Source organism: Ammospiza nelsoni, chromosome 19 (genome assembly GCF_027579445.1).
Source record: "Ammospiza nelsoni isolate bAmmNel1 chromosome 19, bAmmNel1.pri, whole genome shotgun sequence".
Classification (NCBI taxonomy): Eukaryota; Metazoa; Chordata; class Aves; order Passeriformes; family Passerellidae; genus Ammospiza; species Ammospiza nelsoni.
The window spans coordinates 11,577,514-11,696,339 of record NC_080651.1 but is presented as its reverse complement, the minus strand read 5'-3'; the positions used below and the strand labels follow the sequence as shown (position 1 = coordinate 11,696,339).

At 53.0% G+C, this 118,826-nt stretch overlaps 2 protein-coding genes across 2 annotated transcripts; both read left to right on the top strand.

The window, feature by feature from the left end:
• The first annotated feature begins 7,328 nt into the window (after positions 1-7,328).
• Positions 7,329-109,170, top strand: RPTOR (regulatory associated protein of MTOR complex 1). The gene is made up of 35 exons (XM_059485972.1): positions 7,329-7,642; positions 18,441-18,543; positions 20,515-20,597; positions 34,641-34,799; positions 37,697-37,843; positions 39,955-40,130; positions 44,203-44,262; positions 47,064-47,164; positions 48,056-48,200; positions 55,059-55,134; positions 56,666-56,767; positions 60,374-60,457; positions 61,374-61,484; positions 63,455-63,529; positions 63,988-64,053; positions 64,615-64,806; positions 66,243-66,383; positions 67,641-67,758; positions 69,302-69,442; positions 70,096-70,254; positions 75,812-75,930; positions 79,504-79,607; positions 80,380-80,554; positions 81,332-81,442; positions 86,268-86,373; positions 88,165-88,279; positions 88,691-88,815; positions 90,486-90,590; positions 92,482-92,529; positions 98,909-99,015; positions 101,731-101,858; positions 102,914-103,000; positions 104,753-104,869; positions 105,109-105,238; positions 106,441-109,170. The coding sequence occupies exons 1-35, from the start codon at positions 7,481-7,483 to the stop codon at positions 106,507-106,509; spliced, it is 4,047 nt and encodes a 1,348-aa protein (XP_059341955.1). The 5' UTR covers positions 7,329-7,480; the 3' UTR covers positions 106,510-109,170.
• Positions 109,171-110,270: 1,100 nt separating this feature from the next.
• On the top strand, positions 110,271-116,771 carry CHMP6 (charged multivesicular body protein 6). The gene is made up of 8 exons (XM_059485976.1): positions 110,271-110,366; positions 110,889-110,998; positions 111,668-111,755; positions 112,744-112,830; positions 112,919-112,984; positions 113,062-113,142; positions 113,425-113,479; positions 114,647-116,771. The coding sequence occupies exons 1-8, from the start codon at positions 110,304-110,306 to the stop codon at positions 114,697-114,699; spliced, it is 603 nt and encodes a 200-aa protein (XP_059341959.1). The 5' UTR covers positions 110,271-110,303; the 3' UTR covers positions 114,700-116,771.
• Positions 116,772-118,826: the final 2,055 nt, after the last annotated feature.

The window sequence follows — 118,826 nt, the reverse complement described above, 5'->3', positions numbered from 1 at the left end:
TTTGGGTACAACAGTTATGAAGTTTCATTAAAAATTTAATTTGTGGTTTAAAACTGCAGCATCCCCTTAAAAGTGTGGCAGAGAGCCATTTCTGGGTGCTGCAGGACGGAGCTGGCCGTGGCCAAAATTGCAGAGGGGAGAGCTGCAGAGGGGCCTGGGGTGGGGGTGATGGTCCCAGTGCAGGAATGGAGCAGGGGGAGCTGGGCCGGGTCCCGCTGGGTTCCTGCCCCTTTTTTGAGCAGGGAGTGAATTTTTGAGCAGGGACTGAAGCTTTGAGCAGGGACTGAAGCTTTAACCTGTGCCCAGAGCGGCTGTGCCCACCTGGGGTGGCTTTTGGGCCAGGAAGGCGATGCCAGAGGGGCAGGGCAGGAGCAGGATGGGTGCCAGGGCTGGGAGCAGGACACTGCTGTGCCCCTGGCACACATCCTGTCCCTGTCCCCGGCACCCTCCTGGCTGGGAATGGAGCGGGGTGGGTGCCAGGGCTGGGAGCAGGACGCTGCTGTGCCCCGGCACACATCCCTGTCCCTGTCCCTGTCATTGGCACCCTCCTCGGGCCGTGCCGGTGCGGGTGATGAGCTCGGCGCCGCCCCGGCAGCGGAGCTGGATGGAGAACGGAGCCGCTGCCCGCAGCCACAGCCGCAGCCGCCCCGGCATTGATTTGTGCAGGAATTCCCCCCTGTCTGCACACACCACGTCACGGCAGCGCCAGCTCTCCCTCCCGGCCCATCGCTCCGCTCGTTTTTCAGCGCTGCCTGGATTTCCCCGCAGCGAGAGAGGCGAGGTGGGATGGACGGATGCCAGCCCAGCGCCCCCAGCGCTGCCCGGCTGGGCTGTGGCACCCGCCCTGCTGCCCTGGCTCTGCCCAGGGGTGCTCTGAGGTGTCACCGAGCTCCAGTGACAAACGGTGCCCCCGTGTCCTACAGACCCCACACCCGTCATTTCTCCCCCAGCCAGCGAACCAGGGGGAATTCACGGCCAGGGCAGGGGCTTTCAGAATTTAGCACGGTTCTGGTGTTTGCTGCAGGGCTGCAGAGATCACTTCCCCTCCCCAGTGAGGATAATAATGGGGAGTGGGTTCCCAAATCCCTTAAGCTTCTTTGATAGCTTCAATATTTATCTGTAATCCTTCTGGCGCCTCTGAACAGACACAGCTCTGTGTCCCTGTTGCTCGGGAGCTCCTTCCCACCTTGCAGTGTTCCCTTTTCGTGGGAGAGGAGGCAGGGCAGGATGAGAAGGAAACATCAAAAGCTGGTGACACTGCTGTGCCCTATTTTTTCCATGATTATTTATTATTTTGCAGTCTCTTGCTCCCTTTCTCCACTCCCTGTGTTGTGTTCTGTTACTGTGCAGTGCTGGGTGACCCAGGCTGCAGATTTGCTGTCCCCAGAGCTCTGTCCTCAGCTGAGGGGGAGAGAAATAGAGCAAAAGGCTCCTGGGGAAGATGAGGGCAGGGAGAAACCCCTCAGCAATCACCACCAGGGGCAAGCGGGGAAATTAGTTTGTTACCAATCAAATCAGAGCAGGATATTGAGAAATAAAAACTAAATTGGATGGATGGATGGATGGATGGATGGATGGATGGATGGATGGATGGATGGATGATGGATGGATGGATGGATGGATGGATGGATGGATGGATGGATGGATGATGGATGGATGGATGATGGATGGATGGATGGATAGATGGATGGATGGATGGATGATGGATGGATGGAAGGATGGATGGATGGATGATGGATGGATGGATGGATGGATGATGGATGGATGGATGGAAGGATGGATGGATGGATGATGGATGGATGGATGGATGGATGATGGATGGATGGATGGATGGATGATGGATGGATGGATGATGGATGGATGGATGGATAGATGGATGGATGGATGGATGATGGATGGATGGATGGAAGGATGGATGGATGGATGATGGATGGATGGATGGATGGATGATGGATGGATGGATGGATGGATGATGGATGGATGGATGGATGGATGATGGATGGATGGATGGATGGATGATGGATGATGGATGGATGGATGGATGGATGATGGATGGATGGATGGATGGATGGATGATGGATGGATGGAATGGAAGGATGGATGGATGGATGATGATGGATGGATGGATGGATGGATGATGGATGGATGGATGATGGATGGATGGATGGATGGATGGATGGATGGATGGATGGATGGATGGATGATGGATGGATGGATGATGGAATGATGGATGGATGGATGGATGGATGGATGGATGATGGATGGATGGATGGATGGATGATGGATGGATGGATGATGGATGGATGGATGGATGGATGGATGGATGGATGGATGGATGGATGGATGGATGGATGGATGGATGGATGGATGATGGATGGATGATGGATGGATGGATGATGGATGGATGGATGATGGATGGATGGATGGATGGATGGATGGATGGATGATGGATGGATGGATGATGGATGGATGGATGGATGGATGGATGGATGATGGATGGATGGATGGATGGATGGATGGATGATGGATGGATGGATGATGGATGGATGGATGATGGATGGATGGATGATGGATGGATGATGGATGGATGGATGGATGGATGATGATGGATGGATGATGGATGGATGATGGATGGATGGATGGATGGATGGATGGATGATGGATGGATGGATGGATGATGGATGGATGAGGATGGATGGAGATGGATGGATGGATGGATGGATGGATGATGATGGATGGATGAATGGATGGATGATGATGGATGGATGATGGATGGATGATGATGATGGATGGATGATGGATGGATGGGATGGATGGATGATGGATGATGATGGTTGGTGGATGGATGGTGGATGGATGGATGGATGGATGGATGGTGGATGTGATGATTGGATGTTGGATGGGGATGGGATGGAGTGATGGATGGGTGGTATCTCTGTCACTGATGATCCGATGGATGGATGATGGATGGATGATGGATGGTGATGGATGGATGGATGGATGGATGGATGGATGGATGGATGGATGGATGGATGATGGATGGATGGATGGATGTGCAGCAGGACAAGCCTGGAATGAGTTCAGGTGCAGATGGGGCACACAGATCCCAGCCTGGGCTGGACAGGTGGGAGTGCAAGCACAGGGACAGGGACAGGGATCAGGGATCAGGGGTCTGAGCTGGCTCTGCCCCCAGACAGGGAGCAGCTGGAGCAGGGACAGGGAGGTTTGGAGGGGCACAGCTGCCCAGAGCTCAGATCCTGGGTGCTGGGAGGGGGATCTGATGTGCAGAGCCAATTCATGGTGCAGGGTTTGGGTTAAAACACAGAAGGTTTTAAAGCCAGGATGGAGAAAACAACTCCAAGGCAGCAGGGATTCCCTGAGCTTGCTGACCCGAGCTCGAGGGCAGCTTTTAGTGGGGAAAGGCTCTCAGGATGCTGAGTCTCTGCAGAGAGAGGCTGCATTAGGGCTTGGAGCATCGATTCCTGTGCAAGGTCGAGGCTCCAGCAGCTGCAGAGAGACTGGGGGTGACTGGAAAGGCCCAGGAGCTGCTCCAGGCTCTGAGAGAAGCTGGGGACACTTTGGCTGCTGTGCAGATTCCCAAGCCCCAAGTGATTCCCAAGCCCCAAGTGAAGGCAGGATGAGAAATCCCTGTAAAACACTGAATTATTTCTTATCGAACAAAGGGAAACGTCAGGTCCTGCAGCAAAAAGAAGGCAGGAGTTTGGGCTGAAGGCTTTTGCCGGGCCCAGGAGGAGCTCCCCGGCTCTGTCAGAGCCGATACCGATTTACACGGTGTTTAAGGAAGCATTTCTGCACTCCTAATGAGGAAAGCAGAGAATATCAGCCGAGGTGCCATCGATCTCCGCTGTTAAACACGCACAGCCCGGTCATCCCGCAGACTGCCCGGCCTGCGAGCAGACAAAGGCGGGTAACGATAAGGGATGAGCGCTCGGAGATGGATGGGGCTGCGGAACTCCATTAACAGCTCCCGCAGACGCTCGGATCCATCGCACCCCCGGTATCGAGCGCAGCCCGCTCGGTGTCGGCGAGGAAATCATTGCGCAGCCGATCGCTGTCGGTGTGCAGGGTCAGCCGAGTCTCCCTGCCCGCCGGGAACGCAGAAATCTTTACTCCGAAACCGCCTTTGCGGCCAAACGCGGCGCCGGCTTCACGCTCTAAATGACTTCCAGCCTGTGTGCTACCTGGAGCCCGAGGATGTCAAATCTCTCATTAACCCAACTCTCCAGCCTCTGATTCATCCGGAAACTCGCCCGGTTGTAGCTCAGGGGAGGCAAAGCCAGCGGATTAAAACTCCCCAATTTTCTGCTTCCAAAAGCTGCATCACCTTCCCTTTCTCCCCCTCTTTTCTTCCTGGGTGAAAAATTTACCCTGGTGCCAAAATGTTTGTTCCACTGAGAGAGCACGGGGAGATTTCTGACCCAGTATTTATTGTGGCCTTTTCAGCGTGAGAGGAGAGCATGAATCGCTGTCACATTCCCAGCAGGTGCTGCTGACTAAAACGCCACTTTGCACCCTTTTTATAATGCCCCCCGTATTTTTGAGGCATCACACCAGGGGCTGGGGCACTGCAGAACACCTGGCATGGGAAGAGGCTCGGGGGGCACCTCCTCATTCCCTAAAACTCCCTGGCAGAGGGGGCAGCTGGAAGGGTCAGGAAATGGCCTCGGGCTGTGCCAGGGGAGGTTCAGTTGGATATTGGGGACATTTCTTACTCCAAAGGGGTTGTCCAGCCCTGGCACAGCTGCCCAGGGTGGAATCCTCGTCCTTGGGGGGATTTAAGGCACCTGGGGACGTGGTCAGTGCTGGGGAATGTTTGGAGTTGACGGTGTTTGATAGCTTTTCCATCCCAGGAGATTCTGTGGTTCCGTCTGGGCAGGGAAAGCCTCAGTTTCCCATCCCTGCCCCGGTGCCTGCGCTGAAAAACCACAGCAGGAGCTGCTGCCCTGCTCCGGGGGCACCTCTGAGGGGCAGGTACAGCATCAGACCCCTCCCCAGAACCAAACCCCCCCTGGCAGCTCTGGGGGCACCTGTGGGGGGCAGGTACAGCACAAATTCCCCCTTGCAGGTTTGGGGCTCCAGCAGCACCTGTGGGAGCAGGTACAGCCCCATCCCGGCTCACACCTGCAGGAGCTGGGAGGCAGCCTGGGCTGCACATGAACAAATGATGGAGCTGAAATCAGCCTCGGTTCAACACAGATCTCATCCTGATCAATATTTTACCCGCTGTCTTCAGGCTGCAAAGCTGCCCCTGCACTGAAACATTGGAACAAGCCTCGTTGTTGGCCCCTAAATGGCCCAAAATGCCCCCAAACCAGCCCTGACCATGGAGGGGTGTCCTGGGGAAGGCAGGAGCCCCCTGCACACCACCACCTGCCCCAGGCAAGGTGGCCCAGTGGCCTTTTGGCTCCGAGAATGGAGCTTTGCGTCCATCTGACTCACTGGGTGACCTGTGAGTTGAGTAATGAAATCGAAAGATAGGATCTCTGGTGATATTTATGAGCAACATTCTCCTTTCCATATCTGCGTTTCTTCCTGCCCAAAAGTGGAATTAGAATTAGATGGCTGAATGAGGCAAAACAAAGGACACTGACGGAGCCTGAGATAGGAGAGGATTTTTCATTAAAGAGAGTGACAGGTGGGAGAATGTGTCCAAACGTGGTTGTGGGAGATAATCCTGTGTTTTGGGCTTGGGGCATCACTCACTGAGCCTTACCTGGCACGGTGCTCCCACTCCTGGGATTCCCTGGGAACAAGGGGGGATTTAATCTGTTATTCTGTGGGGCAGGAGGTCATGGCAGGGGGTTGGAAATAAAGATCTTTAAGGTCCCTTTCCACCCAAAGAATTCTGTAATTCTGTGGTTTTGTGCGGCTGCTGTTGAGGAATTCATTAAGGGCCAGCAGAAACACGGACATAAGCGTTTTCTGCAGCTCGTTCTGATCACAATCATGCAGCCATCAGCAGCCATCAGCACAGGGCACCGTGAGGCACTGAATCAGGAAAGGCAAGGAGCAAAAGCAAACCTTGGCACCCCAGAAACATCCCCTGCCCATCTCCCAGCCTCTTGTAGAGAAAGGTCCTTGCCTTGGAAACACTCCACGAGTGTAAACACACCAAGAGTATTTATGGAAATTAATGGTCCTGTAAATCAAATTACACACGTATCCTTTCCTTTCTGCTTCGAAATGATTTCCACACGTTCAAGTATTCCAAATGTGAATGTGGAGGGGCTCGACTGCTGCCGGGAGTAAACACTGAGGAACCTCCTCAGCAGCAATGTTTGATTTCCATTAACCTTCAGTGCAACAGCAAGGAGGATCTGTGCCTGAAATCCTTCACCTGCCTTTCCTGGTGCGTGGAAGGACACAAATGCATCAGGCACATCTGCTGGGGGCTGTGCCCAGTCCCACCCCTCTCCTGGGCTGTTTTATCCCAGAATAAACGAGCACACAATAAAAGGGAACTCCAGGAAAGGCCAGGCTGGGGTGGCAGCTGTGCCTGGGTGTGTTTGGAGCAGCAGCTCAGCACCAGGGGTTGGTTTTCAGCTGAATTTGAGGCAAATCTCAAATCTCAGCTCTGCAGGGACAGGGACCGGGACGGGAACAGGACAGGGACAGTGGTGCCACAGAGGGACACCAGGAGCCATTTCCCCATGGAAAGGGTGACCAGATCTCGGCAGGGGCTGCCGCAGAGGGACACCAGCAGGAATTTCCCCATGAAAGGGCGGTCAGGCCTCAGCAGGGGCTGCCCAGGGAGGGTTGGAGCCCCCATCCTGGAGCATCCAAGGAATTCCTGGCTGTGGCACTCAGAGCTCTGCGCTGGGGACAGGGTGGGGATGGGGCACGGCTCCATGGGCTGCGAGGGCTTTTCCATCCTCAGGGATTTGGCGATTCTGGGCTTCCCCACGGCAGCGCGCCGTCCCCATGGCAACGCGCGGTCCCGGCGGCGGAGCGCGCGGCGCGGCGTGTCCCGCTCGGCGGCCCGTACCGCGGGGCATTGTGGGCCGGGCAAGATGGCCGCCCCCGTGCCGCGGTGCTGAGCCCGGCCGCGCTCGCCGGCGCCCCGGGACGCGCGTCCCGTCCGCCGCCGCCCGCCCCCGGAGCGCTGCTCGCCGAGCCGCCCTCGGCCCGCCGGTGTGCCAGGGAGCCGCGATGGGCCGGGCGCCGTGCCCGCCGCAGGGAGCGCGGGGCCCGCGGGGGTAGAGGTGCGAGGGAGGCCCCGGGCCCGGGCCCTCGCCGGTCCCTCGGTGCTCCCCGGGCCGCGCCACCGAGCCCGGCCGGGGCCGCTGCCCGCGCCAGGTGAAGGCGCCGCGTGCCCCGGCTCCGTCCTTGCCCGCGCACCGGGGAACGCCGCCCCCGCCGCCCTTGGCCCGTCGTGCCCCTCCGGCCGGAGGGACCCCCGGCCCCGCTGGGTGCCGGGCTGGACAGCGCTGCCCAGCCGGTGCCCGGAGCTCCGCCGCCCATGGAGTCTGAGATGCTGCAGTCCCCTCTCCTGGGGCTCGGGGAGGAGGATGAGTCCGACCTGACGGACTGGAACTTGCCCCTGGCCTTCATGAAGAAAAGGCACTGCGAGAAGATCGAGGGCTCCAAGTCTTTGGCACAGAGCTGGAGAATGAAGGACCGGGTAATGCTCCAGGGCACCGTGGGGTTTGCACAGGAGCACTCGGGGGACAGGTGGAGCAGGAGTCGGAGCTCAGGGGGTGCTGAGCTGTAGCCAGGTGAAGCTGGCTGTGGATCCCATGGTTTGTGTCCTGGTGGTGAGGGGTGCTGAGCTGTAGCCAGGTGAAACGCTGGCTGTGGATAATGTGGTTTGTGTCTCAGTGGTGAGGGGTGCTGAGCTGGTTTGTGTCCTGGTGAGGGGTGCTGAGCTGTAGCCAGGTGAAGCTGGCTGTGGATCCCGTGGTTTGTGTCCTGGTGAGGGGTTAGGGCAGCAAAGCTGCAGCTGCCCCAGAGGCACTGGTGTGATGCTCACGGCACTGGCTCATGGAGCAGCTCCATCACTTGGGCTCTTTAAATGCAGCTTGGTGTGTTCTGGGCAGGGCTGTGGAGTGCCCAAGCTCAGCAGGAGCAGCAGGTGCAGGAATTGCAGCAGTCTGGGGGTGCAGCTGCACTGGAGCTGCGTGGGTTTGCTGTGCCAGCAGTGCTGGGTGCAGGGGACACTGAGGCTGTCCTGAGCACTGACAGGCTGTGAGATGTTGTGAGATTTTGGAGACAGGACATGGTTTTCTGATGGAGCTCTGATGTGTTACAGGACATGGTTTTCTGATGGAGCTCTGGTGTGTTACAGGACATGGTTTTCTGATGGAGCTCTGGTGTGTTACAGGACATGGTTTTCTGATGGAGCTCTGGGTGTGTTACAGAAGCTCCTGTGCATTGACAGGCTGTGGAGCTCTGGAGGCAGGACATGGTTTTCTGATGGAGCTCTGGGTGTGTTACAGGAGCTCCTGTGCACTGACAGGCTGTGGAGCTCTGGAGGCAGGACATGGTTTTCTGATGGAGCTCTGGTGTGTTACAGGAGCTCCTGGGGTGTCTGGGGACCTGTTGTGTGTCACTGACAGCACTGGAGGTGACACAGACATGTTCCAGCTGGGAGTCTGGGATCCTCTGCTGCCTCTGTGGGACACCTTCAATGGCTCAGTAAAGAGGAAAGCAAGCACCTAAGAAATGTCCTGGACATCATCTGCACTCATTCTGCCCTTGGGAGCCGCTTAGGTTCCAGCCTTGCTGGCTCTCCCAGTTCTTGCACCCATAACTTTGTGTTTGTAGGTGTTTCTGGATTTCTGTCATGTTCACGCTCCTCTTGTAAAGGATGGAAGAACTCATTGAAATGCAAGCTGTAATTTCTGTGCCCAGGCTGTGCCTGAGTCTCAGTGTTCCCAGAGTGGAATTGCATTGCTCAGAAGTTCTGAACCATGATCTGAAGGTGGGACTTGGCAGCTCACTGCTGGAGCTGAGCCTTGGGGTGTGATGTGAAGGCAGCACAGACACCACGCTGGTGCTCTGCTCCAAAGGCTTCTGGCACACAGGAGACTTTCTCCACTAGACTGTGGAGGTGTGATGAGCTTGCTGGGCTATTTTAGGTCCTTCCTGGGAGCCTTCCTGTTCCTCCATCCCTGATCTGCAGAGTTGCCTGTTTCTAATTCAGGAATGACTTTGCCCTGCTTGTGCTGATCAATAGGTTGTGCAGCAGCAGCACAGATCAGGGGGTGCTCGGGGCTTCTCTGTGGCTGCTGTGAAATGTTTCAGGTGCCTGCTGCCATCAGTGGCCATCCCAGCCCAGCTCCTGCTGCCTGGCTCCGTGGAGCTGCAGTTCCCTGCTCTGGGACTCTCTGTGCCATGAACCTCGTGATTGTTGCTGCTGCTGCTCTCTGGGGATGAGCTCAGTGGGGCTGGGCCCTGCTCACTCCCCAAGAAGCTGAATCTGACTCTTGTGAAAGAAGAAAATAGAAGCAAATCTCAAATTTTCAGTTTAGTCCTTCTGCTTTCTCTGCCAGCTGGAGATAACTTCAAACACCAGTACACGAAATGACTTCACACCAGGGCAGTGGTGCAGCTCAGGCATGGTTTATGTCTGCACCCTTTGGACAAACTTGCTGCTGTGTTTAATTACTTTTTGTTTAAGAACAGGTGCCTAGGAAGATACCAAAAGCAGGTAAAGACACCTGAGAGAGCAAGAGCAGCTGATTTGAGAATGCTCAACCTCATTACTTTTAGATCTCAGCAGCTGTTTGTCATGTCTTGTATTTTGTTCCCCTTTGCAGCCGTCACTGGCTGTCTCCTGAGTGCTGAATGTGAGGTAACAAGGGCAGAGCCTCAGCTGGGGAGGGAAGGGGCTGAGGATGGGGTTTGCAGTGCTGCAGGGGGGATGGCTGGGGTGAATATTTGCACCCAGTGAGCTGGAGTTTGCCTAACCCTGCAAACAGTTCACGGAATCTGGTCAGGTCTGACCTCGTGGGAGCAGGAGGTGGAGGGAGGGCAGCCACTCCTGCTGCTGTGTTCCCGTGGTTCAGGTTTGTCCAGGGAATGGAGCACCTGCAGAAACCCCAGGAGCTTGGGGTTGTGGGGTTTTCCTGTGAGCTGTGAGGGCAGCCTGTGCCGTCAGGGTGAAGCTGATGGGCTGTAGATTTCCCTCTTTTTGTTCCTGAACTGCTTTGTTTTGCTCTCTGACATCACAAATTATTTACTTCCAGTTTTAGCTGTCTTCAGGAAGTTTCTTCTCTCTCCTTGCAGCACTGTCCCCAGTGCCCTGCAGCCCTGTCAGTGCCCACAGCCCCTGGTGTCCCTGTGTCCTTCCAGCCCAGCCCATGGCTCAGCCCCTTCCTTCCCTGCAGGCCCAGGGGGAGCCTCTGTCCCCATCCCCAGTTCCTGCAGCTCCTTTTGTTTCTTGGCTGCCTTTCCCACAAGGCAGGGCTGATGGAGCTGAGGTGTGCTCCTCTCTCTGGGCTGCTGCTGCTGCTGCAGGGGATGTGCCTCTGCCTGTGGGCTGAGTGTGGGGAACATTCCAGAACCTTCAGTGTCATCCATGAGCTCCTCACAGCCCAGCCTGGGGCCATTCTCTGCCATTAAACACCCGAGCCTGAAGAGGTGCTCAAAGGGGAGCCCAGGCAAGGCTCTGCACTCCCAGGGCAGGTAAAGCTGTGGCATTTCCCCCTGTGAATTCCCATTCCCCCCTGTGAATTCCCATTCCCCCCTGTGAATTCCCATTTCTCCTCTGTGAATTCCCATTCCCCCCTGTGAATTCCCATTTCTCCTCTGTGAATTCCCATTTCTCCTCTGTGAATTCCCATTCCCCCCTGTGAATTCCCATTCCCCCCTGTGAATTCCCATTTCTCCTCTGTGAATTCCCATTTCCCCCAGTGAATTCCCATTTCCCCTGTGAATTCCCATTTCTCCTCTGTGAATTCCCATTCCCCCCTGTGAATTCCCATTTCTCCTCTGTGAATTCCCATTTCCCCCAGTGAATTCCCATTTCCCCTGTGATTTCCCATTTCCCCCTGTGATTTCCCATTTCCCCCAGTGAATTCCCATTTCCCCTCTGTGAATTCCCATTTCCCTCTGTGAATTCCCATTCCCCCCTGTGAATTCCCATTTCTCCTCTGTGAATTCCCATTTCCCCCTGTGATTTCCCATTTCCCCCAGTGAATTCCCATTTCCCCCCTGTGATTTCCCATTTCCCCTCTGTGAATTCCCATTTCCCCCCTGTGATTTCCCATTTCCCCCCTGTGAATTCCCATTTCCCCCCATGAATTCCCATTTCCCCAGTGAATCATGGAAGCCCCAAGCAGATTTTGCCTTATTCATGGAGGAGTCATGGGGAGTGAGCAGAGCTCTACTACAGTTTGAGGAAGTGATTCACAGATTTGGGAGTGCAATGACTCCTCTTTTCATCCTGCTTTGTTGCTCTACAAACCCCAGAGTTTATGTGGAGTTGAAGGTTCTTTAGAAGGCAGAGCTCTGAGAAAGGGAGAATCAGCAGAGTAATGAGTGGTAAATGTAGAGAAAATAAGTGAGAATTCACTGGTGTCCCCCGCCCCTTCCTCCAGGAGGGTTGCTCTGAAAACATTTAATCCTTCCTCTCCCCCTTCCCTGGACTGCATATGCCATCAAAGTGACACTGCTTTGATCTATTATTTATTTAAAGAATATTTTTAACACAAGAGGGTTGGAATTATGCTTTGTGTATTGAATTAAATCTCTCAGCCTCTGTAGCAACCAAAGCATATAAGTTGATTTAAAGAAAAAGACTCCAAGTACACCAGATTTTACTGACAAGTTGCTATTAAATTGAGAATATTTAAATTAAGATTTGCTGTATTTATATTGATTTCTAAGATAAGCAGAGAGCAACAAAGCTGATTGTAATCGTCTCACCTCAACTTTTTTTTTCCTGCTGCCTCATAACTAGCTGAGTGAGAATTAAATCCTGTTTTTATGAGAAGAAGAATCCACAATTAGGTTTCTCTGGAAATGCAGATTTAAGCAGGACTGCATACAGATGTGCTTGATTCAGATGAGCAGAGTTTACCTGCTCAGGATAGCAGGGAGGTGCCAGCCCCAGGGCTGGTGGCCAGAGGGGTCACTGATCCCTCTGGGGCTGCAGCTTTGCTGCCCCTGCCAGATCTGATCAGCCCCTTGGTCCCTTTGGTGTTTGTCTTGTTCCTCTGCTCTTCTCTGGCCTCTTTCAGTGGATTGGCTGATGAGTTACTCAGTGCCAGGTTTGTGTTGGTGGCATCCTGCAGTGCCAGGTTTGTGTTGGGGGCATCCTTCAGTGCCAGGTTTGTGTTAGTGGGGTCTGAGGCGTTCCTTCTGCTCTCCTCGTGCCACAGGCTGTGCCAGCAGCACCCTCACCAGTGCTTTTATCAGTGTTTGCATTTATTGACCCGTCCTTGCTCAACTGGGACAGGGTGACCTCCTGCTCTTGCTGGGCAGGGATGGAGCAGAGGGTAATGAGTGTAATTAGTGCAGTGCTGTGCAGAGGGCAGAGCAGGGGCAGTGCCCGGGGAGGAAGCTGTGGGAGCAGCCAGGGGTGGGTCAGGCCAGCACTCTGCAGCTGTGGATGGAGCTCTGGGCTGGGTTTCCTGCAGCCTGGCAGAGCCTGCAGCAGGAGCTCAGGTTGCAGCCAGCTCTGTGCCCTCCTGTCCATGCACACCACAGGAAGGAGCTGGAATGGGAGCTCAGAGGGATAGAGGGGCAGGGCCAGCGTTCTGTGCCATGTTCTGTGCCCTTCGGCCCAGCCTGGCCCTGCAGGGGAACTGCTGGGCTGCTCCTGGTGCTGCTGCTGCTCTCCTGGTGCAGGAAGGTGCCTCAGGGCTGCTCCTGATCCAGGCTGTGCCTCAGGGATTGCTCCTGATCCAAGCCCCAGTGCATCCCCAGGCAGTGACTCCCAGAGATCTGAGGGGCCATCCAGGAGTGGTCGGAATGAACCTTGCAGGGAAGATCTGGAGCAGCATCAGCTGTGCCTGGGCAGACAGGCACCTCCTAAAGGCAGTGGCAGCCAGGAGTGGGAATGCCGTGCAGCCAGGAGGAGAAGCCTGCAGGAATGCAGAGCAGAGATGAGGAGCAAACCCTGTCACAGATAGATGGGGAGTGACACCTGGGACACGCCTCTTGTCGGCTCTTTGCAGGTTGTATGGAGAAAGCAAAGATCATGGGAGCAAAGTGTATGCTTTCTATTATTTTTATTGTCTTTAAGAGGTGATTGGCAGGGAAGGAAAGCCCACTTTGGCTCTAAGCATGCCAGAGTGGTTGGAAAGCAGCGTTTGCTGCTGTGCTGTGACAGCCAGGGCCAGCCTGCTGCAGTGTGGAGATTTAACCTGGAGCACAGTGGGGAACCTTGGAGCTCTGAGTAACCACAGTGGGGAACCTGGGAGCTCTGGGGGCCCTGGGGCACAGGGTGCCCTGGATGTCACTGCTGTCCCACAGAGGAGCTGCACTGGGGAGTGCCCGTGGGTACCTGGGCAGTGAGTGCCAGCAGGACTCAGCCACTGGGAGGTGCTTCAGGGCACTCAGGGCTGCAGCAGCTCAGAGTGAGCTTTGTCCTGCCAGTGAGGACTGCAGCTGTGGGCAGGAGCTGCCTTCGCTGGGCACAACAAAGCCCCGAAGAGAGTTCAGAGTGGCAGTGCTGAGTTCCGAGGTGAGAGGAGGAAACCAACCCTCAGGAGGAGGTGATCGAGGAATGTGGAGCAGGCTGGCACACCAGGAACCCACTCTGGGCTGCACATGGCTGGAGACAACCTGCAGAGCTCTTGAATTATTAATGCCAGCTTGAAGGAGTTCTTTGCATTCTGCTGCTTCTCTTGCTGTGGAGAAGCACACGGAGATTATTTTTTTTTTCCTTAACAATTTATTTATCTAAAACTTTACATTAAAAAAAATTCCTCGAACCTGAAAGCTCTTCTTTTAAGGTGCTTTACCTTGCAAGTGGTGCAGGAGCTGAAGGGGCAGCAGGGAGCTGTGTTCCCCTGGCTGGGGGAAAGTCCTGTCCAGGTGGGATAGGGAGGGAACCATTCCTTCAGGAGCCTGGCACTGGTTCTGTGCAGCTGTGGGGGACTGCAAGGCTTGGCTTGCCTTCAATACCTTCAGCCTTTTCTGATTTCAGACTGATTTCAGAACCCTCAGCCCTTTCTGATTTCAGGCTGATTTCAGGCTGATTTCCACTGTTCCTCAGTGGAAGGTGGTGCCAGAGCCCTGGGGATGATGCAGGACTGATGTCACCACTTGTCACCTCTCAGCTGGGAGCCCAAAAAAAGGGAAGTTTGGCAAAGAACAAACAGGAACCTCTGGTGTTGCAGAGTGAACTGAACCCAAGGGAGAACAATGTTTCCTCCTGTTAAATGTTGCTGTTCTGCTCTCTCTGGAGACCTCCTTGATGGAACATTTCGTGGCAGCTCTCCAAAGGAGCCCACAGTCAGGAGTTACCTGAGGAACACCTCGCTGGTGGGGAAGAGATTTGTGTTAAATCTCTAAATGTGGGTAGAGAAAAATGTGAAAAAAAGGCTTCAAGGAGGGAATGAATTTCCTGCACAAGCAGGACACATCCTCCTGGCCAGGGAGGGTTTTCAAATGAGACTCACACCAGGATTTGGAGTTTGGAAATTTGTCTCAGGATCTGTGTTTAAGGCTGATAAGTTCATCCTCAACTCTGTAAAATAACGTAGCCTCATATATTTCAGTTTAATGCTGACCTAATCTTGTGTTTGTATTAACTCCCAGAAGCAATTTGAACTTACTGGCATAAACCCAGGCAGGTTTCTAACACTTGAGTGTTCATCTGGGTAATGTTTAAGCAGAATATTTTCAGCTTGCAAATTGCAGTGTGAAAATCAAATATTAATGGGGTCTAAAACGTCCAGTCTGAGATGTGCCACAAAATGCAGAGTTTCTCATAAATGCACTGACTTCTTCTTGGTATTACTTGAACTAGGATATGAAGCAGTTCTGTGGCTCTGAGTTCCAGACCTGGTCTCACCCTGAAATCAATGTGTGCCTTGGTTCCAGCCTGGCCTGGAGCCACCCCAGGGATGCTCCAGTGCATCAGGTGGGCTCCCTGGGATGGTAAACCTGCACGTTTTCAATCAAACTCTGAACATAATGGTTTTTTCCCAGCTGAAAATACCTGCAGATATTGCACTGTATCACCTGCAGATCTGTTTGGCCTCTAAATGAAATAAGAGGTGAATTAGGAATATTTTAGAAGGTCTTTAGCATAAGATGTAAATTTTAGTGTCAAATGCTTTAATAAGCAGCTTCTCCCTGAGCAGACACAGAACTCCCTCTGCTCCCCCATCCCATTTCTGATGGATTGGGATGAATTCTCTGCCATCACTCCTCAGGAAGAGCATTTTGCCCGAGTGGATTTGGCCATTTCAGGATTGCAGGTTGTGACCCAGCGTTATTAAATCACTGCAAATGGGATGCAGTACAAGCTGGGGAGTTGTAGCCCATTTTTTAACATACAAATGACACTCCAAAGTGCAGAGCCCTCAGTAAGAGCTGCTGTGGTTTGAGCTTGAGCCTCTGCTGACAAGGCATTTTGGATATTGGTTTTCTTACAAACTCACCAAATGTTCTCCTGCTTCATTTTTTAATTCCAACAAAAAATCCATGGAAATGTATTCTGATGGATGTACTCCTGAAACGGGGGAAAGAAAATTTCCACTGTCTTAATGACAGATGAGAATGTCCTCGTGCTGCTTGCATTAGGAACCTTTAAATATGCAGTGAAGTGTCTGGTGTGTTCCAAAAGAGTTCGGAAATGGGAAAAGCATTATTGGATTTTTTTTGATCAGTCACCTGCATTGTCCCCCCCAAACCCCTCCTGAGCCTGGGCTGAGCCCAGCATGGGCAGCAGGACAGGGATTGTCCCCTGTGCCCCTCAGGTGAGACCCCACCTGCAGAGCTGGAGCTGCTGCAGAGCCCAGGGGAGGCTCCAGGATGGTGCCAGGGATGGAGCAGCTCTGCTGGGAGGAGAGGCTGGCACAGCTGGCATTGCTCACCTGGGCTCTAGGATGATGCCAGGGATGGAGCAGCTCTGCTGGGAGGAGAGGCTGGCACAGCTGGCATTGCTCACCTGGGCTCCAGGATGGTGCCAGGGATGGAGCAGCTCTGCTGGGAGGAGAGGCTGGCACAGCTGGCATTGCTCACCTGGGCTCTAGGATGATGCCAGGGATGGAGCAGCTCTGCTGGGAGGAGAGGCTGGCACAGCTGGCATTGCTCACCTGCGCAGGAGAAGCTTTGGGGTGACCTCACTGTGGCCTTGCAGGGCCTGGAGGAGATGATAAGAAATGCAGAGAGGCACAATTTCCAAGCGATGGAGTGCCAGGACAGAGGGAATGGGCTCCCACTGCCAGAGGGCAGGGCTGGATGGGATACTGAGGATAAAATGCTCCCTGGGAGCAGCAGGGAGAGGCAGAGGGATGGGCTGTGCTCTCAGGTGAGCTCCTGCCAGCACAGCCCACGCTGTGCAGTGCAAGGCTCTCCATCCCTCAGGGCAGAGGGGAAATCACCCCATTTGTCTCTGGGATCAGTTCCTGTTCCTCTCCTGGCTTTGCTGTCAGTTTTCCAGGAGAAACACTTATTTAAAAGCCTGAACCTGGGAATGGAAAATAAATGCCAGCCTGTTCAGGATCAGCCACCAATCAGACGTTACCAGCAAAATACTGAAAAATAAGTCAGTATTAGAGTGCAAATGGGAAACAATAAATAAATGAGATGGAGAAGATTGCTTGGCAGGATACTTTCTCTTGCAGGAGTGATTTATGTGTTTCCAGGTCTAATAAGTCATTTTGTGTGTAGTTTTCTGTGTTTCCCTGGGGTGCTGAGCGTGCGTGTGGCAGCGTGGATGGCCTGGCAGTGTTCATGCCCTGCCACCCTGCAGCTCCCTGGCTTCCCTGGGGGCTGCCAGTGCCTGGGCTGCCTGGGGAGGTGTCCCCAGGGCAGGGCAGGGGCTCTGCAGTGCCCAGGGAGTTTGGGGGTGGTTTTGGGTGGTTTTGGGTGCTCCAGGGCACTCTGAGCTGCTCAGGGCAGTCAAGGTCTGCAGGGCTGGGCTGCACCTTGCAGCTGCTCCTGGCTCTGCTTTTTCTGGGGTGTCCCTAATGGTGACAAAGTGCTCTAAGGGACATGTCCTGAGTGTTGAACTGCAGCTCTGGGCATCCACCCATCCGTGGGCACATCCCGATGAGGGAATTCCTGCCCAGGCTCCTGTTTCTATGTCCTGAGTGCTGAGCTGCAGCTTTAGGCTTCCATGCCATCCATGGGCACATCCTGCTCAGGGAACTCCTGTTTCCAACCCTTGCTGCAGAGTGCTGAGTGATTCCTGGCACGAGGAGCTCCTACAGGACTGCAGGGTTTGTTAGCCAGAGCAGGGCTTGGGATGAGGCCACAAACCACAGTTCTTGCTGCTTTTTTATTCCATGTTCCCATCATGGCCATGGGAGTGAGGAAACTGCAGGATTTCTGTCCTGGTCTAGAGCCTGTGAATGGTGTCTGGCTGCTCCAGTTTCTGGATAAATTACACATTTATGTGGCTCTAGGGTTTTCCCTAAGTGTGAAATTTGGGATTTCTTTTCCCCTGCTGCTGAGGATTGCACGGAGCACCCTGGGGAGGTGGGGATGTGGGTGGCCTTGCTGCAGGCAAGCCCTGAATGCCTGGAATCACTGAGAGCCTCAGCACCGCTTCTGCTTTCCTCCTCTGGCTGGGTGTTGGCATGAGGGAGTCTAGGAAAAACCCATAAAGATGTGGAGTGATAATTTCCAGTATTTTTAGCTGGCCAAGGTGGTTTGTCATTGGTTTAATGCAGGTTTTGGGTCCCAGCTGGGGATGGGTGGGTTTGGGTTGGTACATTTGGGGTGCCTGGATGGGATAAGCCCACGTGGAGCAGCAGCTGGAGCCAGGACTCCTCCTTACAGGGCTCTCCAAGAAAACCCAACACGTGAAGAAAACAAAATAAAACATGCACTAAATACATTTGTTTTGGTTTGTTTGTTTAATTTTTTTCACGGTTTTGTTTGTCACTTGGGGTTTTTCCATTGTAATTCTTTTAGTTTCAATATTAGAGATCACACATTGCATTATAATATTGGTCAGGGGCCCTGAATAGCACTGCCTCATGTTTTAATAATGTGTTTCAGCTGGACAATAGCTAATTTAAGATGAGTAGCAGAAGTTCACTGGGATCCATCTCTACGCTCAGAAAGAGAAGAATGGGCTCTGGAAATAATAACAAAAATAGTAACATGGAGTCTAAGTACTGTTCTAATAAAAAAATGAAAAATTTCACCAGTCAGGCCTTGCTTTAAATAGTCCATGTGCCAGAGCAGGTGGGAGAGGTTGGCTGAAGCCCTGCAGAAGTTGTGGGAGGGTGAGGTTTGGAGCCCAGGGCTGCTGTTCTGCTCTAAGGCTGTGTGTGCTCTTATCTTTGCAGATGAAGACTGTCAGTGTTGCCTTAGTTTTGTGCCTCAACGTGGGCGTGGACCCCCCAGACGTGGTGAAAACAACTCCGTGTGCCCGCCTGGAGTGCTGGATTGGTGAGTGCCCAGAGCCCCAGGCTCCCCTGCTCCCACAGACACAGCATCCAGCCCAAAATCGTGCGCTGCCAGGCCTTGAAACTGGGCTGAGCGGAGGGAAATGTGGGATGTGATTTTCCTCTGGGTTAATGAAGAGTCCAGCTCCACCTGCTGCCGTGGGTCATCTCTCCTGCTGTGCTCTGAAATGAGATACCATGGAGAAAAACAGCTGTTAATGAGCTGCTTTGCTTGCTTGTAATTGTTTTAGATTTATAAATACCTGAAGGAAATCTCTGAGCAGAGACCTTCAGAGTGCTGGGATCTGCAGAGCTTTCAGTGCCCCTTCCCTGCCTCAGCCAGCAGAGCAGTGAGCTCTGTGAAACACCTTGAGGTAGCTGCTCTGGGCCTGTTTTAATTGGAATCATTCAGGAGACCTGGAATTGTTCCCAAGGATGTTTTGCCAGCAGTTCAACACCTGGGTTTGCTGCTTTCATGCAGCATTGCACTCAGTTCCTTGGGTTTTTGTGAAGAAAATAAGTTTCCTTGGTTTTGGAGAAAAAAGTCTAATTATCAAGATGAGACAATTCTGAAGCAATATTAGAAGGAAATATCTTGTGTACAGAAGCTTTCTCAGGCTTGGGTTTTCTGTAGGAGTTGGGAATGCTCAGCCTCCAGCACATCCAGGGCTCTGACAGCCCCAGGGGCAAAGTGATCACTGCACAAACAGAACCTCTTTACAAACTTCCAGCAGGTTTTCTAACCTTTCTTACCTGCCTTGAGAATCACAGCACCTCAGGTTTTTAACCTGAAGTGCTGCTGGAAGCCCTGAGCAGGCACAAGCAGGTGCCTGAGAGCAGAGCACAGCCCTGATGTCTCATTGATACACGAGCAGAGGAGCATTGCAGAGGCATTTAAATAAAGTCATTAGTGCCTATCATTAGCAAAGAGAATTTTGAACGCAGTTTTGTAATTAAATTTTCAGTTTGTTTATGCACACAAGTGCTCCTTCCACTTGCAGCCAACTTGAAATCTCTGAAAAAGGTAATTGGGGAAATATCTGATGTTTTTGTGCCATCGGTCTGAGGAGCACGGGGATGCAGAGGTGTCTGTGCCACATGTGCAGGGAACTCTGGGTGCAGAAATGTCTGTGCCACATGTGCAGGGGCTGGGGAGCTCTCTGGGGTGCAGTTGCTGCTGTTCACACCTGAGCTGGGGTCACCCCTGGTGACAAATGCCCTCTGAGCAGAGCCACGTGCAGCTCCTGCTGCTCCTTCCACGTGCAGCTTTTATTCAGTAAAGAAAAATAACTCAAAATCCTGCCTTCATCCTGCTCTATTACATTTTGTTTCTAACAAAAGTATGTTTGCAAAAACTGGGAAAAAAACCCTTCACTGATCTGGTTTAGTGCTTTTAAAATAATTGATATTAAATGGGAAAATATTAGCTTGTAGGGTTTTTTTTAAAAAGAAAACTTGTTAATTGTTTAATTACATGTCCATGGTGTTTGAATAAAGCACATGGCCTGGAATTGTATTGCTATGTATGGATTGTGGTAATTATCTAGCAATAAAATTAACTTCTTAAATATTACAAATGGCACACAATCTCTGCAAAGGAAGCAAAGGAAGTAAATGAAGCAGGATTTTGCATTCATCAACAGAAAATGTTTGTCATCAAATATTTAACCAATTTGAGCTCTTGTCATTATTTACAATAGAAACCTTATTTCATTATTAAAAGAAACAAATGCAGTGCCTCTCCTGTCTTTCAAAACAAAATTGTGTTCTGCACCTCAGTGAGAGAAATCTTCCACATCTGACAGTCTGTAACGGAGCTGGATTTTTGTTGGACTGAGGAATTTGGGGACAGTTTTTGGGAGTAAATTCCAGGAGGAACAAGGTGTTAGTGAGTTTGATGATGAAAGGAACCTGCATGGAAACATCCCTGAGTGCTGCGCTGGGCTGAAGCTGCTGCTGTGTGTTCTGTTCCCAGATCCTCTGTCCATGGGGCCTCAGAAAGCTCTGGAGACCATCGGGGCCAACCTGCAGAAGCAGTACGAGAACTGGCAGCCCAGGGTGAGTGTGGGCTGCTGCTGGGGCTGCCCTGCCTGGGGCCTCTCCTCCACCCAGCCTGGGGGTTTGTTTCCAAGGGTTTCCAAGGGTATTTGTGTCTTGGAGCTTTTATGGCAGATATTCGTGTACAGCTAAGACAAGAGAATTTCCTTTTTGTGTTTTTCCTCGTGGCACATTGACAATTTTCAAACCCCAACAGCCCGAGAATTTAGCAGAAAATTGAAAAAGCGCCTGGAATCAAAGAGGAGGAAAAGCATGTTGGAGCAGGGGTGAAAACAAGCCGTGTTTTCTGTGTTCTGGCTGGGGAGGAGGCCAGCTCAGGAGCAGCAGGCTCCCTGCGTGGGCCTGGTGGAGGCAATCCCAGAGCTGGGCTGGTTCCTGGTTCCTGCAGGAAGGCACAGCCCTGACACATTGCAAAGCCAAACACGTCCTGCTTTATTGCACTCCACAGGGCTCTGGAGCTTTCTGCAGTAATAAAGAGAAGTTGGTGTGCCATCTGCAATAAAACAATAGCAGCATTATTGAATTTCCTAGAGCTTTCATATAAATACTAATACATCCACTTTGGTCTGTTTCTTGGGGGCTTGGAATGGTTGAGGAGTGGATGGAAGGAAGACAATTTGGGGGAAACCAGGCAATCTGGAGAAAAGAGCAAATCATAACAATCTTCTGAAACAGCTGCTATTCCCAGCTGGAGCTGCTGCCATCAGCTCCTTGTTGGGAATGCACAAGGGGTGCTGATTGCTGGCATGGATGGTGGCAGTGGTGACCACTGTGTGACCAGTCCTGTGGCACTGCTGCCAGCCGGTCCTTCTGTTCAAACATCCCCCTTTTGCTCAGTGCAAACAGCTTTTCTGTAAGAAATCTGCACAAGGGGTAAAACATGAAAATTCCTTGTTTCTGGAAGCTCCCAGGCTGCACAGCTGATGGATATTTCCTTCCAGGTCTTATTGAGCCCCTTTCTAAATAATTTATCAGCTTGCCATTGCTTGAAGTATTTGTTCTGATTAAATTTAAGACTTTGCTTTATTGTTGTGTAGCTACATAAATTTGTGTGCTGCGGGAGTAGAAACCACTTCAGCTGTTGTTTCCTCTGCAAAATCCTGCAGTTAAGCAATATTCAGTCATTTCATGCAGTTCTCAAATGAAGATTGTACTGGGGGAGAGGGTAGGAGATGACAGAGCCGTGGGCTCGATCTGTCTTGATAAAGGCTTCCCTGAACAAGCACAGAGTTCCTGCAATTCGGTGCAGATTTAATTGAGATGCCAGTGAAAAAGTGGAAGGAAAACCGAGACAGCTCTACACTAACACCCCCTTGGGCTTGGGGCTTAAGCTCTGCTGGGCAGGGAAGGGTTAAAGCTGAGGGTAATCTGGAAAGAGGCTCAATTACAGGGATCAAAGGGGCTGCTTAAGCAGCTGAGGATGGAAGGAGAGAAGGGAGTGAAAGTGAAGAGCACAGGGCCCGGTAATGCCTGGGAGAGGGGAAACCTTCCCTGGGACCTGCAGGCACTGGGGAGGGAAGGGCTGCAGGAGCTGGGGCTGCGGCTGGCAGCACCAGGAAACGAGACAGAATTGCCCAGAATAAAATAAACGGAGTTTCTGTGGGATGGTGCTCACATGCTCTGTGCTTGAAATATTCAGGTAAGGAATTGTTCGTGTTGGAATGGGGTTTATCTGGTGCTGACCCCATTCAGTAGCCCTGTGGGAGGTGTAGCTCTGTATTTAAAATATTTAAATAAGGAATTGATCATGTTGGAGTGGGATTTCTCAGCTGCTGACCCCCTTCAGTGCCCCTGCAGAACCCTGCCTGTGTGAGGTGTACCCTGTATTTAAAATATTTAGGTAAGGAATTGATCATTTTGAAATGGGATTTATCTGGTGCTGGCCCCATTCAGTGTCCCTGCAGAACCCCTGTGTTAGGCAGGGGTATTTAAAATATTTAGGTAATCATGTTGAAATTGGATTTCTCAGTTGCTGACCCTCTGCAGAGCCCTGCCTGTGTGAGGTGCAGCTCTGTAGCAGGTGCCCAGCCAGGGCCCAGCTTTGCTGTGCTGGCAGGGAGCAGCAAATATTTCCCTGTTGTTGGGGTGTAAATTCAGATTTCTTGGCAGCACTGCACCTTGTGCCACTGCAAAGCAGGGACTTGCTTTAGCTCAAGAGTCAAGAGCCTTTGCAAGCAGGGCTGTGAGCTGCCAGTGCTGCTGCAGTGGGATGGTTTATGGCATGCAGGAGCTGGTGGGGATTTTTATGAGCAGGAATTACTGCTCTGCAAGCCCAGTCTGGCTGGGGAGCACCAGGGGGTTCTGCTGGCTGGGGCACTGAGTTCCTGCACCCTGCAGGCTGTGTGTGAAGCCCCTGTGTGCCCTGATCCCTGAGCCAGGCATGGATTTGCTGCCTGGCTCTGCTCCCCTGTTCCCCTGCTGCCCATCTCCTGCCCAGCCAGCCCAGGGCCCTGTGCCTCCATCCCTGTGGGTGTGCATGCAGCCAAAGGCTGGGCTTGGATGAGGCACACTTTACATAATTCAGGACCTGCTATGAAGTAGTCTGGACCATATGCTTATTAAATTTGCATGAAATTATAGATTTTTTTCCCTCTTCGTTAGGTCTGGCTTTTGGCCAGGTTCTCCCTTTAACTCCAAACTGACCAGAGCACTCAAAGGAGTTTTTCCTCCTTCACTCCATCATTTTGCTGCTTCTGTTGGGATTTCAGTGGTGCACAGATCCCAGTGGCACTCCTGCACCAGGTGCTTTTCACCTTTAATCTCTGTTGAGCTCTCCCAGTGCTGCCAGCCAGGCCAAAATCTGCGGTTCATAACATTCCTAGGAGAGGTGAGGATGCAGACACAGCTCCTGCATGGCTCCAGCTGAGCTGCTGCACTGGGATCTTCTGTACAGAGACCTTCCAGCTGCAGGGCACCTCTCCTGTGCAGTGAGGGGTTTTACATCCTCTGAGAAGCAGCTGAATGGACTGTGAGGGGTCTGTAGCTCTGTAGGATTGCCCCCAAAGCAGTGATATGCCATCAGCACTCCCTCTGCACCAACCCACACCAGTGAGGCCAAGGGACTGAGCCTCCACATCCCCCTTACACCCGCTTGCCTGCATAAAACAAAGTCAATTACAGTATTGATTTTTTAATTCGAGTGCTACGGTTCTGCCTCCCTTTTTCTTCTCTCAATTTCCTCCTTTTTCTCTAAGAGAGTCGTTGGGGCTGTGTTAATTCTCTCCTGGAAGGAGCTGATTTCATTAGAGCTGAATGGATTATACCTGAATGGGCATCCCTGGGGTGAGGGAGATCTCTGAGCCATGAAGGGGGATGGAAATCCTGCATGGGGAAGGGACTGGGGAAATCTAGAAGACAAGATTAAATAAACTTTTAGGAAGCCTTTGGGAAGGGTGGTTGAAAGCAAGAGCTGGTGTTTGGGAATGCCTGCAGCTGGAACGTGGCTCCTTGGGCAGCTTGTGAGGAAAGGGCTTTCCCATTGCTGTCTGATCCAGTCTCACCCGCTGTGTGCTGCCTCCTGTCTGCACCAGGGAGTGATGGTCTCTGAGGGCACATCTCCCACAATATGGATAAATTATCTCTTTTGTGGCAGGCCTTCAAGGAAACAGTGATTTTCTGATCAAACAGGCTGCTTCTCCCTCTCTTCTAGTCTGCTTCCCAACAGTTTTCTCTTCATTTCAAAGGAAGTACAGCCGAGATACTTGAAGTGGATCATTGAAAGGCTCTACCTTTTAGTGCATGTTGTCTGTTGTTGATGCTGTTGTTCCCCTCATTAGAGATCTCTGGGCTTTGATTCGGTGTCTGAGGTTTCATTCCTTCATTGCTTTTTTCTGCCTAATTAATTGGGAAGTTGCTGCTGCACATCAAAGGGGGAGCATTTCCTAAAGAGTAACTACTTAAGCATGAAAACTAATTGAACACATGACCTAATTATTGGTCTCTCAGTGAGTCATACTTTTCCTTTATTTCTGTGGAGTTTTTCTTTTAAAACAACAGCAAATACTAATTGCTCCTGCAGAAGAAATACTGTAGAATTCCAAAGGGGAGCATGGAAAAACCTGTGCTTGGTCTCCAGTAGGAGATATCTGCAGATGTAGGAACATGCAAGAAGAAAATGAATAGGAAGGAAAAAACCAAAAAGACAGTGTGACCTTGTTTAACAAACCCAGGTTTTCCTTAGAGGACTATGTTTGTTGGTTTTTATTTCCCAACAGCCTCTTGAATTTGGCAGCTATATCAGGCTCTGCAAAATTCTGCTGTATCAATCCTTTGCTGTCTTGTTAAAGATCAACTGTCTTCAGCATAAACCAGCAGGGCTTTTATTCAGGGAAAAAAATAGTCTGCCACAGAAGTGGAGTCAACAAGTCTAATTGTCTAATTGTGAAACCCAATTATTGCTGTCCTTCTGTCTGAAAACCTGTCGTGGTCAGAGTGTCACTGCCTCACTGAAAACCCCTCTGGAAGCACTGGGCCAGGGAAGCACAGATTTCAGGTTCCAAGGGATGAGCCCACTCTTTAGTGCCTTGGGAATATGGGGAAAATGAGGAGGAATGAGTCCTCACCCGGGGCTCCTCCTGCCTGCTCTGGGAGCAGCTGTACCTGGCAGGGCCCCTGGAGCAGGGATAAGTGAGGATTTGGGAATTGGCTGTGCCAGGGAGGAGCTCCCTGCTGCAGCTCTGGCTACAGCTCATGTTTGAATGCTTTTGATAGTGAGAAAAAAAACCCCCAAACTGATAAATCTTTAACACGCCACTGAAAGTGGAAACTGTGAATTTGCAGCAGTGGTGTACTTAATACTGATTTTTCAGAGATTCTCCTGGAAAAATGAGTCACAAAAAGGAAAAAAGTGGTTGGAGGCAGGGAGTGCTGTGGGGAACGTGTCCAGAAGCTGCAGAGAGCAGGCAGTGGCACTGGGCTGTTCTGGGAGCTGAGCTGGCCATGCACTGCAGCCACGCTGGAGCCCAGTCAGCAAACTTGAAAGTCACTTGAGTGGGGAAATCTGAAATCCTGTGGGTCTCTGCACCTGCTGCAGGCTGGAGCTCTGTGGGCAGGATGTGCTGGAAGGAGGAGATCACCCAGCATCTGAACTCCTCTCAAAGGCCTTGCCTTCCCCTCCACACTTCTGGCAATAACTTCATTTCCCACGTTTCGTCCTTCACGTCTGTTTTGGTTTGTCCTCTGCCATCAGAATGGGGCCAGAATTGGCGGGGAGGAAGGTTTGTGCTTTTGAGGGTGCTTTCTGTGACCATTGATGTCAGCTTGTCAGAGATGGGAAGAAAGAGCTGACAGGAAAAGGCTCTTGGAGAGCAAAGCAGCTCTGCCTGGCAAAGCTGATTAACGTGTTTCTGTAATTACCACCCAGCTCCGGGTGACCTATTTAAAAGCACCTTGGCTTTGTGCTGGGGGGAGTGCAGAATGCCAGGGATGGGGGACAGGGAGGAGCCCCCTGCAGATCCCCTGGCAGCACCCTGGGGCTCCGTGCCCCGTAAAAGTGCCTGGATCCCCTGGGCAGGATGCAGGGCTGGACACTGGCACCGGCACTGGGAGCTCCCTGCTAACAAACACCACCAGTTCTGTGCAAAACTCAGAGATAAAGAGGAAATTATTCACATTTTTATTTATATTGCTGCTCCTCTCTAAGGCAGAATGAGGAAATCCTGAGTGCTTTGGTTTGAACTCCTTTCCTGTGGAGATTAACAAGGCATAAGCCTTGGAATGATTGGCTTGCCTTCTCCTGACTCATTAAGGTGTTTTTAATCAGAAAATTGCTTCATTAAGCAATTACTTTGCAATCAGAGGAGCACTGAAATTACTAAACAATTATTTAGGATTGAGAAGATGAAGTTCTTGCCCTGCACGGGTCCGGCCTTGCAGCTCCTCCCTGGAACACAATGCAGTCAGGCCAGGGTGTAAGGACAGCCAGTGTGAGAATTTACCAGTTTGTACTGGTCCAGAACCAAACTGGTTACCAGTTTGTACTCCTGCAGCCTGAACTGGGCTCCCAGTAAGGTGCAGGTTTCTGTTTAACAACCAGGAAGGTGCAGAGCCTTTAAAGAGTTCATAAAACTGAGGTTCTAGAGAAGGAATGGAGCTGACACTGCTGCTTAGGAGTTAGGTGGTTTGACTAAGCAGGTTTGAAAGATGTGGCCTGGGGTATTCCTAAAATCCAGTTAGGGCACCCTGTGATGTGACCCATCGAGCTGTCACCAGGCTGAGGGTGCAGATCTGCCATATGAGAAGGAAGTTTGAGTTCTTTTACCATCCCCTCTGTTTAAAAGCAAGCAATTATTTACACAGCCCTCTCAGAATAGTTTTTGAGCAGAGAGGGAAGGATTTGTACCAAACACAGGAAGGCTGGTGGGTGGAATTTCTGTGAACTTTGGCACAAACCTGCAGTGTGAAGCAGCTTGTAACTGCTGAGGAACACACCTGTCTTGTGGATGTATTGTAGCAGCAACTCAAGGTTGGTTGTCCTGATTTTTGTCTTTCCTGTCAACATCAGTTCTCATGAACAAACTGCTCCGAGGCGTTTTTTTTGGAAGTGTTATTGGATCCTGAGCTGCACAGTGAGGATTAGGTGCTTTGGAATTCATTTCACATTGGACTTGAAAGCAAGGTCAGAGACTGCAGAGGGAAGGTAAAGTCCCCACTGCTGGCTGCAGGCACAGGAGGGGACGTGCCAGGCTCAGAGCTGGCTCATGCCACCTTCCTGTGCTGGCACCAGCAGCTCCAGAGGGAATCAGCACAGGGGAGATGGAGAGGGGCTTGAAATGCACCCATATATCTGCAGAGGATTGCCTCAGACTGGCAGGAGTCTCCCTTTGCCTTAGTTTAGTATTTAAATTAAAGCATCTCAAAGTTATAATTTGTTCTCACTGTAATGAATATTTTTCAAGTTAGCAATGACTAATAATTTTATCAGTAATGTTTTCTCCTGGCCTGTGTTAACCAGGTTAAGCTGCTGCCTGTAACGTCAATTTGGGATTTCCAGCACACTCCCTTGTACTTAAATATGCAGTTTTTATTATCTTGGCCTAATCCTCATGAATTTGTATCAGGGTAATTTTATGTGCCCACAGCCTAAAATTAAAACACCTTGAAGGAGGTGGTGTTTTTTTCTTTTTTTTAATATAAAATTAAGAAGCTTGGAGTCAGTGGATATGGTTCAGAATAATTTGCATTTGCATGATGTGTCCAACCCAGGAGTTATTGTGGCCATCTCAGCGTGGGCTTGAGGTGATTGGGTTTGTGATTGATGGGCAGTGGGGATGAGCTGCAGTCACTTCTTACAGGGCTGAGTTATCTCTGAGCTTATCACACAACAGGGTCGGGGTGTGTCTGCCCCATGGGCTCTGCAGGCTGCCCTGGGATCCTGCTGGGTCCTGCCCTGGGATCCTGCCCTGGCACTGCTGGGTCCTGCCCTGGGATCCTGGGCTGGGATCCTGCCCTGGTACTGTTGGGATCCTGCCCTGGCACTGCTGGGTCCTGCCCTGGGATCCTGGGCTGGGATCCTGCCCTGGCACTGCTGGGTCCTGCCCTGGGATCCTGGGCTGGGATCCTGCCCTGGCACTGCTGGGTCCTGCCCTGGGATCCTGGGCTGGAATTCTGCCCTGGCACTGCTGGGTCCTGCCCTGGGATCCTGCCCTAGGTCCCCCCCGGGATGTTTATTGTGGAACTGCAAACCCAAAAGTCTTCATGAGCAGCTGTAAATTCATCTGTCCTCTGCTGTGTCTCCAAAGACAGTGTAAATGCAGGATCCCAAGCCTTGCTTTGATGCAGGAGAAGAGCTGTGCTTCAGTCAGTACTGAAGTGGGATCAGGGGGAGGTGCAGGGCTGCGTTGTTAATCACCGTTCTGGATGAACCAAGGAACAAAGTATTTTTGTTTGGGAGTGGAGCCTGTAGTTTTTCACTAGAACAGCTTCCCCCTCAGCAGGCCTGGCAGCAGGCCAGCCTGGCAGCACATGGAGACAAAGCCTGGAGTAATGGAGTGGGAAGGGAAATGGGTGAGTGCAGATCCTCCTGCACAGCCCTGTCCATAGCAGGCACTGCTCCTGCCCCTCCCTGCCAGGCATGGCTGGGGCTGTGCTGCATGAGTCAGCCTACAAACACATCTTGGAGCTTCCCGGAGCCTTCCCTCCACGGACAAAATTAGGGATTCTCCCCCACCTGCCTGTTTTATCAGCAAGTCTTTATATATGGACTTTCCTCCAAATCTGTGTTGAGATCTTGTTAAATATCCTCTGGGAATCCAAATGGGTTTATATCAAAAAGATGCTTCCTCTCATCTCTGTGCTCTTTGATTTCTTCAGGAGACTCTACAAGATAAGAGTTTGATTTGGGAAGTCTGGCTTCTCATTAGGGATGCTGAATGGGCTCTTCCCCAGTGTTTGTTCATGGCTCTGTTTATTTATTATTATTCCACCAACGTGCCCAGCTCAGAGCTCAGCCTGGATTTCCTCTGGATTCCTTTGGACACTGATGTCATTCTTCCTGCTTTCCCCTTTCCTGGTACCCAGGTGCTTTCAGAGGGATTTTACCATCTCCAGGAGATGCTCAGTAATTCAATAGTTGAGATAACTCAGTTTATACTTTTTGGTTCCTGGAGATGGGATGGGGGTGTTGGATCTGGGGGGTCTCACTGTGTCACCCACGGTGTTTGGGGATGGCTGCACCAGCTCTGGGCTTCTCAGCTTGCTGAAATTGTCTGGTCTATCTTGAATTTTCCTTTTTTTCTTTTTTAGTCATGTTCCTGTTTGCTGCTTAGATGCTCCAGTGTGTCCAGGAGATTTCAAAAGTAAAATATAATGGTGCTGCTCTGCTCTGTGCACCACATGTTCATCCTGGCTGTGAATTTCTGACATACATGTGCCTGTTTTATGTGTCTGAGCCCCACTTTGTTCCAGACACTCTCAGGAACACATTGCATCAAACTGGCAGCTGCCTCATGCAAAGTGGAGTATGAATTAATTCAGTTTTATGCTCTTCACTTAAAAGAAAACTTAATCCAGGATTTTTAGTGCTCATCTTTAACAGGTCTTCAAGCATCTCTGTCTGGGGTGTTTTATCCTTTGTCTTAGAGTGAGATATTTGCCTTAGTGTGGCTGAATTCCCAGGGAAGAGCAGGGATGCTGATCCAGGATGGAGCCCTGAGCAGCAGGGATGGGTTTGTAACTCAGCCAGGAGAGCTGTGTGCAACCTGCCCACCTTGCCCTGGAAGCTGCTGGTGCCATTCCTCTTGGGTTTCAGTCTCTTACTTCTTTGGGAGGCTTCCTATAGTGGAGTTTTTCCAAGTTGGGCATTGTTCCAAAACCCCTCTCTTGGAATAATTAGCTTGCTTTGATTCCTTTTAATTAAATCATGTGGAGTAGGCTGGCTGTGTGCATGGCAGAGTCACAGGTTTAATGTTCTCTCTGCTTTTGGAAACTGGGCTGCAGATCTGCTCCAAGAGGCAGCTGCGCCCTGGGCTGCTCCTGGGGATCTGGATTAGGGGGAAACACTGCTGAGGATGAGGGAAAGCTGCATCTCAGAGTTTGGGATCCATCCTGGGGAGGCTTTGCTGGCAGCCCAGTGTGCAGGTGATGGTTCTGCACTGGAGTAACTGGGACTGGTTCCCCCAGGAAATCCCATCTCAGAGTGTGGGATCCACCTTGGGGAGGCTTTGCTGACAGGTGATATGCAGGGTTCTGCACTGGAGTAACTGGGACTGGTTCCTCCAGGAAATCCCACCCAGCAGGAAAGGAAACCTTCCATCCCAGGGTTGTCCATGTCCTGCAGGTGTGGAATCATGGAATTGCTTTGGAGGGGACCCTACAGACCCCCCAGAGCAGCAGTTCAGGAGGAGCATTGGAACCTCAAACCCTGCAGCTGAACTGCCTCTGCTTTATTTCTTTCACTCACCACATGCAGTGCCTTGTGTGTGCCACTTGCATTTGGGATTCTTTGTCACCCAGAAGCTGTTTAAAAAAAACTCCGTCTCCAGCCAAATAAAGCTTTTATATCTCATTATGGATTCTGGGTAGGAGCATCCTTCTTCTGCAAGGAGGTGTAAAAGGCAGTTTCAGTATAAAATACTGAATGTTGGAGTAGTTGCTTCTGTGGATAAATTTGGAATACATTCAGTAAGGTATCTTGGGGATAAAAGGGGAGTGACTTCAGGATTTGTTCTGCTGAATGAGAAGAGGATGGATGATGTTAGAGCTTGTGAAGAGCAGAGGCTCTGGATGCCAGCAGAGACATTTGTCATGCATTTTTCATACGCTTTGTGTCTGCTGGGCCAGGGTTGGGGTTTTGGCGTGGGATCACACACAGGCTGTGGTCTGAGTCCATCTGCAACAAAGACTGAGCTCTTGGGCTGCAGAATGAAAGGGGAAACTTGAATTTTGTAGCTTTGATGAGAAAATAGGTTTATCCTCATGTTTTCTTAAGGGGAAAGTGTCCATCTCCCTGCTGACAGAGCTGTGGGGCTCCAGCAGTGCCTGCTGGGCTGGGCAGTGCCAGAGGTGATGGAACCTGGCCTGGCTGCCAGAACTTTCCACTGCCACTGAGACTTGAGCAACATCAGCAGCTTCAGTCCTCTGTTGTGTCACCCCTGGCACTCTGCATCCGTTCCTCCTCAGGGCCCTGATCCTGAGCTGTCCCTGGCCTCAGCAGCTGGCAGGGTGAGCAGAGCTGGGCTGGGGAGGTGCTCAGGTGACAGCCAAGCCCTTTGGCACAGCCACGGGGTTGCTGCAGCCCTGGCTCTCAGGAAAGGGGGCTCTGCCTGGGGCTCCTCCTCGGTGTCTTGTCCATTGAAAATTGAAGGCAATCCTGTCACTGGGTGAAGTGTCCAAAGCAGAGCCAGTAATTCAAGCTCAAAATGCAGAGGGCTGTGGGAATTTCATCAGCCAGTGCATCCTGACATTCCAGTGGGGCAGGAGCCGATGGATCCACTGAAGGGGATTTTCCCCTCTGTGTTGGAGAGGTCACTGCTGTGCCCTGCTAGGCAGTAACACCTGGCACCTTTCCCTTTGAAAGAAGTAAATCCCTTGTGAAACAAACAGGCAGTAATTTGGGAGGTCATTCTGTGGGGATGTCAGGGCATGATTGACACCATGCTTCAGAGTGTCACCATCTCCCTTCCCATTTCAGCATTACACATGGGAAATGTCCACAGGAAAACCACTTGGGAGTTTTGGCACCCAAACCAGGAAAAGAAACCCCCAGACTGGTTTCTTTTCCTGGTTTGGGTGCCAGGACTCCTTTCTATTGAAACTCCTCCCATTTCCTGCAAATCAGTACAGTGTTTTATCAGTCCTGAAGTTCCAACACTGAGAGGTGAAATGTTTTAAAAACTGGCATTCTAACTGTCTCAAGTTAACAGGGACAAGGCTGGATAAACCAGAATGTTTCACAGAAATGTGACAATACACAAGCAGAACTTTTGACTTTGCTGTGTGAGCAGAATAACGAGAATCTCCTGATCAGGCCACCAGGTTATTGCCTTGGACAGTAGCTCTCCAGTGGGGCAGGAGGTGATGAGGAGCTCACAGAGGAGCAGCTGCCATCCCCACCAGGGTGCTCTGGACAGCTGTGCTGCTCCAGGTGAGGGTGAGGAGGGCAGTGTCCTGTCTGTAATGGCACCAGGGAGCTCCTTGCCAAGCTGCAGCACATACCTGTCAGCAGCACCTGAGGGTGGCACGAGGGCAGCCTGCTGTTCAGGGCATTGGATCATGAAAAGAGGGGAGAACAGCCCCAAGTCTGGGCTGTGGCACCTGCAGGAGCTGCTGGGGTGAAGCCCCACAGAGCTTTGGGCTTTTGCCCTCATTAGTGCTGGAAAGCTCCTGCTGGGAGCTGGAGGGGAAGGAATCAGCACCTTGACACGGAAGGAAGAGGAATAATGATGGGGGAAAGAAAAAGCCAAAAAAGGCAGCACCTGGGCTGGTGTGTTACTCACATACCTGGTTCTTGTCGTGGCTAAAACTCCCACCAGAGTCCTGAGCTGGCACCAGGGCTCAGACTGTGCTTATTCACAGCTCCCTCCCTCCTTTCCATTCCCTCCTCCTCGTGTTTCTCCAGGCCCAAATGATCTGTTTGCAGTGTGGAAATTGAGATCTACAGACTTTAGTTTTGGAGTCTGAATCCACCTCCATTAACTGCGAGCTGTGTTTAATATTGATGCTCCAGGGACGTGAGGAGGGATGGAATGAGCCTGTTCTCCTGAGGGGAAAAAGCTGAAATTCCCCAGCACTGTGCTTTGGGTGCCTGCTGAAGCTGCCAGCAACCAGGCTGGGATTTAAGGGGCACATTTTTGCAAATCAGTGTCTTCATCACTGCTCTGAGTGCAGAGAGGAGGAGGTGGGAAGATTAATGCAGCCTCTGGGCTTTCCTGAGTGCTGAGGTTCCCAGAAAGGATGAGGGTGTCACATCACTGCTTCTTGCTTCTTATTTTTCCTCCTTTTGCTTGCTTTTCTTGGGTGTTGCCATCATTAAATGCTGCCATTCATTGTTCCCTCTCCCCTGCTGCCTGGAGACTCTGACTGTTAATTGAGCAGCGCTGTATCTGCTCTTCAGGCTTCTCAGATAAACAATTCAAGTCCTTCATCCTCTTTTCCTGTGATATTTTAACATTTTCTCATCTTTGGCTGTTGCAGAGAAAAACCCAAAAAGCCCAAATTTCTGCAGTTTTGGTTTATAAACAGGCTCCCAATGGCAGCTCTTGGAGAGGTGTGTTTGTCCTGCTCTTAAACTTGGGTCTTTATTTCACTACATCAGATTGAAGGTTTTTATTGTGATTCTGGGGTTTCAGTCTCTGCAGAGACTGAAAGAAGATAGAAAGAGCCAGGTTTTTGTCTTTCAAAGGACAGTTGAAAGACTTTCTGTTGTTATTTGGCCTTACTTCAAAAAAATGCTCTTTTGAGCGTGACAAACCAGCTCCTACCTGGGTGTCTTGAACTGAGCCAAGCTAAGAGGGGTTTGAAGCATTGGGGTTTTTGCCAGTTTGATTTTCCCTCCATCCTCCAAAGTGCCCTGAGTTCAGTGCTCACAGGAGCAGTAACAGGGTGTCCACAGGCACGGCTGGGGGAATACAGCAGTTTTTCCCAAGGCAAAGGGCAGTTTCCAAGGGCTCTCCATCACTTTTCTCCCTTCTTACCCGACTGTGTGAATGTCAAATTCCTGGGCCTTTTGTGTCCTTTTGTCTCAAGAATGGTGCCAACCTATACAATTTTCTCTCTCCAAGAGGGAAGGAATTTGTTCAGTTGGAGGTGTAGAGAGGGTCTGAATTGGAGGATTAGGTCAAGGGTTACTTGTGAGACTGGCTAATGCTGAAACAGGTTTCCCCTTCCTACAGCTTTCTGAATGTTAATAATTGAAAAATGAGTGGGCTGGGTGGGACTGGGAGCTGTGCTGAGCTCCCTCCAGCCCGTGCTGTTGGTGTGTGTGGGTCCCACGGCAGCAGACACACTTTGTTTATCCAGCCCCACTGTGAAAGTTCTGTGTTTGCTTTCCCAAAGCAGCCAGTTCCTATCCACACTGCTTTGGGAAAGGAAACACAGAACATTGGCAGTGTGGGGTACCTGCAGCAGAGGCTGGACAGAGTTAAAGAATAAAGCAGGGATTTATTGAAATGCCTCAAAGCATCCACCTTGGGCAGCACAAGAGCCCAGCTAGGGCTACACCCAAGATGGATGATGGGTCGGGAGTTTTCACATTTTTATAAGTTTTGCTCCATTTCCATATTGGGGTGCATTGTCCCATTACAGCTCCAGGTTTTTCAGTCCTGTCCTCTCAGTTTGCTCTCCTCAATTCTCTGTTGTTTGCACTTTTTGAGCCTTTTGGGCCTTTTTGTTGTTTACACTTTTTGTACCGAAGCTGCAGTGGTGTCCTTGGTTCTGGGGCTGGAAAAGGATTGGTTTGAGTGACTGAGCTGTGAGAGAACTGCTGACACTTTGTGTAAAATTCAGAGTTCTTTACCAATGCAGTACAGACTCTGGGAGTATAACGGCTCATACCTGAGGCCCCGTTGGCAGGGGCTGTGAGCAGTGACCGTGTCCCTGCTGTCCCAGGCCAGGTACAAGCAGAGCCTGGACCCCACGGTGGACGAGGTGAAGAAGCTGTGCACGTCGCTGCGGCGCAACGCCAAGGAGGAGCGCGTGCTGTTCCACTACAACGGGCACGGCGTGCCCCGGCCCACCGTCAACGGCGAGATCTGGGTCTTCAACAAGGTGGGTGTGCCAGCCTGCAGCCTGCACAGGGACATCTGGGTCTTCAACAAGGTGGGTGTGCCAGCCTGCGGCCTGCACAGGGACATCTGGGTGTTCAACAAGGTGGGTGTGCCAGCCTGCGGCCTGCACAGGGACATCTGGGTGTTCAACAAGGTGGGTGTGCCAGCCTGCAGCCTGCACAGGGACATCTGGGTGTTCAACAAGGTGGGTGTGCCAGCCTGCAGCCTGCACAGGGACATCTGGGTGTTCAACAAGGTGGGTGTGCCAGCCTGCGGCCTGCACAGGGACATCTGGGTGTTCAACAAGGTGGGTGTGCCAGCCTGCGGCCTGCACAGGGACATCTGGGTGTTCAACAAGGTGGGTGTGCCAGCCTGCGGCCTGCACAGGGACATCTGGGTGTTCACCAAGGTGGGTGTGCCAGCCTGCGGCCTGCACAGGGCACAGCTGCCTGGGACTCCTGCACCCACACTGCTGTGGGAGGGGGGGAGCCTGAAGTCTGCCCAGTGCCACCTCCCAGTGTCCCAGGGTGTCCAAGCCACAATGCCCAACCTGGCCTTGGGCACTGCCCACCCTCACTTGTATAATAACCAGACAGGACTCAACTTCTTCATGGAGGAAAAGCCCATTCTGTATTTACGTTGTTTATATTGATAAGTTATTTGGGAGTGTTCGTTAAGATGGAGCAACACGTGGAACAATGGTTCCATCTGTAAATAAGATGGTTCCCTTCTTATTTCCAGAAAGAGGAGCTGTGGGCACTTCACTCTGTTGAAGGCAGCTTCCTTGGTTTTCATTTTAATGGATCATTTGGAAAGTTGCACAGAAGCTAAAGCTGTAATGAATTTATAGGAAATTTGAGAAGGTACCCTGTTAAACTTCATTGGTGAGCAGTACAGTGAGACTCAGTTTATTGGTTGGTAAGGGCTATTGTACATGTCTATAAAATTTTCTCTTTCTAGATGTGTTTACATATTTTCTTCACAGATTCTTATGGGGCAGATTTCTTGGTTTTGCAGGTGTTGTTGTATCAGTAAGGAGCAATGTTCTAGTTTAGTTGCTGTCTCCTGTGCAAATCTCAACATGGCTTCAAAAGGAAAAAAATCAACCTGCCCCTACTTCAGACATGTTTATTCTGACATTTTGAGGAGCTTCTCTGCACATTTTCAATATCTCTGATTGTTCTCTAAACAACTGGGAATAGAATCTGTTCATCAGCAGTTTTCAGCTGAGCTGTGGTTTTGGGAAGGGGCACAGAGGGATGGTGGAGCAGTGCTGGAGCAGGGACTTCTCCTCTAGGGAACAAACTGTGTGTCCAGCCCAGGGTGGCAGCAGCACCAAAGCATCACCCTTCCACTCTGCTTTAACACCCCTTCTTGCTTCAAACGGCCTCATTTACATATCATTAGCAAATTGGATGGTTTATGTGACCCCCACAGTGGAGTTGGAACATAAAATTCTTCTGCTTGGAAATACCACAGTATTAATCAGAGCTATAATCTGATCATAGCTGGAGCAAGATGCCTTGGAAATGTAAAGGTAAAACAATGCCTGCCCATAAAATGTCCTTGATGGGATGTGTCAGAGCAGGTTTTTATGTGGAACTTCCTGGGCTTGGCGTGTGCTGCACGTGAGGGGTGACCTTAAGAAAGGCTGTGCTGAGGACAGGTAGTTCATTCCTCATCCCACCCCACAGTGATTTGCAGAGCTCCAGCTCCCTAAAACTTCAGCTTTTATCAACAAAATTTCCCTATTCATGTTAATGAACCAACCCAAACTGTTATGTATGGGCAAAGCTGGGATTTGGAAATGCCTTTCCCCTCCCTGCCTTGCATAACACATGGTTTATGGTACCTCCTGTCTTTATCGACGCTGATACGTGCCCTTGAAAATTTGATTTTTGTAAAAAGTTTACCGGTTTTATTACAGCTATTTTAAGTCTCTTGAATTTAAATGAGAGTTATGATCCCATCCATCATCTTGCTGATGTTAATAGGAACATCACAGCTTTTCCTGAGGATTTTGGGCTGAGCTCAGGCTTGGAGGAACACCAGGTTACTCTCTGCCTGCAGCTGAAAAGGATCCTGCTGGCAGCCACTGGCTGTTTGGTGCTGACTCTTTGCAGGCAGGAATCTGTGGTTTATATTTTCAGCTCACTTGGTCCAGGATTGGCTCCTCAGAACTGGTTTTAAGTGGCTGATTTTTATCCTCTTGCCTCCAGTTATTTGGGGGCGTTCATTAAGATGGAAGACAAGGAACAAGATCCTCCTTATTTCCAGAAAGGGAACTGTGGGCACCTCACTCTGTTGAAGGCAGCTTTGTTGGTTTTAATTTTAATGGATAATTTGGAAAGTTGCACAGAAGCTAAAGCTGTAATAAAATTATGAAGCATCTCGTTAGGCTCAGGCGGGGTAGTGCTGATGGGCTGCAGGGGCTTAATTAGCCATCCTGATTTATTGATGGGGTTTTCAGTTTAAGATGTTTGATGTTAAATTAAAGACAGCTGGTTTGCATCCTTTATCAGTGTTGCAGAAATTTGGGATAAAATTGGACTATTAAATGCTGTTTGGAGTTGTTAGCACATATCAGAGCTCTAAATATCTGATACTGAAAACTCTTGGCAAAGTTTTGGGCTTTTTTTTTTTTTTTTTTAAGAGTTGGTTGTTTCAAGTAATGCCACAATAAAATCTGCTTGTTGCTTGTGTTGACTTGGGCTCACATCCTCACTATTGGCAGATCCTGACTGAGGTTTGTATTCACCAATAATTCCAATCTAGGATTTATTTAGGGCTTTCAGAGTTGGGTTTTGTGGACCCAGTGTTGGGTTTTGTGCACCCAGTCCAGGCCCTGCTCCTTCCCTGGTGACTGCAGTGGTGCTTTCCTCTCCTCTCCCCCCGCAGAACTACACCCAGTACATCCCCCTGTCCATCTACGACCTGCAGACCTGGATGGGGAGCCCTTCCATCTTCGTCTACGACTGCTCCAACGCCGGCCTCATTGTCAAGTCCTTCAAGCAGTTTGCACTACAGAGAGAGCAGGAGCTGGAGGTGAGAGCTCAGCCTGCTGCCCTTCACTGAGCACAAATGGAGTTCAAGCTTGCTTTGCTGTGTACACTGAAAAATGTGTTTAAAACCGTGTTGGAAGGCAAATTAATTTGCGAATAGCTTTGCCACTCTGATCTTTCTGGTTCAGTTTGCTATCCCATTAAACTTGGAATGATTTTTAATACAAGCACTAATAAAATGTTAATGTTAATAGAATCAATTTGGGCCCTAATGGTCTTTTCTGCTGAGATGAATGCCGAGGTGAACAAGACATCATTTTTTTGGTTGCAAAACTCTGGGATCTGGGGCTGTATTTTGATGCAGTTGTGGTTTTGTGCCGTTGAAGTGAATGCAAAAATGTGGAAGAACAAAAACTTGATCCACACTGGGATTGTCCTGGTGGTTCCAGTTCTGCAGAGTGTGGAATGTGTTCCCAATGAAAAGCTGTCTTTGGTTGCAAATGGAATTAGTAATAAATTTATTGAAGCAAATCTGAAATGCAAAGTGAAAGGGAAGAAGTTGGAATGTTCTGTGCAGCCTCCCCCCTGCTGCCTGAAGCTCCCATTTGTAAAGATTCACTTCTCACACTTCTAGGACACTGGATTAGAAACCCCAAAGCTTCAAGGAAGGAATATTAATTAATCAGGCAACTGAGTGTCACAAATAACCTCCAAACAGATGTTAGGTGTCCCTGCCTGTCAGTCCTTTCCTTTGGAATTCCAGATTTTGGAGATGCTTTAGTGGGGGCTTTTTGGCAGGTGGAAATTCCAATGTACTGAAGAACACAGCCTGATAGTCTGGGATATATAGATAATTTAATTATTCCTTCTCTCCATAAAATAATTCCATATTTTGTAACAATGGGAAACTTCCCATGGTCTGTGGCTTGGGAAGAACGTGGAACTGCCAGACAGGATCAATAGAATTGGAGCAGGAGTCAGAGAAGGGGGTCTGAATGTCCTTCCCCAGGTTTCCCCATCAGCCTGGGGCTCCACTGGGATATTTTGGGGCCTTTCTCCTTTGTGGATACAAAGCTCTCTCCAGCACTGTGGGGTTGGTTTCTCATTCTGTTCCCCAGCAGGCTGAGCAGGTCTGACTTCTCCCTCCCTTTCCCTGCTGTCTTCACCAAATTCCTTTTGCCCTTGGCTGGTGCTGAGCTCCAGAGGGCTTGGAGGCTGCTGAGGGGGCAGCAGCCCCAGGGACCCCTCTGAGAGGCAGATCCAGGGCTCAGGTGGAGTTTGTGCAGGGAAACCTCTGCAAATCCAGCCAGGGGAGGAGGATGAGCACGAGTGACAAAGCCTTTGTTCCAACAAACATTCCATTCCATCTTCCCTGGGATTTATCATGCTGTGAGGCTCCATGGGGCAGCTGCTTTAGTGCTGCAGCACAGGTTAACACTGCCAGTTAATCTGGTGATGAAAATACTTCCAGGGTTATGTGTCTGCTTTTCATTCTGTCCTTAGCTTTCATTAACTCCTGGTGCCTGACTGAGGCTGCTGCTCGTGGGGAACAGGGAGCAGAGCCCTGCTCACAGCGGCACGAGAGCGTGCAGGGGAATTCATTTGGAAAATTATAAATTATCCAATTGTTCAGATTCATGAAGAGTGAAGCAAAGCTGCAACTCATGCTCCAGAGAGGCTGCCAGAGTGATCAGGATAATTGTTCCCCATTTCCCTGCAAGCAGATCAGAGGAGTTTGCTCTTCCTTTAATCTGCCAGAGGGATTCTCACCTCCTGATTCCACATCTTGCCCTAATGAAAGAAATGCAAAACGTTGGAAAGAAACTTTGGTGGCTGAAGTTCACTTTGTTTACCTGGTTCACAAAGGTGCTGGGAAGATTATTGATGTTTTCTCACCCTGAATTATTAGTCTCAATAATAATTATTTGTCTCAAAGATCTTATTCTTAGTCATAATCTTAAACAGGAGAATCCCTGTGCCTTTGGAGAATGGGAATGTTGGTCTGTAGAGCATTTTTATAGACTGAGGTTTGGTCTATGGGGTATTTCTGGACTGACTTTGGACTTTGAGTGCTGGTAATGGGATATGAGTTAAAGCTGTGCTGGTGCAGCCACACTGGCATCTCTCCCTGAGGAATTGCCTTGTTCTCCACAGGTGGCTGCCATCAACCCCAACCACCCCCTTGCCCAGATGCCTCTGCCCCCCTCCATGAAGAACTGCATCCAGCTGGCAGCCTGTGAGGCCAACGAGCTGCTGCCCATGATCCCAGACCTGCCTGCAGACCTGTTCACCTCCTGCCTCACCACCCCCATCAAGATTGCTCTGCGCTGGTGAGTGGGGACCCCCCGACCCCCCTGTCCCCTGCCTGGGCTTGGGGAACACAAAATCTGCTCCTAAAAGCTCCCCCTGCCCCTGCCTGGGGTACAAAAGCTGCTCCTGACCCAGAGCAACCCTGCAATATTGACCAGCAGGGTTTGAACAGGGCACTGGGGATGGAGGCTTATTAATGAGAGCTAGAAAGGTGGAAATATTGTTATCTTCTACTTATTGTGTTTTAGTTTCCAGCTCAATATCTAGGTTTGCTCAGATTAAGGGGGTTACTGATCTGGGAATTAAATATCTGCTTCCTCAGAGAGCAGGGATGGTACACAGTGCAATACAGCTCTCTGCAAAGTGTCCTTTGCACAAATCACATTCCAAATATTGCAGTTGCTGTAAATAATGCAGTAGCTCTAAACAGTTCTGGAGTGAGAGGAAGGGAGTGATAAACCAGGGAAAGATGTTCTGGAATGACAGCCCAAGTTAATTAGGCAGGAAGGTAGAAAAGGCTGCTCCAGAGGGCAGGAGCTTTCCGAGAGCAGAGCTCACCCAGCACCAGGGACCTGAGCTCAGAGGCTCCATTCCCAGAGGCTCCATTCCCAAAGGCCCTTCCAGCTGCTCCTCTCAAGTTTGTGCCTGGTCCAGACTGGAAAAACGTCAGGGCATTTGCTGGATGAGGTTTGAACAGGCAGAAGCCCACAGACACTGCAGGTGGTGGTGAGGAATTGTCACCATAGCTCCAAGAGTTACTCACTGCCCTTTGGGGATATTTGTAATTAATCACAATTCTGTTTCACAGCAGCAGCAAACCGAGCGAGTTCCTGTGGCCAGGCTCAGGTTTGGGTGTGTGAAGTTCTGTAGGAGAGGTTTTCTGGTGGGTTTTGTTTGTTAGATATGCTGAGAAAGGTTTTTTTGGGATGCTGTGATCTGCTCAGGAATTTCCTGTTCCTCATCTCCATGGGAACGTGGCTGAGGGGCTGAGCAGGGCAGGTTCTGCACAGGCCACACCTGCATGGGAGACCCTCTGAGCTGTTTGACAGGAAAGGTGTTTGTAAAACTGCTCAGGGAAGGGTTTAAGCACCTCAGCCTCTGCTGGAAGGTGCCAAGGGAGCTCCTGGGTAGTGAGGAATTTCCTCCCATTTCCAATGCAGTGGTTGTGTGGTGTTCACTGCACTCTCAGGAATTTTGTTCTCTGATGAAGGTTATGCTCCTTTGTGCTCCCAGGTGATTGGCATTGTTGCAGGTGTGGTTTTATCCATGCAATCCTGTAAATAATAAGTGCTGCTGTGGATCATTGGTTTTTACTGATGTTAAACACAGCAAATGCAAAAGCAGACCCTCTGCTGCAGGCTGAGGGTTTGAGCCAAGCTGCGGTTAACCAAAAATCAACACAGAGACCTTTGCCATTAAAACTTCCCTTTTCCTTCATCTCAGCCCTTGTCCTGAAGCTGACCCAGAACCCTGTGGAACTGCTTTTGAAATGCAACATTTGTGCAGCTCCAGACTGGCCCTCTAATGAGGTTTCACACAGGGAATTTATGGGCAAGTGGAAGCTCGGATAAACGTTTATCCATCCCGTGTTGTTCTCTGTAGCAAAGTCACTGAAGGACAAAATCCCTCATCAGCTGGGGCTGCAGCTGCAGTCACTCCTGTCTGATTCCAGGGAGGTGAAGCTGCTGCTGGGAGGAGGAGCACAGGCCAGCCAGGCCCTGGGATGTGGGGCAGGGAGCTGCACTGGTGCCAGCTGCAGTTCCAGGAGCCTGGAGGGTGCCCTGCCCGTGTGGATGCTCGCTGTCCTTGTGTGTGTGGTGGCTGCTGACGTGGTGCACGCAGATCTGCAGCTATATAAAGCTGTGGGTGAGGCAGGCTGGGGGCTAAGCTGCAGGGATTGTTAATCCTGAGGCAGGCAGGGCTGCTGAGCAGCTGTGGAGCTCTGCTTTACTGCAGGGATTGTTAATCCTGAGGGATCTGGCTGTGCAGCTCTGCTTTACGCGGCTCCCCTGCAGGCACAGCTCAGGGCTGACTCATGTGCCAGCGAGCTGAGCCACACACTCAGTGCCCTCAGGGCCTGGGGGCTGTGAGATCCTGTCCATACTGAGGGGTGGGATCCTGCAAAGGGCTGGAAAAGCCCCAAAGAGCCAGGAGCAGAGCCACGGGGAGGTGGAGATGGGCACTGTGTCCTGCAGAAGGCACAGCCAGCATGGGAAGGGAATGGAAAAGGACCAGAGCTGTGCCTGCTGCTGCCCTGTTTAAGGTGTTTTGGGGGCTTTTCCCTAATGTATTTATTGTGTTTTTCTGCTTGAGGTTTTGGAGTCAGCTCAGCCAATCCTGTGTCCCACATTGGTTTAGACAAACTACACTGGGTTTCAAACTATTCCCGTGATACTGAGCACCATTTCCTGCATTTCTGGGAGGGACCTGAAAACCCATCCAGTGCCACCCCCTGCCATGGACAGAGACACTTCCCACTGTCCCAGGGTGTCCAAGTCTGTCTAACCTGGAGTTTGAGGTTTATCTTCTCTAATCTGGGACTATCAGCACCTTCCACTGTCCCAGGCTGCTCCAAGCTGGCCTGGGGCACTCCAGGGCCACCACCCTGCTTTGGGGGCAGCAGATGTCACCCTGCAGAGCTGTGCTGCTCTCATGGTCCTTCCAGACACCCCCAGAAGGGTTAAACTCTCCAACCTCATCCCAGAGACCTGGCTCTGCCAGCCTGAGTCTGCCTGGGGCTGTTTGGGAGGGAATTTCCCTGCATGGCTCTGTAATGCACTGTCATAAGAATTTTATATTTCAGCAGATTGCACAGGGATCCCACTGCAGGTTCCTGGGATCTTTATGGCTTTTCTTTGTGCTGGATGACACACACATCAGGAGAGCAGCCTGGGGACCACGAGCATCCAGAGCCTGTCCCAGTCCTGGGCTGCAGTGGATGCTCCTCAGGCAGGGGAACTGGAGAGGTGCTCAGGATCTCAGAAATGAGCTCTGCATGTCCTGTTTTTAATAAGTAATTGTTCTCCCCTTCATCTGGGGAGAAACCCTTTGGACATGGATAATGTGGCTCTGGTGAGATGGGGGAGATGGGACTGCTGGGCAGCTGAGCCCTTGGTGTCCCAGAGAGGGGGAAATGAGATGCACAGAGGGGCAAATTCCTCCTCAAAGAGCAGTGAGGGGGTTCCTGAGGGGCTGGGGCACTGGGCTGGGGATGTGGGGCTGTCAGGGGCAGCCATTCCAAGCTGGAATTGCAGGATTTCCATCCTGGAGCTGTCAGGGCAGCCATTCCAAGCTGGAATTGCAGGATTTCCATCCTGGAGCTGTCAGGGCAGCCATTCCAAGCTGGAATTGCAGGATTTCCATCCTGGAGCTGTCAGGGCAGCCATTCCAAGCTGGAATTGCAGGATTTCCATCCTGGAGCTGTCAGGGGCAGCCATTCCAAGCTGGAATTGCAGGATTTCCATCCTGGAGCTGCGTTCCCAGTGCTGCCCTGTGCTCCCAGAGGGGCTGCAGGAGGGGGCAGCTCCCCCCTGCCCACACCCTCTGCTCGAGCAGCTCTGGGGATTTTCCAGGCACTGCTGACAGGGCTGCATTTCCAGGGCTGCTGTTCCTGGAGTAGTGGGACTTGTAAGGCTGAGGAAATGGAGTCAGCAGGTTTTTTAATGAAATAACAGAGGTGTCTGAACCTGGCGTGTTCCTCTCGTCTCTGCCCGCCTTGCCCTAATCCAGGGAAGCCCAGGCAAGGCTAAGGACTTTTCCAGCAGCACAACCACAACCTCCCTGCTCTGTCCTGCTCTCCCAGAGGCTTTGCTGGATGCTATGAGCCCTTTTCCCCCTCCCTGGTGTGCTGGAACACTTGTCACCATGACAGCTGCAGTGGCCCAGCTGTGACACCTGGCGATGGAAACGGCCCCAGGGTGACAAATGGGTGACAAACTGAGGGCCTGGCTTGGCTCTGATCACACCCTGCTGAAGTTCCCTGCCCAAAGAGCATTTTAAAGGCAGGAGCAGGGCAATGAAGAGCCCTCCTCCCCACAGAGCCCGGTCATTAAGCACTCAATTAGTGAGCTGTGTTTTACTGTCTCTCCCCAGGTTCTGCATGCAGAAGAGTGTCAGGCTGGTGCCAGGAGTCACGCTGGATTTAATAGAGAAGTAAGTCAAGCTTTAACTGTACTGCTGTGTCCTAGAAAGGGTCAGGAGAGCAGAAATCTGGGTGTAAGTGTAAATTCTGAGCAGAAAGGTGATCCCAGAGCTCCCAGGTGCTCAGTGAGGGGGAATGGAGCTGCCAAGGGTCCTGAGCAGTAATGGGGTGAGATCACAGCAGCTCCCATTCCCTCAGCCATTTTGGCATGTTTGCCATCAGCTGGGGTTCAAAAAGCCTCTCAGTGCTGCCAGCCCTTCACAGAGGTGTGCTGGGTTAGCCAGGTTCATCAGCAGGGTTGAGGGTTTTAATTGTGTTAATTTTATATGGGAAAAAATTGAATATCTCCTCTCAGCTGGGGAGAGTGAGTGATAATCTGTATAAAGCTGCATTTCAGGGACACTCATTGGACCAAAATAAAAATACACTTTACAACTGACAGAGCAGAGACAAACCCTGTCTCTCAGAGGAGGTGTCAGAGAGGTTTTCAGGGAGAGGATTCACCATTCTTGGGTGTTGCTGCCTCTGAAAGCTCTGGGGAAAATGTGCTGGGTTTTGGGTTTCTCGTGGCCTCGAGGAGATGGAAAGCAGGAATGAAACCTCCCTGGGGCTGAGTGCCAGAGGGGTGCACAGCTTTGGGGGTGAGGAGGAGGCTCACGCCACCTCAGGCCACTGCATAAACAATGGCTGTGGCAAGTTAATGAATTTACAATTGCTACAAGAGTCTCTAATCAGAGACGTGGTGAGGTCACTGGAGGGCTGAGGCAGCTCTGACTCAGCCTCACAGAGCACTTGCAGCTTAAATCCTCTTTCAATAAAGGTTTCCTGGCAGAAATGGGTTTTTGTTCAGGCTCTCGGTCTGTCTGTGCCACAGCACACGTGTGTGCCAGCAGCAGCTTCCTGTGGATATCAAATATTTAAACCTCATCATCTTCCTCTGCTCCTTGTATCAGTTATGGAAAACACAGATTTTTATTGCAGTCTGGAGACAGAGCTGGAATAATTCCTGGATTGCCTATGTGTATATTGTAATTTATAATTCAGTTGTCTTTAAAGCTGGGGAAGGAGTTGATATTGCAATTAAGCTGCAGACTTTGAGGCTAAATGAAGCTGCACCTTCTCTGAAGGGCTCCAATTTCCAATTATCCAGGCTCAGCCCATGTCCTGATGAGGGAACGTGGGGTGGGTCCTGATGTGCATTTCCATCACACATCATCTGAGATGAAGCCAAACAATGCCTCAGCTTAGAAATAGAGATCTTTGCTGGAGCCAGACAGCAGAATACAAAGGAATTTTGGTGGAGTGTTGGGAATTTGGGAACTTCTGGCTGCCACCTGATGAGACTTTTGTTGGCAGCATCTCTGTCCATGTTCCTCCTGCCTTGGGGGCACTTTTCTCTTTGATCCCAAGGCCTCAGATCATCTGTGCTGGAGGTGTGGCTGCTGAGTGAGCTGGGCTTTGTGCTGCTGTCAGAAAGTTTGGGAAAAACCTAAGGAACGGTTATGGGAATAAATCCCTGGTAATGGGAATCCAAAGCTGGATGCCAAGGATTGGGATGTACAAGGATGCTTTAATCTCTATTGCTGCACTGGGCTCCCTCTCCCCAAATCCCCTCTCAGGGCACCAGGAATGGTCTGTGGCACTCCTGGGATTTTCAGCTTGGGTCCATTGTGCAGAAGGAGGGAATTGTGAACAAAAATCCTCGAGAAGGGGAAAGCAAACAATGGCTGGGGTATGTTAATGAATTTACAATTGCTAATCAGAGACGTGGTGAGGTCACTGGAGGTCTGAGGCAGCTCTGACTCAGCCTCACAGAGCACTTGGAGCTTAAATCCTCTTTCAGTAAAGGTTTCCTGGCAGAAACCTGCTATGGGGCTGCTCAGGAGAGTCTGTGGCTGTGCTGGGCCCCAGCTCAGGTCCCTGTCCCTGCAGAGGAGCTGGGTCCCTTGTGCTGGGGCTGGTGACAAAGGGCCCCTGGGGATGTCACCACATGGGGAAGGTCCTGCTGTGGCTGAGCCTGCTCCAGGCTGTGGTGCACCAGCACCCCATCCATAAAAGTCACCACAAATAACAAACGTGAGACTGAAATTAATGTTTGCTTCCACTTGAAGCATTATCGAATGTCAGGGGCTGGAAATTGCTCGTGTTTTAATGTCTGTTTATTATTTATAGTGGAAGGTGATAATTCATGGTTTGCCTTTGCCACCTGGCTTTGGCAGTTCCAGCCCCTTGTGGAGATCTCAGTGGAAGGTGTCAGAGGGGGTTTCTGTCCCCCAGGGGTGGTTTCTGTGTCCCAGGGATCCCAGGGGGGCTGAGCAGGGATTCTCCCCCCTTGGATCCAGGGAAGCCCCCCTGGATCTGCTGCAGAGGCTGTTCTGCAATGCAAATATTGACAGGGAATCCTCAGCAGAGCCTCTGTGGCCTCGTGTTCCCCGTGCTCGCTGCAGGGGCTCCATCAGCAAACACTGCACACAGATCTGTGCTGCTCCTCTGCTACCCACACAGACAGGAATTTTTCGTAAGATGGTAATTTCTGGCTGGTTTAGAACTGTGTTTGTACATGGGGATGGTGCTGCTGCATGTGTCAGAGGAGTGAGTGGCCATAGAAAGGCTTCCTCTGTTGGTGCTGATACTTCTGATATTTAAAAGCTGTCACAGAAAGGCAATTGGGTTAAATTAGGAATAAATCCACAGATGTCTCTGCAGGTTGCTGCATGTTTTTGAAACTTCCTCATCCTGTTGCTGGTACCTCCTCATGAGGAGAAAGGCACAGTTACAGGGGTCTCATGAAGGGTTTTATTCCCCACTTTAGGATTCCTGGGAGGCTGAACGACAGGAGAACCCCCCTGGGGGAGCTGAACTGGATCTTCACAGCCATCACTGACACCATTGCCTGGAACGTGCTGCCCCGAGGTGAGGCTGGCCAGGGAGGGGGATGAGGAGTCACATCCATGAGGGGCTGAAATGAGCAGAAAATTAAACTGGAAGAGCAGATCAGGATGGAGCTGAAAGCTAGTTTGTTTTTTATTTGCTCTTTTTACCAGAGCATTGCAGAGACCTGATGATTAGAACGCAGAAAGGGTTTTTCTGTGCTAACACAATTGTTGTAGCTTGAATAATTCTCTTTCTTACTGAATCTGTACAGAGCAATCTGTTTTCTTCCAGCCTTGGTTAATAGCATGAATAAAGGCTTTTTTCCCCCTCTTTGCTGGTAAGGCAGTTTTGTTTCCCATGAGGAACTTCATCCCTCATTTCTCCACCCCTGTTGTGCTCTGAATTGGTACTTCTGGAGCACAAGCAGCCAAATTTGTAAACACTTCTCCAACCCTGCTCTTCCTAATGCTCACACAGCATCAATTCTTCTCTGCCCTGTAGAAGAGAGCACATTTGCTATCTTTTAGGATTCATTTTGGCTTCTCATGAGCACATCACACTGCCAGTTAACAGATGGATAGTTCTTGATTAAACAGTACACAGAGGTCCTGTTCTCCCTCAGTAATTTTCCAAAAACTTAGTCAGGATGAGCTGAGATGAGACACCAAAATGGGAATTTGATCCAGAAAAGGCAAAAAGAGCCCATGGTAGGAAGTGTTTGACTGAGTTAGTGGAGGATGGATGTATGGTGTCTGAGGGAGCTCTGCAGGCGCAGTTTCCCTTTCCTGGTTGTCATCTCATCCCTGCAGAGCTGCTGGGGGTTCCTCCTTACTGGAGCAAAATGTTATCGTGGTTTGATGTCCTGAACCCTTTTTACATCACACCTGAGGTGCTGCGAGGTGCTTGTGCTGACCCTGCCATCTCTCTCAGATCTCTTCCAGAAGCTCTTCCGGCAGGACCTGCTGGTGGCCAGCTTGTTCCGGAACTTTCTGCTGGCAGAGAGGATCATGAGGTCCTACAACTGCACCCCCGTGAGCAGCCCCAGGCTGCCCCCCACCTACATGCACGCCATGTGGTGAGTGCTGGGCTTCCATGGGCCTGCAGGAGCACCCTGGGGTGCTGGTGGGTGTCCTGCCCGTGGTGGGTGGTGGCACTCCAGGGTCCCCTCCTGCCCAGACCATGCCAAGGTTCCACCTGGGTCTGTGCAGGGCTTCCTTGGGGCAGGATTGTGTTTGGGTTCCACCCTGACCAAGGAAGGAATGGTGAGTCTGACTCCATGTGCTCAGAAGGCTCATTTGTTATTTTATTATACTATATTATATTAAAGAATACCATACATATATATATACATATATATATATATATATACACACACACACACATATATATACATATACACACTATATATATAATGATACTATATTATATTAAAGAATAATATATATACACACTATATATATAATGATACTATATTATATTAAAGAATAATATATATACACACTATATATATAATGATACTATATTATATTAAAGAATCATATTATTTTATGATATTATACTATATTAAAGAATACTATTCTTTAATATAATATACTATATTACGTTAAAGAATACTATTCTTTAATATAGTATCATACAATAATAAATAAAATAAACTTTACTAAAGAATACAGAAAGGATACAGACAGAAGGCTAAAAAGATAATAATGAAAACTCATGAGTCTCTCCAGAGTCCTGACACAGCTTGGCCCTGATTGGCCAAAGAGTGACAACAACTCACAGCAGAATCCAATTAAACAATCACCTGTGGGTAAACAATCTCCAAACACATTCCAGACCAGCAAAACACAGGAGAAGCAAAGGAGATAAGAATTGTTTTCATTTTTCTCTGCAGCTTCTCAGCTTCCCAGGAGAAAAATCCTGGGCAAAATCCACAGAAAATGTGGATGTGACAGGTCAGTGAGTGGATCAGGGTGGAACAGCCTTGGCAGCTGAAGCCCCTCCCCAGAGCTGCTCCTGCCCTGGGACGCTGTAATTCTGCACAATGTTCCTGTAATTCTGTGCTGCAGGAGCTGCCCCCCAGCCCTGGCAGCTCTCACTCAAACCCCGCAGAAATGGCTCATCCTCTGCCTTTGTTCTCCCCAGGGATTGTGTGGGGTGGGCAGGGTCCTTAGCTTTTGTTGCTGCAGTAGGAGAAATTCCTGCTGTGGAGTTCCTCAGCTTTTACTGTTGCTTTTAAGGTGATTAATGGAAATGGAGGTGGTACAGTTATCAGAAAGCTCTTAAATGCAGTTCTGCATATCAAACCAATGTCCCACAACAATTATAGTAAAAATAATAATAATAGCAACAGTAATAACCAAAATTCTGACTTTTATTTTCTTGCTCACTGTAATTAATAGAGCAGCACCAGGTGCAGAGGGGGGCAGTGGCACTGAGGGGCTCCTGGGGCACAGAGCAGAGCCTTGCCAAAGTGACGGGTAAAGGCACTGAGGGGGCTCAGCACTTCCAGGAGCTTTTTAAGGGGTTTGCTCCATACAAACGTGCAGGAAGGTGAGCACAGAGAGTGGTGGTGAATGAGTGCAGCACTGACAGCAGCTCTGAGGAGCTCAGATCCTCAGGGCAGCTGGGACAGTGACAGCTGAGCCTTCAGGTGCCTTCCAACCCAAACATTCCATGGTTCCTGCAGGGAATGGGGCCAGGCTGGCAGCAGGGAGCCCCAGGAGCCTGTGCAGGTGCAGCAAACACTGAGGAGGCATTTGCAGGTCCCACAGAGCTGCTTTAAATATTAAAATCCTGGAGGAAGCTGGGGAGCCTTTGCCTGGAGCTGCCAGGACCTGAACATTCCGAGTGCTGGGACGTGCAGACAATGAACCCTGAGTGCTTTGGGTCAGCAGCTCCTGAGCAAAACTGCTTTGGGCACTTGTGACTGGGATGGGCTGTTCTCCCAGTGTCACCAGGGCTGGGACAGTGGGGACAGGGCAGGAAAAGCCACCCTGGGGTCCCTGAGCTGCTGCTGGACGTGGCAGGGCTCCAGCCATCAGCTGCACTCTGCAAGTGCAGCAGGGTAGGACTCGCTGCTGCAGGAGTTTCAAAATTAAACCAGTAAATTTCTGGAGTTATTTATGGCTTGCTTTTTTGCCAGCATATTAAAAATCTATATTTTCTGTTCCTTATAGGGACATAATTCATTCTTATTGCCAGCCTATCAAAAGCCTGTGTTTCTGGTTTCCTGTGGGAATATGGCTTGACTTGGAGTTGGTGTTGCCATCCATGAGCCACAGGAATGAAACTGGGAGCTCCTGGATCCCACTTTCATCTCTCTCAGACTCACATGGCAGCACAGTGGGGTCTGCAAACACATTTTCTTGGCTCATAGTGTGATTCTGGAGCAGAGTGGTGCTGGAAATTCCTTTGGGAAGCTGCAGGATGGTGCTGGGGACACCTTTGTGAAGCCCCTCAGAGCACATCACCCCTGCTGCTGCTTTTTAGGATTTACCAGAAGAAATTCCATAAGAACAGGACACAAAGAGCTCTTTTCCACGTGAATCCTGAACATTGGTGAGGTAGAGAGCAAGGGAGCAGGGAACTGGCACACTTTATTCAGTGCCCTCCAAAAAACGTGCAGTTTGCAGCAAATCCAGCAAAGGGGAAAATTCCACTTTTGGCCGAGGTGGCTCCCTGGTTATTAGGAACTTTTAGTAAGGACAGATTTAGAAACTAATTTAGGGCTCCTTGAAATATTTTCTAAAAATAATTACTTGTCTATCACCTTTCACTCAGGAATTTGTAATGGATGCCTGATCTGAAAGCTGCAGACCCATTTTACAGGTGGGATGAGCTGGGTGATGGAGGAGGGCAGGGGAGCTGGCCACAGGTGCTGGAAAGGGTGAAACTCCAGCCCGGGCATTTTGGGGCTCCTGTGCAACCAAGGTCTGTGGCTCAGATCCAGCAGAGTTTTCTGATGGGTGTTTTATCCAGACTTTTCCCAGATTTTTGATCCCCAGGCATTATTTTGGGGAGCAAGTCTGGCTGCTGTGATAAGGTCTGCACGTGGTGGGAGCAGCCTGCAAACTGTTCCACCCTTGAGCTTCAATTTTCACCTCCTGGATGATTCCCACTGCCCCTTCTGGCACCAGATCAACCTTTGTGCTCTGTCTCCTTTGCTTAGCCCATCTCTGCTGTGCAGGGTTCCCAGGTGACCTGGGCTGGCCCTGAGCTGGCATCTGGCACAGCTGTGACACAGCTGCTGGAGCTGGGAGCTGCTCTGCCTTTTCAAAACTCAACCCTTCAAGTTGGTTCTGGCCAATTCATTTGTATCCGCAGTATCCTTTTGAGCTGGAACTTGAGGAGAAGTGAGAATTTCCCTTTTTTGAGGGGGTATTTGACCCAGGAGCTGTCAGCCTCCTCCCTTCACCAAGCAGGGCAGTGGGCTTTGGGTCAGGAGAGCTGATCTCTGTGGCTGTGCCCCTTGGACACAATCTGACCCGTTATTTCTGGTTTTCCTGCTTTTCTTGGCTTGAGTTGTGCTTCTCAGCCCCTTCCCCTGGGGCTGTGTCTGTGTGCTGCCCTCACTGCAGGGCCCTAATGCAGGATTAATATTAGCATGAATATTAATATCCATTGATTGGCTGTGCTGTGCAGCTGAGAGTGGCTCTGTCTGTGGTGCCTGAGCACAGAGCTCTGTCAGCACCTTGATCTGTGCTGTGATGGATGAGGCTTTGTGCATTACTGCTGCTGCCAGCTGCTTTTATTCACGGCCTCTGAAAAGACCTAATAATGTGTTTGGAAATATTTCCTAACACAGGTCATATATTAAACCCCAAGTGCCTTAATTATGCTTTGGAAGAGCTACAACCCATCCCTAACAGAAACACCGTGGTGTGTTTGCAGGCCATGAAATTTGGGTTGAAAGGAGCCATAATGTACTGCAAATCCAGGGAGCTGGAGATTGGGGCTGGAAACAAAACCATAATGCAGCAAGGCAATTGCAGGTGGAGCAGGATGGATCAGGGCTGCCCAGCCATCCCTCAGGGAAATGAGGAGCTGGAGCTGCACCCAAGCACTCAGGGCTCTGCAGGAGGAAGGTGGTTGTTGGGAGAGGCATTTGGAGCTGCTGAAGGATTAGATTAGTTCAGATTACACTGCAACCTGATATTTTTTGTGTCTCTGTGTTAGTCTTACCATCTCCAAGCCCCATTATCAGACTAGGACACTTTGCTGTGGCACAGAAATAGCAAAGCCTGTGCCCTAAGTCGTGGCTGGAGCAGGGGGATGTGCTGGGGGAAGAAAAGGATTTCAGATTGTGCCAGATATTCACAGCAATAACCAGTTTATAAAAATAGCTGTGTCTGAGCAGCTTCCAGCTGTGCCCTAAAGCAGCTTAGGGAGGTGACAGGGTGGCTGCCACACAGGTGAGCTGGGCTGTGTCACAGGGTATGGGTGGCACTGGGCTGTGTCACAGGGCATGGCTGGCACCGGGCTCCAGAACTGATGGGGAATGTCTTGCCCAACAGACCCAGTGGCCTGGGAAATATTTAATGGCTCCAGAAATGGGGCTCAGAAGGAGGAGCTGCCCCAGGGCTGAGGGGTGGCTTCAGCCTCCCTCCAGCTGCTCCTCCAGGCAGGGAACCTCCCGTTCCTGGTAGCTGGGTGGTGCCAGGTAATACCCAGCACTCCCAGGGGAAAAGAGAGCATCAAGAATACATTATTAAAAAAAAGAGCAGAGTTAAAAGCATTAGATATTGAGTCAGCCCAAAAATTTGAGTGTAAGAAAATCAGCCCCCAGGAGCTGCCAGCTAATGGGTACCCGTGGGTGCAGGCAGGCAGCTCTGACTGGGCTGGGACTCTGCTCTCAGAAATCTCACATCCCCGGTGCTCCTGGGGTTCCCCTGCCTGGCACTGGGTTTGGGCAGTGAACAGTCCCTGAGCAGGGCTGGTTTGTGCTCTCTCTGTTCCTGGGGTTCCACTGCCTGGCAGCTCCTGGGTTTGGGCAGTGAACAGGGCTGAGTTCCTGCTCTCTGAGTTCCCAGTCTCTCTGGGGGTTCCACTGCCTGGCTCCGGGTGGGTTTGGGCAGTGAACAGGGCTGGGTTCCTGCTCTCAGTGCTCCTGGGGTTCCACTGCCTGGCTCCGGGTGGGTTTGGGCAGTGAACAGGGCTGAGTTCCTGCTCTCAGTGCTCCTGGGGTTCCACTGCCTGGCTCCGGGTGGGTTTGGGCAGTGAACAGTGCCTGAGCAGGGCTGGGACTCTGCCTTCTGTTCTTTGCTTAAGTCCAAACTTTGCAGCACTTCTGGGAAACAAGGAGGCAGCTGATGAGTCTGTGTTAAATTATTGAACATTCAGACAGTCCTGGTGCAGTGAAAGGGTGGTGGGCTGTGGTGGGGTCCCTCCACACACCATTCCTGCTGTGGTGCTGCCTTGGCTTTGGGATAAGCAAAATCCATTTTTGTAACTGAGTCAATCTTCCTGCTAAGGAGAGCTTTCAACTTTGTGCAATTACTGCAAGGTAATATTAAAAATAATCCTCTTTAACACCTTCTTTGATAGCATAACTCAGTGGAAGGCCTGGGTGTTTACAGGGTTGTCACCCCATGGATCCATCAGTGTGTCGCTGTCAGGGTGGAGGGCCTGGAGTTACTGGGGAGAGCAGTGAGGAGGGAGCAAAGAAAGATGTTGTGTCCCAAATGCAGTGAGAACAAATCTTGCAGAGCGCTTTGCAGGCAGCATCTCTGCTGAGGGGGTGCTCTGATCTCTGCCTTGCATAAATCACGGGTGGGATGCAGCTCCTCCCATCCTGGGTCCCTGTGCTCCCAAATTTATCTCTTGTTTGTGTGATGGGATTTGGGCAGCACGTCCACGGCGTGCCCACCTTTCCTGTTCCCTCCGGGATATTAAAGCTGCCAAACACTGCTCCTCATCCTCCTCCTCCTCCCAGCCATCCCTGTCCCCAGCCCTGTGCCAGAGTTCTCCCCACCCTCCAGGGTATATCCCTTTCCCATTCGTTTGTGGCTTGCTTTGAATCCTGCAATTATTGTAACAGGAGTTTAATGCCATTGTCTGTGCAGCCAGCACAGTGAGTAACCTGTGTGTAACCCTGAGGCTCTGAGGAGGGAGCAGCTGTTGCACTGGTTGGAAGCAGAGAAGTTTTACTTTGGTTGCTGGTGTCCCATGGGCTGGGAGGATTTGTGTTTTGCACAGACAGAACGGGAGCAGCACTTCGGGTGGTTTGGAAGGGTTGGGGAATCATTTCAGGGCTGCTCTGGAACGGCTGGAGAAGCATTTGAAGCATTTGGCTTGAGCAGAGCCTCTTCCACAGCTGCCATTAATCAACAGCCCTTGCTTGTGGAGAGCAGGAGGGTTGAGGTTTCACGTTGTGGTTTTTGTTTGGGAAAGTTGGCAGAGCTTTGGATGGTTTGGGTGGTGTTGGCTCTGTGGCTCTTTCCAGCAGCCTGATTTTAGAAGCATCAAAAAGAGATTTCATTTTAATCTACTCCAATCTCTTTTCAAATTTTTTGTTTGTTCTTTCTGATAACACTTAAAGCCTTTGAGATCTGACCTCACAGGGCTGCTTTGGGCACTTCTGTAGCAGTATTAGTGCTGCTGACCTAAAATTACTGTGAGGAGCTCGGCATCTTCTGTGTGTGCTGCTGCAGTGAGTGACCCTCAGAATCCGTCTGTGGGCAGCCAAAATCAGAGCAGTTGTCTCTGCTCCCTGAACCATTCTCCTGCATAGTAAAACACCTCAAAGGCCCTGTGCGCTGACACTCTCCAGTGCTGCAGAAACTCCTTCAGGTGCTTTTCCCATTTCTCCCTGGAAACAGGGAATATTGAGCACTCCTGAGCCAGATAGCACTGCCCGCTTTCCCGGATGGTCACAATTCCAGTTTCCCTTGCTGTTCCTGAGGATAACCTGTGATTCCCTCTCTCCCTGCAGGCAAGCCTGGGACCTTGCTGTGGACATTTGCCTCTCCCAGCTGCCCACCATCATCGAGGAGGGAACTGCCTTCAGGGTGAGTGGGCGCTGTCCCAGGGTTGTTAACAGGAGTCACTGGGGGTTTTTCTGCTTTATTTAATCTCAGAAAACAAAAAATTTTAATATTCTATTTAATTTAAATTCCTTTATTCAGAATGGATTTTTCCTGATATTCCTTTGACATTCCATGAAGTGAAACTTCAAGTAATAATTGCTGTACAAGCTCAGGTCCCTGCTCCACCCTGATGTCTCTCTAATTTCAGCAGCATTTTTGCAGTTTATTTATATTCCCAAACTTCCCCAGGTTTTTGGCTGTAATTGCAGCAGGAGAACTGTGGGCTCCTGCCAGGCTGGGGGCTGATGAGGATGCCCTGAGGCCTTTATCCTCCCACCCTTCCTTCCTCACTCTGTGCTCTGCTTTACAACGTAGAAAATACTATTTTTCCTCTCCTGGCTTACGTTCATTTTTACTTTCAGTCTCTAACAATGCCATTGGAGGCCTTTTTTATTAGTGTTAACCCTCAGCTGGGCATTCTCTGTCAATTCAGGAGATTTCTGAATGTTCTGGGGTGGGAAGAGGCAGAGACTGGCTGGGATCAGGCAGGAGGTCACGGACAAGAGTGGCCATTCTCAGCTGGACATCGATTCAGGGTGGGCTGGGAGCAATTTCCAGGCTGCTTTTCGGGCCTGACAAATGGGGTTTGGTGTGGATTTGGGCTGGAGTGGAGGCAGGCTCAGCCTCAGAGAGCAGCCGGGTCCAGCCTGGGTGGTGCTGGCCAGGAGCAGGGAAGGGACAGTGCCCGTGGTCACTGTGGCCACTGGCAGGGCTGGGCAGCAGCTGGGTGAGGCACAGGGACCTGCTGGGGGCTGCCAGTGCAGCCTGGCCTGGCACAGCCTCGGGGCTGGGGTGCATCAGCGGCACATCTCAAACCTCTCCTGGCTGTTCCAGGCTGTTCCTGCCTGCTCAGAGCTGGCAAACACAATAACCTGGTGGGGAAGGGGCTGGGGGCTCCCAGTGCTCCCATAGGGATGGGTCTGGGCTGGGTTTCTCTCCCTCCTCCATCTCTGCCCTCCCTCCTTCCCCACTGATTCATGTTTCTCTGTGGGTTCCTGCTGAGCGCTTTGGTCAGTGCATTGTCACCCCGGGTTTGCAGCACATCCTCAGGGTGATGGATGGATGAGGAATTTGTTCTCATTGCACCTGGGCTGTGCCTGCCTGGCTGGGGCAGAGGCAGCTCTGAGTGCTGCTGCAGGAGTGAAACGGCCTCTGCAGAGCAGATAAATCCTCTGCTGCTCCATCTGCTGCTCTGGGGAGAGCAGCCAGCTTCCCCAGGACCTTTGTGCTCACTTTTCCCCTTTCTCTCCCCTTCCCTCCTTCTCCCCACCACATTTAAGGGATGTGTGTCTGCTCAGTCTTTGGGGAGGTTTTGCGCCTTTAGAAACCCCGAGCAAACACGAGTCAGTTCCGAAGCACAAACCTGGGAAACGGTGAGGGCCAGGGGTGCCAGAGCTCCTGCCTGCCCTCCCTGGTGTTTAACCCAGGCTGCTGTCCCTGTCTGCTCCCCCAGCACAGCCCCTTCTTCGCCGAGCAGCTCACGGCATTCCAGGTGTGGCTGACCATGGGTGTGGAGAACCGCAACCCCCCGGAGCAGCTGCCCATCGTGCTGCAGGTCAGTGCTGGGCCTGGGGGGGTCCCTGTCTGTGCAGGGGTGTCCTGTCTGTGCCAGGAGTGTCCCTGTCCATGCCAGGGGTGTCCCTGCCTCTCCCTGTCTGTCCCAGGGGGGTCCCTGCTATGCCATGGGGGTCCCTGCCCGTGCCACGGGTGTCCCTGCCTTTCCCTGTCCGTACCAGGGGTGTCCCTGTCACTCCCTGCCCATGCCAGAGGGATCCCTGCCTCTCCCTGTCCATGCCAAGGGTGTTCCTGTCCATGCCAGGGGTGTCCCTGCCTGTCCCAAGGGTGTCCCTGTCACTCCCTGCCCATGCCAGGGGTGTCCCTACCTCTCCATGTCTGGCTCTGCTGCCTCTCTGAGAGCAGCACATCTTCCTTGTCCCTCCTCTGGCACCTCCTCTGTGTCCCAGCTCTGTCAGGCAGAGACTTTTATCTTGCCATTTGCAGAAAGTGGAAGTTACTGCAGCATAAATCGTTTGGAAATGTCTTTTATCCCTCTGGTACAGCCTGGGGAGTGCTCCCTTTAATGTGGGGCTGGAGCCCTGCTGCAGGAGCACCCAGCTCTGCACAGCTGCAGGGTGGGGGACACTGCTCAGATGAGGCAGAGCTCTCGTGTTGGAAGGAGAGGAAATCCAGGGGAAGCAGATCTCAGTGTTTGAGGTGATGTTCCATGGCAGGGCCAGGATTGCAGCTGTCATCTGCAGCCTGCTCTGGCCTCCCCTCCCCTGCAGTTTGTGCTGACAGAAATAATACAGACCCCAGCCAGGCACCTGTGGGCAGCACAATTTAAAGCTTTTCTCTTAAAGGAATGTTCCTTGTCCAGGGATCTGGGAGGAGAGTTTCCTTCCCTGTCAGCTGGGCCTGTGACTGACAGCACCATCCATCTCTGCAGGACCAGATTTTAATTTCCTGAGTCTCCCAAGCCTTGGGAGATGAGGTGGATAAGCAGATGTGTGGTTTGTCTCTGTCACTGCCATGGAGGCAGGCAGGATTGTGCTCCAGCTCCAACTTTGCTGCTTTCCAAGGGATTGTTTGGCACCAGCAGGCTGTGCAGGAGCGTGACTGCAGTGGAACTGAGAGGTCACCTGGCAAAGGAACCTGTGTTCCTGCCTGGAGCAGTCTGAGCCGGGACAGTGTAATTGTTGTTATAATTATAGCACATTAATTGTACAGTGCAATGAGATGGGCTGGTAACGGGTCTGAGCATCCTGAGAACCCAAACCCAGCTGATCCAGGGCAGGAAGGGAGGGAGTTTCAGACCCCAGGGAGAGGGAGCAGCAGCAGCAGCACACACAGCCTGGCCAGCTTTGATCCCTGTGGGATTCACTCTGTGGCATCTCCTGTGCACAGACACTGCAGGCCTGACTCCATCCTGCCTCTGTGAGGAGCTGCCTGCTAAAACACAGCCTGTGCCATGGCCCTGAGCCCCTGTGTCCTGGCTGGTCCCTAATTTGGGTGTTGGGTGGAATTAACTCCCCATTTCTGCTTGGTGATGCAGGGCTGGTGTGGGGGGTGGCACAGCAGCACCTCCAGCATCCACCAGAAGGAATAATGGAATGAAAGAGATGTCCCCCATCCTGCCCCCAGGCTCTGCAATGTCTCAGCCTGGGCTCAGGGTGTTGTGCAGAGCCACTGGGGAGCTGGGAATGGGAAATCCTGCGAGGCCAGGGCTTTGTTTGGGGTGACAATGGCAAACCAGAGCCTTTCCCAGTGAGTCCCAGAGCCTTTCCAGTCAGCCCCAGAGTGCTCTGGGGGGATGTGCTGAGAGGGCAGAGTGTGGAGCTGGGGGTTCCCCCAGGCATCCTTTGCAGTCAGTTCCCTTTCCTGACAGAGTTTGGGTCCCTTAGTTTCTCTGCAGGCTGCAGGGTGCCAGCTGTGCCATGTCTGTGCCCCCTGCCAGCTCCTGCTGCTGCCCCAGCCCTGTTCCAGCCTCCCCTGCTCTCTGCTCCTGCTGCAATCCCCAGTGCTGCCCCTGTTATTGCTGGGCTGCCTGATGGGATAGGCTGGTGCCAACCAGGGCAGGATGACCAAAGTCCTCTCTCCTGTCACCTGTCCTGGGATCTGAGCTCTGATATTCAGTGAGCCCACAGCAGCAGTTATCACATCCCCCTGCTCTCTTCTGGACTTTTCCTGCACCACCTCAGTGCCCAGTACCAGTCACCCAGAGTGTGAGATGTGAGCCAAGCAATTTAGTTATTCTTCAGTATTAAACATGAAAAATAATCTCATTTCAATATGCAGCATGCAAACACACTGAGGAGGGGATGGAATTGGGGAGGTAAATCAAGGAGCCTCTTTCCCTGAGATCCATGCTGAAGGATGTTCCTCAATTTAAACTGAGGATTAAACGTTGCATTCCAATATCTTACATCTGTTAAGGAGATTAAGAACTGCAAGTCTATCTGTTAATATTTCACACCAGGCTAGGTATAAGCCAGCAAAGCACCACCTCATTAGCGTTGTCAGACTCCGTTTTAATGAGATTTTTATTAACGACCAACATGACCTTTTGCTCCCTCTTAAGTCTGTGCTATTGATTTGCCAAGGAAAGCAAAGCCTCTCCCTGTGCTCCTGAGCCTGGGGAGCAGAGGGAGCCTGGGCTGAGCTGTCCCTTGGCTCCTGCTGCAGGAACCACCCAGGGAAAGGCAGCTGGGACCCTCAGGGATTGCTGCACCAGGGACATAGCAGGGTGCCAGGCTGTCAGAGACCCTGCACAGGGGCATTGCAGGGTGCCAGACTGTCAGAAACCCTGCACAGGGGCATTGCAGGGTGCCAGAGACCCTGCACAGGGACATTGCAGGGTGCCAGGCTGTCAGAGACCCTGCACAGGGGCATTGCAGGGTGCCAGAGACCCTGCACAGGGACATTGCAGGGTGCCAGAGACCCTGCACAGGGACATTGCAGGCTGTCAGAGACCCTGCACAGGGGCATTGCAGGGTGCCAGAGACCCTGCACAGGGACATTGCAGGGTGCCAGGCTGTCAGAGACCCTGCACAGGGGCATTGCAGGGTACCAGGCTGTCAGAGACCCTGCACAGGGGCATTGCAGGGTGCCAGGCTGTCAGAGGCCCAAGAGAAGTAAAGAGAGTGGTAAAGAGAGAGAAGGCAAGAACGTGGTAAAAAGGAGGAGAGGAAGAGTAAAGGAGTAAGAGAGAAGACGAAAGAGTAAAAGAGAGAATGAGGGGTTCCTGTTACAGTAAATCTTCTGTGCTGAATATTCTGATTCTCACCAACCAATCTAATACAAAATACAAATCCTATAGCATTTACACACAGCCTATAAGAATCATTACATTACGACACTGTGTTACATTTTAAATCCTAAAAACTCCTCTTTGGGCCCTTCTGCCAAGCTGCAGGGTCTGCTGTGACCCTTGGGCCTGTCTGCAAGCAGAGGGTGTTGTTCCATCAAAAGGGGATCTCCTTCAGCCGGCCACACCATTGTTTTCCAGTTGTTCAGTAACTGAGGGATCTCAAAGCTTGCTTTCATTTCAATCTCACTCACAGTTTCATATTCCCAAAATCTTTTCCCATGCAGTCATATTGGTAAGGCTGTCCTGTTTGCCGTCCCCCAGGCAGTGACCCCTTGTCCCTTGCTGTCCCTGCAGGTGCTGCTGAGCCAGGTGCACCGGCTGCGAGCGCTGGATCTGCTGGGCAGGTTCCTGGACCTGGGGCCCTGGGCTGTCAGTCTGGTGCGTGGGGGCTGCCCGTGGGCTCCATCCCTCCCTCCCTGTGCCCTGCAGGGCGATGGGTGCATGCTGCCTGAGGGCAGGGAGCTGGGCAGCACAGCACAGCCCTGACAGTGAGCCGGCCGCGTGCTGGGAAAGGGAGAGGTGTCACAGTGTCACACGGGCTCGTGTTCATCACACCCTGCCCAGTGCAGCCAGGGGAGCTCCCAGGGAGCAGCTGAGTGGGAAATAATGTCAGGGACAAACCAGGAGGAAATGTATAAAATAAATAGCCAAAAAAGCACATGCGTTTATTATGTGTTCTTTCGGCTTACTGGCTGCATCATTTTCTTCTCCTCCTTGATCTGTTTGGTGTCTGGGTTTTACAAGCTCTTGTGAGCAGGCAGCAGCTGCATTCTGCAGTTTGCAAAGTGGCAGCACAGTGTGGAGCATAAATAAGAATTAAACAGGAGCAGTTTAAAGCACTCCCGTAAATGGAGCTGTTTGATGATAAAAGTGATGAAGATGAAGCAGCAGCTGGTCCTGGAGCAGCTCAGTGATGGCACTTTGTAGTGCTGGGCTTTACCTCCTCCTGGAGAGACCTGGTAATTCCCAGAGGGAAGGCTGGGATTCCTGAACGCTGTGTTGAGCTGGGAGAGGCAGCAGGGCTGAGGGAGGTGAGGATGAGGAGCACAAAACAGCCCAGGTGTGAGGAGAGGAGGCTGGGCTGGGTTAACTCAGGGTCTCCATGGACCAAACGAGTCTGGAAGTACCTGGTGCCATTCAGGGTGAAAATAACAACAGACAAACACTGGGGATCCCCTCTTTTTGGGGAATTACTTCCTAGCAGGTTTCTCAGCTGTGTCTGTAACAATGCTGCACCCTGGGCCCTGCTGAGTGATTTGGGTTTTACTGACAGGGATTTGCTCTCTCCCTCCAGGCCCTCTCTGTTGGCATCTTCCCCTATGTGCTGAAGCTGCTGCAGAGCTCAGCCCGTGAGCTGAGGCCTCTCCTGGTGTTCATCTGGGCCAAGATCCTGGCAGTGGACAGTGTGAGTATTCCTGCCCCAGGCACAGCCCTGCTGCTGGGCTTGCACATAAACAATGCAGCTGGTGAGTGACTGCAGGTGAATTTGTGGAGTGCTGTCTCTGACTCAGTGGTTTGGGGGTGCAATTAGTGGAGCACTGTACAATTGTTAGGAGAGGTGCTCACATTCATTCAGGCACAATTGGAAGTCCATGTGGAATGTCTGAACTGCTGTGGATGTTGGATCTCTCCTCTTTGGGGGTTATTTTTGTGTCTCTCCTGCACTTCAGTATGGAGCACAGCACTGAATTCGTGAAGGTTTTCCTGCTGTTGATCCAGCATTGTCAGGTTTAGTTTTATGACAATATTTTCATTAACATGCTAAGAGGATTTGGGAAAGCAAAGAAAATGAGAACTATTCATCTCAGAGCTCTTCTGGAAAGCTCATTCGTGGTGCCTCAGCCCCAGGTGTGTGCAGGGCTCAGGTGTGATTCCCATGTGCTGTCCTGCCCCTCACACCTTCCCTCCCATGCTCTGGCACTGCCTCACTTGTTAGTAGGCTGAGCTTTACAGCAAAACACACCAAAACACCACTCTGAACGGGTGGGTTTGGGTTTCTTTGTGCTGTTTCACTCCCCTATTCCAGCAGCACATGGTGGGAGTGGGAGGGAGCGGGAGGAGGTGCTGAGGATGCTGCTGGGGGGGCACAGGCAGCAGCTCCCTGCAAGCAGAATATGTGCTGTGAGCCTGGACTGGCACGGGCAGCCTGCAGCCTGGCTGGGTCGGGCTGTGCTCCCACTGCCACAGGAGCTGTTTATTCCCTCAGCAGGAGCAGGAGGAGGTGTCAGTGCTGCTGGGCTGCCCTGTGTTGCCAGCATGGAGGGGTCCAGGTGTGTTCCTGCTCCCTCCTGAGCCCCAGGGGCTGGGCAGCAGGGGCAGGGCAGCACGGTGGCCTGGGCAGCTCCCTGTGCTGCTGTCCAGGGGGAAGGCACCCCCACCCCACTAATCCCTGCCCTTATCCTAATCGAGACAACAAGCCTGCTCATTCTCCCATTAGCACTGGGGGAATGCCTGACAGCCAAGCTCACTGCAGGCCACCTTCTCATCCAGCTCATCTCTGCACCCACAGCAGCCTTGTTCCCCACAGTAGCAGCAGTTTCACTCCTAACCTTACTAGTTCTCAGCTTACTAACTACCCTCGAGGTAGCAGTAGTGATAATCCAAGCCTATGTTTTCGTACTCCTGCTGAGCCTCTGCCTGCCCAGGAGCTGTTTCTGTGTGAGGAACACACGGTGCTGACCCTGGCAGGCTCTGAGAGCAGCCTGGGCTGAGCAGGGCTCGGGGAAGCCTCTCCTGTAGCTGCAGCCTGGCAGCAGTCCAGGCCCTCTGCTCCTGGCTCTGCCAAACCAGCAGCTTCCCTCTCCTCAGCACTAAAATATTCCCTTGCATCTCTGCCTTGCCACCCCCCCTCCCCTTTCAGCAATCAGTTCCCTCCTTCCCCTTCTCCTCCTGATGAAAAATGCATGATCCTGTCCCGTGCCACAGGGAGCTGTGCCAAGTCAGGGCTTCCTCCTTTCCATTTTCACTTTCTCCACGTGGATCCTCTCAGAGTGACCCCAGAAGTGGAGCCTGAACTGGTGTGTCAGCCCAGCCCTGAGTTCCCCCTGTGCCCCCAGGGGCTGCTCTGCAGCCTGGGCTGCCTCTGGTGGGACACACAAATTCCTGGGGAGGTTCAGCGTGCCCCAGAGGTGGCTGCTCTGGCTCCTGCCCACACAGGGCTCCCATTTCCTGCTGTCTGTGGCACTCTGGCAGTGCCAGAGGCTTCCCTGCCCTGCCCCTTGTCTGGTGCAGCCCACAGGAAGGGCTTGAGCTTCATCTGGCTTCTCAAATGGAAACAAGGTGGGAGAAAAATGAGAAATGAAAGGTTTGTGGGTCATTGGAGGAAGGAATGTGTGTGTTGTGGTTCTCACTGTGCTTTTCTTGTCTCTCTTCCAGTCGTGCCAGGCTGACCTGGTGAAGGACAATGGGCACAAGTATTTCCTCTCAGTCCTGGCAGACCCCTACATGCCAGTAAGGACAAGTCACATTTATTCAGGCTCTTTGGCATTTCCTTGCCTGTTTTAGCTGGTGTTCTGCAGTTCTGGTGCCATGTAGGGCTGCCTCCCCTGCAGTGGCACCCAGAGCTGGGCTGTGGGCACGGGCACCACCCAGCCCGGGCTGTGCAAACTGCTCTGGGCTTCTCAAAGCAGGGGGTTGCAGCTGGGGCTCCAGGTGCCTGCTGGAGCAGGGAACTGCCCCACAGCTCTGGCAATTCCCTCTGCAGCAGCTGGGTTCCCATAAGGGTGTTTGGGGTCTCCCCAGAGCTGGCTGGGAGCATGCTGGGGTGTAACAGGGCCTAGAAATGGGAAGGAAAGCTGGGATTTTCTCATTCTTTCCCATGGCACAACCTGCTCTGGGGCTGATGCCCTGTTGGAGGGTGGGCTGTGGCTGTTCTGCCCCCAGCTCAGCTCACTCCGTGCTGTTTTCAGGCTGAGCACAGGACCATGACAGCGTTCATCCTGGCTGTGATTGTCAACAACTACAACACGGGGCAGGTGAGTCCCAGAGCCCTTCCCCTCATCATCCTCTGCCACCTCTCTGTGCCTCGTGCCTGGCTTTGTGCAGCTGTCCTGGCTTGCACTAAACCTGAGCTTGGAAACAGAACCGGGACGTTGGTTTTTGTTATTTCTGTGTGGATGAAGAGAAGAACTGGCCTGGAGATGTGACAGGCATTCTGTACCCAGCCCCTGGCAGTGGGGCACAAGGACAGGGTCCCTGCACAGCCACTGGCACAGGAAGGGTTCTGGTGCTGTCCTGATGGCTGGGAATGCTCTGTGCATTGAGCCATAAACCCCGGGGCTCTCACAGGTGCAAGGAACGTTTCCAAAGAAGAAAAACCAAGCTTTATGCATTGCAGAAAGCATTTTAATGCTCAACTATCTAATCAGCTCTAGCTGCCTTTCCCTTCGTGCTGCTGGTGTCTGTAACAAAATCAGTCTGGAACCACTGAACGATTATTTTCTCTTGGCTTCCTGACTCCTTCAGAAACAGTCTGGTTGTGCGGGGACGGGGTGGGAAGCTGTCATCCCAAACAAAAGGCTCGGTTTGTGTTGCAGGAGGCGTGCCTGCAGGGGAACCTGATAGCGATCTGCCTGGAGCAGCTGAACGATCCCCACCCGCTCCTCAGGCAGTGGGTGGCCATTTGTCTGGGCAGGATCTGGCAGAACTTCGACTCAGCCAGGTGGTGTGGAGTGAGAGACAGCGCCCATGAGAAGCTCTACAGCCTCCTGTCGGACCCAATCCCAGAGGTAAAACTCCAGCTCTCCTGTGAGCCCCACTGGAGCTGGCAGGGCTGGAGTTCTGCAGAGCAGGGCGCTCTGAGCTTTGGGTTTGTGTGTCTGGTTCAGAGAAGGAGCTTGCTGCTGTTTCTGCGAGGTGATGCAAATGAAACAAGCCCAAAAATCAAAATTTATCACCCTAGGAAAGGAGCTCCCAAGGAAATGTGGAGGGAGTTCACAGAGCCCCAAACCCCTGGGACCTGGGCACTGCAGTGCCATGGTTTTTGCTTCCTTGCATCAGAAGCTGTTAAAAATGTGGTCCCAGAACTCACTGTGTTTTGCAAAAATCCCTCTGGTCTTTTTGTCCAAGTAAGAAAACTATTCTCCCCTGCTCATTGTGGAAATGCATCTTTAATTGGCTGTGGTTTACCTCTGTGGCACTCCCAGGAGAGGAGGGATTGTGCAGGGCCTGGCAGTGACTGACAGAGCCCAGCACACCCAGCACACCCTGGGAGAAGGGAGCTGAGATAGACAGCTCTGATAACGTGCAGGGATTGGGGATGAGATCCCCTCCACATCCAGCTCTGTCATCCTCCTCCTCTTCTTGTCCCTGGCCCCATCCTTCCCACTTTCAGAGCACTGTTTCTGCACAGGTGAGGTGGCTTTCCAAAGCTCTCCCTGATTTTTCTCCATTTTTCCATAATCTAAGCCCATAACTGAAGACTGTAGTCAGTACTCCTGTAAAAGATCCACATCCCAACAGAGGCTGTGTGTACCTAATTCCTGTTAATTAATATTCAAGGCAGCACCAAGTGGAAGAGCCACCCATGGGAAGGTCACTGAGTATTCTGGGAAATTAACCATATCCTGCATCTGTGGATGCTTAAAACTGAGTTTGCTGAGGCTGCTGGGGCTGCTGCTCCCCAGGGCCTCCCCTGACCCAGCAGCTCAGGTGTGACCGTGTTCACAGGGGTCCCAGGATGAGGGAAGAGATGAGGATCTGACTCCATGTTTCAGAAGGCTTGATTTATTATTTTGTGTTTATATTATATTCAAACTATACTAAAAGAATAGCAGAAAGGATTTCATCAGAAGGCTGGCTAAGAGTAGAAAAGGAATGAATAACAAAAGCTTGTGACTGACCGAGACAGTATGGACAGCTGACAGTGATTGGCCATTAATTACAAACAACCACATGAGACCAATCACACATGCGCCTGTTGCATTCCACAGCAGCAGACAATCACTGTTTACATTTTGTTCCTGAGGCCTCTCAGCTTCTCACGAGAAGAAATCTTAAAGAAAAGATTTTTCATAAGACATGTTTTATGAAACTCAGGTTTGCAGCACTGACCCAGCAGCTCAGGTTTGAGCACAGACCCAGCGGCTCAGGTTTGCAGTGCTGCTGTGTGTGGGGATAACTGAGACCCAGAGGGGACAGGCAGGGCTGTTCTTTGTGCCCCCAGGTTCGCTGTGCTGCAGTTTTTGCCCTGGGCACCTTCGTGGGGAACTCGGCAGAGCGCACGGACCACTCGACCACCATCGACCACAACGTGGCCATGATGCTGGCCCAGCTCATCAACGATGGCAGCCCCATGGTGCGCAAGGTGAGGGGATCTACAGCTCTCCTTCAGCTGGGAACTGTGCTGGGACTGTGCTCCGGGGCTGCCCCTGCTCCCTGAGGCACGGCCTGTGCAGGGAATGAGGGAGCTCTGGCCAGGGAAAAGCCTCCCTGCCTTTAAACCCCTCACAGTGGCTCTCCTGTGGTAGCAAACCCCCAGCCAGGTAATAATTATTGACTCCATCATCCAGAAGGCATGAAAGACACTTTATTGTTAGCAATCTACAGTTCTTCTAGAAACAGTGGTGGAACTAAGACCTGGTTGGTCTCAAAGTGAAAATTTTTCACACACTATTGGTGGCTATCAATAACACACTCTAGAGAACCATTATCTATAAACAGTGGTTGCAGAAAGAGAGATAATAATTGTTTGAATTCTTTTCCTCTAAGTTTCTCTCAGCTTCTAGCCAGCTTCCCAGGATTTTTCTGGGAAAGTCTGTGCCTGCTCTCTGTGGCCAGAGAGCTGCTGCCACCCTCCCCAGCTTTGGGAGAGCTACAGTTTCTGAGGCACCATCGTACATCAATAGTACATTAAATGGTTTTTGACATTCTGGATTGTTTTTGAGGGCTGTTCTGAAGTGTCCTAATGTTTGTGTTTACTTTAGTGGAACATCAACACCCTGGCAGTTGTCAGCAGCATTGCAAAGATTCATTTCTGTTGTCTCGTTCCAGCATTTAATCAGTTTAATTCAGGAGGGAGCTGCGTGTCACACGGAATGCTCTGGGAGATTCATAAATCTCTCCTTGAGAGATCAGTCCCTGAGCAGAGACAGCAGCCAAAGGCAGCTCTGTCTCCTGCCTGCTGTTCCCAGGGGCTGGGCAGTGCCATGGGGGCTCAGTGCCCCCTGCCCTGGCACAGCCCTGGCTCTGAGGGAGCCACACACACCCCGTGGGCTGGGCCAGGTCAGTGGCATTTTATCAGTCTGACAGACTGTCAGAATCAGCCACAAACGCCAGGGTGGTTTGGGCTGGAAGGGACCCTAAAGCTCCTCTCATGCCAAGCCCTGCTGTCCTGGGCAGGGACAGCTCCCCTAGGGCAGCTGCTCCAAAGGGAGGGAGCCAGGTAGGAAAGGCTGTGAGGAGTCAGGTGTGAGACACAGCCCTCTGCCTTTCTGCAGCTCAGCCCTTGAACTGAGGGAGAATTTCCACCCTGGATGGCCACCCAGTCACACTAGCGGTGTTGGTCAGTGTTTGCCCTCAGTGCCTTGTTTCTCATGAGATGTTTCTTGTGCTCTTTCCCCAGGAGCTGGTGGTGGCCCTGAGTCACCTGGTGGTTCAGTACGAGAGCAATTTCTGCACCGTGGCCTTGCAGTTCATAGAGGAGGAGAAGAATTACCCTCTCCCTTCTCCAGCTGCTCCAGGTGGGGCTGGGCTTTGGCTGGCCAGGAGATCCAGGGCCTGGAAGTACTTGGGGATTATTTAAGGAGTTTGCCCAACACAGTGAGCTTCTTGTGGGTGGGGGTTTATTAAAGAGCCCTGTTGTGCCATGGTGGGGACAAGGAGGGGACACCTGGTGTCTGTTGAGCCCTGTGAGATGTTACACTGGGGAAATCCATCCTGCACTGAGTCCCCACCTCAGCCTTGGCTGCAGCTCACCAGGAGCCCCTGCCCATTCAGAGAGAGGCTGCTCAAGGCAGCTCAGGCTCATTTTCTGTCTCCCCTCTGGAGCCACACGTGAACGTTCAGTGTCACAGTGACCTGCTGAGAGCTCCAGCACACCATGAACCAGCCCTGCTGCTGGGAGGGCCAGACAAGGAGGGGAAGAGCTCTGAGCCTCTGGCCCCATCCCTTTTGTTGTGTCTGAGGTTTTGTGTGAGGAGTGAGATGTCCTGGTGAAGTTGTCTCTGACCTCACCTTTCCTTTAGATGTAAACTGCAGTGGGAATCTTAAAGGGTAACAGGAGGATCTTGGAGACCAGACTGTGTGCTGTCTGCACAGAGTGGTTTGCTCTCCCTGTCCTGTGAATATCTGAATCATACTGGAAAATGAGCTCCTCCCCGTTTGCTGCAGGAGATAAACACTGCCTGTTTACAGGGCTTTCCACAGGGCTTTTCCTGATCCAAAAGAATCCTGAAGTGGGACACTCTGGGAGCACTGGGCCCCCACCACAGTGCAGCCACTCTGCAGGGAAACAGAGCAGCTCCTCTGAGCCCATGGGACATTAATATGATTTAAATCAGGCCTGAAATTTGGTCAGGAAACCAGAATTTTCATAGCTCCTGATGATGAGCAAATGCAGGGGGGTTTGATGAGCAGCAGCAGAGAGGAGCTGGCCAAGACTGCCTCAGGCTGTCCTGACACAGGGGCTGGGCAGTGGCAGAGAGGAGTCACCAGGGCCCCTGGGAGGCCCTGGCAGGGCTGGGCTCACCTGGCCTTGCTGGATGTCCCAAACTGCCCTCCTGGACAGCAGAGATGGGATCCGTGCTGGATCCATGGCCATAGTGCGTCCCCGTTTAGCCTGACAGAGAATGAAAAACTCTGTGCACATCAGGGCTGTTTTAATGACCCGTTTGCATCAGTCTGACAGACTCAGAATCAGCCACAGAACCCCAGGATGGTTTGGGCTGGAAGGGACCCTAAAGCTCAGCTCATTCCAAGCCCTGCTGTCCTAGGCAGGGACACCTCCCATAGGGCAGGGAGGTTAGTGGGGCACTGACCCAGCTTTGGGGCTGGCTTTGGTGCCAGCCATGGCCTTGCAGGGTCCTGGCATTTCAGTCTTGGAGAAACCCAGCAAAGTTTGAAATTTTCAGGTTGGTTACCCCAGCCAGGGCGAGTGGCCGCATACAGAGGCCATTTCCCAGGGGAAACAAAGCCATTTGCCCAGGCTCTGGGTGTCACTCGCACGTGGCACTGGGGGCTCTGAGGCCAGCTCAGCATCACTGCTGCCCTCGCCTTGCCTTGCAGAGGGCGGGAGCCTGACCCCGGTGCGGGACGGGCCCTGCACGCCGCGGCTGCGCTCCGTCAGCTCCTACGGCAACATCCGCGCCGTCACCAGCGCCAGGAGCCTCAACAAGAGCCTGCAGAACCTCAGCCTCACCGAGGAGAGTAAGGCAGCTCCCTGGGCCCCTGGGCCAGCCAGGGAATGTCCTGTGTCCCTGTGCCAGCCAGGGCACCTGCCCTGTGCCCCCTGTGCCAGCCAGGGAACGTCCTATGTCCCTGTGCCAGCCAGGGCACCTGCCCTGTGCCCCCTGTGCCAGCCAGGGAACGTCCTATGTCCCTGTGCCAGCCAGGGAACGTCCCCTGTGCCCCCTGTGCCAGCCAGGGAACGTCCTATGTCCCTGTGCCAGCCAGGGAACGTCCCCTGTGCCCCCTGTGCCAGCCAGGGAACCTCCCATGCCCCCGTGCACAGCCCAGGCTGCAGCTGGCGCTTCATCCCGAATTGTCCAGCTCCCACAACCTGGATGAGGAGCCCCCTCATAATTAGTTGCAATTTTCTGGTCATTAGCATTGATTTTCTGAGTGTTTGGGGACTGAAAATGTGCCTGCTGGCTTCCGGGCATAAGTGGATTTTTAACTCAATCTTTTGCCCGTTCTGTGTTTAATCCTTCAGTATGAAAAAGGGGAATTGTGGCTTTGCCCCCTGGGTGAGGGGTTTCCTTCCCTGAGCGTGGCAGGATTTAGGGAAGGGCTATTTTGTCTGGGTGAGAATGGTTCTCCTGCCAGTCCTGGTTCCAGCACCTGCTGTTGTGTCCTGGCAGCTGGGAGCTCCGTGGCCTTTTCCCCTGGGAACCTGAGCACGAGCAGCAGTGCCAGCAGCACGCTGGGCAGCCCTGAGAACGAGGAGTACATCCTGTCCTTCGAGACCATCGACAAGATGAGAAGAGTCAGCTCCTACTCGTCCCTCAACTCCCTCATCGGTGAGCAAAACCTCCCTGCCCTGCCCTGGGGCTCCAGGACATTCCCCTCCCTGCCCTGTGTGCCCGGGTCACCCAGCGCAGGGGTGGCACTGGGAGCTGCTGGCTCCAGGTCTGAGCTGCTCTGAAATCCCGTTGGGAATTCAGGCACCAAAAATGTGGGGGCCACAACAGCTTGGCTTTGAAGCACCTGTAGCTTTTCAAACAGTCTGAGCCATTCTGGCACAGCATCACAGGCACCATGCAGAAGGACCTGGCTTTTGGAATGGCCTCCTTCCAGGGAAAGCAGCATGCACAGGGAAGTGCTGGGGGAAGGCTCTGTGTTCCCTCTCTAATCACTAAATGGGCCCATATTTCACAAATCAGTGCAAAGAGAGTAATTCAGGGAGAAATCACCTTTGCCTTGACCAAAGAAACATTTTCCCTGCTCTGTTTTCTGGGAGAATTAATTGTGATTTGGCCCTCCCCAGCTGAAAGATTCAGGGATTGTAATTACTGAGCCCCTGTGGCAGTTTAAAATCATGAGTTCATTAGGAACTTGATCAGTTAATTTGCTTTTGATTATCAGTAATGACATTGGATCTTCTGAAGCATGGCAGGGATGTTAGGAAATTTCTCTCCATCTTGAGCTAGGACTGGAGTTTTCCCTTTTCCAGTGATGGCTGGTGTGTGTCTCACCAGAGCTTTGCAGCACAGTTGGAAAGGGCTCTGGAGGGGAGCTGGAGGTGGTGAGGGGAACTTTGGAAAGAGAGAGCAGCTCTCCAAGGCCTCCCTCATTCCTGATCCATCAAAGAGCTCAGGCCCAGCTGGAGCTTGGAGAAGTGTTTAAAATTCATGACTCGCACAGAATCCCATTACCTCCCCATTTGCCTGCTGCAAGCCAGGCTTTTCTCATTCCTTCTGAGGCATCACCATCCTCCAGCCCTGTCTCCTGCTCCCCCAGGAGAGGTGCCACCAGCCCCAGCCACCCCCTCAGCTCTGCAGCCCGGGCTAACCCTGCTCCTTAATGTGCCTTGAGCTGCTGCAGGGGGCAGAGACCTGGGCCTGAGGGAGTGCAGTGCTCTGCTCTTGCCTTCTGAGAGAGAAAATGGGGCTGTGGCTCTGCAGAAATGCCTCTGCCAGGGAGTGCAGTGCTCTACTCTTGCCTTCTGAGAGAGAAAATGGGGCTGTGGCTCTGCAGAAATGCCTCTGCCAAGGAGTGCAGTGCTCTGCTCTTGTCTTCTGAGAGAGAAAATGGGGCTGTGGCTCTGCAGAAATGCCTCTGCCAGGGAGTGCAGTGCTCTGGCCTTGTCCTCTGAGAGGGAAAATGGGGCTCTGGCTCTGCAGTAAGGCATCTGAGATGGCCAGAGCAATGGGAAAGGTGTCTGGGGCACGTGGGGAGACTCCAAGTGGAGCAGAAATCTGGTGTGCAAAAGGGAAAGGAGAATTTTTCAGCCCCAGGTTGTGTTCTGTGCTCTGCATTCCTGTCCTAGGCTGATTCACTGATCACAGAATTCCAGAATGGTTTAGGTTATTCCAGAATGGTTTGGGTTGGGAGGGACCCCAAAGCCCACCCAGTGCCACCCCTGCCATGGCAGGGACACCTTCCACTGTGCTCCAAGCCCTGTCCAGGCTGGCCTTGGACCCTTCCAGGGATCCAGGGGCAACCACAACCTCCTTTGCTCCTCTCTGGCAGCTTTAGGAACCTGGCATGTGAGAGATTGTTCTGGATCAGCCTCTTCACTGGCACTGAGGCACCATACAATGGACTTCTTCCCAAAAACTTGAGGAGAACCTCTCCATTCCTCCTTGTCCCAATTTACAAGCAGTTCCTTGGCTAGCTGTGGGCCAAATGTGCCCACTGTGGCTCCCCAAATGCCACCACACAGGCTCTGAGCCGAGCTCTGTGTTCTCTGGCAGCTGCTCCTTGGCCAGACAGGCCAGCACCAGGAGAGACATTTATTTCTGGCCCACTTTTCCAGCTGGCAAGAGGCAGTTTGTGGTTAGTCAACAAAGACATCATTTTGGAAGGGAAGCTGAGCCTTGCTGCTTTTCCATACAGCCACTCATTAATCTTGGTGTCCTGGAAATGTTCAGCTTTAAGATAGGAAAAGGGATGGAATTAAGATGGGGGTTTGCATACCTCGGGGCTGATTATTCATATCCAAACTGCTCCATGAAAGCCTTTGTCCCACAGAGAGCTTGACTGGAAAGATTATCTTAAGGAGTGATCAAAGAAAGAGGAAAGTAAATCTGGGAGCCATGAAATGCAGGGGAATTGTTGTCTGCTCCAGCAGCAGAGGCTGGGGGTAGAGAGCCGTTTGCCACTTCCCAGGGTGTGCCTCAGAGACGGCGGAGGCGGCTGCAGCGAGGATGAGGATAAGGATGAGGAGGGCAGGGGGGGATGTGGACACTGAGGTGCAGGAAACAGAGAGAATTGGGGCAGGGGAGCCTCCTGCTCTGTGTTAATGAGGAGGAGCTGGTCAGCCAGCAGCGTGTGCAGCGGGGACAGGCACAGCAGCAAAACCCAGGGATTTGGGTGGGGTTTGAAAATGGGAACGGCTGCTCAGTTTGGGGCTGCTCAGAGGGGGCTGTGTCCCTGCTGGTGGTGCCTGCCCTGGGGAATTCCTTCTGCTGAGCTGCTCCTGGCTCCTGTGGAGCTGCTCCTGTCCCCTTCACCTGGGGTCCCTCCTGGCAGGAGGGGTTCATGGCATGCACACTGAGCACCTGTGGTTGGCACTGAGGAGAAGCAGCTCCCCACATCCTCAGGGCTGTTCAGCCTGGAATATTTCAGCTGCATTTCCCTGCACAGCATTACCTGTGTGCTGTGTGAGGGTTTCATTCTGGTCCCTGCCCAGGAGCTGAGCTGGGAGCAGGGAGCAGCCTTGGTCTGGCTTTGCTGCCCCATCTGTGGGGCTTCAAACCGCTGCAGAGATTTTTACAGGGGCTTGGAAAGCAGCTCTGTCCCAGGCTGGCAAAGCAAAGGGAATAAATAAAGGCACAGTAAAGCAGTGGGGTTTGCAGGCACTGTGCTCTCCCTGGAGCTGCTGGAGCCCAGCCTGGCCTCAGGGCTCACAGGTGAGCTGGACCCCACGTGTGCAGGGAAAATCCAGCTCAGGGAAAGGCAGGCAGTTTATTTTTGCCATTCTTAGCAGAGAAGGATGGTTTTGTAAACACGAGTCCACCTGCAAGGTGCACTGAGCTGGCTGGGAGTCAGTGACTAATTACAGAGCTGTCTGCTTCCATCAGTGCCAGCCCTGCTCAGCTTCTGGTTTGCATCTCAGGGACACTTTGGGCACTGGGGCCCTGGAGGTGAGATGGAGCTGCTGTTCCTCCTGCTTCTGCCTTTCCCAGGGACTGGAGCTCAGGATCTGGCGGGGAGCAGTGTCAGAAGTGTCACTCCTGCTCTGGCAGTGGGCTGGTGGCAGCAGGAAAGAGCAGCAGCCCTGAGCCCCGGGTGCCTTTGGAGAAATTCCCTGTGTTCTCCTCAAAGGCTGCCAGGTGAAGGGGGAATTGCACTGGCACAGTTCTGCTGAAAGTCTGGTTTTTCCCTGACACTTAGATGTATAAAAAGTGCCGCTGGGTTTCTTGCTCTGTGATCGAGGTGCTTACCAGGGCCCCTGGGAAATCAGCTGGGTGCCCCCCTCACTCTTCCCCCTCTCCCTTTGCTTTTACTCTCTTTTCAAGGGCTTTAAAGAATTGAAGGCATCCAGATTTCCCAGTGGCCCTTATGTAAGAGGCTGGAGTGTGGGAGGCAGAGCTCTGGGCACAGCTCTGGGCACACCTCAGACATTACCTGGCTGCTGCTTCACGAGCTGAGCCTTTCTTCCTCCCACACCTTGTAGCACTTTGCCTCTCTCCCTTCTTGTGCTTCATCTTTCCCCCTTCAGTGTTTCTTTGCTTGGTAATAGAAGCTTCCAGGATTTAACATTGTTATACATTTACAGCCTTTGCAATTTTACTGTATTATATAAATATTATACAATATTACATAAATATATGTTTATGGCCCTTACAATTTACAGCCTTATAACAATTTACATTGTTAGAGGTTTTACAGCCTTGCCAGTGCCTGAAGGGGCTCCAGGAGAGCTGGGGAGGGGATTTCCACAAGGGCCTGGAGTGCCAGGACAAGGGGGAATGGTTTCCATGGCCAGAGGGAAGGGTTACGTGGGGTATTGGGGAGAAATCCTTCCCACAAAGAAGCTGTGGGTGCCCCTGGATCCCTGGCAGTGCCCAAGGCTAGGTTGGAGTAACCTGGGATGGTGGAAGGTGTGGAACAGGCTTCGGGGTCCCCCCCAGCCCAAGCTCTGTAGGATTCTCTGGTTTGTCCCTGGGAAGGTTGGGATCAGCTGCAGGCTCTGCAAGGTCACCCCCAGCACACAAACAGCACGGTCCAGGTGCTCCCTTGTGAGATTCCCAGGTGCAAATGTCAGCAGCCATCACTTGGAGCATCCTTTGGGTGGGACAGAGCCCCTCTGCAGGGGCTGAGAGGGAGGAGCTGGGTCTGGGGGCTGCCTTGGCCCTTTGCAGTGATCTGTCCCACTCTGGGCACCTGGGGCAGAGCAAGGTTCCCCCTTCAGCCCAAGGGCAGCCTGCAGCCCCCTGGAGCTCAGACCTGCTGTGCCCCAGCCTGCTGTGCTGCTGCAGGGACCAGGTGTGGCTGTGCCAGGTGAGGAGCTGCCTGGTGACCAAGGGGCTCTCTCCTCCCAACTTTATATTTAGATGCCTCCAGAAACACGAGAGGAAAAGCAGTAACAGCTTGATCTGTCATTTAGCACTGATTGTGACTCATCTGAAATCTCTATTTTAGCTCTTTTTTGTTGTTAGTGCAACCACTTTAACATTGTCCAAATGGCTGCACTCCCAGCCGGGGCGTTGCACGATCAGGCACCGGCAGGGTCGGAGGCAGAACAACAAATTCTCCCCCAAAAGCAGCAAAATAAAATGTTCACAGGAATTTGTCAGTTGTTGCAAGTGCTTATTAATTTGATTTGTACTTTGAATCTGTCAGTCCCTTCTGCCGAAATACCGAACAGCTGATGGGCTCATTAAATAACAAATTGGAGGAATTGATACAAATGTCAGTAGGAAAGACTGAGCTGGACTTGCTGCTTCCTGAGGGCTCCACTCCTAAAGCTTTGCTTTAAACACTTACTAAACTTGTAGAGTGTGCAAATCCCTGGAGAATTCACTTAAAAAACCCACCACAGTATAGGGCAGTAACCGTGGGTTTACCCCATTCAGTATTTCAGACATTTTCCACTTGGCCTTTGCAGGTGATTTGCTTCAGGAGCCTGGAAAAGCAGGAGTTTGACTGGAGATTATTTAGGGAGTCTTTAATTTATTTTGCTTCCTCCCACTTTGATTTCACAAGCCCTTGCAGAGTTCACAGCCAGGCAAAAGCAAGGCAGAATGCCCATGTGGGATGTTCGTGAGCTCCTCTCTTGATGTTCCCCGAGATGCCATCAGGTTGTTCGGAGTTCTAATGAATTTTCTCACATCAGATCAAAGAACTGGAGCTGATGGATTGTCATGTGCTGCAGGGCTTTGGGGTTTGTTGTGGTTTTTGTTTTCCTAGGTGTGAGTTTCAACAGTGTTTATACCCAAATTTGGAGAGTGCTGCTTCACCTGGCTGCTGACCCCTATCCCGACGTGTCCGACCTGGCCATGAAGGTTCTCAACAGCATTGCCTACAAGGTGAGTGCCTGTGCTCACCTGTGCCTGCCAGCTCTTTGGATGTGGATTTTCTCATGCTCAGGCAAGGCTTAGGCAGACTGACCTGGATGGGTCTGTTGGAGGGCTCTGCCTTTTGCAGAAGGAGCTTTTAATGCTTCACCCTGATAAACTCTGCTCTGAACTCTGATCAGGTAAAATGAACAAATGGGGGAGGGCCCGGGCTTGTTTTAGGGTATAAATGAGGTCTAGATCAGTCCCTGGGATAAACCTTAAGTATCCTTCATTAAATTATCCCTTTGCAAACTGATTTAGATAATGCAAGTGGGACTGGCCTGCAGACTGAAGCCACAACGGCTCTCCAACCCAGGTGAACTAGTACATGTGAGTCAGCATGCAGACCCCTGCCCCTCCTCACCCCAGCCCAGGCTGGGTGCCTAAACCTCCATCCTCATCCCATCTCATCCTGGGGGTGCCAAGATGTCCCTGGAGGTGTCACCCTGGGGCAGAGCTGCTCCCTGCCCGGGCCAGGCCACCCCAGGACATCCTCTCACCCTGTGCCTCCCCTGGCTGGGCACAGAAAGCTCTGTGGGACCCTTTCTGGCCTCTCAAGCATCCAGACCATGAGCCATTGCAATGGGAGCTCTCTTACTGGGCCTTTCCAGGGAATGAGCCCAGATCCTCAGCCCAGGGCTGCAGTAAGAGATGCCAGCATAGTGCACTGCCATCCTAATGCCTCACAGATCTCTGCTTGGAAACCACTTTATCTCTAGAGACAATAGTTACTGACTTGGACTCTGGTTTGTTCGTGCCAGTGAGTGGTAAGGGCTGGGTTTGGGACAGGATTCTCTTGGCAGTGGGGGCAGCAAGCTCAGCCCTTCCCTGGAGAGACAGGGGTACAACAAATGACAGGCTGGAGGTGCCAAACGAGGGCAAGAAGGAAAGGAAAGGGTGGAAAATTTCCCTCTCTCTGCTCTAGATGCATGAAACTGTTTAAGTTCTGTGTTTGGAAGGCTCTCTGCAATATGAGATGTTGCTCCTGCTGTTAAAAGGGACATAAAGAGGAAGCAGATCTGCTTTTCTTGACCCAGATGTGTTCTCAGGAGTTGCTCCCTGGCCAGTGGAGGGGTGGGTCAGTGTCAGCACTGGTGTCCACGCTGCTGTGCCAGCAGGAGCTGTGACCATTGTGCTGTCACATCCCTGGGGAGGGCTGATGGGGGTTCTGTGCTGGCTCTGACACGGGAGGGCCTGGCTGTGCTGTGCTGACCCAAGCCCAGAGCTCTGGGACTCTGCATCTCACCCTGCACGGCTGGGCCAGCTGCTCTGCCCCTGCTTCCTAAGGCAACAGCTCTTCCAGCAGCCTTGGAAAACAGGAAGCATTCCCACTGACAAGGGCTGGATCTGGGGATGCTTCAGGGAACAAAAGTGTTTGTTCTCCTTTGCCTTAGCCCCAAGTGCCCTAAGGACAGCGTCGCTCCTGGGTCGTGCTGTGCATGTGGGGGCTTTGCTTTGGCCAGCACCACCCGCCTTGGGTGGCTTCTGACGAGGCTTTGTGATGGAACCAAACCCCCAAACACAGCAAACAGGCTGTGAGCTGCTCAGCACAGGGGGCTGTGAGGCTCAGACCCTGCCCTGGCTGTTCCCAGTCCCATTCTGGCCATGCCATGAGCAGTGCTGCGGGAGCACGAGAGCTCGAGGCTCTGTGGGAGCTCAGGCAGGAGCTGGCCAGTGTCTGGTGCAAATCAGTGACAATTAAATCCTTGCTAAGTGTGTCCTGAGACCTCTCCTTCGTGCTGCTGGAGCTTGCTGGGTGTGGAAGGGAGCTCTGGACGTGGGCACTGCTCCTCCCCGGTGTGTGCATTGCTGCCCACTCAGGGGCTGAATTTTACCAGTGAATGCAAACAAAAATTGTTTTCCTTGCTTAAACAAAAATACTGCCTCAGGTGATGTAAAACACTTGAATGTTCCAGGGGTTTCATATTTTGGTTTAATTACTGTAAAATTCAGGGAAGGAGAGGCTTTATTTTGGAGCTGGGCCAGCTCAGGTTTTTTTCCATTGGCAGAGCTGAGCAGAACCCAGCTCAGGTCTGGGGGGCCTGGCTGGGGCTGGGGGCTTCAGTAGCAAACTCTCCATGGGGTTCCACATCTGGAGAGTGCTGGGGGACTAAAGATTGCAGAGCCATGGAATGGCTTGGTGGGAAGGGACCTTAAAGCCCATCCTAGGGCAGGGACACCCCCGCTGTCCCAGGGTGCTCCAAGCCCCATCCAGCCTGGCCTTGGGCACTGCCAGGGATCCAGGGGCAGCCCCAGCTGCTCTGGGCACCTGTGCCAGGGCCTGCCCACCCTCCCAGGACAGAGTTTCTCCTGACTGTCCCATCCCAGCCCCTCTGGAGACATCCAAAGTGACACTTTGCTGTGTCACCTGCTCCAGCTGGCCCTGCCCTGGCAGAGCTGTGACCTGGGTGATGTGCAGAGGTCCCTCCCAGGCCCAGTGCTCTGTGATTGTGTGATTGCAGTTCTCAAAGGAGAGCAGCGTGTCCTGCTCAGGATTTTCCTGGAGCCAGGGCCGTGGGTCTGTTCCTCCAGAAGGGCTCAGGGCTGTGCTGGGTGTGAGCAGCCGGTGTGTGGGCAGCCCAGGCGTGCAGCCTTCCTGCAGGAGCTGCTGCTGCTCTGTTCCCCGGCCTCATTAGGCACTGCTGGGCCCCTCCCAGCCTGTGCTGCCCTGCCTTTGGTGGTGATGGTGCACATGGGAATGGAGCAGTTCCCCTTCCCGGCCTGAGCCTTGGAAAACGCCCAGCCCTGCTTTTGTGAGCACTGAAACAAACAGCAAGGGCCCAGGCCTCAGTGTGGGCCTCCAGAGACTTGCTGAAATCAAAAAATAGTAAGAGGAAGGTTTGCTTCAGCCCAGGCTGCTCTGTCTAGGTGTTTTTAATGGAAAGCTTGAGGCTGAATCACAGAATCATTTGGGCTGGAAAAGCCCTCTGAGCCCATCCAGTCCAAGCATTCCCTCAGCACTGCCAGGGCCACCATGACCATGTCCCCAAGTGCCACATCCCTGTTAAATCCCTCCAGGGTGGGGACTCCAGCACTGCCCTGGGCTGGAGAGCCCTTCCAGGGAAGGAATCTTCCCCAATGTCCAACCTGACCCTCCCCTAGCACAACTTGAGGCCGTTTCCTCTTGCCCTGTTGTCCCCTGGGAGCAGAGCCCAGCTGCCCTCTCCTGTCAGGGCATTGTGCAGAGCCAGATCCCCCTTGATCCTCCTTTCCTCCAGGCTCAGAACGTGCTTTATGATTTATGGTCATGGTGTGAGGGCCAGCCTGGTGGCTGTGGGGGCACTGAGGGGGCCCAGGCCGTGCCCCTGCCCTGTGTTTGGGGTGCAGGGCAGGTCCTGGCTGCAGCCAGAGGCACTCTGGGGTAATGCTCCTGCCCGAGCCAGCAGTGGGAGCAGCTGGTGCTGGGGGCAGCCTGGGGGCTTTGTTCTGCCCCCCGGCCATAGGGAGCTCCCTCCCTGCCCTGGGTGTGCCAGGGCCGTGCCAGGGCCGTGCCGGGCCATGCCAGGCCGTGCCAGCTGCTCAGGCCCCCCGTGTTCTCCCCAGGCCACGGTGAACGCTCGCCCCCAGCGCATCCTGGACACCTCCTCGCTGACCCAGTCGGCCCCTGCCAGCCCCACCAACAAGGGGATGCACATCCACCAAGTGGGGTAAGTGCAGCCCGGCCTTCCAGCACCTTCTGGGGCTGGGCTGGGTGCTCCCTGCCCTGCCCCATCCCGGGAGCTGCCCAGGGACTGGGAATTGGGAATGAGGAGGGAAAGCTCTGGGAAAAGGGGGGAGTTTCTGCCTGTTTTCCTTTAGGGCAAAGAGTAACAAGCCCACTGGGTACCAGCTGAACTGAAAGGAGGAGCTGCTGCTTGGCTGCTTTCACCTTCCCTGAGCTGTGGTGCCCAAATTCCCAGTGACGTCTGAGCTGTGCCTGCTGCACTTGGAGCTGATAAAAGCTGGGGTTAACTGATGGACAAATCACCTGCCTGAGCTGCAGGGAAACAGAGAGTGCTGGGGGCAAAGTGGGGGCTGAGAATGGGAATATTGCCCAAAACACCTCTTCAAGAGAAAACAGCACACGTTAGATCTGCTGGTTCCATACCCAGTGTGCACCAATGAGATGCCAACAGAGGGCCCAGCTTAAATTCAAATGGTTTCGAATGGTTTTGAATTCAGTCCCTGGTCAGGGTGACTTAGGTCAGGCATCACAGATTCCCAGAACATTGAGGTTCATCCCCTCAGGGTGCAGCTGGCACAGACAGAGTTCTCTCTTGGTTTGGGGTGGGTTTGGCCTTTGGAGCTGTGATGTTTCTCCAGAGGAGGCACCACAGCGAAACACAAACCTTGTGAGGAGGAAACAAAGTGAAAATGACATAATGCACAGCAAATCCCATGTGCAGCGATACCCAAAGCCTGTCCCTGCTCTGTCCTCAGAGGGTCCCCTCCCACCACGAGCACCAGCAGCTCCAGCCTGACCAACGAGGTGCCCAAGCCGGCGGTGAGCCGGGAGCTGCAGCGCCCCAGCGTCACTAACGTGGGCGTCCAGTACACCCCCCACTCCCACCAGTTCCCCAGGACAAGGAAGATGTTCGACAAAGGCCCAGAGCAGGTAAGGAGGCTGCTCTGACAGCCTCTCCCCACTGGGGTTTGTCCCACTTTCTGCTGGTTGCGGTTTATTTCTGTGCATCCCTCGTTTGCTTCCAGCTGCTGCTAATCCAGGTTGGCTGCCTCTAAGCAGCCAAATAAAAATTGATTAATTTATTTTCTTCAGGATAAATTGTGTTTTACAGCTTTTGATAGGGCATTATTCACTTCTGCCACTAAGCAGTGTGTCTAATCAGAGTCCATGGCTTAGTGTTCTGTAAACATTCGTGTGCCTGAGTGACACCCCAGAGGCAGATCCCTGCCCTCAGGGCTCTCCAGCCCCAGCAGCAGCAACACCTTCCTTCTCTGGGCTTTGGCAGCACCAGGATTGTATTTCTGAAAGCTGAAACCTGAGGGAGAGGAGCAGCTTTTCCCTTTTCCCTTGGGGTGTCCTGTGCTGTGAGACAGACACTCATCCACCTTGGCACCAGCTGTGTCTGGATCCCGAGTCATCCTCACTGCTTCCCACACCCCATCCCTGGGACAGAACTGCTGCTGGGACCTGCCTGAGGTGCCATGGGGCTGCTCCAGCCCAGATCCTGCAGCTGAGGGAGCGTGCACCTTTGCAAGGAGTGACCATAACCCTGACCAGATGTGCAGAGCGACCATAACCCCAATCCCAGAGCTGGGTGTGCAGAGTTCCCTGTCCTGGGCAGTGTGTTTGAGGGGTTGGTGCCTGTCTGGGGCAGGGGGTGTCCCTGGGGTGTCCCTGCAGGGGCTGAGCCCTGTCCCCTCCCCACAGACAGCTGATGATGCTGATGATGCCGTGGGACACAAGAGCTTCATCTCGGCCGCGGTGCAGACGGGGTTCTGCGACTGGAGCGCCAAGTACTTCGCCCAGCCCGTGATGAAGGTAACCCTGCTGGGCTCTGCCAGCCTGCCCTGCCTCCCTTCCCTTCCTGGGGAGGCAGAGGAGTGGATCTCCTTCTATCCTGCTGCTCCTGTCAGTGACAGTGAGCAGAGTGTCAGGAAAGTTAATCCACAAACAGCAGAGGTTTATGTCCAGAAGGAGACAGAGGAGTCCTTTGACTTTATTCCAATAAAGGGAAAGGCCATGGGACATTCCCCTGGAGTCTCTCCAATTTTTGGAGCATGCAGCCTCCTTTTTAGCCCAATTTCCCAACCCCATTTCCCTTCTCTCTTTCCCCATTTCTGAGGTGCTTGAGAGGTTCAGACTTCCCAAAACACCTCACACCAAAGATTGCCCTCTAATGTACAACCTTCCCTTTTAATTTTTAATTCTTGTGGAATTCAGGGTTTTTTATTCCTCATTGTTTCTTTCATCTTTCAATGCCTAATTTCATTTGTCAGCAACCCTAAAGTTTATTTGTACAAGCAAATATCTTTTTCCATTCATCAGTCAGTGGAATCCTTCCCATTGTTTCTTGTATCTCCCAGTGCTGGTTTTATCTATGTTTGTAAAGACAAATCTGCCATTCCTCTCAAGAGGGAGCACAAGGGTCGCTGAGGGTGGGACAGGCAGAGCCCATGGGGGGAAAGCTCAGCTCCCCATGGAGCACAGCCCACAAAAACCAAAGGAATGAGGAGAGGTTCTGTGTCAGACCCCCAGCTTTGCGTGGCTGCACTGCAGAGTTGTTCATCTGAAATGCTGTGCTTCTCTGCGTATAGAGCATTGCATTATGGCTAAAATGAGTTGGTTTTTAAAGTAAATAAATGGAATAATGAAGGCCCTATTTCCCAGAAAGGGCAGTGAGAGGCTGGACAGTGAGAGATGCTGTTTTCTCTCTGAGCTGGCTGCGGTAGAAGAGGCAGAGCAGTGGTGGGGAGGCTGCCCTGGGGCAGGACAGACCCTCTGCCCCCCTCGGGTGGGGTTTGGGAGCTGTGCTCTGCTCCAACATTGACACCTTTAACTCACACAGGAGAAAATGAGAATGGCTGCATGCCCAGAGTGCCTGGGGAGGCTTGGGGTGCATTATTGTTGGGGTTTCAAGTCTAAAATAATGTAAGAATTTGTGTTAAAGCAAAGAATAAGGGTGATAATGATAAATTTACATCCAGGTCTCTTTAGAAGTGATTTGTTTGGGTAACTAAATTCTCTCTGTGTGAAGTGAGAGAGAAACTGAAACCTTGTTCCAGGAAAAACTCAAACCAGAGCTCTTAAGAGATGGGCAAAGATATCAGTGACTGGAAGGAGAAGCTGTTAAATTCCCAGAATGTTTTAGCTGCTAAATTCCCAGAATGTCTCGTTCAGCCAGAGCTCAGGTTTCAGGTTCACGTATGAAACAGAAGGAGCAGTAAATCTCCCTCATTAAAGGCAGCTTCCAGGTGCTCTGGGAGTCTCAGGGAGCCCAGAGGTGTCAGGGCTCGGAGCTGCATCTCTGGCATGGAGGGGTTGCCGTGGGCAGGGACGGTGCCAGGCTCCATCGGTGCCCTCGCAGGGTGTTTGTGTCCCGGCAGTGCTGCTGAGATAACGGGGAAATGGTTTTAGTGCTGCCTGCTCCGAGGGGCTGAGCCATCGCGCAGAGCTTCAGCTGCTGGGCTGGGATAATTGCCCGGGTTTAGGGCCATCAGAGCAGGGCAGGCTCTGCATTTCCAGAGGGAATCGCCAGGGAAGCATTGCCTGACACTTCCTGAGCTGCTGGGAAATTCTGAAATTCCCAGTTCTGAAATTCCCTCTCTGCTGAAACCACCCAGGAATTCCTCAGGGCACATCTAGGGTGTGGGGCTGAGTTGGCCAAGCTTCCACCTGGGCTTCTTCTCCCCTGTGAAATTCTGAAATTCTCTCTCTGCTGAACCACCCGGTAATTCCTCAGGGCACATCTGGGCCGTGGGGCTGGGCTGCCTGGCCAAGCTTCCACCAGGGCATCTTCTCCCCAAGATGAGCTTCAGAGCCTTGATTCAACCCAGACCAGGGCACAGGAGGAGGAAGATGATGTCTGAGCTCTTAGTTCTTATTAAAATCATTTGTCTGCTCCCTAAGAAAACTCTTCCCAGGGAAGAGGGGGGTCTTTATTAATAGAATAAATCAGATTAGGCAGCCAGGCACGGGCAGGGGCAGTGGGGACATGGGGAGCTCTGTGGAGGAGTGGCTTTACTACTGCTTCCTGCACATTAAATAGACTAAATTGCTTCAGGGGAGGCAATAAAGAACGTGGAGCGTTCCTGTACTAATTCACAGCAGCCAGGGAGAGGAGAGGCATGGGAAGGGGAATTTCTGCTCTGTGTGTCCCAGCCCTGGCTCTGGAGGAGCTCCTGAGCTGGGAATTCCAGCTGGTGAGTTCTGGGTGAAGCTTGGAGAGCACAAAATTTGTGTTTTCTAATGACACAAGGGAGAGCTTTGATCTCCCTGTTACTTCTACAGTGTTGGAAGGCCAAAGAGAGGGAGTTTCCTGCAGGTGTTCCCTGTCCTGACAGGGGATTGTAGCTGATTTTGGGGCTGGGCTGGCTGCTCTGTGTGCAGGCACTGCAGAGTTTCTCTGAGAACTTTCCCTGGGGTTTCTTGGCTGGAAGTCAGGAGTGACAGCTCGGGTGTGCCTGAGTTTCCATGGAGTCCCTGTTCCTGCAGCAACAGGGAACAGTCCTGCCTGGTGGCTGCTGCCTTTTGGGAGCTTCAGCCTCAGGAAAAAGGCAGAGAGAGAAGAGCACCAAGTGCTGATGGAGAAATGACATTGATGCTTCATTCCAGCCGTTCCTTTGGAGCTGCTGCCTGCCTTCATAAACAGGGAAAGACAAGACAACTGTTCCTGTAATGAATAAACATAAAATGACTGTGAGTGCATCTTTAGTCATATTTAATTGATGAATTTAGTTTTGCTTCATGGACCTTGCCCTGAGAATGCTCTCACTGGAAAGACTGAGGGATTAATTTCCAGTGTAAATCAGGGGCCCTGTTTCAAGCCATCAGTCCAGGTTTGATTTATTGATTATCTAATCAAATGAACGGAGAGAGGAAAAGCTGCCCTGGAAATGCTCCCTGTGCCAGGAGGAGCAGGTCCCTGCCCAGCTCTGGGCTCTGCAGAAGCTTTTGCTCTTCCTGCAGCCCCTGGTGGCTCAGGGCTGTGCTGGGAGCCACGGGGTGCAGGAAAGCCTCGGTGCCAGCTGTCAGGAAGTCCCGAGGCAGGGAGAGCAGAGCCAGCATCTGTTGTTTGCAGGGCTGGCAGAACATGCAGGCAGGAGCTGGGAAGGATCCTGGAAGGTGAGAATTACATAAGCAGCCCTCCCTGCTCAGCCCTCCCTGCTGCTGCGCTCTGCCTTGGCCCTGGGTGCTGGGAGGGGAGGGGGATCCTGCACTGCTGCAGGGATGGGAGCCAGGGAGAGCTGCATTGACCTCTGGGGCTCGTGCCAAGGGCTCCCTGCTCCCCTCCTGGCTCCCACTGAGCTCAGAGAGGGAAACCTCTGCCGGGAGGGTTCGGCAGCTGCTCCCTGCGTGGGGGAAGGATCAGTCATGGTCCCCATCCTGCGGCTGGAGCGTGGCCAGAGCTGGCCTTGGTGTTTCCATGGATCCTCCCTCCCCCCTGGCAGGATTGTGCCCAGAGCCACACAGGTGGGTGGGTGTGGGGGCCAGGACAGCCCTCACCTGCCTGCTCTTACCCTGCCCTGCTGTGCCAAGGCTCTTTCTTGGGCTTGCTTTAATTTATTCCCAGAGAAGCTGGGTTTTCATTAAGGTGTAGATGTCATCTCTCCCCTCTCAAATTCCTTTGATGTATTTTAGCTCAGGTTTGTTTATTGCTTTTCATTAGGGGTCGTTTGTCATTGCTTGTCTAATAGGTGTTGTGCTGAAATGAAGTGCTTTTTTCTTTGCCAGGAGGAAAGGTGGAGGGTGGGCTTCTTATTTTTTATTTATTTTACAGAAGCAGAAGTCCAACTCAGTAGCAGCAGTTTTCCAAAGGATAGCATTGTTTGAAGGCAGTGTTTGTAATAGTGACAGATGATTTAAGGACTTTCTTACAGGGTTTTTTGTGGGGAATTTGTCTTCCTTCTCCAAGAGTTACTCCTTTGGAGCAGCCAGCACCAAAGGAAGCTGGATCAGAACCCTGTGGCTCAGCTCCTTAATTGATCCAAGGATGGTTCTGGAGAAGGGAATCTTGGATAATTTTTAAAGTATGAAAAATGCCTCATACATATCTCCTGCCATGGTTTGGGGTGAGATCTCAGGAGTTTATTCCTGAATAATGTGGGAATAGCCATGGTGGGAGCAGCACTGGGGCTGGCCCCGTGCCTGGAGCACAGGTTTTGTAGGGGAGCCATGGAGTGCTGAAACCTGGAGCTGTGGGTGTGAATAAATATCATCAAATGGCTCAGGGTGGCTGTGACTGCAGGGCCACTCTCCAGTTTCAGGGGGAATTTTGTGTATAACCAAAGCCAGGTGACACAGGGGCATCGTTTTCAGACCAGGGAACCAGAACAGGGCTGTTCCTGGTAAATGGTGGTGGGAACCTGAGCATCCCGGGGATTTGGAAATGTGGCCATGCCCTGCTCGGCCAGCAGCCCTTGATTAGCAGGAAAAGAAAGATTTCGGTGTGTTCTGAGCTGGCTGCACAGGGCTGGGCTCCCTCTTTGATCTCGGCTTGCCGCGTGATGCTGAGGAGCGCAGGGAGAGGAATCTGTGCTGTACCCAGACCAGACCCACAGCGCTCAGAGGGGACAGGAGGGACGGTGGCATCACCCAGCCAGTTCCTGGGGGTCACAGCTCCTGTGTGTGTGTCCCTGTGCCGCAGATCCCCGAGGAGCACGACCTGGAGAGCCAGATCCGCAAGGAGCGGGAGTGGCGCTTCCTGCGCAACGCGCGCGTCAGGAAACAGGCGCAGAAGATCATCCAGAAGGGTGAGTGCTGGGGCTGGGAGCCCCAGTTAGCCCTGGGCCCAATTAGGGATGGCCCCCTGCAGCCCCTCAGCTGGTGAGAGCAAGGCAGGTGCTGCTGCTGCTGCTGCAGGTGTTTCTTACCTGCTGCAGGTGTTCCCTGCTGCTGCTGCAGGTGTTCTGCTGCTGCAGGTGTGTCCCAGCTGCTCCTGCTGCTGGTGTTCCCATCTCCTGCAGGTGTTCCCTGCTCCTGCAGGTGTTTCCCACCTTCTGCAGGTGTTTCCCTGCTCTGCAGGTGTTTCCATTTGCTGCCCCACCTCTCTGCTCTCAGCTGCTGGCTTTGGTCACCAGCTCAGCCTCTGCTTTTAAGGGGATGGAGGGTGCAATGCTGGAGGGTCAAATCCAGAGCTGCAGGCTCAGGGTTTCTGGGACAGACATGGTCAGGAGACACCTCAGGGATGTCTCTCACCTTCCCTGCTCTGCTGAGCTCTGTGAGTGCTGGTTTGCCCTTTGCACCCCATTTTATTTGGGGTATTTGTGTGTGTGCTGCTCCCAACATGCCCCAGGTCTGTGCTGCATCAGCAGGAGCTCCCCAGGAACCTGGGGCTGAATCTCTGGGGCTCTCTGACACAGCTTTGGGCTGGAATCCTCTCAGCACAGGAATTTATTCGAGTAAAGTGGAGCCTAATGAGGCTTCCTGAGGAATTTGCATTGCTCAGATTTTCCCTGCCCTGAGCAGCAGAGGCTGGGGAGCCTCAGTTCCAGCAGCTCCTGGTGCCTCCCCAGGGCATTCCCAGAGCAGGGCTGGGGGCTGCTCCTCCCACGGATGCTCCTGGAGGCACACAGGGCTGCAAACCCCAGTGTGCTCAAGGAAAAGGGCCCAGGGCTCAGCCCTGTCACTGGGGGGCTGCTCCTGGGAGTGCAGTGTGGAGCTTCACACCAGGAATCTGCAGAATATCATCAGCCAGAGAAATGCAGCAATGATCCCAGAGCCCAGGAGATGGCCTGGGAGATCTGATGGAATACAAAGAAGGGGATTTTTCATGCTTGCCTGGAGAAGTTAAATCTCTTTCTAGACAGTGTTCATATTTGGTTGCTTGACCTGAGTGACTGAAATGCCACTATTCATTAAAAAAATAATGAAAACGTAAAATATTAAAAAGAATTAAAATAGACTCACAAGCTTTTAATGAAAATTAGATTCAATGGATGCATTCTAAAACAAACTCGGGTTGAATGGATGTCTCCTGGGCTTAGGGGTTTGTGTGATGAATTCAGAGAGTGCCAGAACCCAGCAGTGCTGGGGTCCCTGCACTGTTTGTGAATAGCAAACTGCTCTGAAGACAAGATAGGAAAAGTCTTTACCCATCATTTTAAGGTCTCCATGGAAAATACATTTTTCATTTGCAAATTAACCTAAAATTTAAGGGGACTCAAAGGGAAGGTTAAATAAATAATCCACAAGCTACAGTGAAATGCTGTATCTTAAACTGAAAAAAAAAAAAAAAGGCATTTAGTTTGTATTTTAGGTAAATGGTGTTGGTTTTTCCCTGCACACAAACTGGCATTTCCCTGGGTGTGGCTGGGCTTTTCTCTTTGCTTGCAGCGTGTGACAAACCCTCTTTGAAGGATGAAGGGTCTGTCACCACAGTTCTTGGTTTATGCCTCAAGAGCTGAGACAACTGGGGGTCTGAGAAACCGCTGGGAGGGCTGGGGAGGGTTCCTGGTGGGAACTGGGGTGAGTTCCTGGTGGCACTGGGAGCTGGGGCTCTGCAGACCATTCCTGGTGTGAGCTGAGCTGCTGCTGTCCCCCAGGCATCTCCCGGCTGGACGATCAGATCTTCCTCAACAGGAACCCAGGCGTGCCCTCCGTGGTGAAATTCCACCCCTTCACCCCCTGCATCGCTGTGGCTGACAAGGACAGCATCTGGTGAGGGCTGGGGACGTGGGACAGCAGCTCTGAGGGCTGGGAGTCACAGCAGGGACAGCTGTGCCCCTGTCCTGGCTCTCTCAGCAGCTGGAGGTGTTGAGATCCTGCCCTGGCAGGGTGGGCAGGCCCTGGCACAGGTGCCCAGAGCTGCCCCTGGATCCCTGGCAGTGCCCAAGGCCAGGCTGGACACTGGGGATTGGACACCCTGGGACAGTTGGGGTGTCCCTGCCATGGCAGGGGTGACACTGGGTGGGCTTTGAGGTCATTCCAATCCGAACCATTCCACGATTCTGTGATGTGTTATTAATCCAACCATGCCAAACTGCAAAGGAGACATCCCAGACTGGGTAAGGAGTGCATCTCTACAGCTGGCACAGAGAGCTGGAAGCTCAGTGTTTGTTCCTCCCACAGCTTCTGGGACTGGGAGAAAGGGGAGAAGCTGGATTACTTCCACAACGGGAACCCCCGGTACACGCGGATCACGGCCATGGAGTACCTGAACGGGCAGGACTGCTCCCTGCTGCTCACTGCCACAGGTGAGGGACACTCTGTACAGCACACCGTGTCCCACGGGGGGCTGGGGACACTGCCAGCCCAGCTGAGCTGCTCTGGACCCTGCTCTGTCCCCTCCCATCTGCTCCCAGCCCAATCTTCCCCCCGTGTGGTTATTAATTGTTGTGGATCTCCAGGACAAGGTGAGAGATGAGAATTGAATCCAAGTTCTTAGAAGGCTGATTTATTATATTATGATATTCTACTGTATTCTATTCTATTCTGTTCTATTCTATGAAAATGATCTACTAAAACTATGCTAAAGAAAGAGAAAGGAGCCATCAGAAGGCTAGAAAAGAATGAATAATAAAAACCCATGACAGACCAGAGTCCGACACAGCTGGAACTGGGATTGGTCATTAAGTAAAAACAATTGACATGGAGCTAATCAGAGATGCTTTAGAGGGTAAGCACCCTCCAAACCACATTCCAGAGGGACAAAACATGGAGAAGCTGAAGCTTCTCAGCTTTCCAGGAGAAGGAATCCTGGCAAAGGGATTTTTCAGAGGATATCACAGTGACAGCCCTGCACTGACCTCCTGCTCTCAGCTCACACTCTGAGGATTTCCAGGCTCACACTTGCAGGATCTTCCTGGCAGTGCTGAAACCTCTCAAGCAGAGTTTCCAAGGACTGACCAGTCCAACACTTGCTGAAGCCATTCCCACCTGAGTGTCTTGCCTGTCACTGCAAGGCTGTGGTCACCCCTGCTGTGGCACACCTGGGGAAAGGTGGTTTCAGCTGGGGAAAGGTGATTTCAGCTGGAGAAAGGTGGTTTCACTGGATAAAGGTGATTTCAGCTGGAGAAAGGTGATTCCAGCTGGATAAAGGTGATTTCAGCTGGATAAAGGTGATTTCACTGGATAAAGCTGCTGCCCAGAGCTGAAAATGCAGCAGCAAAGCACAGGAGCTGCAGTTCTGTTCCTTGAGCAGGCAGGGCTCAGCCTCAGCACCAAAGCCCCCAGGTGGTTCTGGGTTTCCCTCCAGTCCCTGTCTCACCTGGGCAGGGGCTGCAGGAGGAGATCTTGGCCAGAGGCTCTGCAGAGCTGTGAGTCAGATCTGCTCCTCTCCCAAGGAACCATTCCAACCTGGCACTCAGAGTGTTTTCAGCAGCTCCTCCTGCTCAGCTGCACAGGTTGGGTGGAATTAAGGGAGGGGGAAGGGGATCTGAGAGAGCCTTCAGGACATATTTCTTTCAATTTATTGATTCTCAGCACAAAAGTTTCACAGATGGGGAGCAAATTGAAAAAAATACACAATGTTCTTGAAAGATTTGCTGCTGATGGGCTGGGCTTTGATGCTGCTGCCTCTGTGGGGCTGTTCTGTGTTGAGTGGGTACTTGTGTGGCCCTCGGCACCAATCCAGAGATGAATCCTGCAGAAAATGAATGTCAAGGAAATGGAGAGACTCTGAATGTCAGGTGTTGTTCAAGGGAGGAGAAAAGCTCTTCCAGAACAGCTCCAGCAGAACAAAGCCTGAGGTTCTGTGGATGTAAATTAGAGAGGGAAAACAACCCCAACAGAAAGTGTTCAAGTGACACTCTGGGCTTTGGGGTCTGTGTGACTTCAGCTCTGCTTCTCCTCTCCTTCCTGGAGCACAAGGGGCTGCAGCACCAGCAGTGACTTTGCTTTGTGTTCTTTCCCTGTGCTCCCCCAGACGATGGTGCCATCAGGGTGTGGAAGAACTTTGCAGACCTGGAGAAGAACCCAGAGATGGTGACAGCCTGGCAGGGGCTGTCAGACATGCTGCCAACCACACGAGGTGGGTGCCACTGAGCTTTCTGTGGGGGAAAAGCTGAAAATCATCCTCGGTGCAGCTTCGTGGGTGGCACCTGTGACCTCCTTTAGCCCCAGCTCCCATTCTGGCTCCTGTTCTCCCCTGGTTATTGTGGGTCAGGAGGGGGCAGGGGGACGTGTGCTCTAAATCTGGCACGTGCAGAAGGACAGCACAGTGAGACATTGGCCTGCTTGGAGTGCCAGGAAAGCTGGGCAGAAAAGGGTGTAAAAAGGAGCACTGGCATCCAGCCACACGTGGGATGAAGCCAGAAAAGCAGTTGGTGTAACCCTGAAATCTGTTTTAGGACATTTCAGGAGGTTTTAGGACATTTCAGGAGGTTCTAGGATGTTAAAGGAGGTTTTTGGATGTTAAAGGATGTTTTGGGATATTAAGGGAGGTTTAGGATGTTAAAGGAGGTTTTGGGATATTAAGGGAGGTTTAGGATGTTAAAGGAGGTTTTGGGATATTAAAGGAGGTTTTAGGACATTAAAGGAGGTTTTGCAGCATTCCAGGAGCGGGTGTTCCTCCTTCCCAGACCCCACCAGGTGCTAATGCTGCAATTCTCTGTCACTTGAGCATTGCTAATCAAGGCTGCAGCTTTCCCTGGCTGTGCTGTGGCTCAGTCAGGGATTGATGAGGAGGTGCTGAGGAGGCCCATGCTGTGCAGGAGGTCACATGGGATGACCACCATCATTCATCCTGACCTTAAACGCTGACAGTTCTCATTTCTGAGCTGATGTGTTCATGCCAGGAGCCTGACCCAGCCCTTCCAGCTCTTCAGTGCATTTCTCTGCTGAGAGAGCTCCGGGAGCTGCCTGCTTCCATCTGCCAGAACAGGACTGGGGAAACTTTTCAATCTCTTCTCTTTAGCATTGGGTTTTTCCCCTTGGCTTTTCTTTCCTTTGTGGACTGAAGCAGTCTGGGGCCTGTTTTCTTTTGCCTTGCACCTTCCCAGCACACTGGGCAGCAGAGCAGGACAGAGCTGTTTGTGGAGAGAGAAATAAATGTAGCCACTTCAAAAGAGCTGAAGTGGAGCAGGTCCCTGTGGAGATGGATGAGAGCCCTCAGAGTCATCTGTGCCAAGCCCACAGCTGGTCCAGCCCTGCCTCACAGAGCTCAGGATGCATTTTGGAGCTGCACAGCTCAGGAGTTTTACTGGAGTTTGTTTGCTCCACTGTTGATTTCCTCCCTCCTCTCCCAGCTTCTCCCCTGTGCCACAATGTCACACTCACCTCTGAGCTGCACTTTGGAACAGCCAGAACTGGACTTTGGGGCCATTTCCACTCTCAGAGAAGGAGAAGGGAATGTGTAATACCTGAATTCATCTTCTGGGAGGGGCAGCAGCACGGGGCAGGCACAGAACTGGCACAGGCAGGCACAGAACTGGCACAGAGCTGGCACAGGCAGGCACAGAACTGGCACAGAAATGGCACAGAGCTGGCACAGGCAGGCACAGAGCTGGCACAGGCAGGCACAGAACTGGCACAGAAATGGCATATCCATCTCCTCTGGGAGGGCAGAGCTGGGCTGGCACAGCTGCTTCCCTGCTGCCCTCCCAGCTCTGGGCACACAAACCCTGAGCCATCCAGCAGCCCCAAGCTCCCGGGATCTCCCTGTCTGTCTGTCTGTCCTGGCCGTGCTGGGAGCAGCCCCAGCCCCAGCAGGGCTCCTTGCTGTGTGCTCCTGCTGCCCTCCCAAAATTGCTGTGCTGCAGGGAGGGAGGGAGCCATGGGCTGCTCTGGCTGCTGCTGCTGCTTCTCTTTCACGTTCCTCCATTGGAGCTGCTGTTTCTGGTCCCTGTTTGAGGCTGGGCTCTGCTCTGGCTGGCCCTGAGCAGCACCCCTGACCCTGTCTGTCTGTCTGTCTGTCTCCACAGGTCTGGCCCGCAGGGTGTCCATCTACCTGGACAGAAGCAAGCAGGGAGGTGAGTGCTGCTGTTCCCTGTGCTCAGGGGGGTGGACAGAGCTCTCTGGGGTAGCTGGGTGGGATTTGCTGTGCTTTGAGGGGTCTCTGGGTTCCTGTGGAAAGGAGGTGCTGGGGTTTATTTGTGAGGATCCTGTGGAAAGGAGGTGCTGGGGTTTATTTGTGAGGATCCCGTGGAAAGGAGGTGCTGGGGTTTATTTGTGAGGATCCTGTGGAAAGGAGGTGCTGGGGTTTATTTGTGAGGATCCCGTGGAAAGGAGGTGCTGGGGTTTATTTGTGAGGATCCCGTGGAAAGGAGGTGCTGGGGTTTATTTGTGAGGATCCCATGGAAAGGAGGTGCTGGGGTTTATCACAGGGTGCCCAGAGCAGCCCCTGGATCGCTGGCAGTGCCCAGTGCCAGCATGGGAGCAGCCTGGGACAGAGGAAGGTGTCCCTGCCATGGCAGGGGTGGCACTGATGGGCTGTGCCCAGCCCCAATCCTTCTGGGATTCTGGGACTGTGACAAATGTCACAAACCCCACTCTGCTGCATGGAGGGAAGGTGGGGGAGCCCCCAGCCTTGTCCCACAGGATCTGCAGGCTCTGTGAGGCTCTGGATGCTGGCTGGGTCCCACGGGGGTGGGCAGCAGATGGTGGATGTGTCAGGGCATCCCTGGTGCCGGGGGTGTCACCTCAGGATGTTCATCAATGATTGATCTTTGGTGACTGATCAGGGCTGGCTGTGTCTGCGCTGATTCATCAGCCAGGCCCCTGCCAGGGGCTGATTCAGAGCTCCTCAGTGCACTTCAGCACATCCCTGTGCTCTGGGAGCTGGGGCAGAGCTGGGCAGAGCTGATGTGTGGCTGCTGCTGCTGTGCCTGGTGCTGGAATTGCCCAGGCAAGGCTAAAATTAGCAGGGCTTGGCTGCAGGGAATCCCTGGGCAGGAGCAGGAGCAGGGAATTCCAGAGCAGGAGCTGGTTCAGGAATCCCTGGGCAGGAGCAGGTTCAGGGAATTCCAGAGCAGGAGCAGGTTCAGGGAATCCCTGGGCAGGAGCAGGTTCAGGGAATTCCAGAGCAATCCATGCAGCTGCTGCAGGGCCAGGGCAGCCCCTGCTCAGGGCAGGGCAGGGCCATGAACTCCTTCTGCAGCTGCCTCTGCCCTCCTGGTGACAAGGGCAGCCCCAGCATTCCCCCTTCCCTCTGGAGAGCTGTGAAAATGTGTGGAATTGGTGCTCTCTTGGCAGCAAAGTAATAAAAGTGTGTGGAATTGGTGCTCTCCTGGCAGCATCAGCAATGCTTGGGTCCTGCCCCAGCCCTGGAAGTGCCCCAGGCCGGGCTGGATGGGGGACAGGAGGGACAGGGGGACAGCTCCAGCCTGCTGCAGGAGCTGGTCAAGGCATCAGGCTCAGGCTCATCCTGAGAGCAGGGGGCAGAGAGAGCAGCAGGAGCCCCCATCAGCAGGGAGGGCTGGCACAGCTCTGGTCGGATTGTTTGATGGCAATAAATTCCCTGGAGAAATGGCAGCTCCAGGGGTTTGTGTTCTCTTAATTGAATTCCCAGCATCCCAGCTCCTGCTGTCCCTCGCTGCAGAGCCTTGGCAGGAGGAGGGGGACACTTTTTGAGAGGATGTTGTAGAAATTAATGAGGAGTGAGGTCATCCAAGCCTCCCACTGCTTCCTGGAAATTGAAGCAGGGATGTGCTTCACTGCTCAGCCGGGAGGGCCCGTGATTAAAAATGATCACTCAGAGCCCAGGATGCTTTGTGTGGTGTTCCATGGATATTCCTGACTCCTCTGAAATGCCAAGGGCAGCCTGGCCACGCTCCCTGGCATTCAGGGCAGTGCAGATGTTGGGAATGCAGCTGCTCTCGCCACATGGTACTGGAGGGTATCCATGGAATTGTCCCCTCCAGGCAAACATCTCTGGCTCAGGGACAATGCTGAGGGAGCAGCCAAGGGCAGTTCTACCTGCATTTACAGCCAAGGGCAGTTCTACCTGCAGGAGCAACTGCTGGTGTGGATAAACTCAGCCATACAAAACTGCCTTTAAAAGGCTCAAAAACAAGCAAACAAAAACCCAAACCAAAAAACACCAACACTTCCACCACAGCCATTTAAAAACTCCTTTCCCTGAGCTGTGGAGGATTTGCTGCTCATTATCTAAGAACAAAATATCCCTTAGGGGAAAGCTGTGCTCTGAGCTGCTGATGCATTGCAGCAGTGCAGGGCTGGGAGCAGCAGCATTCCAGCAGCACTGTCCCGTGCCAGGGGCTGTGCCAGGGGCTGTGCCAGCTCTGCCCTGTGCCAGCTCTGCCCTGTATGCTGCTCTCAGCAGCTGGGACAGTGACAGGGCAGGCAGAGCCAGATCTGGGGCTGGGCAGGAGCTCAGAGGTGCAGGAGCATCTCAGTGAGGAGCAGCTCAGGTGCTCAGGGATGCAGGAGGAGCTCAGTGAGGAGCAGCTCAGGTGTTCAGGGATGCAGGAGATGCTCAGTGAGGAGCAGCTCAGGTGTTCAGGTACAGGAGGAGCTCAGTGAGGAGCAGCTCAGGTGCTCAGGTACAGGAGGAGCTCAGTGAGCAGCAGCTCAGGTGTTCAGGTACAGGAGGAGCTCAGTGAGGAGCAGCTCAGGTGTTCAGGTACAGGAGGAGCTCAGTGAGGAGCAGCTCAGGTGTTCAGGGATACAGGAGGAGCTCAGTGAGGAGCAGCTCAGGTGTTCAGGGATACAGGAGGAGCTCAGTGAGCAGCAGCTCAGGTGCCAAGCCCAGCAGCCAGAGCCCTGTGGGTGGGCTGCAGGCTCAGTTGTAGCATCCTGGAGTAGGACCTCTGTTAATTAAAAAGGAAATGATCATTAGTATTCAATCCCACGTTCCCTCCTCATCCCAAAGTGCTCTGAATTGAGCATGGAAACATGAGCCAATCCTGGATCATCTCTGCCATGCTTGTACGTAGAAATAGTTCAGCTATTTCTGTCCCACTCCATACTGTGAGTGCCAGCTCTGGATGGAACATTTCACAGTCAGAGGAAGCTTTCCTTCCCCTCACACACTTCCAAGTGACTGACATTTCTGTGCGAGGGCTTTTCTGCTCCTCACACAGCCTGGAGTTGTGCTTCAGCACTCCCAGTTCATCCCATTTTGGCCAGGGCACACTGGGGAGCACCGGGAGCAGAGCCCCCAGCCCAGGCCAGCACCCACCACCTCCATCCTTGCTTTGGGTGATCCAAATCCTGCTCCTGCCTCTTCCAGGGACCACAAACTGAGCTGAACTGTTTAAGTTTTAATAAGGAAGGCAGGAAATGCAGGGTCTCCAGGCACACCATAGGCAGCTCCATCCCTGAAGTGTCCCTGGCCAGGCTGGAGCACCCTGGGGAAGTGGTGCCATGGTATGAGGTGGATTGAGGTGGTTGTGAAGGCCCCTTCCAGCCCAAACCATTCCAGGATTCCACCATCATCTCCCTCCTTTTATTCCAGCCTTGTCCTTTCCATCTGCTTGTCTCTCATGGCAGCCTTGGTGTAATCCCTGTGGAGCCTCTTCCCTCAGTGAGACCTTCCCTGCCCATCTGTGTGTCCTTCCTTGCTGGGTATCCTCAGGGACAAATCCTGACAGGCACAGTGAGAGAGGCACCAGAGATGGCAGCTCTGCCCCCAAAAATGCCAACTCTGTCCCCAAAAATGCCAACTCTGCCCCCAAAAATGCCAACTCTGCTCCCCTTCCCTGTGCCCCTGCCCAGAGCAGCCCCTGGCAGCACAGCTGGGCAGGACCTGGTGCTGCTCACAAGGAAACCTTTTCCTCAAGCTGGGAAATGTTCCTGGGAGCTCCACAGCTCCCCAGGGATGGGCATGGCCAGATCCATCTCAGCTCCACGTTTCTGCTGTCACATGGGCCCTGAGCAGGTGACAAATGCAAACCCTTCAGGGTGTTCATCGTCCCCAGCACTGCCTGCCTGTTCTGCTGCCTCCGCAGCCCTGGCAGCTGCCAGCACAGTCCCTGGGGCTGGGATAGAGGTGCAGGCTCCCAGAACAATCCCTGGGGCTGGGATAGAGCTGCAGGGCTGGGATAGAGGTGCAGGCTCCCAGGCAGGCTGCAGGACAATCCCTGGGGCTGGGATAGAGCTGCAGGGCTGGGATAGAGGTGCAGGCTCCCAGAACAATCCCTGGGGCTGGGATAAAGGCCCAGGCTCCCAGAACAATCCCTGGGGCTGGGATAGAGGTCCAGGTTCCCAGAACAATCCATGGGGCTGGGATAAAGGTGCAGGCTCCCAGGCAGGCTGCAGGACAATCCATGGGGCTGGGATAAAGGTCCAGGCTCCCAGGACAATCCATGGGGCTGGGATAGAGGTGCAGGCTCCCAGAACAATCCCTGGGGCTGGGATAAAGGTGCAGGCTCCCAGGTCAGCCCAGATCCCTGCAGTGAGGTGAGGGGCTCCCAGTGAACATCACTTGTGGGACTCCACAAAATCAGAGGGTTTTGGGAAAGGTGCAAAAAGCAGGCCCCCAGATACAGCAGAATTGTGGTTAGAGCTAAGCAGCAGCCATGAGACAGGTCAGCAGAAAAATTATTTAAACTGTAGAAAAAGCAAAGGCAAATGGAACAATGGTCTGTGCATTAACGCTTGTCTGAATAGCTCTCTAAGCTGCAGAAAGTTTATCTAGCAAGATATTAGGAAGGTTGAAGCTTGATGATGGAGCTCTGTGCGTTGTGTTTTAAGGCTCACAAGCAGGTATTGTATTTGAAATAAGCAAGCATTGTTTAACCAAAGGTACATGTGCTTATAGTGGTTGGATAGAACTGCTGTCAATGTGCTTTTGCTGTGTGTGATTGGGCAAGAAGCTTATAAAGTGAGTTGTAACATTAAGTTTTTTGCCTAGATTGTGAGCTGCTGACATCTTCCCATTGTCACAATCATGTAATGAGACTGATGCTGGAAAATAAAACAGCTCAAGGCAGGTTCCTCAGCAGCCCCATCTCATTCATGTCTGTAAATAACCCCCTGCCAGCATCAATCAGTGACCCCCTGGATGGGGCAGGACCAGGAATCCACCCAGATGTGGTGTTCAGGGAGGAGACAGGGGCAGTGTTTCTGTGGGGCTGCAGAACGAGGTCATTGCATCACCTGGAGCAGAACTGGGTGTTCAGAGGATGAGCTGCTGTTCCCTTTGTGCTCTGGATGTTCTGGTACAAGGCACTGGTGGTGGCCCCGTGGTGACAAAGGAGCCCCTTGGGGCAGCCTGGTGTCCTGTGGGGATGGTTCCTGCAGCAGACCCAGACAAAGCACGTTTGTGCCTCGTGGAACAGCTCATTGTGGGGTGAGACCCCGGGATGGAGGCACTGAGGGTGCTGGGGCAGGAGCTGCAGCCCTGCATTGCAGAGGGCTCTGCCTCCAGCTCTGGGTGCTTATGAAACGCTGCTCAGCACCACAGACCAGGGCTGGCATCGAGGGGAGGGTGGGATGCTGCTCTGGGAGGCTGGGGTGATGCTCAGAGGCAGGAGTGATGTTCTGAGGGGCAGGAATGCTGCTCTGAGGGGCTGGGATGCTGCTCTGGGAGGCTGCTCTGAGGGGCAGGGATGCTGTTCTGAGACACTGGGATGATGCTCCAAGGCTGGAATTCTGCTCTGAGAAGCTGGGATGCTCCTCTAGGAGACAGAAATTCCTGCTTTGAGAAGCAGGAATGCTGCTCTGAGAAGAAGGAATGATGCTCTGAGGGACAGGAATGATTCTGTATGAGGCTGGGATGATGCTGTTGTGTGAGGCAGGAATTCTGCCTCACAGGGGCTGGAGACAGACACCAGTCCTGGAGTTCTTCTCTGGTTCCCTCCTGTGGTGCTCCCGGGGTTTTGTTTGTGTTTCTAACGTGGTGTGGATGGGACCTGGTGCTGAACATTTTGTTCCCGAGACCTCTCAGCTTCTCAGGAGGAAAAAAATCCTAAGGAAAGGATTTTCATAAAAAGATGTCTGTGACAGGAGCTGCTGACTGAGTCTCAGCTGGAGCTGTGTGGGGTGTGTGTGTGTGTAATTCTGTGTGAGGTGTGTGTGTAATTCTGTGTGTGTGTGTAATTCTGTGTGTGTGTGTAATTCTGTGTGTGGGGTGTGTGTGTGTGAGGTGTGTGTGTCTCTGTGTATCTGTGTCTCTGTGTCTTTGTGGTGTGTGTGTGTGTGTAATTCTGTGTCTGTGTGTGTGAGGTGTGTGTGTGTAATTCTGTATCTGTGTGTCTCTGTGTGAGAGGTGTGTGTGTAATTCTGTGTGTGTAATTCTGTGTGTGTGTGTGTGTGTGTGTGTGTGAGGTGTGTGTGTGTAATTGTGCATTCCTCTGGCGCTGGCAGTGCCCGGCACACCCTGGTGCCCTGCAGGGCTGCAGCTGTGCCCGTGCTGGCGCTGAGTGCCCCTGCCTTGCTGTGTGCCAGGAGCAGGGATGGTGGTGGACTGGGAGCAGGAGACCGGGCTGCTGATGACCTCTGGGGACGTGAGGATCATCCGCATCTGGGACACGGACCGCGAGATGAAAGTCCAGGTAACGCACACCTGCCTGCTCGTGCAGCCCTTCCCAGCCATGAGCTGCTGGGAGCGCTCTGTGAGGAGCTCCTGGAGCCCCTGCCTCCCTGCCTCCCTGCCCCAGGTCCCGTTCCCAGGTCAATAAAACCCCACAGATGCTTAGGGACTGTGTCAGGGCTCTCCTGCAAGCTCTGCTCTGCTGGGTGGGCAGCAGTGCCTGGGGAAAGCTGAGGCTCTGCAATGCACAGGAGGGCTCTGGGATGTGGAGGCAGGCTCTGGGATGTGAAGGCAGGCTCTGGGATGCAGAATCAGCCTCTGAGATGCAGAGGAGGGATTTCAGGTGCAGAAGAGGGCTCTGGGATGTGAGGGCAGGCTCTGGGATGTGAGGGCAGGCTCTGGGATGTGAGGGCAGGCTCTGGGATGTGAAGGCAGGCTCTGGGATGCAGAATCAGCCTCTGGGATGCAGAGGAGGGATTTCAGGTGCAGAAGAGGGCTCTGGGATGTGAAGGCAGGCTCTGGGATGTGAAGGCAGGCTCTGGGATGTGAAGGCAGCCTCTGGGACGCAGAATCAGCCTCTGGGATGCAGAACCGGGCTCTGGGATGCAGCTGGATTTCACGTAACAGGTAACTGCAGTAGTGTAGCACTCTGTGAAGGCACACACACACCCCCTGTGCCACAGAACAGGGAAAGGCCCTGCAGAGCCCCTGGCAGCCACCGCACGTGGGAGTTTCTCAGAAATCCCGAGGAGAAGCAGGTGGTCGGTGAGAACGGAGGCACCATGCTGCAATGAAAGGGAAGTGGAGTTTTCAAAGCTTCTCGAAATTAATTACCCTTGGATGAACATTAATTGCGACACTTTGACCCTGCGATGCAGGATAATTAAGCCTCTGTTCATCTTAATTACTTTCACATATTATTTTTCTCTATGCAAATTAGGGAGCGGCAAAATCCAGGAGGCGAAAATCTTTTAAATTATGATGATTAATGATTGCGCCGAAAGTATCTAAAAAAACACGTTGTTTCTTTTTTTAATTGCAAAGATCGGGTGTTGAAATTGGAGTGATTGGAACTTCCTGACTCAGTGCCTGGGAAAGTGCGAATCAGCACAAAGAGCAGCGATAATCGAGGCAGATAAAGGCTCCCTCTTTGAACCACACAAACCCACACCTCTGGAGGAACAAGTGCTTCATTTGCACTTCTGCTGCTTCAAAGGGGGAGCTGGGGGTGCGCAGAGGCTGCAGCAGCCCCGGCCCTGGTGCCTCTCCCGGGATGGAGAAGCGGCCCCGGGGGTGAACCTGCACAAAGGTAGAACCAGGAGTGAGGTTGGGATGAGCTCCTGCAGCTTCTGGAGCAGCCTGGGCTGAGGAAGCTGTGCCCTGGCAGGGCTGGGGTGAGAGGGGCTCTAAGGTCCCTTCCAACCCAGCCCATTCCTTCGTTCATTCCTGCTTTTGCACTCCTGAGGGACTTTAGGGTCCCTTCCAACCCAGCCCATTCCTTCGTTCATTCCTGCTTTTGCACTCCTGAGGGACTTTAGGGTCCCTCCCAACCCAGCCCATTCCTTCGTTCATTCCTGCTTTTGCACTCCTGAGGGACTTTAGGGTCCCTTCCAACCCAGCCCATTCCTTCGTTCATTCCTGCTTTTGCAGTGCTGAAGGGCTCTAAGGTCCCTCCCAACCTGTCCCTCCCAACGCAGCCCATTCCATCCTTGTCATTCCTGCTTTTGCAGTGCTGCTCAGCATTTTTTGCTGGTTTTAACAAAGTGTTTTCCCTCTCAACAGGCACAGGGATTATTCTGAGCAATTCTTTGGCCTCCAGAAGTGGAAAGGGGGGAAGTGGCAGTGTGGGTGCTCCCGGCAGAGCTGTCCCTGCAGCTCCAGCTGCCTTTGCCAGGTCCCTTTCCCAGCACGGGTCTCTGATGAGATGCTCTGGGGGTCCCTGTCACACGTGTCACAGCAGGGACAGGAGGCACAGCACTGCCTGGATTGCTCTGGGGCTGTGCCAGGGGCCACAGTGTCCCTTTGGGGCACCAGAGCTGCCCCACCCTGCTCGGTGTGAGGCTGAGGATGAGGAGGATGGGGCAGGACCTTGGTTCAGGGGCTGAGTGAAGCTGTGTGTCACAGCTACAGCAGAACAGATACAATTGGCTGTGGCAAACCCCAGCTCCCAGCCTGGTTTGGTAAAAAATGGAAGTAGACGAGTCCCCAGGTGAGACAATGATGGGTCAGATTGGAACTTAAACCAGAAATTCCATTCCATCCTGCAGGCAGACATCCCCCAGCCAGTGAGCTGGGCTGTGTTAGGAACCCAAGCAACCAAGGGTCCAAGCAGCAGAACTTAGAATCCTTTATAAAAGAGAGTCCCTCAATGAGCACTGGCTGCTGTCACCTAAGCTCAGTGTGCCCATGTCCCTCCTGCACTGAGAATGGCACAGGAGGCAGGATTGTAGAAAGTGCAAAGGCTTTATTCAGGAGAACTGCGTGGTTTATATAGAATGACGCCACACATTCTGTTTGATTAGTAACCAAACCACCTTCCCCACACACCGTCCTTGAGAAGAACAGAGACACAAAGCAGAAAATCACCCCAGCAGATTGTTTGTACTTAACGAGTGATCGCATCCTTCCAGCTCCCTGGGAGTTCCCAGAGCCGCTTTGCCGTTTGTCTGTCCCTGGCGTCCCCATGTCCCGCTGTGTGACCGACACCGTGGTGTGTCTGTGTGTCTGTCTGTGGCAGGACATTCCCACGGGCGCTGACAGCTGTGTCACCAGCCTGTCCTGCGACTCGCACCGCTCGCTGATCGTGGCTGGGCTGGGCGACGGCTCCATCCGAGTGTTCGACAGGAGGATGGCCCTGAGCGAATGGTACCGGTAACCCCTTCCTGCCCGGGCCCGGGGCCTCCCCGGCCTCCTCTGCTTTCCTTGAAATTTCCTTGAAGTTTCCTTTCCTTGAAATTTCCTTTCCTTTCCTTGAAGTTTCCTTTCCTTTCCTTGAAGTTTCCTTTCCTTGAAGTTTCCTTTCCTTGAAATTTCCTTTCCTTTCCTTGAAATTTCCTTTCCTTTCCTTGAAGTTTCCTTTCCTTGAAATTTCCTTTCCTTTCCTTGAAGTTTCCTTTCCTTGAAATTTCCTTTCCTTTCCTTGAAATTTCCTTTCCTTTCCTTGAAGTTTCCTTTCCTTGAAATTTCCTTTCCTTTCCTTGAAGTTTCCTTTCCTTGAAATTTACTTGAAATTTCCTTTCCTTGAAATTTACTTGAAATTTCCTTTCCTTGAAATTTCCTTGAAATTTCCTTTCCTTTCCTTGAAATTTCCTTTCCTTGAAATTTCCTTTCCTTGAAGTTTCATTTCCTTGAAATTTCCTTTCCTTGAAATTTCCTTTCCTTTCCTTGAAATTTCATTTCCTTTCCTTGAAATTTCCTTTCCCCTTTTTCCTTTCCCCTCTTCCTTTCCTTTCCTTTCCTTTCCTTTCCTTTCCTTTCCTTTCCTTTCCTTTCCTTTCCTTTCCTTTCCTTTCCTTTCCTTTCCTTTCCTTTCCTTTCCTTTCCTTTCCTTTCCTTTCCTTTCCTTTCCTTTCCTTTCCTTTCCTTTCCTTTCCTTTCCTTTCCTTTCCTTTCCTTTCCTTTCCCCTCTTCTTTTCCTCTTCCTCTTCCTCTCCCTCTTCCTCTTCCTCTTCCTCTTCCTCTTCCTCTTCCTCTTCCTTTCCCCTTTTTCCTTTCCCCCTTTTTTCCTTTCCCCCTTTTTCCTTTCCCCCTTTTTCCTTTCCCCCTTTTTCCTTTCCCCTTTTTCCTTTCCCCTTTTTCCTTTCCCCTTTTTCCTTTCCCCTTCCCCCTTTTCCTTTTCCTTTCCCCTTCCCCCTTTTCCTTTCCCTTTTCCCATTCCCCCTTTTTTCCCTCTCCCCTCTCACGTGTCCCTTTGTCCCCAGCCGTGTCATGACGTACCGTGAGCACACAGCCTGGGTGGTGAAGGCTTACCTGCAGAAGCACCCCGAGGGCAACATCATGAGTGTCAGGTACAGGGAGCTCTCCTGGGGCTCTTTGCACACTCACACTTTGGTTTTTTGGTTTTCTCCTGGGGCTCTTTGCCACCCTCACAGTTTGGATTTCTCCCGGGGCTCTTTGCCATACAGTTTGGTTTTTTGGTTTTCTCCTGGGGCTGTTTGCCCCGCTCACACTTTGGTTTTCCCCTCAGTTCTGGCCCTGGTGCCCAGCAGCTGGCAGGGTGAAGCTCTGGGGTCTGACTCATGCTGCAGTGATCACCTCCTGCTCCAGACTGTGTGGAGGGAGGCAGGAGGGATGTGGGGCTCTGCTGGGGGGGTTTGGGGGTGAACAGGGGCTGGAATCACCAGGGGTGTGATGGGGAAGGGAGGGAGCAGGAGCTGGGTGTGAATATCTTATGGTGAGGGGGCTTCGCTGCCAACACCTCCGTGGGGACATCTGGGAAAGAGAACAAGGTGAATGGTGCATGAGGCAGGCACATTCCTGGGCAGGATTCCTGTGCAATTCCCTAAATCCATCCCTGCTGCCTGGTAAATACTGCAGCCAGAGCAGCAGGTACTGATTTGGCCATTAAGGAGCAGCAGAACAGAATTTATTGTCACAAAGCCACCGTTTGCACACAAAGAGCCTGTTTCTCTTGATTAGAAAATGGAAACAAAACATAATTTTCTGGGCTTCAGAACATTCCTGAGGCAGGGGGATGGGCCAGCAAAAATGTATTAAGATTTTCAAACAGGGGATTATGTGATGCAGCTGCCAGATTTGTCGAGCTCCCATATTGGAGTTTTTAATCTTCCTCTCCATAAGCTCCTGCAGCAGCTCCAGGGTCAGTCCCTGTGCCCAGGGCTGGCAGTGCCCTCTCCCCAGAGCCCTTCCAGCCTGGGAGCTGCTCCTGGGGCTGCAGGGCTGGGAGGGAATGCTGGGCTCCAAAAGGTCACAGGAGCTCAGGCTGTGGGGCTGAGCCTCCTCCCAGTTCCTCCCAGTTCCTCCCAGTTCCCCCTGCTTCAGCTGGCAGCAAAATCCCAGGGAAAAATGGCAGGACCTGGTGAGATCCTGGTGTCCAGACACTTCTGGGTGAAAGGAGGCACCAGCACATCCCCTCTGCCTGCAGCTTCCCAAGGCAATTTCCTGCTGGGCAAAGCAGCAAGAATTTGGGGCTGGGTGTGCTGGGTGTGCCAGGGCAGGGAGGGCACACTCAGCAATGGGCTGGGACTGAGAGAGGCAGTGAGGGATCAGTGTGGGGTCAGCAATGATTGCTCAGCAGTGTGGGATCAGTGAGGGATCATCAGTGTGGGGTCAGCAATGAGGGATCAGCGGTGAGGAAACAGGAATTTGGGATCAGCAGTGAGGGATCAGTGTGGGATGAGCAGTGAGGGATCAGGAATTTGGGATCAGCAGTGTAGATCAGCACTGTGTGATCAGCACTGTGATCAGCAATGATTGATCATCAGTTTGGGATCGGCAGTGTGGGATCGGCAGTTTGGGGTCACTCCCAGCTGTTCCCTCAGCACAGAACGTGCTGTGGGTGGGATCAGATCCTGCCCTGGTGGAACCCAGCCCTGCCTGTTCCCTGTCCCAGTGCCCCATGGAGGGTTTGGCCCATGGGCAGTCCCACAGCTGCATGCCCTGGGGCTCTGGGGTCTCTGTGGCCCTGTCCAGCCTGGCTCTGGGGTCTCTGGTGGCTCTGGGGGTCTCTGTTGCTGTGTCCCAGCCTGGCTCTGGTGGCTCTGTTGCTGTGTCCCATCCCGTCTCCGTGCGTGTTGCAGTGTCAACGGGGACGTGCGTTTCTTCGACCCCCGCATGCCCGAGTCCATGAAGGTGCTGCAGATTGTCAAGGGGCTCACGGCCCTGGACATCCACCCCCAGGCCAACCTGTTTGCTTGGTGAGTGCTGCTGCCAGCCCTGCAGCTCGGGGAGCCCTGAGAGAGCCCGGGGTGGTCCAGGGTGGTCCCAGGGAGGGAGCTGTGTTTTCCTGTCCCAGGTGCCCAGTGTGCTTCTGGCCAGCAGTCAATGCTGTCCCACTTGGGGACATGGCCTGGCCCACAGCTCAGCCGTTCTGCAGCAGCAGTTTTGTCCCCTCCCAGCACTCCCAGTGACTCCAGTTGTGTCCCTTCCCTTCCAGTGGCTCCATGAACCAGTTCACTGCCATCTACAACGGCAACGGGGAGCTCATCAACAACATCAAGTACTACGATGGCTTCATGGGCCAGAGAGTGGGAGCCATCAGCTGCCTGGCCTTCCACCCTCACTGGGTCTGTACCTGCTGCTGCCATGGGGGGTGGCACAGGGACCCCTCTGGGGTGAGGGGAGCTGTCCCAGCCCAGCCCTGCAGGTTCCAGCAGCTCTGGGGTGAGGGAGCTGGAAAACCTGAGAAAACAACGAATGGATGGGAAAAAATCCATTTAAATAACAAGAGTTATTTTAGAAACCCGCAGATCAGCTCACAAATATTTAATATGTAAAGGGAAGAGCAGTTTGCTCTTTAAACAAGCAAAGCAAAGCCCTGTCCGGAGGGGCCAGGTCCCCTCACTGCAGGAAATTCTCATTTTCAGCCCAGCCACGGCTCCTAACGAGCACATTTGCAATCATTTAGAAAAATTATGTTGGCAGTTGGCAACTAACAGTGCCCATAATTTCTCCCTGTGGCTGAAATGGGCCCATAACTCCTGCAGAGCTGTGGAGCAGCCGGGTCACTGTCACCTGTGCCTGGCACTGCTCACACCTGGACCTTGGAGTGAGTCACAGGAGGGAGCTGGGAAGGGAATGGAGCACAGGAGGGGCTGAGGGAGCTGGGAAGGGGCTCAGCCTGGAGCAAAGGAGGCTCAGGGGAGACCTTGTGGCTCTGCACAGCTCCTGACAGGAGGGGACAGCCCCAGGTTGGGCTGCACTCCCATGGAACAGGGACAGGAAGAGAGGGAGCAGCTCAGGCTGGGCCAGGGCAGCTCAGGGTGGGCACCAGGAGCGATTTCCCCATGGAAAGGGGCTCAGGGAACTGCCCAGGGAGGGTTGGGATCATTGGCACTGCCCGTGGAAAGGGGATCATTGGCACTGCCCAGGGAGGGTTGGGATCATTGGCACTGCCCAGGGAGGGTTGGGATCATTGGCACTGCCCATGGAAAGGGGATCATTGGCACTGCCCGGGGAGGTTGCAGTGCCCGTCCCTGCAGGTGCCCCAGCACACCCAGGGTGGGGATGTGGCACCCAGCACAGGATGGGTGTCCTGGGCAGGTCACTGTGGGCTCTTCGTCTGTCCCTCTGTCCCAGCTGTGACCGTGTCCGTCTGTCCCTCTGTCCCAGCTGTGACCGTGTCCCTCTGTCCCTCTGTCCCAGCTGTGACCGTGTCCGTCTGTCCCTCTGTCCCAGCTGTGACCGTGTCCCTCTGTCCCTCTGTCCCAGCTGTGACCGTGTCCCTCTGGGCCAGCTGACCGTGTCCGTCTGTCCGTCTCTCCCGCAGCCCCACCTGGCCGTCGGCAGCAATGACTTCTACATCTCGGTGTACTCGGTGGAGAAGAGGATCAGATGACGGCCCCAGGGGGGGCTCCTGTACATAGAGAAATCATCGACTTGAATGTTTCGTGTTGGCTGCTGCTGCACCCCATAACTTGAACATTTGTTCTTCTGACTTAGCTACTGATGGGTTTGACAAGGGGAAGAGACAATCTCCTGGTTTTGTTTTGTTTTGTTTCCCAGCTATATCCTCTCAAAGCTACAGAAAAGGAACATTTATTTTTGTTTCCAGAGGTTGGCTGCTCTGTCAGAACACGGCTCCTGAGCTCCAGAGGACTCGGATGAGGCAATGCCCTTGAGAAGGGTCTCGTTTTAGTCTCTGTTCCTTGTTTGGCTGCAGTGTGGGTTCTTCAAGGACTGTCAGGACTCACTGCAGCTCCACGGGACCCTCCAGCTGCTGCCAGCCCTGTGCCAAACCCACTGCTGGGCCAGGGCAGCCACCCCAGCGTGGGATGAGCTGCCAGGGAGGCAGGGCAGCATGAGCCTCCTCCTCCTCCTCCTCCTCCTCCTCCCTGCCTGCCCCTGCTCTCACAGAATGCAAGGACAGAGGGGGCCTGGTGGCCTGGGCAGGCAGGGGTCCAGCAGGAGGGGGCTCAGGGAGGTGGCCGGAGCAGGGCAGGATGTCCCACACCCTAAAGCTGCATGTGAGGAAGAGGAGGGCAGAAAAGGAGCGAAGATCTCCAACATCCCAACGAGCCTGGAGCACATCAGTGGTGTCACCAGCTTCCACCAGGCCCAGGGTGCCCGTGGGGAGCTGGGGGCACCTGAGGCACTGCTGCCACTGTCCCTGTGCCACCTGCACAGCCACCGTGCCCACCCTGGGCTCTGTGTGCTCCCCAGGGCTGTGGGCACCAGGAGATGCCAGGACTGGGCACCTGGAGCTGGACACCATGGCTGGGGCTCACCTGGCCCTGTGGGAACAGGAATGGGAGCACCTGAGCATGGAGAATGGTGAGGAGGAGGAGGAGGAAGGCAGCTCCGAGCTCCCTCGTCCCAGCTGTCCAGGCAAGGCCTGCTCCATCTCTGCACCTTTCACGTGGGAATAATGAATGTTTTGTGCCCTGGGATCCCTTCTGGGGCTGGGCGTGGTGTGGGAAGGCAGAGCACAGCCAGGGGACAGGTTTCCTTGCGGAGGGGCAGAACTCACTGAGGGAATTGCCAGTGTTCCCCCAGCAGTGCCACGGGAGCTGCAGGATCCAGCCGGGTCAGGGAAGGGCTCAGAACCCCTCTGTCAGTGAACTGAGGGGATGCAGTGAGGGAAGGGCTCAGAACCCTCTGTCCCTGTGCAGGAAGGGCTCAGAACCCCTCTGTCAGTGAACTGAGGGGATGCAGTGAAGGAAAGGCTCAGAACCCCTCTGAACTGCCAGCTGTGCAGGAGAAATGCAGTGAGGGAAGGCTCAGAACCCCTCTGTCAGTGAACTGAGGGGATGCAGTGAGGGAAGGGCTCAGAACCCCTCTGAACTGCCAGGTGTGCAGGGGGAACGCAGTGAGAGAAGGCTCAGAACCTTCTGTGAGTGGACTGAGGGGGACGCAGTGAGGGAAGGCCCAGAACTTGCTGCCAGGTGTGCAGAGGGGATGATGCAGTGAGGGAAGGGCTCAGAATTTTCTGTGAGTGAACTGAGGGAATGCAGTGAAGGAAAGGCTCAGAACCCCTCTGAACTGCCAGCAAACTGCCAGCTGTGCAGGAGAAATGCAGTGAGGGAAGGCTTAGAACCTTCTGTCAGTGAACTGAGGGGATGCAGTGAAAGGAAGGGCTCAGAACTTTCTGCCAACTGTGCAGGGAGAATGCAGTGAAGGAAGGGCTCAAAACCTTCTGAACTGCCAGCTGTGCAGGGGGAATGCAGTGAAGGGAGGGCTCAAAACCTTCTGAACTGCCAGCTGTGCAGGGGGAATGCAGTGATGGAAGGCTCAGAACCCTTTGTCCCTGTGCAGGGGGAAAGCATTGAGAGAAGGGCTCAGAGCCCTGTGTCCCTGCTGGCCATGCCTGCCCCGTGCCCCCTGTGCTGCTGCTGGCCCTGGCACCGTGTGTGCCCCTGTGTGCCCCTGTGTGCCCCCAGGCCCAGGGGGCTCTGCCTGGAGAGGTCCCCAAGCACAGTTTGGGTGCCCTGAGCGCCATCCCCGCCAGGGGTCACATCCCAGGATAACCAATCAAAGGCTTTAAACCCCAAAACTACCTAAAACCCCCCCTGTAAGTTACCCAGAGTTAATTATGGTCTAACAGAGCTGTGCCTCGTCCCGGGCTGCCCGCGGGGGTGGGAGCAGAGTTTGGGATCTCACCTAACCCTTAACACTCACAGCTTCAGAAAAAATGGATTTTTAACTCGTATCAGTGTGTTTGTGAAAGGAACAGGACATTCCTGGCAGTGGGAGCTGCTGCTCCTGCCTGGCTCTGGTGCAGCCCCACGCCCAGGATGGGGAATTTTAAGGAATTTTTGGGCTTTTACCTGAGCGTGTGTGGGCTGTGCTTCCACAGGTCTGATGCAGAGATTCAATCATGGGATCACAGAGTTTAACCAAGGGTCTGGAGAGCGTCCTACCTTAAAAGTTCACTTATCTCTATTTATTTTACAAAAATAAAGTTTAAAAAAAATATATAAAAACCCCCACACGATTGTAATGTGAGAGTAAAACCGATTACAGACAAATAAATGGTTAATAAAAAATAAATGCAGAAACACTTGCTGGTGTGAGGATCCTTCTGTGGGGCCGGGGGAGGCCCGGGAGGAGCCAGGTGGGATTTGGGGTGCAGGGCTCAGGGTCTGGCTGGTGCCAGGGGGGTGTTGGTGACAGATGTGTGTGCCAGCCTGGTGCAGCAGCAGGAATGGCAGTGCCAGGGTGCCAGTGCAGCTCTGGGCACCGGCTGAGGCCCGAGGGATCTGTGGATCCTGGCACTGCCAGGGACACCATGGGCTCAATGGGCTCGGGGTCTCTTCCACCCCAAACAATTCCATCACTTGGGAATGAATCAGTGTTATCCCTGTAATCCCATCCCTACAGCCTTCCTCCATACTTGCCATCCCCTAGATGATAGATCCCCAAGATCCTATTCCCTACATCCCACTCCCTGTATTGTTATCCTCTTTTTTTTTTTTTTTTTTTTTTTTTTTTAATCCTCATTCCCGGTATTTTTATCCCCATTCCCGATATTTTTATTCCCATTCCCAATATTTTAATAATTCCCATTCCCGATATTTTAATTAATTCCCATTCCCGATATTATTTTAATTAATTTCCATTCCCAATATTTTTACCCCTATTCCCGATATTATTTTAACAATTCCCATTCCCGGTATTATTTTAGTTAATTCCCATTCCCGATATTTTTACCCCTATTCCCGATATTTTTTTAACAATTCCCATTCCCGGTATTATTTTAGTTAATTCCCATTCCCGATATTTTTACCCCCATTCCCGATATTATTTTAACAATTCCCATTCCCGGTATTATTTTAGTTAATTCCCATTCCCGATATTTTTACCCCCATTCCCGATATTATTTTAACAATTCCCATTCCCGGTATTATTTTAGTTAATTCCCATTCCCGATATTTTTACCCCCATTCCCGATATTATTTTAACAATTCCCATTCCCGGTATTATTTTAGTTAATTCCCATTCCCGATATTTTTACCCCCATTCCCGATATTATTTTAACAATTCCCATTCCCGGTATTCCCGTCCCCAGCGCGCCCCCCAGCGGTTCGCTCCCGCCGCTGCCGCTCTCGCTGCGCGTTGTGCGGGGCCGGGCCCCTCGCGGCCGCCGTCGGGGGCGGGCCGGGCCGGGCCGGGCCGGGCCGGGCAGGAGCGGCCATGGGGAACCTGTTCGGGCGGAAACGGCGGAGCCGCGTCACGGAGCAGGACCGGGCCGTGCTGGTGAGGGAGGGGTGGACCGGGATGGACCGGGCCGGGCTGGGGAGAGCGGGACAAGCCGGGGGATGGGGGGAGAGCGGGACGGACCGGGCCGGGCTGCTGAACGGGGGGAGAGCGGGACGGAGCGGGCCGGGCTGGGCTGCTGGACGGGGGGAGAGCGGGACGGAGCGGGCCGTGCCGGTATGCGGAGGGATGGACCGGCTGGGGCTGAGCGACCCCCGGTGCTGTCACTGACCCGGTGGGGACAGACCGGGCAGGGGAGCGGCGCTGCTGGAGGGGGCGTGGAGCTGTCAGGGCTGAGCTGTGACCCCTGTCCGTCCCTTGTCCGTCCCTCTGTCCGTCCCCTTGTCCGTCCCTTGTCCGTCCCTTGTCCGTCCCTTGTCCGTCCCCTTGTCCATCTCTCTGTCCGTCCCTTGTCCGTCCCTCTGTCCGTCCCCTTGTCCGTCTCTTGTCTGTCCCTCTGTCCGTCCCCTTGTCCATCTCTCTGTCCGTCCCTTGTCCGTCCCCTGTCCGTCTGTCCCGCAGCAACTGAAGCAGCAGCGGGACAAGCTCCGGCAGTACCAGAAGCGGCTGAGCCTGGGGCTGGAGCGGGAGCGGGCGCTGGCCCGGCAGCTGCTCCGGGACGGCAAGAAAGAGTGAGGGACGGGGACAGGGGGACAGGGGGACAGTGCCACCGCCGGGGTGGGTGACACCGGGAGGGGACATTTATCCCCATGCCCGATATTTTCATTGATTCCCATTCCTGATATTTTCATTAATTCCCTTTCCCGATATTTTAATTCCCATTCCCGCTTTGCTGGGGGAATTGGGATGTGGAAGGGTTTGGGTTGGGAGGGACCTCAAAGCCCACCCAGTGCCACCCTGCCATAGCAGGGACATTAAACCCCATCCAGTGCCACCCTGCCATAGCAGGGACATTAAACCCCATCCAGTGCCACCCTGCCATGGCAGGGACATTAAACCCCATCCAGTGCCAGCCTGCCATAGCAGGGACACCTTCCCCTGTCCCAGGGTGTTCCCATCCTCATCCAGCCTGGCCTTGGGCACTGCCAGGGATCCAGGAGCTGCTCTGTGCCCCTGTGCCAGGGCCTGCCCATCCTCCCAGGGCAGGATTTATTCCCCATACCCAGTTTGCTCATCCTTGCTGCTCACAGGAGCCGCTGCAGGCTGCCCCGTCGAGCTGCACACAAGTTGTCCCCTTTTAGCAGAAGCCCAGAAGGAGATTCGTGGCTGTGGTGGGCTCCTTTGGGCTCCAGTTGCTTCACCCCTCTGCTCTGTGTGTCCCCTCCCTCTGTGTCCCTCAGGAAGGCCATGCTCCTGCTGAAGAAGAAACGGTACCAGGAGCAGCTGCTGGACAAAACAGAGAACCAGATCAGCAACCTGGAGCGGATGGTGAGCCAGCCCTGGGGCTCTCCTGGGGTGGGGATCCCCTGGAATTCCATTCCATTGCAGCTGGCAGAGGTCCAGCCTCTGTCCAAGGGCAAATGTCTCCAGAATTGTGCGTGAGCCACGATTTTCCCTGGAGACACAGAGTGCTGTGTTTAAAACTGCAGGCGCCCTGCTAAATGTGAGGTCTGGAGATTGCCGAAACGTTACTCACAGGGGGGATGGCTGCACTGGGCCTTCCTGCCTTGTGTCAGCCCTGTCATTTCAGAGCTGCATGTGTTTGGGTTTGGGGAGGTCTCAGCTGGGGCTGGCAGCTGGAAAATCCAGTGAAATCACCTCAAGGGCTGTTGGACCTGCTGGTGTGGATGTTTCCTGCTGCTGGTGCCGCTGACAGCGCTGGAAGGGCTCCCCTGATTCCTCCTGGCAGCCTGTGTGTGCCCAAGAATGGCAGCCGTGGCATCATTTAGGTGGGAAGAGCCCCCTGAGCCCAGTCAGTGCCCAGCTCTGCCAGGGCCACCTCTGTCCCCAGCTGCCACGTCCCCATGTCTGTCACAGACATCTTTTATGGAAAATCCTTTCCTTGGGATGTTTCCTCCTGAGAAGCTGACAGGGCTCAGGAACAAAATGTAAACATTGATTATCTGCTGCTGGGGAATGCAACAGGTGCGTCTGTGATTGGTCTCATGGGGTTGTTTGTAATTAATGGCCAATCACAGTCAGCTGTTATCATTCCTTCTTTTTCTATTCTTAGCCAGCCTTCTGATTAAACCCTTTCTTCTGTTCCTTTAGTATAGTTTTAATATATCATGGAATAATAAATCAAGCCTTCTGAAACATGGAGTCAGATCCTCATCTCCTCCCTCACCCTCAGACCCCTGTGAACACCATCAAACCATATCTGTTAATCCCTGCAGGGCTCACAGGGCAGCCTGTGCCATGCCATGCCATGCCAAGGTGTGACAGGCTCCTCTTCCCTTTCTCCTCCCCACTGCAGGTCCAGGACATTGAATTCACCCAGATTGAGATGAAGGTCATCGAGGGCCTGAAGATAGGCAACGAGTGTCTGAACAAAATGCACCAGGTGCAGGCTGGGGCACTTCAGGGGGGGCTGGCTGGGGCTGCCTCCCTGCTGGGCCCTCCCTCACCTGCATTCTGGCTCTGCCCTCCAGGTGATGTCCATAGAAGAGGTGGAGAGGATAATAGGAGAGACCCAGGATGCTGTGGAGTACCAGAGGGTGAGTGCAGGGGGCCTGGGAGCAGCCTGTGCTCAGAGCTGCTGGGCTGGGATTGATGTCCTTCCCTGTCCCCACAGCAAATAGACGAGCTCCTGGCTGGCAGCCTGACTGAGGAGGATGAAGATGCCATTCTAGAAGAATTAAATGCCATTACTCAGGTGGGGTTGATGTTTCTGTGGTTAAAATCCCCGTTTTCAGGAAGCTGTTTTTAGCAGCAGTTAAAGTTCCTTTTTGCTACTCTGAGAGCTCATCTGGGGGGAATGTGGGACATTGTCCCCCCCTTTTGCTACTATGAGAGGTCAGTCTGGGGGGAATGTGGGACATTGTCCCCCCCTTTTGCTACTCTCAGAGGTCAGTCTGGGGGGAATGTGGGACATTGTCCCCCCATGCTTGCCCACAGCTGTGACATGTGTGACACATTGTCTGTAATGTCCTCACAGGAACAGTTGGAGCTCCCAGAAGTTCCTTCAGAGCCACTCCCAGAGAAGATCCCAGGTATGTTCTCCTTGCACAGCTGTGGCTCCTGGTGCTGCTGTCCCTGCCGTGTCAGTGTGTTGGGAAAGGGGGGTGGGACAGGCCCAGCTGAGCCCTCACTGCAGGAGCAGCCCAGGCTGCACTCGCTGTCCCATCAGCATCTGGCATTGCCTTGGGCAGCTCCCTGGGTGACACTGCTGTCCCTGTCGCATCCTGCACCGGCTCTGAGGCACCTCCTGCCCTGAGACACCTCGTTCCATCGGGAGCTCCATCAGGAATCCTTCCTTCCCTGAGCCAGCCAAGGCTTCCTCCCACAGCCCTGGGCCAGGCCCATCCTGCAGCTCGGGGTATTTGTGGATGCTGGAGTCACCCTGCACACCCCTGCATTTCCCTGAGGCCTGGCAGGACTTGGAGCTCTTCCCACCTCCCTTCCCAGTGCTGTGGAAGCAGCTGGATGAGGATCACTGGGGTCCCACAGTTCCAGGGTTGACAGAGCTCACAGCTGACGGTCCCTGAGTGTTCCTGAGCGATCTGAAGCCTCAGTGGATGGATTTGTGTGGGAATGAAGCTGGGAAATGGGAGAGCTCACTAAGAAAGTCACCAAACAGGCCCTGGTGGCCCTGCCTGGCAGGGAAGGAGCCCACTGGGATTCATCAGGTGTCTGTGCTGAGGAGCTCATACTCAGTGAAGACTTCTCCTGGGACAGCAGAGCCCTGAGCTGTCGCTCACAGGAGCTGGACCTCCCTGTTGGTGCAAAGAGGAGCTGGAAGGAGCCACTTCCCTCTGTGGAATCTGCCCAGGAGCAATCTGGCATGAGGGGAATGGGGCTGGTTTCCTTGGAGCTTGTTTACTCCTAAACAGGGCTCAGATGTCAGCACTGAGGCCAAACAAAACAGCCCAGGGGTGAGGGCAGGGCTGGCCCTGCTCCTGCTCCTCCTCTTCCTCCTCCTCCTCTTCCTCCTCCTGCCCAGGATCTGTCCCTGGGCTGGGCATGCTCTGAGAGTCTGTAATTCTTCAGTGCTGTGAAACAGGAGCATTTGCACGTGGGAATGTGGGATTATTTATAACCAATTTCTCTCAGTCCAGGTGCTGTGCACAGGGGACTCTGAGCCCTGGATCCCCCTCAGGAGGTGGCTGCAGGATATCTGCATTCCCTGCTTCTGTAACAAGTTTCTTTTCCTTCCACAGAAGTGTCACCCATCAAGAACAGGCCAAAGGCAGAGCTGGTGGCAGCATCTTAACTCCCAGTGCTGGGGATCCCCCTCCAGACCCTCCCCCTGGACAGTTTGCCCTCCCAGAGCGTGCTGGGAGCAGGCAATGCCTTGGCAGCATCCCAGCTGTGCTGGGTGGATTGTGGAGCAGGATTCCCTGCACGGGGTGGGGAACCTCAGCTGATTATCGCTCTTGTATCAAGATTATTTTCTAGTGCTTTCTTTTTTTGTAACTTAAACTCCAGACTCACTCAGCTGCGCTGTCTCGGGATTAAACAGCAACTCCAAATCATCCAAAGCCAAATTTTTCTCTGTAGGTTTGATTCTGGTGGTCAGTCTGCCTTTGCTCTGGCCAAACCCCAGGAAATGAGAGTGACCATGGGCTGGGTGAGCAGCAGCCTGTGGAGCACTCTGGTGTCCGTGTCCCTCTGTCCTGCTCTGTCCTGGGTCCATCTGTGCAGGGCTGGCCCTGTCCCTGTCCTGCTGCCCCTGGGCAGTGCTGGAGCTCTGGGCTGGACCCCCTGGCTCTCACAGAACCAGCCCCAGGCTGGGGTTTGCTTTGGGCCCAGCCTGGGTGCTCAGCCCTGCTCCTGCTGCAGCAGCTGTGACCTGCTGGGAGCTGAGGGGCCGGGCAGGGCTCAGCCCTGGGCACGGAGCTGGGCAGCCCTGGGTGGCAGAAATCTCCCCCAATGCCAGCCTGGAGCTCCTGCCAGTGCCAGGAGCCATCAGGAGCCAGGATTCCTCAGGATGGGTGATGGATCCACAGACTCTGCTGCTCCTGCTGATTTCCTCGGGGACTGGACACGTTTCCTTGTGCTGCTGTGGACACTGAAGCTGCAGGAATCACCACTCCAGAGTGCCCTGGGAGCCCTGCAGGGAGTCCCAACCCTCTGAGGACTCGGGGGATGCTGAAGGCTCTGGAACGCTGCTGGCAGCCCGGTGGTGGCAGATCTGGCTGCTCTTGGAACGAGCTCACCTGCCAGCCTGCAGATGCTCTTCAGGACACTGCAGATCTTTATTTATGATGTTCTTGAAGCCACAGCCCTTTATCTGCGTTTCTGTGACAGCAGAATGACTGGAGGGTCCTTGGAGACTTTGTGGGGCTGTTATTGGGGTTGTGGGATCTGGTGCTAGACGAAAAGTGACCCCAGGGACTGGGGTGCTGCCCGTGGTGCTGGGCCAGCAGCAGCTCTGGGTGGAGCTGTGCTCTCCATGTCCTCTCTGTTATGTTCCACAGACTGGCCAGGGCATCCTCATCCTCCTCGTGTGTCCCCAAGGCAGTGAGTGCCTTGGAGCCACCCCATTCCCACCGCTGTGTCCTCAGTAATGTTCCATAGCAGCCCCTGGCCCTGTGTTTGACACCAGCACGGTGCTGGCAGAGCCTCTGGAGCTGCATTGGATGATCCCAGGGCCGTGTCCCTGCTCACCCCAGCCCTGTGGGGACAGCCAGCCCTGCCAGGACAGGACAGGACAGGTCCTGCTCTGCTGCCGGTGTTCATTCTCTGCTCAGCCCCGGCTGAGCTGCAACGCAGCCCGTTCCCAGCAGAGAGAGCCTTGGCTTCACCAGAGCCCTGCTGCCAGGAGAAATTCTTCTCCTCCAGGGCTCCTTCAGCGGGTGCTGGGCTGTCCAAGGTGGCCCTGCTTCACCTGCAGGGATCATTACTTCCACTGCTGGTGCTTTGGGGAATCCCTGTTCCCTGGGGTTGGCACGGCCACGGGAGAGGCCTGAGGAGGGTGTGCTGCATTCCCTCTGCTCTGGTTTTGTCTCTGGTGAATGTCCTGGCGGCAGCAGCAGAGAGGATCCAGCCCTCCCAGGGATGCTGTGCCAAGGCCGGGCCAGGTCCTGGTGGCTGCACTCCTCCTGGGTATGAGGAGGGAGCAGGGCTGGTGCTGAAGGGGTTAATGCAGCTCCCTCCATTGCTTGTTGCCACAGTGGAGAGGCCATTTACTGATCCAGCAGGAGGGTTTGGAGCAGATTGGCCACAGCTCGCTGTGCCAATCGCCCTCCCCACAGCTCCTGGGTCTCCTGGAGGAGGGGCCAGGTTGGGCTGTGACCTCTGGGCTGTGCTGTGACAATAAACTGGCTCCAGTGGCTCCAGTGACTCCTCTCCAGCCTCGTGTTTGCACAGGGAGTGTCGCGGATGAGCAGGAGCTGCCTCGCTCCTCCCTGCTCCTGGGAGAGATGTGGGCAGGGGATTTCGGAGCAGGCTCCGTGTGTGACACAAACAGCCCTGCTTGGCCCTGTTTGCCTGGATGGCCCCGGGAGGTGACAGTGCTGGGACAGTCCTGGCACAGCCCTGGTGTGGATGGGATTTTTGAGAGCCTCTGCACTGGGTTTACAGCAAGGCCAAATCAGGGATTTGTAAGAATTACTCTGGAATTGTCAAACTGTTCCACGAGCACTCCGTGCCCAGACTCAGGGCTCACATGGACGTGTGCCTCCCTCCTGGGGGACCAAACTGTCCCATCCCATTTCAGCTCCCTCTGTAGGACTTTGTGCTTCCATCCCTGTGGAGTTGTCCATCCCCTGCCCCTGTGTGTGACTGTCCCTGTCTGCGGTGGGCACAGGGGCTGGGGACCCCCACGCTCTCCCCAGTGCAGGTGAGGCCCCAGCTGGGCTGTTCCTGAGCCTGTGGCCGTGCTTGGGCAGCAGCTGCTCCCTCGTTACTCTGCATTTCCATCTCTCCTGCTGCAGGGAGCCCCGGGATGCCCCCAGCGCCCCCTGCCAGGCCCTGTGTTGAGTTTGGAGTGTTTAATCAGCACTGCCCGTGCCCCTCAGCCGTGGCAGCGGGGTGAGAGCCAGCTGTCCCCGGGGGTCTGCACACAGAGCTCTTCCAGCTGTGTTTGACTTGGCCAGATGTTGAGCGAGGGGAGCGTGGGGGCAGCGCTGCTCGTGGGTAATTAAACCCTGGAGAGGAGGAACCAACCTCAGCTCCTGCCTCGGCTGAGCCCTCCCTGGAGCCCCCGGCCCTAGCACGGCCCTGGCACAGCCCTGGCATGGCCCTGGCACCTCTGGGGAGCTTCTGGTCACTGGACAAGCCCAGGGCAGGCACAGCACAGTGACAGTGACAGGGAATGTGGCAGTGCCAGAGAATTCCAGCAGCATTCCCAGGAACAGCCACTCCTCCTGGATCTCGGTGCCATTCCCAGCACTGTGGGATTGCCATGCAGGGGAAGGGGAAACGAGGAGCTCTGCTGGGCGATGCTGCTGCCCATTCCCTGCTCCCCCCTCAGGGACAGTCCCTGTTCCATGGGGACCCTGCCCCATCCCATGGGATCTGCCTGCAGAGCCTTCATCCCACACCCCAGTGAGGTCTGAGACGGGGCAGGAATTCCAGCCAGCCTTATGCAAGCAGCAGTGCCTTTAAATAGACTCCTATTCCCTGCTGTCCAGCTGGGCACCAGCCCTGCTCCCTGGGGCTCTGCCGGGCCCTCCCCAGCCACCCCCACCCCTCCGTGTGCCCACGGGCAGCTGGCACGAGCCTGGTTTGGGGCACAGGCCTGGAGCTGCCTCCCCTCCTCAGCAGCCTCTTCCCGGGGCTTGGAGGGAATTGTGTAAAATTGTGTAACGGGAGGTGGTGGCAGAGCCCTGGCAGTTTCTATGCCAACACAGCTGGATGGCAGCGCTGCCAGCACACCCCAGAACAGCTGCACTGCCCCAGAACAGCTGTACCCCCAAAACAGCTGCACTGCCCCAGAACAGCTGCATCCCCCAAAACAGCGGCACCCCTGACACGCTGCCATGCTCTGCTGCCTCTGGTGTTTGCTGGAACACCCAAGGAAAAACAAAACAGAGCTGAGAACCCCAGAGGTGTCAGATCCTCTCCTCTGGATCCTGCTGCTCTTTGGCACCAGGGGCTCAGAGGCCTGGGGGCTCTCCCTGTCCCCCCTCAGCTCCCCCCCAGGGGAATGAGCTCACAGTGTCCCTTGTCCCCCACCCTCCTGGCAAACCCTGACTCAGAACCAGGCACAGTTCTGTGGATCTTTCATCCTCCTCCTCCTCCTCCTCCTCCTCTTCATTACCCACACCCTGAGCCTGCCCTGCCCTGTGGGGGGTTCAGGTGCTTCCCACACGTGGGGGCACTGCTGGGGTGCTGCGTTCTGCACCCAAACCCCAACCCCTGCAGTGCCACCCCTGGCTCCCTCCCTCTCCCTGT

What these genes read in the sequence shown, in the direction of transcription:
- RPTOR (XM_059485972.1), top strand. Translation starts at nt 7,481, where the DNA reads ATGGAGTCTGAGATGCTGCAGTCCCCTCTCCTGGGGCTCGGGGAGGAG. An exon ending in GCTGGAGAATGAAGGACCGG is followed by an intron (nt 7,643 to 18,440) that starts GTAATGCTCCAG and finishes TTATCTTTGCAG; the next exon opens with ATGAAGACTGTCAGTGTTGC. An exon ending in AGATCTGGGTCTTCAACAAG is followed by an intron (nt 34,800 to 37,696) that starts GTGGGTGTGCCA and finishes CTCCCCCCGCAG; the next exon opens with AACTACACCCAGTACATCCC.
- CHMP6 (XM_059485976.1), top strand. Translation starts at nt 110,304, where the DNA reads ATGGGGAACCTGTTCGGGCGGAAACGGCGGAGCCGCGTCACGGAGCAG. An exon ending in TCAGCAACCTGGAGCGGATG is followed by an intron (nt 111,756 to 112,743) that starts GTGAGCCAGCCC and finishes TCCCCACTGCAG; the next exon opens with GTCCAGGACATTGAATTCAC. An exon ending in ATGCTGTGGAGTACCAGAGG is followed by an intron (nt 112,985 to 113,061) that starts GTGAGTGCAGGG and finishes CTGTCCCCACAG; the next exon opens with CAAATAGACGAGCTCCTGGC.